The following is a 138636-nucleotide window of genomic DNA, read 5'->3' on the forward strand; positions in this document are numbered from 1 at the left end:
CCTGCTATATATATATTTTTAATTCCAAGTACTGATTATGGCTGTAAATTAAATTAATAATTAGCTTTTGTGATTTACGCAGCATTACTATTACTGTTAGGTGAAGCTTCGCACATGAATCCAGAAGGCATTTAGTGCGAGGATGCTTAAGATTATGTTAAGAAAACAATTTGGAATTGATTAATTAAGAAGGGTTAGACTATATAATAGATGTTTTTAGAGTTTTTATTAAAAGTTATTTAATGCTCCACTCAATCTCCACTTTTCTTTTCAGCTCAGATATTATCATATATAAAATGACACTTATTTATCTTCAATAATCAATATCTTTTATTTTCATTTAAATATTTGATTTTTATTTCTTTTTTATCACAATTTAACTATAAATTAATAAAGTGTAATAAATATATTTAGATAATGTTTAAAAGGTGTCTTTAGAGCATCAGTTAACTTTTAGCAACCACAAAATATATTAAAAATAGAAATGTTAAATACATGATCGTTAACTTTAGGGCCCGTGGAATTAGTCGAGGTGCGCGCAAGCTGGCCCGGACACCCACATTAAACTAAAAAAAAAAATAGAAATGTTAAATATCTGGATCAGTAACATGCGGGTAAACTTGTTGATGTATCAATTTATTAAAAAGTTCACATAAATTTCATTTGCATAAAAAGTTCACATAAAATTAAAAACTAAATAAAAAAAGGAAAATATACCAAACAGTTCCTGAGGACATGTAAGCTGTTGCATTGTAAAATTCTCATCCCAAAGGCAGTGGTCCAAATAAAGCAGTCAAAGAAGCCACTATTTCGCCCACCAAACAGGAGAAGTTCAATGCCATCCACACTTCCCTCCTCTTTCATTATCTCTTTTTAGAGTTTCAAAATCAGAAAAAGCTCATACTGCCACCGCACAACAAAACACAAATACATCAAAATAGAACTCGGAATTATCCCATTATTTTTCTCTAACACTCTAATTATTCATTGCCGCAGTATTTTCTCTAGCTGTACCTTGTTACGTAATCCAGCTAGTAATGAACAGACCTCTCCCTCTCCCTCGTATATATAAAGAACACCAATAATTTGGCACCAGAACCCTCACAGCCGGAGGCGTAACATTCCCATGTTTCTCTTTCTCTCCTTGCCTTCTAGCTAGCTAGCACTCCTGGTGGAAGAGTGTAAGAGAAATGGAAAATCACTTCCAGGCATCTAATTATGTTAATAATCAAATATATGGCAACGTTGGTGATTGGAAGTTAGAAAAAAAGAGGAGACACCGCATGCCTCAATCTCGCATGCTATCATCCCCGCCAACGCCACCAGGACTATCTTCATGGAGTGTTCATAGCAATCATAGCATATATAAATCAAATCGGAGTTTCACCGACTCGGCTGAAGGCAAGAGACAGAAGAGGGTTATGAAGTATAAGGCCTATGGTGTTGAAGGGAAAATGAAGACCTCTTTCAGGAATGGGATACGCTGGGTCAAGGACAAGTATTGTTCACTTGTGCATAGATATTGATTGACTATATATGTGAAAACATGAATTTATCTTTGTTTCTTGGATATATATAGAATTTTCTTAATTCCCTTATGAATAATATTTAAGGTTTTTGGTTGTTCTGATGATGATTTAAACATTGTGGTCACTCAATATGCATGCCTATACTTTTTCGATGCTTGGTCTGTCCATGTAAAAACCTTGGAGAGAATGATTAAAAGAGCTTCGTCAAGGAAATATATGGGAACTAATTCTCTATTCAAAAACGTTACCTGCTCGTGAAATCTCAGATCGACTAGAACATCAACCACTCCTCTAGTTCAAATATATAGCTTTGACCTATGATGATGTTGTTTATTTTTTTGGCAGGAGGTCATGGCTCAAAATTGCAAAACGCCGTACGCATACAAATATCCAATTATTAAATCTCCATTAATTGAGACACCTTTTCTTTTCTTTCCCTGGTAGTTTTTCGAGGGAGGAAATTCTTGAGCTTCGAGCTCCAAGAAGCGTGGCTTTTGCTAATTAAGCTACGTTTCAGTCACGAATTTGGGCAATTAATTACCTCGTATTAATAAAAAAAACAATAAACTTAACGTCAGCTCTATGGTAGTTCCAAACAAGTACAATACGGGCTAGGATGTGCAGACCATCCATACATCAAGGGCCCATCTTCACCGAATCAAGAGGTAGGAGTAACATAGCCAGCTGATAAAACCAGTTATCCAGGTGCTTCTTAGGTCGTCAAGTCCAAAAATGAGCCCTTCACTAGGTTCACGTTATAACCATTTCAACACTTTTAAGTTGAATACGTCGCGGTACGTAGGAGAGAAAAAAATAATTAAGCTTAAGAAAAATATTTAGGTTGAATACTTATTACTTCTTATATATGTTGTAATTGGTATCTTATTAGATCCAATTATTGTAATTATTCGGAATCCACAAATCATCCCCACTGACTATTAGAATCTCTTTGAATATATCCAAATTAGAGAGGAACATGGTCTATTAATTGGTTCCCTTTATTAGAACTATGTTTCTATTTAATTTAATAGAAAAACTAATACCTAGAAACAAATTCATTTATCATCTACTCCTCACTTTATTTTGGATTTCTCAGCAATAAACCCTCTAAGATGTTCGGGTGTCATTTTGAATGTTTTGCTGCAACAAAGAACTGTCAAACCTCGGTCACTAGCACGGCCGTATCGATGTCAATTTTCATATCAGGATTTTGCCATGGCGGAAGATGGCTCTAGCCTTAACACGTATATAGCCATGGCTGCAATAATTTTCTTCACTTTGCTTACTCCAAACAGTAATTACTAGGCAACCCCACCTAACTGCCCCAACATGGATCGATAAAATTATGCGACTGCTAGCCAGTGCTTTCGCAATAAATATCATGTTATAGCCATACAGGAGAACCGTAGCTTCTATTGGGCTCGTGGATGTGCGATAATAATTATTTTTTAAAGTTTTTTTAGTTTAAAATTTAATTAAAATAATATGTTTTTTATTTTTAAAAAATTATTTTAAATATTAGTATATCAAAATAATATAAAAATATTAATTTAAAATAAAAAAATTATTATTTTAAAAAATAGTTTTAAAATATAAAAGGAAGAGGCTGTATTTTACCTTTTCACGTCTACTGTTAAAGAAATTGTTGGCCCGCAAGGGCGCATTTGTCGCCGATTCTGAAAGAAAGTACTATAACAGAATGAGTTATTGGCTTGCATTAAAGATTTGAATTTTTGAGGGTTAATAGACACATAAAAAGAAAAGATTATTGTGAACATGTATCTGCGGGTCCATTGTTGCATATAGGAAGTACTTTTTCTCCGTCCTCTCCAACTAATATGTTTGTCTCCTTTTCACTTAACCTAAGAGTAAATTTATGATGTCCTGGCTATTGCAAATTAATAAAAAAAACAGGGTAAAAAAACACCCTTTTCCTTTTAATTTCTTTAATGTCTATATAATGACATTGGCCCACTGAATTATAGTAATTTCCCGTTACTTTTCGTCAAAGACCGATTTGTTAGATTGTGAGCTTACATGCTTGTCGAACGATTTGTTGAATAAAATAATAATAATAATAATAATCATACACATTCCTAAAATAGCAGTAATAATAATAATAATTGTTGTGACAAATCTAGTGTATACCTTTCTCTACACCAATATTCTCCAATTGCCACGTGTCGAAAAAGCCACGTTTCTATCCAGCAGTAAAATATCTCACTCTTTCTGTACACCTCAGTCTAGGTTTATCACAGCCTTCAAAAGATGAGTCACTCAAACTGAGTGGCCCGTTTAGAAATTTGAAATCACTCCCTCTAAAAAAAGAGACGTTATAACTTTCTTCTTCTTCTTCTTCTTCTTCTTCTTCTTTACCATAATAACTACAACTATCATTATTATTTTCTTATTTTTTTTTTAAAAGAAAGCTATGGAAGTTGCTTCTGTCTCCATTTATTGCATTTGAACTACACACCACTGAGGGGAAAGACACCGCCTTTCACTCTCTCATTAATCTCTGCAAAATATTTCCAAACTTTTCTCTCTCTCATTGAAACCTAGCCTCTCTGGAAATTTGCTTGCTTTTGAAGAAGGGAACGGAAGTGTCCAGGGAGTTTTAGCTCATTGAGGGGAAAGACACCGCCTTTCACTCTCTCATTAATCTCTGCAAAATATTTCCAAACTTTTCTCTCTCTCATTGAAACCTAGCCTCTCTGGAAATTTGCTTTCTTTTGAAGAAGGGAACGAAAGTGTCCAGGGAGTTTTAGCTCATTTATATCATCACTCACCCATTGGTTTCATGTAAGTTTTTTTTTTTCTTTTTTTGTTTCAATCTTTGGAGACACTTTTATGTATAATTGGATTGGATCAAGTGTTTATTTGAAGATAATAAGTGAAATGAATTTCTGGGTTTTGTTTGGTTATTCTAAATTTTTAATCTTTGTAGGTTCTCTTGGTATGATGAGATAGAATTAAGTGATTATAGACTATGTTTTGAACATAACCAGTGAAAAAAAATTTATGGGTTCTATTTGTTTAGCTGAAAGCTCTAATCTTTGATATGGTGAAAATTGCGGCTCATTGATGTTGAAAAACTCCCAAAGAAATTTGAATCTAAGCTAGTATAGTGTATCATTTGCTTGAAATACATGGCTCTTAATTCAGGATGATAGGTTTCTGAGAATGGACTGTTAGGGATAATTATCTTGTATAACGAGTTCTTACCTCTTCCATGATTTGAACTGTCTCTATGAATGTGTAAATTGTTCGTGGAATGGATAAAGGAATGCAATTTAGTTGGGGAATTAACCATGTTTCCATCTAATCAAACTGCAGATGGAGCCTTCTATTTTTCTCCACTTATAGATGCTGAAGAGGGATCGATCTTTTGGTATTGAGAAAATGGGAATCGAGAAAGAAGGTTCCAAAAGTGGAGGGGGATACGTAGGTGGTTTCTTTCAGCTGTTTGATTGGACTGCAAAATCTAGGAAAAAGTTGTTCTCAAGCAAGTCAGATTTACAAGGTATAAGTTTCTTTCTCTTTACATTCTATATCCTCATGTATATATTATTCTCTTCTATGGTTGGTTATGAATTTTTTATCTGACTCTTTGTAGAGCTTTCAAAACAAGGAAAGAGAAGTGGTGGGAGCATGCGAATGACTCGGCTTCGTCTGGTGGGTTATGGCCATTTGTTAATATTTTGTTTCGTTGTTTATCTTTTTATTCAATTTTTTGAGACAGTGATATATCTTACAGTTTTCATTACATTTGCAGATGGATGATGATGATAATGGAGCAGGATCGAGTATTAGAGGAGGCAGTGATTATAGTTGTGCTTCGTCAGTAACAGATGATGAAGGATATGGGGCCAGGGCCCCTGGGGTGGTAGCCAGGCTTATGGGATTAGACTCCATGCCAACATCTAATTTCTTGGAGCCCGATTCTACCCCTTTTTTTGACACCCGATCTCTTAGAGATGCCTCTCGTGGCAAGAGAAATTTCGATTACTATCATGACCATCAAATCACTTACTCGGGAAATCTGCTTAACAAGGAGGATGGCCCTCCTAGAAATTTGGTGAAGTCCAAGCCTCAGAAGGTCCTGAGCAGGCCTATTGAAAAGTTTCAAACGGAAATCTTGCCTCCTAAATCGGCTAAATCAATTCCAATCACACACCATAAACTTTTATCTCCAATCAAGAGTCCTGGCTTCATTCCGAGCAAAACTGCTGCTCACATAATGGAAGCAGCTGCAAAAATTATTGAACCTAGTCCCCTAGCAGTAGCCAAAGCCAAAATGCCTGCTCTTGGTTCCTCTTCATTACCACTGAAAGTTCGGGATCTTAAGGAAAAACTGGAGGTTGCTCAGAAAATGCCTCTGGCAGGGTCCTCTTCAGCAGCCATAAGAACTCGAGAAGCGAAAGAGAAAGTAGAAGCTTCTCATAAAACCTCGAGACTTGCAGAAACTTCTCGAAGACCAGTTGAGTCGAGTGCTGCCAAGCATCTAAAGGGGCAGTCTTTGAACAAAAGCTGGAATGGATCAGATGATACATCTTACAGGGCTTTTTCTGAGGCTGATGAAGACTCTTCTAGCGCAAAGACTAAGGTAAAGTCTATCTCACTTGCAATCCAAGCAAAGTTCAATGTTCAGAGAAGAGAAGGTTTGAATGCAAGTAGTAGTCAAGGCTTTGGAGACCAGAAAGAACAGGCCGAGGTTTCATCAAGTCAGCCCTTCAAGAGCCAACCAAATTTCCAAAAGAGTTCGCAAAAAAGATCTCCTATACTTAAAGCTTCTGGTGCTCTTAGGCAGAATAATCAGAAACAAAATTGTATGATGGATAAAGACAAATTGCCTTCAAAGCCCTTGGTTTCCAACTTGCAGAGTAAAATGGTACTGTCTGGGAATCCTCCAGCAAGGCACAAAACTTTTGGTAAGACTTTTGGTTCCAAAAATGGATCCAGGAAGTTGGCCTTAGATTCGAGAGAAGTTGAGAAGGGGACTTCTAACTATAGTACACGGAGTAATCCAAGGAAGAAGCGATCGATTGATGGGAATTTGCATCTTGAGAAAAACCAGGTTGCTGATAAATTGCTGATTGACAGAAATCGGAAGGCTGTTGAAACTAATCCAGTTATTGACAGGCACTTTAGTTGGGTAGAAGAAAGCAAAAGGAAAGGCATGGATGTTGTTTCATTCACATTCACAGCCCCCTTGACACGGTCAATGCCTGGTTCTGAAACACCTACTCGGGTTGTACAGGAAAAAAGTGGTTCTTGTACGGATAATCGCAGCAAGAGATTGTTGCTTGACACAGATAGTATGAATCTATCTTCAGGGGGATATAATGTGGTAGGGGGGGATGCTTTGAGTACTCTTTTGGAACAAAAAATGAGGGAATTGACCAAAACTGTCGAGTCTTCTAGTTCCCTATCCACGTTTAGTCCAGGCGGCACTGCACCAAGGTTACATGATAACAAGGATCAAAGTGTCTCATGCATAGATAGATCGGATAGCTGCTATGATTGTCACTTTCTCTCCACGGATCCTGCAGCTCTCAGATTGAAACGCATTCTTCAGGTGCATATTTCTGAATTTCCAACTGAAAGAAAACCCAACATTACTAATTCTCTCTTTCTCTATATATGTGTGTGTGTGTGGAATACCTTGCTAGACACAAGAAATCCTGTTTAGTTAGCAGTGTATGATACAAAATACCTCTGGGTGCATATTTTAAATGCCATTGCTATGAATCTCAAAATGAGAAAATTCCTTCAGATCAATCTTCTTGTAGTAATGTGTGCCAACTGCCAACTGGTTTACCCCAATCCTTCTTGTCTGGTATGTAACGTGTAAGGCCCCGATAAGGTGTCTGGTGTCTAGCTATCTTTATTAGGGCCAGCCTGGTTTTCATTTCCAGAGTACCGCTTAAGTGCTTTCAATCACACATGTTTTTGTTTTTTCTTTCTCATACGTTGTGTATTTCTCTTTTGCTGGCTGCTTCAGTTATGCTTTCTATTTTCAGTCTGGAGTGCAAGTCAGTTCCAAATTCATGTCTATTTCATCAATCTGCATTTATCGCATGTTTTTTTACTTATAAAATACTGAAGCTGTATTTCTGTTATCCATACTGTATTACTAGGTGATCAATGTAACCTTTCTATAAAATGTTATTTTAAAGACCCACTTATGTTGTGAAGTCAACACTTTAGATTTTGTGAAGCTCTGTCACTTGGAAAAATGCTATTCTCGATCTTCTAATGTTGTAGGCACACTACAATAGTAGGTGGTTACTTCTCTCTCTCTCTCTGTCTCATTAATAATCTGGGTCTTTAACGTAGTGTCAAGGTTAATGTTGCTTACTTCTGCACCATTTCATATGAGGGTAGTTGATGCATTTATTACATATCAGGGAGTTGATGAGATGGACTGTAGCAGCAAGTCAAATGATTCCAGAAAGCTCCTTGATTGTAGACGTCCTAGTCCAGTCTCTGTTCTTGAACATTCTTTTTCAACTGAAAGTAGCAGCTCTTTAGACAGCGCGGATAGTTGCATTACAGAAGGTAAGGGCAATGCATTTCTCATTCTTAAACTTCATGTAGTATTTAGTTTCGGTCTTTCAGAACTTCATAAGGGTAGTGCGCTTTACCAGTTGATGTCAAGAAAGTTAAAATGATTGCAATATAATTCAGGGAGCAGGCATTGTTCATCCATTCAAGTCCAGGAAGTCCATGGTTTGAGCTCTTCAAAGAAGTTCCATTTTGTGGATGCTGATACGGAGTTATCAGATTCTGCTTCTTCATCATCAACAGGAACTGTGGATAGAAAACATGCAAATATGTTAGCAGTGACAGATCTTGCGAGATCAACCAAATGGGAAATAGAATATGTGAAGAAGATTCTCTGTAATATTGAATTGATGTTTCAGGACTTCGCATTAGGTCGGGCTTCCGAGATCATAAACCCTCACCTCTTCCATCAGTTGGAAAGGAGAAAAGATATGTTTGAAAGTGATGGTGTTGATGCTAGGCTAGAGCGGAAAGTATTATTTGATTGTGCAAGTGAATGCTTGGACTTGAGATGCAGACGATATGCTGGTGGTGGATACAAGGCGTGGGTGAAAGGGACAACAATGGTGAGAAGAAAGGAATGGTTAGGGGAAGACGTGTGCAAGGAGATCTTGGAATGGAGCAACATGGGGGATTGCATGGTGGATGAGCTTGTAGACAAGGACATGAGCAGTCAGTATGGAAGATGGCTGGACTTTGAAATAGATGCATTTGCATTTGGAGTAGAGGTCGAAAGCCAGATATTTAATTCATTGGTTAATGAGGTTGTTGCTGATATCTTGCTGTTTTGATGCCTATAGCCCAAGAAGGAGATTCACGGTGGCGAGAGATTGAGGAGAACAAGGGTTGTGCTTTGTGTAGAACTGTTAGGTCTTGTAGGTTTTAACCAATGCCTCAGCATTATAACTTTCCATCTCTAGTGTTTGCCAATCCCAACGTATGTTTTCCTCGGGGTGTTTATAAGATTCTTTATTGCTCGCTTCATTTATTTGGCTAGAAAGTGTTCATAAGTTGTCATCATAACTCATAAGCAAAATCACTGTAATCGAGGTTGGAGAAGCCAGCTTCTGCATCCTCAGGCTATCATACGAACTCTGGTTCAATTGATTACAGCTCGGCTCTCTTCAGCTCACTAACAATTTTCTCATTCAACTGTTCAGTCTGCAATCCATGAAGTTTTTCTGGTAGCTATTTCCAGTCGTCTCAAGTATTTCATTGCTTGATATGATGTTCGGTACGAGGTTTCTCGGAGAATGGAATGCAGAGGGCTTTCAAAACAATACACGAGGATTTTCAAAACAATAGCAGGCATCGTTTTCGCAGCAGCAGCACAGCAGCATCACCAAAGTATAATTGGAATAAATATCCTGTTTTTTTTGTTCGCGTCCTATCTTTTTTCAGAACATGTCAATACAGTAGCTAGCATGATTCGTATCTGTTTGGTTCTTGAGTTTTTCCTTCTTGACAACCCGGATGGTAAAAAGGAGTTTAGTTAGGCTGAGTGGGCGTGCTGAAGGAGACGAATAGGTTAGGTGGCAAGCGGGGCCTGGTTAGGTGGTAAAAAGGAGTTTAGTCTCGGGCATTCATGTTTTTGGCCAAATGTGTGGTAGTAAAAGAATCTAGGCTTTTGGTGTCCCCTTTTCTCATTTTTGAGATTCAACCGTTTGCTTAATAAGATTTCACAATAAACTTTACTTAATTTAGCGTGTTAAAAAAACCACATCTTATTTTGCTAACTAGAGTTTTTAATCCTTTTATTTCCCGTGATGTATTTAGCTATTCTCACATTTATTATTATTATATGTATGATTAACCTAAATGTAACGAATCTAAAAAAACTTTAAAGATTTATTTTTTTAAGCTCGATCAAACTAATAATGTCATCTAAGGACTCTTAGGCATAGCCAAGAGAATGATCTTTCCCTCATGAACACAGCTAAAAAAATAATGTCATTTCTCTTGAGCATGGTCAAGGAAATGCCTCTTTTTTTTTTCCTTACTGGGCCAAGATGATGATCCATTTTTCTTAGACTTAACAAAGAAAACGACCCGGTTTTAGTAATATGCTGACCCAAAGCAACATGTACCTGACAAGAGACTCAATATAATTGAAATCAGAAAAGGATTTGCCAACTATTTACTGATGCGACATTTATAATTATTTTCTTAACAATGAGTTTTCTTTCTTGTTTGTTTGTTTGGGATTATCTGAACTTTTGTTCTTCATGCTCTTTTCAGCACGGTATTTTTCAAGAAAGTCTTACCTTAATCTCTTGGAATTGAATTTCAACAGCAAGCCGTATTCCTCCACTGCACGACTTTGAAGGTATTTCTTTAGGATTACTGCATGCGCATATCTTCGACTCTTGAACTCACTCGAGTCTTAGCTCGGGCACGGTTCTTTATCGATGCAATAACAAAAAACAATTTAATTTGAAGGAAACCAAGTACTTTTGATGTCATCCGTCACAAGAGCGCATTTCTCTGATATTAATTGGTCTTCAAGACGATGCCAAGATTCACCCAAATATAACTCACCAGGAGATCAAATCAGTCGAAGTGGATAAAAATGCGTCTCAATCATCTGCTCCCTCAAAATAACACTAGTAGTTGGCCAACATATATTTTCCAATATGCAAAATGCATAAAATATTAGCAGTTGTTGGAAAAACCACTTCATTGCATTCAGTAGTCAACTCTCTGTTAGTGACAATAACTCAAGGATAATTATCAACACCCAAGAATTTGCTGAGCATAGTCAACATCACTTTATAAATCTTGCAAAACTACTGTCTAATCATATGATTTGTCAAGTTAAGAAAGATGAGCACAGGAAAAGCCTAAAAGAAAAGCCATGGTGAGAGATATAAAAGATTAAAAAAAAGGTACATACCATCTATACAGTCAGATTCGGAGAACTCTGGCGACTCCAAATTAGAATAGAGATCTTTATACCGAGTCAACCCTTCTGTTTCTTCTTTGTCTCCTTGGTGGCCCATGATTCCCTTTTCTTTTATACATGATGCAAGAATCGACTGCAAGACTTTTTTTGTTTTGTGTTTCTATATTAGAAGACGAATTAGGAGATCAGTATCTAATGTAAATGGGTTTTTTGGTATTTGATATAAAGCATTTTAAGCTGTAACATTATAAACATTAACGAAGAGGGTGTGTTGGTAGTTTTATAAAAATCAAATAGTGGGAATAACAAATTTTACAGTGAATTTAGCAGCACTCTTGTTGGAATGTTAAATAGATTTATCTTCCTTGTCTCGAGTTCGAATTTGAGAAAAGATGATGAGAGATTACGTTCTTTTTTCTTAATTTTTAAAATGTTGAACATCAATCTAGATTTCTTTGTAGCACCTCGATGTTGTATTTTAGGCAATCTCTAGGTTCCTCTATAAATTATCTCTAAAAGGTCCAGGAGGCTTTTGTCTAGCTATAGCTAGGATTTTCTTCAGAAAAAAATCTAGCCATACTAGAAGACAAATCCTAGCACAACCGCCCTAGTAAGGAAGCATTTGTGTTAGGGTTAGCAGCCAGAGAGAAAAAGAAGAATAAGGGTAGAAAAGAGGGGTGTGCAAGAGAGAAGAGTCTAAGTGCAAGTGCGTGTGCTGCCGTGAATGAGAGGGTAAGAAAAGGAGAGTGTGTTTGTGCTACCACTAAACAATAAAATCATAGTGTTTTTTGTTTAGTGACAAATCCAAGCAACTGGTATCAGTTAGAGTCGTTCGCCCAGAATTTGTACTCAACATAAAAGCATATATATAATATATATCTAAAATACGTATATATAATCTATCTAAGATATAAGAATATATATATATATATATATATATATGAACATTATGGTGGAACCTTCACGTCCACGAAAACATTGAAACATAATTAGCTGGCCATAAAACCGATCTTAAATCTACTCATGCACCCATATATATATATATATATATATATATATTCTTCCTGGGTTAATCATCGATGACATCCTTGCTCTCCTTCTCGATTGTCATTACCAGAAACGCTAGTCAACAAGTTGTCCTCTTCATATTATAACAATCCCCACTCACCAAGATCCCCAGCTGCTGTCCAGTCCCAATCAAGCCATTCCTCATCAAACCTTGAATTCATAGGTGAAAAGCTACTGTACCATTCCCCGTTACTCTCTTCGTTTGAGCTACAACCATTGCTGCTGTTGCTTTGTTTTTTCAGGTAATGGACGGCCACCCTTTTTGGTCCCATTACCCCATTATAATTTTCTCTCTCCTTGCTCATACTCGATGCCTCATTGTCTGTCTCTAATGTCACAACTGTATTATTTCCAAAAGGATCTGCAACTTGATTTTGCAGTAGTGCATATTCAAGGCGCTTTATTTCACTGTCTAGCCATTCATATGGTCCTAAAGTTTCAGTCTCTTTCTCTTCATTAATAGGGCAATGAGATATTCCAGCTGCATTAATTCTTTTAGCAATGTCTATGCAAGATTCTTGGACTTGCACACCAAGATTCCTTCTATTTTCTGGTTCCTTCTGTGGACCTTCAGTGGCCGAACTCTTTAATGGGTTGTTTGTACCTTTGGGTGAGATCGCTGCTGTTTCTTTTGTCGTTGGTTCAGTTACCTCATGAGCTATGGCTTTAGGACTCTTAGGCTTACCTAATGACATTAATGTGGCCTTGTGCTTTTTCATGGATGACCGGCTTGTTCTACCTCCTCTACCCTTGTACGGCCAAGCTGCTACATCGGTGATATTCATGATGCTTGGTAGATCATCGTCATTTTTATACCGATTGAAGCTGTAAATTTTTCTGCTTAAATGAGAATTCCAGTAGTTCTTTATCTCATTGTCTGTGCGTCCTGGTAATTGAGCAGCAATCAAAGACCATCTGGAACGATCAAAATCAACCACTGTTATCTCATTTATGCGCAAAACGACTATTGAAGTCAAAATATAATGAATAGATGAACTCTTCAGTACAATAATATTTAGAGTAATTGTTTTATTAATTAAGCTCAACGTCTTGTCTTCAGTAATATTGGTTCTTAAACATTTGACTTTCAGATTGTTCGTTTCATGATCATAAAAATTGAACGGTGGATCGTTTGAACATTAGCTGCTCTCATTAAGTCGCCATCTCTGTTATCATCGCAATGATCTGGGAGCTAGGGGTCAAATACTCTCGGCCCGCTAGAAAACCACGAAACGTGATCAAAACTAAGATCATTGGTCCATTTGATGCTCAGACCAAACAGGGTCCATGCAAAAATTGCCCCGGGATGGCTATAAAGCAAGCAGCAGGTATAATTAATACGCTGCCCTGTACTGGTGGACAGTAAATTATTTTCCCTGTGAAATCTAGCTACTTGCTCTTGGTGTCGTTACCAAAAAGACAAGGTGCCTTAGTTATCAAATATAGCAACATCCAATCAATATTTCTGAAACGGGATTTCTGTACAACAGTGCGGTATAACCAACTCTCTCTGTTTTTTAGTTTCAAATTAATATATATATTTTTAATTCTTAAATTATTTGTTTTGATGCGGTGGAGTTCAAAAAATTAAATTAAAAAAAATATTATTTTAATATATTTTAAGATTAAAATAAAAAAAATATTTTAAAAAATAACATCCATAAACATTCTCGGTCCCAGTAACATTAACATGCCACTTGAAATCGAAGGAAAAAAGAAGTCTGAATGTTAAGAGTGTGTGTGTCTATATATATAATTGCTGTTGTGTGTCATTGTTTTAAATAAAGAAAAAAGTTATACATATAAAATGATATAATTAACCATTAATTTTTGCATTTGGTCATCTATTTGGATTTGTTTTTTGTCAAACACAAAGCTAAAGATGTTTTTATTTTCCAGAGATTATTATGAGTGCCGAAAAAAAGAATTCTACTATCAAATTGACGACAGAATGACTTTTCTGAAATGTATCAGAATACATCCTCAATTGGAAGAAGTAATGGAAAAAAGAGACCAGTAGATAGAGCCTAGTCTTCATGGAGTTCTTTCCCTAATTATAGTTGTTCCTAGCCTTACTCTTAAATTCTTGCACAAGAATTGCTCATTTCTTACATTCAAGACCACTTCTGATTTGTATAGGGACAACATCTGCTTGCTTTTAACAAGAACCTAACCATGCTAAATATTTCACTCGACCGTTTTGTCGCTTGAGCCAAAACCAAGTGCGTGGTAAAGGGGAAAAAAAGAGAGGGAAAAATAAGAACTGTCCAAGTCTTTTCTCGTAGAGAGAACAATCGTAACAATGAAGATAAAATTGTGAACGTTGATTTTTTTTTTAAAAAAAAGATGTCGAGCAATCGGCCATTGCTTTTCTTTGAAAAACAAGTTGAACGGTTGATAAAAAAATTTAAACTCGGCTAACCATGAATCGAGCTGATGAATTGAGAAAATAAAAATTATTGGTAACGTGGATATGCGCAGAAGCAAATATAATTAAAGGCAAGATTACCTATTACCCAAAGCAGCATGCAACTTAACAATGGTCTCTTCCTCGTCTTTGGTTATGTTCCCTCTCTTCAAGTCAGCTCTCAAGTAGTTAATCCATCTTAGTCTACAGCTCTTACCACACCTTAATAACCCTTCAAAAAACCAAACTCGTACCAATCATCAATACGGAACAAAGAAAGAGGGGCAAAGCCATTTGAGATACGTACGTGATTCATGTAGAAGACAACCATTTCTTACCTGCATTTTTAGGTAGTGATTTCCACGAGCCTTCACCGTTGGCTAGAATGTATTTGGTTAGGACTTCATCCTCTTCAGCTGTCCATCTCCCTTTCTTTAGCCCTACTTTCTCACAGCATGGTGCTCTTCCCATGTCTACTCACCCTTCAGGCTTTCCTGACGAACTACCGATCACTTTCTGCGTTAGTTCCTCCTGTTGAGAGTTGGAGAAGGAGACTTGTTTGATCGTTTCTTTTCGAGAAAAGGGAGAGAACTGATTTGTGTAGGCGCGTCTTTTTCCCAAAGCTTTTGTTGTAAATAGAAGCAAGTTTGGTGGAGGGAGAAATTAATGGTGATGTAGATACATGAACGGTGAAAGAACGTGCCACGTGCACCGATCAATGACTAATTTATAATCAAATCTTGATATACATAATTGTTTTAAGCATTAAGGATCAAACTAGGATTGAGAGAGCAAAACGAAAATAAAAATAAAAATAAACAGCGATGACGAAGGCAAATTTCTTAACTTAATACGTCATACAATTCACGCGTTGTATATTATTATTATTATTATTATTATTGTTGTTGTAAAAATTTTATTTAATAAATTAAATTGATTTTTTAATATGATATTGATAATTAATGATCATTTTAAATCTTATCATTTTTATTTATTAATAAAAAAAAATAAATAAAAAATATAAATTTATACAAATTTTAAGATTAAAAGAATGAGAAAATATATTAAAAAATAATATTAAATTATATTTTAAAACTTTATTTTACTACTATTTTTTTTTTTATTGAATTCATTCTCCAACATTAAAAAAATTAATAAAAGCGAGTACTCAGGCCTAACAAAGGAATGTCTATATTCTCAATAAATAAAAATAAAAATAAAAAAAGGAATATCTATAATCCAAGGAAGAATTAATTCAAGCCTGAAGGGTGGGCTGTTGGAAACAGATGAAGCTATCCGTTGCAAGAAGTGCCAAGTTTTGGTAGGACTGTGCCATTAGTCTATGGGACTGAGGTTGTCTTCAATCAAACCGGGTTTTTTTTCTGGTTTGTTTTCTGTTTCAAGTTTTACCCCTTATGAGTTATACAATTTACCTTGTTAGTTTGTTACAGTGACTTCGTTTCTTTTCTTCTTTTTTAAAGTGAAATAGTGATTTCGTTTTGCTAATAAATTCTTCATTTTTTCCATTTTAAACACAAATTTTCTTTCCTTCGATCTTCCTTATTCTCCTCTTTTCTATCTTTCAAAAAGAAATATTTTTACCCAAACATAAATAACATAGACTTTAATAAGTTGATCGGACAGATTTTAATAGGTTTATTGAGCACAAATAGCGTAAAATTTAATGATTGATATATTTTGTAGCATGTACTATGTTATTTAGTTATTTTATAGTATAATGATATAAAATATTCTATTCGAATTAATATTATAAATAGTTTTTTTAATAAAAAAAAGCTAGTTAGTGAATTAATAAATATTTATTTACAAATTTTCCTTGTTTTATTTTCTTCCTTTTAGAATTCTTAAATAATTTTCTTTTCTTTTCTTTTAAGTCTTTTTTTTTTCTTATCATTTACCAAGAAAACATTCAGTTTTTCTTGACAAATAGACATTCTATCTAGCATTGACTTTTTAGCATTGACCTTTTAGGATAACTTCTTAACTTTTTTTCCGTTAAAATTTAAAATATTTTTTTAATAAGAGTATTTAAATTCGACACACAAATTCGTGTTTCTATGGATTTAACAAATTTGAGAATGTCAACCAGCAACCCGATGTCTTGTTATTGAGTATATAATTAATTAAAATTCTGAAAACAGCTGGATTTCTTACATCTGATGGTTCGCATGTGGAGGTTCATTAAGGCTCAGCAACCCAAAAAGGTGTGGAAAGCTCTGTGACGGGTGCGAACGAGAAGGAGTCGGATCTCCCATGTTAATGCTCTCCTCCATTCCTTTTCCCCATCTTGGTCACATCGCGATTTGCTCCGTTGAGCCTCTCCTCGGAGTAAAGGCTTGTGCTAGGTTTAATACAGGTGTCGTCGCTGCCCTACCAGTTCTCCTGTTCAATTAAAAAAATTATAAAAAAAACGAAAAGAAAAGTATTCAATTGCCATTCATTCTTGTCACAACTGATATTTGCTGCGGTGCTCTACCTCCTGGGATGCATCGATCATGATTACTCGTTAGTATTTTCCCTTAGCACTAATCCTTTTAGAAATATTTTTTCATGGTTAACCATGAGTTAGTAAAAAGCCGGGGTCAAGAGAAATGCTTCTTCTTTGATTTTCACTTCGAATTTTTTTGCCTATAGTCACAGATTTTAGGGCATGCCCTGTTATTAAAAGCCTTGTTCGAGAATTGAGAATTTAGTATGATGAGCGCTAACTATATACTAGCCTATAACACTCTCTCTTTTTTATTTAAAAAAAAAAAAGGAAGGAGAAGAAAGAAGAAGAAGAAGAATTATTTTGGAGCATCCACACTTTTTCACTCACCCAACAAACAATAATGAAGAAAGGAAAAAATAATGAAGAATTTAACTTTAAAAGATATAATTTAACTGGTTAAGTTGTAATGTTTATTTTTTAAATATTATTAATTTAAGTTTTTTAAATTCTCAGAATTATTGAATATTTATATAATTGTTAATTTTAAAAATTGTAAAATTAGTTGAGATACATGCAAGTTAATGTGTATATTTAGGTTAATCAAAAAAATTAATGAAGAAAATAAAGAAAGGAAAACATATGCCCTTGCCCTCTTCTTGTCGGGTATTGACAAAAGAAATGCGTCAATTCATTAAAAAGGTATACAGAAATTGCAAGTTCCCAAACGGACGAAACTGGGACCCATTGTGTGCGAACATTGATGCAGGTCACATGCAAGGCTGGAGAAGCGAGGCCATAGATTGTCTTAAGATTTAACCGATGACTGTAACAGTTGTACTGCAAAACATTCGTGCCCACCAGCGCTTGCAAGAAGGCTCATTCAATTGAACACTCGTATCATGATTTATCACCAATCTTTTTCATTGCTCCAACCAGTCTCATCAGAGAGGTGGTCTCTAGTTTTTCTTCCTAGTTTTCTCCTATATTTTAATAGTATCCTCGAAAGTCTCAGCTTATTGATGTTCATCATAGCAACGGTAGAACGAAGAATACGAGGAATTATGCCAAACGTGAAACCAATGATTGAGGTTTCCGGTATAAAACTGCTCTTGCAGGCCATCTCTCCCCTTCCCTGACAACTTGCAGCACGGCCGATCATAAAAATTCCCCATATAAAATCTTCATGACACAGAGGCGGTCCAGATCCTCGCCATGACCGTGTTATCTGTAACCAGCGTTTTGTACCATGCAAACTCATAGATTATTGACCTACAGGCTATTCTCAAGCTCCCTCAAATCAAGCACAAGCAAAGATACAAGCTTTTCCTTCTCCAAACTATATACATAACAACACTCGTTTGTTTATAGATTGTGCACGATCATATTTCTAATCAAATACATTGAGAGAGAAGGTTACGAACCCTTGTAACGTTCAGTGTGTTGCTCCTTGAACCAGCGCCTTCCATTCTGGAATGCTTGTTGGAAAGTGAACACACTCAAATACAAGTCAACAACACAAAAGCTAGCATTCAGAAGCCAAACAATAAATAGCTTCGTCCAATTACTGACATATTTGATCAAAACCTTTCATCTAACTATTGTAATTATTTACGCAATGCCGGATTCCTCATGTTGACAATAATACAATCAATTGCAAAAAAAATTATCTTATACAGTGAGGTAATATCTGTGCATCTTGGAGATGGAGGCCAGAAACTCTATCCAGTGGTTAAGAAACAAATGTACACGCTCTATTTCAACAACATTCTATTCATTGAAACAGTTGAATTTACAACATGTTGACATACATACTTGTTCTGAAGAAAAAAAACTTCCATCAAGACTCTTCCTGCAAGAGATTTGCAAGCTTACCGAAGATCAACAACATCAAACTTCATAATGGAATTCATGTAAACATGAGAACAGTGCTCATAAATCGGGCTGCCATCCAAAGACTCCTCATGGGGATGAAACCCTCTCTGCTGGCAATTACGAATCACTGACACACCACTTGGATCAGATAGATGAAAAATTCCATGTGGACTGCACTAGCAGAATATATATTTGTTAGCGACCTGAGATAGATTTTTTTTTTTGGGGGGGGGGGAGGCGTTTCAGCAAGGGGTTGTCTGGGTCATTTGTCCAGAAAATCATGAGGCTTGAGCTCCCCTACATGAAAATACACCAACAGTTGCAGCCATTATGGCTCAAGCAGGTGGCCAAGATGGGCTTTTGTGGCTAGTGGGTGTCGAATCCTACAACTCTTATAAGAGTATCAGCATAAATTAACCACTTGAAGCAACCCCATGTTGATCCTAATAGGTATTTGAACTGCATACTTTCATAAGTCATCTTTAATCTCATACTATACCCTGCATTATCATATTTACTGACATCTTCTCATCACCGATTGGGCAGTTGTAACTATAGGATAAGATACGGACCATGGTCCAGCCCATGTGGTTCAAGCTGTGATTACAATTTCAAAACTTGACCGACACCTCACAAATAATAGGCAACCTCATGACAATACATCTACAAATTTAAGGTTCAAGTAGTGAATGCATTTATTCTTTATAGCTTTTAAACATACATTTTTTAATCAATTCAGAGAAGTGAAAAATTGGGGGGGAAAATACACCCACCTTGATTCATCTGTCGGGGCCATAACAATTGCAATTGCTTCAGGCAACATGATCTAAAAAACAGGAAGCAAAAAGGTCGATCAGCAATACACATTATATTTCAAAACAACTGGATAATAGATCAAACAAGATAACGAAAACTCAAAATGTTGATATTCTTTTCAATTTTTAGTATGTTCATAAATAATTGGAGAATTAGGTCATTGGTGAAATAAAAGGTGTGGTAGAAACCACTTCTTAAGTGATAATTGTTACATGTGATTAAGCAGTGATCTATAATAAGAAAAACCAGCGCACAAGAGCTTTAAAATTTTCAAAAACTTCACAAATAGTTAGCTGCATATATGCAAGCTCCAAGAGAACAACCCAATGAACTAGAAATAATGACATCCCCCAAAGAAGAGCCAGGGATGTATTAGTGCAAACTCCAAGGCAGCAAAAAAGATAGCTTACCTGATACGAGTAGTGAGTGTGCAGATCAACTGAAGACATGAAACAAGTCTGTGATGGATGTGTCTGAAAAGTCATGCAAGAAACTCGAATAAGGTAACACATAAAGCACCAAATCAAACACTACAGAAATTCATAACTCTTTTATATACCAATGGCTGATAGCAAGTTACTCAAAATGTGAAGGCAGCTATGGATGATTCCAACAAAAACAAGACCAACAATATGCAGAGTAAAAAAATTAACCAGAATGATGGTGACATTTAACATCTAGCCAAATACTTTCTAACAGGACAACAAATATGAAAACATAGTAACACAGCCAAAAAATTATGACACTAACTTGCCATTATTGAGATACTTACATGAATCCATCCAAGGGGAAAAAGTGATAGTTTGTCTTGAACTTCAAATATTTCTTCTTCGTTTAATGTCTGGCACTGCACATTAGCAATTGTTTAAGGTGATGTTACTAAACGCATGGACATGGAGAAAAAGGAGGCCTAAAAATAAGAAATTATGATAGATGATATTTCAAAGTCAGATGCACATAATTAAGGTGATAATGTTGAATTGCATTCCATCATATAGTATATTTGGAGTCCAAAAATGTGGGCAGGGATCTTCCAAAGAAACAAGAAACAAAGAACCTTAGACTGCGTTCTTAGTATATTGCAGTCTTGTTTGATTTGACAATAATGCTTACAGAAATTAAACTGAAGAATAGTTCCACTTTTCATTTGGAGGGATGATAAACACTCATGCATGTGCGCATATGTATTTATATGCACAAGTCAAAATATATTGAGACGTGGAAAAGAGGATGCTCTCAACGAGGGAATACAATGTGCTCTTGTGGATATAATCTTAATGTCAACTAATCTACTAATGTCTCTAGAGTTAACAGATTTCATAACTCGAAATCATCAACAATTGTCCTTCAATGATTTACTGGTTGAAAGTAGTAGAGCAGGAAGCATATAGAATTTTGGGCAACTTCATAATTTTGAACAAAACATTAGTTAAAAACAGTACATAAAATAAAAAGCTAAGTTGAGAAAAAAAATGTTCTCATACCGAATCTGAAGTTGACTCTTGCTTTGGGATTATAAGCGTAGTAATGTGAAAAACCCTGTTTTTCTACAACACATGAAGTGAATTAATTAACGAACTTTAAAGGCTTTGAGAAAAAAAAAAAAAAAATTGCTGCACAAAATTTGGCCCCCCTTACCAGTGAACCAGCAAGAACACCACATGTTTCTAAATTTTTCTCTGTATTTGCCCGAGCCAATCTCAAGAAGTCTTGCATCAAATTTACAGGCTGCAGTGACGGTCAAAAGGGGATAATAAGAGAGAATACTAATGATCAAGAATCTAGAATTAAAGTGAAAGATTAAAGGACCATGATAACTTTTTTTAAAAAAAAAAAAAGAAGAAAGATAGTGGATCTCCCCTAAATATGAATTTTCAAACATTAAAAAGATTTGGACACCTACAACATGTAAATGTTGATAGGAATTAGAGCTTGGCAATCCATCATCAGAAGGTTTTGCTGGTCCAGGTCTTGGATCAGCAACTTTAGATGAAGGAATCAGAGAAGATTCCTGCTGCACTTTAGCAAGAACAGGAGGAGGGGAGGGTTGCCTGATGCCAACAAACTGAAAAGGATCCTCCCTTGCTTCATTAATTAATGTTGGGCATGTGTCCTCAGCCAGACGTGGCCATCTACCATCATCTAAGGATAGAACTGACTCCATTGTAGATTCAACAGCCGCAGAATTGGCATCTTTTACTGCCATAGCATCATATTGTCCAGCCTGATTCAGGCTATCATAACCATAATAAAACACAATGTTATGAATAGTCCCAATTTTTTTAGGGAAAACCTTACTAAGTGTTATGAAACACATTCAATATTTTCAATTCATCACAACATATAACAAAAATAATCCAAAATTCAAGAAAAGAAAAACATGGTTGAAGGTTTAAACAGATTCGGTAAAGTCCTCACCTTGAATTTTCAGTAGAGGTTAAGTCAGCATTGCTAGGGTACTGAACCTGCATATAAAAATAAACCGATGAGTCCATGGAATTTGCATGTTTTATTGAAAGCACACACATGTGCAAAAAGCAAACAAAAGAAGCAGCCACCAATTTTACCTTTATCCCTGCACTCGGTCCTGACCATTGTCCCTGGAAACCATTTGGGCCTAAAAACGAGTGTCTTGATAAAGTCTCTTGCTTTGGTAAAGGTAAACTAACAGACCTGCAGGTTTTCAAAAATAATTAAGTGGTTCTTACTGAAAATTTGAGCTCAATACCCTTACACATCACATTTAAATTCACAGTTCGCAGGCAAAAAAAAAGGTAGAAATAGCAAGACATACAACCATCAAAATGAGAAATTCAATGAGTGTCAACCTTCTTAAACCAAAAGACAATCTTTCACAACAAAAAGCAATGCAATTTGAATACAATACAGCTACAGAAAATACAGGACTCGTGTCTCTAAATAATAAAACTATTCTTGAAATATTATACTCACAACTTCTGCAACTGCTTGTCAATTCGTGACACGTCTAAATACAACCCTTGAGTATGATTATTATCATACTTCCACGATGACTGTGGCGCGACAACAACAAGCTAAAACCAAAAACAATGTTAATAATTAACAAAAACAACATATGAAAAGCATAAATATAACACAAAATAAGCCACGTATCATTTATCCACAATGCACAGATCAAAAGAGAATTCCTTTATAATTACCTTGCTCGAGTAAGAATTTTTATTAGCAGGTGACCATTCCAAAGTAGATGTTCCTGACCCATTAAATTCGACTTGTTGTGTTCTTGAATAAGCTTTTTCTATCTCATCCACTCGCCTATGGAATTCAGGCTTAATTGATTCAAGCTCATTTAACACCGCAAATGATCTCTGTTAAATAACAAAATAATCACAACTTAATTGTGATAATAATTAACACAATTAACATAAAGCTAACTGCAAGAACAAATATAAATAAATTAAACTTACTTTCTTGTAGTTTGCTCTTTCTTTTTGATACAAAGCTTGGTAATCTCGATGATAAGGTATAGTTTCAGAAACCAAACTGAACAAAACACAAAAAAAAAAAAAATGAATTCCAAAAAAAATGAAATTAAGGTAAAAACGGTGTAGTTTGCCGATATTAACCTTAAGTATCTAAGTAGCATTATGTACAAATCTACTACATTCTTCTCTTCTCTGTGTATATTTGCCTATCAAATCCACACACGAAAAATAAAAAGTAAATAGGGCAAAAATTAAAAATTGTTGCATAGTTGAGATATTATAGCTAAATTGGAATTAAAATGCAATTTAGGAGACCTGACGGAGGAGATTATCAGCGATTCTGTAGTAATTACGGAGAGGAATCCGATTATCGACTTCGACTTTTCGAGTCATTTTATCGACGTTGATCTTCATCGCGTTGACGATCAATTATTCCGGGGATTATTTCACGTTTGCCTTGATGAGAACACGGGATTTTTCCGGAGATCAGTTTCTAGACTTCGCAGCGAAGAAAAGGACAGGAAAACGGAAAGCTCTGTCGTTTCGAGTAATAAGAGAGCTTCTTCGCCTCTTCCTGTTAGGCTCTCGCAAGTTTAATATGGTTTTTTTTTCACTTACAGTCGTGGTAATGACCATCCTTGCCGTGGCACGGAGTTATTGAAAAAATTAAGTGCTGCCTTGTGTAAAATTTTAAGGTGCCCAATAAATAAATATGAATAATAATATTATTATTATTATTATTTATTTTAAGAATAGATAGATAATAAAAGAAAAAAAATAAATTTAAGATCTAAGAAAAGTAATGAGAAATTTCTCTCTGGATATCCTTTTATTTTCTCCCTTATTTCTCTCAGTTTTTTTATGTCTATTTATCTATTGAGAATAAATATTAGTAGTTGATTATTGAACATCATAATTTTTTTATATGGTCTTTATAATATAGGTTTAATTACTACAACCCATATAAAACTTTTGATTATGAAAAAAAAATTTATATAATTTATAATTATTTCTTAATAATCGATAAATAAAAAAGACAGAACATAACCAAGTTAAAAACAAATTCACATATTTATGTTTGAGCATTTGATAATTTTATTTTATTTTATTTTTTACTAATTTTCAAATAAATTTTCTTATATGTGTGTGTCAATATTATATTTTTAGAAAAATACCTTTTAAGGATGTAATTATATTAAAAAGGTCAAAATAATATATAAAAATACATTGCTCAAAATAAACTATAAATTATTTTTTACAATTTAATAGAAATTGTTTTACGTGCTAAACAACAGCTCATTGACCTTCTTCACAGCTATTTTCTTAACTTCTTTTTACCTACAATTTTTCTTAGCTTGTACCTCATTTTTTATTTATTCTAGAGTTTAGATTTTTATTTTTTGTAGAGAGATTTGAATTATTCACATATAAATAATACAGATCATATGAAAATTGAAGGGAACTGAGTGAATTTGTCTCGAGACCATGGAATGTGGCATCCATGTGGGTCTCATTGATATCGAAGATAATCCAAGTCAGGCCCTCTGTTAATGAAACAGTTAAAGGCATCATTTGAGAAACGGTAAATAGGATCAGAACCATCTACAATCCAATTTCCATTAAAGATTGTTAGATCATACTGTAAATTAATGTTTAGTTTTACTAGATGTGATTTTCATAAACATAAAACTAAAATTCTTAGCTTGTTAAGCATATGTATAGCTTAAGCTTAGCGAGTTTATATTTAGAAACCGTGTGGGAATGTGGTTGAAATCGTGTTTTTAAAAAAATTTAATTTTTTTTATTAAAATTTAATACGGTTTGTATGTTTTGTATCGTTTTGATGTGTTGATGTCAAAAATAATTTTTAAAAAATAAAAAAATTATTGGCATGCATTTCAGCACAAAAAATTATTTGAAAAGCAACCGCTACCACACTGTCAAACATATTCTTAATGTGGTGTTTGCTTCTGATTTTGAACTTGTTTTTTAAATAATTTTTTGATAGTTTTGGTATATTGCTTTTAAAAATAAAATAAAAATTCAAAAAATAAAATATTATTAAAATTATAAAGAAATTTTAAGACCCCCCTAGTGTGTTATTGAAGTTTTTGAGTTTATAAAAACATGTCAGTAAAAGAAATTTTAAGATCCCATGAAGTCAATGAAAACCTCTAAGGTTTTCCTTGGATTTCCATTGTTCCGTGTCACAGATTCTGCAGGTTTGTTTTTGTATGCAGCCTGTGTGTGTAGCAAAATAAAGTCCCCTGTGAGTTCTAGGGAGTTTGTATGCTTCCCATTGTTCCTTCACAGAAAACTTCGTTATCCATATTGTTGGTCGTAGAGGGTTCTGTGTAGCTTGAACAAAATTTTGTTCCAGCAAATCAAGCTTTCAAAACTGCACATTTTGCTATTACATACAAGGACAACAAATACAACTTGTTATTTTCTTTCTGAGTGCCAAAATGTGTACATTAACTTCAAGCAAGCGAAAAATAACGCTTGTCTCCTCCCTCAGAACATCTCAACTGGGAGATATCCCTCTGAAAACAAGAAACCTCCAACCACAAATTGCAGACATCGTAATATAAAAGCAATAAAGCAGGCTCAGCAAACATGAAGCCAAGTCCTAGCAGAATCTGATTCGCGGTGTTGTATGCATTGTTTTGTTCAGCTTGAAGGTGTTCAGACACGTCAAAATTACCTGGGTGACACCAACACCAGAATTTGACTTTGTGGAAGAAACCAAAGCAAGATGACAACTTCATAAACTAGTAAAATACCTCTTTCGGGACCATAGCTACATCCTGCCTTGATTGTGTCTCGAACATCCTCTCTTTGGTGGCTTTATTATAGAAAACAAAGTTTTTCGTGATGTTTTCGATGCAGTTGAGCACCAAATGTGTCTCTGAAAGGCACGGTCCACTGCAGTAGGGATCAACATATTCAGGAAGCACATTAAGGTTACCAGTCTAGGTCAATCTATAGGCTTCTTGACAGCTGCTGTATATCCGGGACTTGGCAAAAATCAATGCCAAAGCAATTTGTAAGAAGCATGAAAGAATATTTTGACTACAGATTAAACGTTTCACATGATAACTCTTTTCGTGCTAAAGAGAAAATGAACAAAGTCCAAGGCCTAAGAACGGCCACACCAGAGACAGCTCCCAGAAACGCAAGTACTTAACCCAGCAGTGGAGGGAAGTGAAGGAAATTATAAACCTAATAGGCAACATTAATATGCAAGTCAGAAACAAGCACATGAAAGGATCACTGGGTGAAGCAGCGATGATTAATCGAACATATTTCAACGTACTCGACCGCATGTATCCTACCATGGGTGGATAAAATCAAGATCCCACTTACATATTTATTGTTGAAACATAGCAAAGCTTTTGCAACAACTTCAGCCGGATCACCATCTACAATGCCTGTGCCTGTTTGAGGCATACCGCCAGCAATTCCTGTGCCTGTTTGAGACCCATCTTCATCTGCCTTCCCTGTGAAGGATCAGAAAATTATCGTTAATGCTCCTAAATTAAAATCACTAATTTTTTAGGACCATCTGTTCGTTATCTGTCAAATACCTAGGTTGCAGCAGAATATAGACACCCCAACAAGAAATGCAGATAAAATATCAAGGCTTTTTCCATGTTTTTGCATGTCTAACAAGGGTTTCATTGATCTAGCAGCATCCCCTCTAACACACAGATAACGAATTAATAAATTGTGCGTGACAGCATTAAGAGAGATACCCCACTCCACCATTTCACTGAAACAGACTAAAGCATCATCAACCTGTTGTGCTTGACAAAGACCATCAATTATCAAACTAAAAGTGAGCTTCAATCCACGTTCTAAAAGCATCTGCAACAGTAACAAGGTTGGGAGAAATACCTCTGCATCACTTTGAAAGCCTTTCCTGCCTCGTTCATCACATTGGCTTTGCAGAAGCAATCAATTGGCATGTTATAAGAAAAGACATCTGACACGAGTCCATCTTGGACCATTTGATTCTATTACGGATCACCCTCCATACCTCTTCCTGCCTTGTACAAAATTTCAATCAATTCAAGGTAAATGCTAAACCCTTTTAATAAAACTTCGCACCCTGCTCAATAAAACTATCCAATATCCCACACGTCTCATTGACATCCAAACCCTTTAACAAACAAGTCACTAGGATGTTAAACGTCGAAATGTCAGGCAAGTAACCTCCCTCCCCAAGTTTCCTCGATAATGCACCTGCCTCTCTTGGCATACACTTCTCTTACAGGCAGCGGAATAATGTATCGCAAGCCAATCTCCACGAGGCAGGCTCCTTTCCTATGAAATAACCTTTTGGGACTGGAAACTGAATTGGATTTTTTTAAGCTGAGAGATTATTGAAGAAAGACTATTATTACATGTCAAAGAAGCATCAGTGTTGTTGGTTTGTCTTTGAAGTTGATCAGTTTTGGGCTTTGAGAGGTTTCTTTTGTGTCGGGGAACTTTGAACGATTGAATGATTTTTTAGATTTACGGAGGGTATTGAGTTCAGGCGATGATCTAGAAGCTAAAGAATGAAAGCCCTCTCATGTCCGCCCTTCCTGCAGAAACTGCAGCAAAGTGAAGCACAGGGGTTTTACCTAACAAAATTTCAAAGCCGGACTACAAATGACCTGTCGTTTTTACTTTCGTTTCTACATAACGACGACTTGACGGTTCTAATGAACTACTTGGTGTTTTCTATAACAACCGGTTGTTTTTGTATTTTAAACGAGCTTTTAAAAAAAAAAATATTTTATTTTATTTTAAATTATTTTTTATTTTATGTTTTCAAGTTGAATTGTTAACATTAAAAATAAATATATACACAGTTAAACCTATGTTTGTTTGGAATTCTTAAGCAACAAAAAAATTTTAAACCTATATTTGTTCGGAATTCTTAAGCAACAAACAAATTTTAGATGTCATGTTACGATGTAGTCGTTATCATATTTATGAAAAATAATTTACTTGAATTATGTAACATTTTTATTATTGATTTATAAATATATTTGAATTTATATAGATATTGTTTAAAGTAATTTTATTTGTAAATATATTAAAAAAATATATTTAAAAAAATTCTAATTCTAATATGAATATAAAAAATATAAAAAAAAAATTTAAAACCAATTTTTTTTAAAAAAAAATACTCACTCTTATTCTTTTTATAATTTTTACATTAATATATTAAAATAATCTAAAATCATAAAAAAAATCAAAATTTTAAAAAGTTTTAGTTCAACCAGAGCCAAATACTCTCTAAATTAATGAAATCCATCAATGTAATTAACTCATTCTCTTATAAACTAACTTAATTACAATGAATATGCAATAATACAAGAGCATTTTTATCTCATAAAAACAATATATGGAGCTCCTTAATAATAATAATAATAATAATAAACATAAGGAGATAGATAGCAAAAATATGTATATACGGAACTTTTTAACTTTTTAATAGTATAGCTTCCTGGGTAATTGTTTTATGCTATTGTCTGTGATTTTCACTATTGCTCGAGCCTTTATGCCTTAGATTAATAAATAAATATTCGGTTACCCCAAATTCTTTTTCCGAACAATTTTAAGAATATATATTTTATAAAAATATTATGTATTTAAAGAAAACAAGTCACTCTCAAGGATTTTTTTTTTATTTGATTAACATGGATGTTTAGATGAATTAACGTATATTTTAACTAATTTTACATATCTTGAAATTAATAATCATGTAAATCTAAAAGTAACCCTAATACTTGTAGGATTTAAAATAGTAATGTTCTAAAAAACAAAATTAAAACTTTACCAGTTTAAATATACTTTTTAAAATTTATTCGAACATAAGAGTGAAGAAAGAGAGCGAATATTGGATTTATCTCAAACGAAAGCTCCTTTATTAAGAATAGTTTAGATCAACATTCAAAGGGGCAATTGCAAGGAGCACAATTTGGACGAGTAGAGATGTCTGTAAAACGCATATAATCACTTCCTCTGAACATTATAATCAATCTAACCCTGCCTGCAACAGCAACAACAGAACCAAGAGTAAAAAAGCTAGTGTTGAAGCATCAAAGAGCAATCTGGTAAAACACGTTACGCGTCCACGTCAAGACTCACATTGCTACCAGATGTACAGGCCGGTCTCCTGGGAGGGAGTGGATGATGAGGTGTTCTCTGCAGTTTGTAAATCCAAGTTCAATCATGTAACGATAAATTCTCATTTTAAAGGATCCTGGTTAGGAAATTCTAGGAGTCGATATCAATGATGTGCCTTTATTTAGTTCTTTTATCTACAAAATGGTCATTTTTATTGGAAATCGCGTGACCGAACGGACTTTTTTAAAAACTCTATGGTAGAACCCAGGGCTGCAACTGGCCTCATTCTAAAAATGTCCAGCAGATATCAATCTCTATAATAGAGTTTGAAATTTGAACATGAAACTTATTAATAAAAATTTCAAATTTTAATCACGGGAGCATCCCGTGTAAACAACTTTCTCCTTGTTTTTTCCCCCCTTGCAGCTATGTTTTTTGCATGCTTTTTATTTTTTTTTCCTCTGAGGAAGGAGATGGGGGATACAATTCTCCCCGCCACACAAAAAAAAACCCGCAAGCAAGAAGAAGGGGGGTAAGATATTATTACCTGTAGTTTCGGGCGCAAAGTTTCTATTGCCACTGTTGACTTTTGATTCACTCCAGCTCCTTGCTGTTGGGGGAAAAAACCCAAAAATGAAGACAGAGAGGTCAAATAGAGTTTTAGGCGCAGAGGATTAGTAAATCAAGATGCGTTAATTTGTTCTATTTGCAATTAAAATCGTCGCCTCTACTCTGCATCAATTAGCAAATGAGATGACTATAGTTTACTAGGTTTTTTCACACTTAAAAATCCATAATAGAATATATTTACTGGAAAATACCTCTAATGTAATAACGGCTTAGATGAAAGTATTTTCGAAACAAATCCAGTTGATTGACTGTTTTTTTCTTTTAAAAAACATGAACTCAAATAGAAATTGTTGAATAGGAGACATATAATTCTGTTTTTTGCAGCAATTACATTCAACTTCAGAAACACTCCAATGCAAATCAACTAAGACTTTTAAGAATTAAGATAGTATTTAGTCATTATCTCGAGATAAAAAAACACAGAAACACAGTTGAAGCAACTTAAAAAAACATAAATAAAGCACAGGAACACAGTAGAAGCAACTTAAAAACACATAAATAAAATAGAATAAAGTAATTGAGTTTCATGGCCTTAAGTAAGCAAGCAACAAGGCATGCAGGCTGGTTGAAATTAGCAAAGAATAGCAGTTGCTGCTCAGTAACTGGCAGAGCATCTCATGTGGCGGTGGCTGAGCATGTGAATACATGGGACCATTTATTTTAATATAGCAACTAACCCAAACCCAAACCTGTACCGACGGGACAATACATGAAAAATTTGTGGGTTTTTCTCTAGTAATAGTGACAAGTACCTTGCATAATGCCCAGTCTGCTGAATCAAAGAAGGCGCGTTCATGGTCCTACATTCATTATTAAAGGCTCGTTTATCATATAATAGCACGGATTTTCTTTAATATCACTTGTTAAATCATGTTATTTAGCTTACCTTTGAAATCAAGGGCTTCTTTTTGGGTGCCAGCCCTCCATATTTCTTGGTCGTGGATGCTGCCTGTCAACAACAGAAAAAAAAAAAAAAAAATTCAAGTTTGACAAAAATCTTCAACAATTTTATTTCCGAGAGAATAATACTGATTAATTAAATAATGCTGGGCACAGCCGCCCCTGGTTAATTTGATTTTGCTAGGCTCCACGGAGCCGATGTGGGTAATATTTCTTTCGTCTCTCAGTTTATTTAATTTAAGATCGATTCGTTGATCAAAGATGGCGCTCCTAAAAAAACAAAACGTTCATCTCAAAATTAGGTTAGATTGAGCACTCAAAAGCTCAAGTTAGGTACAACGGACCAGCCTCAATTATCCTTTACTTTGACCCCGTCAACTGATAAGGCCTAAAATCAAGATTTATAATGGGTGAGTTGAATCTGACTCCCACCTTTAAAACCTTTTATTTCATCAATTACAATACCTTTGACCAATATTGGATATATTAGTATAAAGTCTTTTTCTAATTGAATTTTCAGCGAGCTCAGAAATAAATTAAAATATTACTTGTTTAGTTTCAAATTTTTATTTTTATCATGAATGTATCAAAACGATTAAAATAAAATAAAATTCACATGCCTATATTTGTACCGTAATCCGACGGCCAACCGGTGTGTGAAATCAATCGAGTGTATTGGGTAAAATCAGATGCGATACTGTATGGTAGTACTGTGGTATGTACAAATTACGACTGTACATTTGCCGACACCTCAAAGAATGTCAGCGTTTTGTGCCCAAGTGAATGTCATGTCATGCTAATAGCCGTTCGATGTAGGGACCGCCACAACATTACCATGATTGCGACGAGGATCCCATACTACTAATTATAAGCCAAGAAAAGGATAAATCTAGTGTGGAGAGATTTATTTTTGCCCCTTCCATTAAGGCCCCACTTGAAAAATATCACAGATACTCAGGCTCATTTTTGGGATAAGCTAAAAAAAATCGGTAATACAAAGCTTTTGCCGTTGAGATATTAAATATATTATTTTTAGTTATAATTTTTAAAAAACTATATATATTATATTAAATTTTTTATGAAATAAATCTTTACATACAAAATAAATAAAAAATAAATTTTAAAATATAAATTATATTGAAATGAATCAAAAATCATAAGCTATTTAACTAGCATAAACGATACAACAAATAAATATGATTGAGAAATGTCCACGTAGGTTTGAGAATTGTTATGCACATTAGCTTGATTGTATTTTTCAAAACAATTTTCACATGTTCGATTTCAATGTGTGTATATATAATGGCATCAAATTTAACAAATAAATAACGTTGATTTTTAATTGTAAAGTTAGGAATTGTGTTATGCGATGAACATATTAAAATAATTCAAAATATAAAAAAAATATTAATTTTAAAGTTTTTAAAAACAGACGATCTTTACGAAAGAAACAAATTAAAAAAAAGAGATTCAGACAACGGATTAGTGTTTGTTATGAAGATTGAGTATCAATTCGCAATTGTTATTTATATATAATTAAGGTGCATTTTAGACATGCAACAAGGAGCTTCAAATACGAGCCGGCCATTAATCATATTAGGGCCTCAACTGCATATAGTTAGTAGGAATGTTGAATTCATCATCAACGAGGTAGTTCTATCACATTAAACGAGCTGGATTGATGCGTTGGGTCCCATTTGCCCACCACCACAAATCTTATATGTGGTTACCTCACACGAGGCATGCTTCCAAATTTTTAGTTGCGTTCATGTAACAAGTAATATTTCTCATAAATAAAATATCTAGTTTTGATTTTCCTAAAGAAACACGGTAATAAACCCATCGGGTCTGTGCGTACCTCAATGTCTTGAGAGCCATAGAAGTTTTCGCTGCTGTTGCAGTCTGCCATCTCTCTTCTCCCCTGCTATTCATCAATCAAACAAAACGATCAGAACAAAAACTTCTGAAGGCAAAAACAACTCTTAGGATTGCGAGTGAGAGGAAAGATGAAGGAGAATGGATACCAAAACTCTCTATCGACCCAAGAAATTAACACTAACAGTAAAATGGTCAAGAAATGAACCCTTTATATACAAAAGGGCCACAGCACTCGCAACCCGTGGCAAAAAGAAGGTGTGTGTACGTGTCAGGCTAAGAGAGAAGGGGGTGGGAGACGGATCTTTCATCCCTGAATTACCTTGCAGCAGAGAAAAGGGAGAGATGCGAGAAAGAAAGCAGAGGAACGTTAAAGAAAGAAAAAAGGGCCGATAGAGAGAGAGAGAGAGAGAGAGAGAATCGGGTTGGCTTGGAGTGAGAAGGTGGGATAAGAATATACAACTACAACATGGGGAAGGGAAGATAGATATATGATGATAAGTAAGAGGAAAAATTAACCCCGGATTTGAAAAAGCAAACGAGAAAGGGGTGGATAATAGATACGCATGTAACGAGATATTGGAAGCAAACTAGGAAAAGAAAAGCTAACTAACAAGCCTCCAGTGCGAGGAGGAGAGGCGGTGGGTGGAAATAAGGTTTAAAACTGGTGGGCAACTGCTTGTATTTATGTATCTTATATGTAACCTATGTATATATTAAAAATTTCCTGGGTATATATATATAATATATTAACAAGCATATGTGTATCTTATAGTAGAAAAGGTTTTTTATTCTATGATCCTTTTCTGCCATCGATTAAATATCAAATAAATTAAGCTATGGTTTGCACAGTTAGGATATCAACATCAATACAGGTCGGTCCATGGCAAACCCAGCGCCATACGTTCTCAAGCAACAGCACATCCTCTCTGTTACCGACACTTCTACTCATTAGGCACGTTTTGTATTTGTTTATTTATTTCTATGTTTTTTTTTTAATTAAAATTTCATTATCTGGCCTTTTCTCTTTAGAGATTTGTAATAGGTGAAAATTCCTCTTGCCGTTTTCCTTTAAAAATTTAATGAAAAAAATGAAAGGTGCTCTCAGAGAGAAATCTACATAATCTGTGTCCCTTAATACCATTCTCATTAAATGCTAGCGGTTGTTTTTGTCTCGCATGAAAATCAAACAAATATCTCCGTTTGTCAGCATAACATGCACTTCGCGGCCAGGTTTCTCAATAAATGTAATGTTACTATGTAACTCTTAAAAATCTAGCAACCATATTGTATTATTCTTAGATTTTAGAGTTGAGTAAAAAAAATTTAAAAATTAATTTAATCAAGAAAATTAAAACAAAATAATGGAAAAAATTAAATCATGAAAAAAAAATCAATTAAAATTTTGAAAAAGGAAAATTTTATAAGACTGAAACCGAAAAAACCTGAACTGAACACAAAAAAAAAAAAAAAACCGAGCCAAACCGGGAAAAATTGAGCCAAAATTGAGTTTAACTAAAAAACCAAACCAAACCGATTTGAACCGGTTTTGTCCTAAAAAATTAAACCAAACCGAAACCAATCAGTTTTAAAAAAAATCCGGTTTGATTACTAATTTTAAATAAAAACCGAACCAAACTGAAAATAATCACCTATATTAAATTTAAAAAGTGAAAATATATATGTATTTAATCCTTCATTGAAAACATTTGCAACGTCTTTATTTTTCTCAACGTTTTTTTTTAAACAAAAAAACTTATCGTGATGTTAAATATTTGTAATCAATATCGTCAAGAACATTTACTACTTCTGAGAGTATGCAGCCCAGAATACATCATGGTAGGGTACCCAGCACCATGTGCACTGATTTTTGCTGCAATTTGTTACAGAATCGTGTTTGACCATGATACTTTTGTAGCTAGGTATAAGAGGTTGCAAAATCAGGATCACAATGAAGACATGAGGGGCGAGGTGATCTACAGAGTACAGAGTGTTTTTTATACAAAAAGTTCTTCGTAAAATAACAACGGTAGAAAAATATGAAACAATTTTTTCAGCTATTAACTCTTTGTTTAAAAAAACAGTAATTTGTATAATTTAAATAATCATTTTTTCCAGCATCAAAACACAATTCATATAAGCAACACACAATTCATATAAGCAATACGTAACATATTCAATCATAATTAACAAATTTAAACCGACGATTAACATAACATAATATTTTATTAAAATTAAACTATCAATACATCAATTAATAATTCTCATAACATATAATTAATAATATGCAATTATATTTAATAACTATCCTGGCTCATAGAAGGGCTTGAATCATCAATATCCCAGCTCGTCCAACTTGAGAACAAGTCTGTAATATTCATATAGGTGTGAGGAGGATCAGTATCATCTCAACTCGTGGACGGGCCTACATCTTCAACACCCTCATGATAAAAAAAATCTCATATTTTGTTAAAGTTACTTCAATAATATGTCTCATATTATCAAAACATTCACGAATAGTCGTTGTTGTTTTTTGAACTTCTCATACCTGGTAATTAATCTATATACATACATTAATAACTAATTAGTAGTCATTGTTCATATTAAAATTAATTTGGTATTTAATAAATGTTGTATGTAAAACAATATTGCATATATATTGATTCCGTCTCAGATATTAGAGGGCATAATGCATCAGATTACACTAATATCTCGAAAAACACGATCAAATAGATGTAATGAATCGCCACAAAATAGACAGATACAATCGCATGTATATATTCATATTAATCATCAGATATCGCTCATCAAAAACATGATATCTTTTAACATTCTAAGATCTACGTGAGATGAATGAATTAACAACAAATTCCTTCCACGTTTACCCTGACGAATAATATTGCACAACTTGTCTCCAGTAGTAACATAATCCAGTATATGCTAAGATAGTCCAAAATATAGCATTAATTACCTGATCTAGACAATGCATCTCAACATTATCAAAACAATTCAATAAGACTTGTACTAACTAAATGTTAGATCCCTTACATCATATAAATGAAGTTAAAAGTATCAAGTTTTATATACTTAACATCCATATAATCTATTAGAACATATAAAAAACTTATATTAGATAATATATAAAAAGTAGAAAAATTTACATTCAAATAATTATTTTTTTCCCATTACACCTGTGATTAAATACATACATTATCTCGAGCAACTTGCCAATCAATTAAGCTGGACATTTCTTGTGTGCAGTCTCTTTCATAATAGAACTGCAAATACTTGAGATTCCATGTGAAATTTTCAGTAGGGGTATAGACTATATTTTTCTTTCATAATACAGCTTCTTCAATGTTCTCCTTTTAATCCCGTGGTTCATAATTTTTCGATGTTATCTCTACGATTTTTTAAAAGTTCAGTTTTGTTCTTGATTATCAGATAACTAGCAAGGACTCTCTCTCCTTTTCTCTCTCAAATATCTAAAAAACAATTAAAAAAAAAAACTAAAACATGATTACGGACAACATTGAAACTTGTAAAAAACTACAGTTTGTAACAATGGAAAATTTCAAATGTATGGATAGAGATGGGATTTTGATGATGTAAGATTGAAGTGTACTCAGAAAGGAGATGTCTTCTCTCATCGTTTTTTTTTTTTCCAGCCAATTGTTGAAAGAGAAATCTCAAGTACTTGTCCAACTCCCCCGGCCTGATTTACGTCTCCATTAAACAAGTTGTCCAGATAGGTTTCAGAAAAAAGAAGCAGCATCTGCATATTCCAGTGATGTAGAAATTGGTGCAATTGGGGATAAAATCGATGCCAATTTGATTACGACACAAAACCACTGTAGAAACAAAAGTAATTTCATCCCGTTTTTCCAAGCTTTTTTTTTTTAATTTTTTTATTAAAAAAATAAATTAATATTTTTTTTAAATTTGTTCTTCTTATATAATTTTAATATATCCATAAATATCTAAAAAAGCAAAGCTTTCTCGACATTCATTGTTTAACAACATATTAATTAATTATATATTTTTTTAAAATTAATATTTTTAGATTTAATATTATTTTAATATAATTTTAAACAACAACCACGCAACACCACCACTCGTGCAATCTAATTCAAATCTGTCCGTTTCAAACAATCCAAGTAGTGCATAGTTATCAAATTTGCAGAAACTTATACCATTATTTGCAAATAAAGATTCCTAGACAATGGTAATAAATAGTAAATGTGTTATTTATTTTTTTTTTAAAAAAAATATTTTAATTTTATTTTTTATTTTAAATTAATTTATTTTTTATATTTTCAAATTATTTTAATATACTAATTAAACTATTTTAAAAAAATAAAAAATATTATTTTAATATATTTCTAAATAAATTACTATCTGCTAAAAATCCCACAAGAGCATGAATAAATCTTCCATGTTTATTTTCTTTAAGCTTGATTTTTGGTGGGGTTTGTGGCGGGTGGTTTTCAAGGTGGTAGCGTCTTGTGGTGATGATGGGGCATCAAAGTGGGGGAGAAGTTTTTGCTGGAGGGGACGGCGGTGGTGGATGAGAATTGAGAAGGAGTCAGCGGCGAAAGAGCTGAATAAATAAAGTAAAACGAAACGAGAGAGATTTTAGATGCACAAATAATCAACTTCAAGATGTTTTTCATTATCAACGGTGTTCTTCTTCTTTCGTTTTTTTCTTATAATTTTTAGGCAAACCTAATAAATGCAAAATTGAAATAAGTCTATTCAATGGATGGCATAGATTGTATTATGATATGCTAGCTTTAATGGGTAGGATTTGATTATATACAGAAATTGGGTGTCAATGTATTACATGTACAATGAATCACCAAATCATTCGTGGCAGTCGGATGTTGTGGATTTGCCACATCGATGTTCTTATATCCACAAATTTATGAACCCACAAAAGCTGTGTTTTTTACTCTCTTTTTTTTCTTGAAAAAAAACCCCACTCTTTCTCTGCTGTGTGCTGCCCCTCGCTTTCAAATTCAGAGCTACCTTCATTGCACCGCCGTCAGCCTCCATATTTTCCATCAAAAAACTATCCGCGTTGTCAACTACATCCTATTTTGTAATGTTCCCATTCATTAACAATCGCAATCACAACCCATATCATCAATCCTTTTTCAAAAAAATTTATCATCCACACTTCTAATTGAAATCGCCACACCACACGAAGAAACCCATCTGTTATTAAAACAAACCCCAGCCTGTCCTGGTTAAATTTAAGAGATTCCCGATTTATTTTTCTTGGTTGTTTGAATTTAAGAGATTCCCAGTAAAAATATTTGTTTATGTTCGGTTCTTCCTTACCGTGGTTAGCAAAGGTGAACAGCCATGGCTTTTGGAAAGGAGTTTTGGCGAAGAAAGCATGAGCAGAGGAGGAGGCCGAGAAAGGGAGAGATGGTTTCGTGAGTTCCTTTTTTTTTTTTTAAATAAAAGAAAGAAAGTAGAAATACGGGCCCGTATATTTTGCAAGTACGAATATTTACCTGGTAGAAAAAATAAAGCAAGGTCATTTCAGTTATTTCATATGTAAAAAATCGGTGAGGCTGCGCTAACAGTGACAAGAGCCATTCCCTTACTAAAAATAACTTTTAATTTCATAAATATATTACAATCATACATGGACATAGTTGTGGAAAAGAGAAAGACAGCAACGCAGCCTATTTTTTGGCTGGTTATGTTGATGGCTTACCTTGACCCATATATATATATATATATATATCCTTCGGCAAACTTATGGACTGAGAATCGACGCCTATTTTAGTATTTGCATCACAATAGCACTCTGTTGTGTGTTTGTATCTTACAGTTGCTGTTGGTTTTAGGACTTGATCTCCTCCAAACTTGCTTGGAGTGAAATCGAATGCTTGAGATCTCCAATGAAAAGATCATGTTCACCAATCGGAATTCTTCGAATTCCGAATCGGTCCACGACACTCAAGTGCTTACACACATGAACGTCAATCTTGACTCGTTGTTGAGACCCTGTTACTAAATGAACCTTCTCAAAGCCAATCAATTGCTTCTGTGTTGACCATTTTCCTCCCGGCGGACTAGAGAACACAAGAAGTGTGTGAGTTCCGTCCATATCTCCAGTGTTCTTCACATCAATGTGAACTCCTAACGCGAGTGCCTCGCAATTTGCGTGCGAGACCCTGATTGCGTTGCTTGCGCCTGTAGTGTTTCGCGAGACATGGAGACTTGCGAGTGGCACTGAAACTTCTCGTGGGGCTTGGACTAGAGAGTGAGCAAACGTGGTGAAGCTCATTCCATGGCCGAAGGGGAACACGACAGGCCCCTTGTAGAATCTGTAGGTTCTACCAGGATAACCCCTCGACGGGTCTGCTCTCATTCCCATGTTTGTCATCGGCACCTTTGCAAGGTAGTTGTGTGGATACCATGTCATTGGCAGCTTCCCTCCTGGAAAAACCAAATCACAAGCACATTAGCACTCATCTTGAATACTCTTACCAAATGGTCCTAGCTCAGCATTAATGTTCAATTAATTTGGAGATATATCTAACACACACACACACACACCTGGATTAGCTGTTCCAAACAAAACATCAGCAATGGCAGCACCACCAGCTTGACCAGGATAACCAACCCACAGTATAGCACCGATACGAGGATCATTCTTAGCGAACGAGACATCAATTGGACCGCCACTCATCAGCACCAATATAGTTGGACCTCTTGATGCCCTAGCCACTCTCGATACAAGCTCTTGCTGGTATCCAGGTAAGAGAAGCCCTTTCCTGTCCCTAAATTCTGCTTCTATAGATTGATCAAGTCCCATTACAAGAACAGTTGCATCAGCATGCCTGGCCGCAATCTCTGCTGCATTAAATTGCTGGTTCCCATTGCAGAACACGTCATTGCATCCAGGGTGATGAACGGTCTTAGCATATCTACGAATCCCTTGAAGAGGAGTGGTGTAACCACATGCAACACCTGCATTACGAGGCAAAGATTAGATTTTCCTCTTCTAAGATGAACTTAAGATTTGATAACCGTTAAAAAAAATGCTTTTTCTTGTGAACTGAACTTAAAAATTGATAGCCAATGAAATAAAATGCAACTCTTGGACATACCAGCATAATTTCCTATCATGGTAACAGTAACATCAGAATTGGGCCCAATTACTGCTACAGTTTGAAGGGTTCTTGACAAAGGCAAGGTCCGCCCGCGATTTTGAAGCAAAACAATGCCTTGTCGGGCCGCATGTAGGGCCAATTGTTGATGGGCTGGAGTGCAAACATCTCTCGGGCCCAAGTTTCCAAATGGCTGGGCCGATGGCTCTCCATCAAACATGCCGAGTCTCATTTGGACAGTTATTGTATTGGCCAAGGCCATGTTTACATCTTCTTCCTTTAGCAATCCTCCCCTTACAGCATTCTCAGTATGGATGGCCAAGAATGGGCCACAGTCCAGATCCAGGCCTGCTCTAATAGTGGCCGCAGCTGCTTCTTCTGGCGTGGCGGTGTAGTGTTGGGTATCAAATAGAACCCCAACAGAGTCACAGTCTGATACAATGTATCTGTTTAGGCCCATCAACATATTTAGATCAGAAGCCCATCAAAATCACAAAACCATTTACTACATAAGAATCCAGGACTCAAGGGAGGATGATGCAACTCACCCACTAAGGCCCCATTCACCACGTATGGTGTTCTTGAGGAGGTAAGGATCAGCACAGGTGGGCTTACCATTGACTTGATTGTAAGAGCACATTACGCTGGCCACTTTTCCTTCCACTACACAGGACTTGAATGGCACATTATACGTGTCTTCCAAATCTTGCTTGCTTACCTACACAGATCATCACAGAAAAATTAGGGCTCGTGAACGAACAAGAAAATTACTATTCTGATGCATGTACGACAAGACTGTTACGTTGCTTATAATGTTAGCAACGAAGATCTCAACGCAACAACAACGTCACATCCGTTTGATAATTCTAAGGATAGCACCTGTAGGTGAGCAAAAGCCTCATGTAAGAGTCATGACAACAATTTCAACTACAGATATCATTCAGTGCTGTCCTGGTCATGGAAGGAATACCGAATTCACGGCTAAGTTGTGCCCGTGATATTGGCTATGGTTGCTAAACAAAAGATTTAGCTCCACACTACTTTTACTCATGATCACATGAATAAACTGTTTTACCAATCGATCTCCCTGTTCCGTGCAAGCAATCTAGAAAACATTCTCACACCTTGCACATGGAAACTGTAAGTTCAATTAGCCGGATAACATGAACAACCCATTGAATCAAAGCTTGTCCTAATGAACATGAGGTGATTAGATGACAGATTCTGAGTAATTTTTGCGAATTATTAACAGCGAGGCACAGCTAAAAATGGCTTACTCTAGCATTGAAGTGGTACCGGTCCACTCCATTCCAATTATCAAGATCATAGGCAGTGTAGTGTTTGCAGCTGGCAGCAACTTTTAGTCTGATACCATTATTACCTTGAAGCCCTCTAACATAGCTGGCAGCATATTTTCCAGCTAAAACAGGGTCTTCACCGGGAGTTTCCTGCCCTCTACCCCACCTGGGATCGCGGAAGACATTAACATTTGGACTCCAATACGTCAAGCCAGCCATCCCTCCATTGTACATTGCCCTTGCTTCATCAGACACCACCTGAACGATAACATCTTATAATCATTAAATGATTTTCTGCAAAACCCTAAATGCTCAAATGATTGATATATATATTGTTTTTTTATTAGATAATTTTTCATTCTTAAAAGGATGATTAAATGTGGACCTTAAATATATAACCGTCTTTAATTGAGTCTCAACAAATCAATGCTCGGATTGAAATTTGCTTGCAATCTCGCTAACTATCAACGCTATATGATTAGCGCTAGCGACGGCATTTCTCAGCTCCACACGATTAGTGATAAAATTAATATGTACAATGTGACAGTCGAAGGGAGAGAAGGCCAAAGATTCCATATTTTAAAATTTCTAAGAAAAAAAAAGGTAAGGTGAAGTGTGCATATGAGATCAGATATTCCCTTCTAGACGCGTGGGACCCAAAGCTAGTCTCATTGAATTGTGCAAGCAAGATTTTCGAAGGTGGCCACGGATGAGCAACGAAAAAGCATCCATTCACGTGTGATGGACCAAACTCATGCTAGAAAATTTGATTTGGACGTTTTAATTTAAGGTGCATCATGCTTTAAATATTTTATAATCATGTTTTTTTCTTGTTGGTATTGTTTGCAGTGGTTGATTTGAAGGATTTTCTAAGTAGAAAGTACGTATAAGTTCACTGATGGGGGGGAAAAGGATAAGAAAGAAAGAAAGAAAACCTTGCCACAAGTGACACTTCACACCTCAATAACACGTTGATACTCTACAAAACGTGTAAAATTAAATGTTGTTATGAATTAAGACTAAGTTTAGCATCACGGTAGAGAGGGACAGGCTGAGGTTGGTGTCGTGGAGTTTTCTTGGACTAACTACAATGAATTGACTAGAGTGAGTAAATTGTTTTTTCTCCATCATTTTTAACCGAGGCCAAGTGAAGATTAGCTAGATCCTAGCGATTGGCTTCACTTTCTCCCCACTTACCTCTAGAACCACAGTGAATCAGAAGCAGCCTCTTAAACAATTTAACACCTTTTTTTTCTATGTAACTAGAAGCAAAAGCTGCGAAGAGACAGTAGTGCATTAATGGAGGGTCTCAAAACTTAAAAGTGGACCCAGGGGCTGTCGTGCGCACCAGGCATGGGGTGTGTAAGCTGCCCATGCTAGGTCACTCTCCCTTTACAACGGATGCGATAGTGGTAGCCAAAAATAGCTTTCGGTTTTTTTGTCTCGCCTCTTGTAATATCAATGCCATATTGGTGTGGCAGGCATCGAAACAAACTTTACTAGTAATTGTTAAAAAAGTAGCCGTAGAATATTGTTAAAGAAAAAGTAGGAGTTAAATTAATCAATGCTTGTGCTTTTCTAAGCTAGCAAGTTTAAGGATCGGATTCGAGTCAATATTTTTGTTTCGAAGGAAGAACATTTATTGGGGCCGAACACGCGTTGTTCTGGTGGTCATACACAAGAGATTAGGCTTTTGGATTGTGACCGAGGATGTGGATATGCTAATATTGGGGTCATGTTGTCAAGTAGTGTATCCCAAGTGGAAAGTAGAGTGAACGTCCTTATAAAAGAAATATAGACTTAATTTGGTTAAATTGTCAATCACTCTCTTGAATTTGAGTGAAAAATAAAACTAATACTGCCTTGAACTAAAATTTATCATTTTAAGCAATATGATTTCATTGAGAAATTAATGGAAAAACCCATATGATTAAATCCTTCTAATTTCTCTCATTTGGTTGTTAGCAAAGATTTTTCTAAGTTGATAGAGAAAAGGATGTAGAAATCGAGGAGGATTTTTATGGATATTTTCGTTAATTTTTCAACAAAATCCTAATGAAAATGACACATTCAAAAGACTCAAAATATAAAATCAGTTTTTTTTTTTTTTTAGTTCAAGGGATATTTGCTTTTTCACTAAAGTTCAGAGGGAGATTTTTTTAACAAAATGGCCATAAACTACTTACACCAAGAAGCAATATAATAGTATAAGACAGACATGTATAGTAAAAGAAGAAAAATTTCAAGGATTCTCACCCGTCCGATTTCCTCCCACAAAGACTCATTGAAGGAAGCAGCAGTGGTGATAACCTGAGGGAAGGCAGTTGCCCCAGGAAAGGCCCCACCAAACTTGGTCCCTGGCCCCACATTGGACACGCCATGAAGAGCCTCAGACCACCATTCGTACCCTTGAATGCCAAGCCTAGGCACGGCAGCAGCGTTGTTGACCAACAGCCTAATCTTCTCTTGCAATGTCAACCTCCCAATCAAATCCCTCACTCTCACATGTATTGGCAAATTAACCCTGCAGAACTTGAAGCTTCTTGTTAGCCCAAGTCTAGGGTCACAAGCGAAAGGCTCCCGGGATTCTACTATGTGATTGGATAAGCAAAGAAGAAACAAGAGAAATGGGAGGGTGTTGATTTTGTCAGCCATGTTTGGGAGAAATATGTGATGTTGTAGCTGTAGTATAGCTGGGTTAAGAGGAGGGGGGCTTATATAGAGGAAGGTTGCGTTTGAAAGTGAGAGACATTAATGGCTATACATTTCTTGATTAGGTTTCCACGTCAAGATGTTATAACAAATGAAGCTAAACTCAAACACAGTACTGCATGGAGAGGGACTGTATCTGTGAGTTGGTTAGTAGAGCACGCAGCTGGCACTTTGGTTGTCACTACTGCCTGAGCTCTCCTGGACGGCTACTGATCAGAAACACTACTTTTAACAATATTATTAGCCATAACCTAGCATGACCAATGGAAATGATAAAAAAAAAAACCTGTAATATTTGAAAGATGTGATCACGGATCAGAGAATCTCTTTCAGATGATAATATCTTCATATGTTATTGTCACGTTAGCCGCACTAAATGTAAGAATGTTGCTATCCCCAGTTGTTCTATTCTTATTTTTTTTATTATATATATATATTAAGAAAATAAAGAAATTAACAGAAAGGTTATATATATTTATTAAATAGACAGCAACCTGTAGCTTTTCATAACCTGTATATTGTTTTCAAACTCAGTTTTAACCAATAAAAACCGAAGGTGTTCAAATTCTGAGAGGGATAGATTTGTGGTTTAGTAGATAGAATTGCTTTTAACCAATAAAAATCCTCGACCTCTGTCCAAACAAATGAAAGGGCCAGCGTTAATTAGACATTGAAACCGAAAGCACTCTACAAATTGCAGCGTAATTTGGTCGCCGACTGGCAAATCTGAGTTTTCTTTTCGAGTAATATTAACTTTTCACGGAGAGGAGGACTGCACACGTATATTGTCTAAATTTTCAAACACATGCATGATATTTCTTTGGGTGCACTGACTAATTAAAACAAAGCAATCTCGTGACTTATAAATACTTTCCAATATCATAGATGAAACAGGAAACTTCATCCTGTCGCTGACAGTTTTTCATCTTGTGAACTGTTTTTGTACATATGGTATTTTACCCTGGAGTGTCTGTATTTTATTTTATTTATTTTTTATCATGAGGAATTCAGGTTTATGTTTTTCAGATATAAATCGAAAGAATTTGGATATATGAATAGCAATTTCATCTTGGCTGCCGTTTGAAACAGAACTCTTAAGTTTCTTTATTATTATTATTATTATTTTAATATTATGGGACTATTTATAAGCTTATTTTGTCTTCATGCATTGTTTATTGGATAACATAATATTATATGGATATGGAAGTTTATACGTGGATATACGGCGGATATGATATGATATGATATGATACAATAAGGATCCACATGGTAAAGGGAACATGTTGAAACTTTTGAAAAATATATCATTAGTATTGAAAATCTTAAAACTATAATGATCCAAATGAATATTGTTGATTCTATAGGGACTAAAATATACTGTTTTTATTATTTTTCCATGCATCTTATGATTCCCTGGACCAGAAGCATGTGCATAGAGAATAATGAGTTCGCTAATCATATCCCAATTGAATTAATTAAGCTCTATAATCCATTATTTAGTTAATTATTCCTTTAAATCTGGCATGGTTCAACCACCAGATTATAGGATAAGAGAGAAATAGAGCACCAAATAAAGGTCTCGATCCCTCCTAATAATTATGATGACGGCATCCTATAACTAACTGCAATTTCTGATGTTACACTACAACCATAGCTCGAATAATTGGTGGATTCATCAATATATTCAATAACTCATTATCAGCTACGTAAACACATAATTAATATATGGATTACTTTTTAAAAAAATAAAAAAAAAAAACTTTTATGGGGAGTAAGACATGCAGGAAGCTAAACAGTTCTGTCTTTGAATTGGAATTTTTATTTCGGGCATCAAGATTGGCTTCCGCACAAGACAATAACGGGTGGCGATTAGATTCCACGAGTTTCTTCGTGTCTATATACTGACGTTATGCTGTCCAAATAAAAATTGATTATGGAATCTATCCTCGTAAAATGACACTATATTTAGAGAGATCAATTAATTAATTAGATGCATTGTTAAGGTTTGCCTAGGTGTTCTTTGGACATTAAATATGCCACGCCTCTATGAAATGTTAAATTCACTTGACACTATGAGGATTAAAGGAAGAAATAAGCTTAATTTTTACATGGAGAAAACATGTCTCGACATGACTTTTTAAAAGGCAGAAACCGACGTGGATTTGGCCCGATTATATGAGAAAAAGAGAGTAGAGAGAGATCATACATCCGCTTGCTTCCAGCTAGCTTTTTAAAAATCTGGATTGCGCAATTATTAAACAAAAAAAGGAGTGCAGAAAGTCTGTGTATACATAGCAAAATGGAGGGGGCAATGTATCATGGATAGATAGTAGTTAAATCAGGAGGACTTTGAGCAAACCCAAATTCCAAAAGGTAAGAAATTATGTATTTTAATGGCCCCTCCTTTTCAACTACTTTAAGTATGAGCTTTGACACCCTATTTAGAGAAGGTCGTCCTTCGTCTTTGACACGAACAACACTAGGATTTGAACCGAGCTTATCTTTCTACTGAGCTTGTAGTTTGATCGGTAATTAATTCAAACATTCCCCTATGGCCTGCAACAAAAGAAAATAAAACATAAAAAAATTGAAGGAAAAAACAAAAAGAGAAAAAAATCTGGTATGTAGAATCAATGCCCGCCCATCATGTTACATCAATTATTATCCTCTACAAAAAACTAGGTTTTGGAGAGTTGAGCAACAAACTCTTATACAGACCTTGAGGGATTTGCCAAAGAAATGCACCCAGCTAGCTAGCTCTGCCACCATCACTTAATTTGTCTGTCTATATATTGAGTGCTAAACCCATCAACGCGTGATATTTATCACACTTTCGAGTGGGTTTCTGGGATTTCTATTTGAGAGCTTTTTTCTTCTTTCGTTTTATCTTGGTTTTCGTTTTTGTTGATCTTGATGTTTGAACTGAAACGATATTATGAAGTCGATGTCAGCATGCTTCCAAGGGTTCTCCACGGCCTTACCCTCTTTTATTCTTTTTTTTTGTATGATCTCCGTGTTCTTACTTGAATACCGCACTCCATTATTTGAAGTACGGCAAATTACCTGCCGACTCCTGATTTTCCACGCCAGTATATGTCTGTCATTTCTACGTTTCTTAGTTTTTCTTTATATATATATATATGCAAGTAATTATACTACTAATTTTTATTTATTTTACTATTAGGGGTGCCCTAGCCTCTTAGGCGATGCTCTTACACATTAACAATTAAATCCACTTCAATGAAAAACAGGACCTTATCATGTCATGAAATGAGAAGATTCATGATGTGATCTTTGAATTCAACCTATTAAATTAAATAATTAAATTTTAGCCAGTCAAGCTTAATTAGGTAAAGTTATAGTGATATTTAATTTTATATTATTTTCTAAATAGAATAGTGGGGGGTTTTTTCTACGAGACCTGATTATTTTGGAAGTGAACCTCTAGATAAAGATCTCGATTCGAAATTTACTAAATTTAAGTGGGTTGTAATATAGAGATTTGCCATCTCTTAAATTTTTACTTTAACTCGTTTAATTTTTGGAAAGGATGGATAATATTGGTGTCGGATTTTTCATAGTACTATGAATTATGGATATGGATACTAAACCAATGATAATTAAATGAGAGCTTAGGAAATTGTTTCTACGGCTAAAAGGGTGTGAATTTCCTTATGTATTGGGATATTTCAACCCCTGCCATCTCTAAGATAAGACTTTCACGGATTCTTAGCTTAACAGAGACTTCAATCAATATGCAAAAATAAGAAAAAGAGGAGGTGCTTGGCTGGAGATGGGGCCGGCGACGACCGGCCCGGATCGGCCTAACTGGATCATCCATAATGTGGACCCACGTCCACTTGCAACTTGGAGGGGATGAGAATGAACAAATGATCTATCTGGCAAACACAGAAAGAGAAAGAAAAAAGATTATAATAAAGGATATGAGACCAACATCTCTGGATGATAAGGCTGCTTTAGAGACTTGAAACAGTTCTGCATGGATGGAGATGTTGATTGGATATAACACTCTTATCCCTTGCCTGACGAATACCATCACTGACGTTGTTATACTTATTGCAACCTCTCCAGCCAACCAATTCGTAGCTCTCCTCACCTTATCTGTTCTGTTTTCTTGTCTTCACAAATTCATGTTCCTTAAACAAGTTTACACGTAAACTTCTTCTATCTATGCCCCCGTCTTCATCCAAACTATTTATGGCACTATCTGTGACTCGACTCACCTAGTGGACCTTCATGACCTGGAATATTGATCGATTGCCCGCCCCCCTGCGTAGATTGAAGAGCGTTAAGACCTCGAGAGCACTCGTCGCATTCTGGGCCTTAATCTATCCACGTCACATCGTCTTAGCCTTTATGGGCCTTCGACCTGCATCGCATTTTGGGCAGAGGAACACCAATCACTTCCCGAAGGAAAGGATTTCTCAATTAATATCGATTCTTCTATCAAATCAGATCAACTGTCAACTGTGGACTTCCATGGTTGTTAAGGGTTTTTGAATTGTTGTTATGGTTATTTGAATTGTCTTGAGTGCTCCACCTTCGTTATGCCGATGCTACTTGGAATGGATATTTCCCTTGACTTGAATAACATTACTCTTCTGGACCACGTATGGATTGAAAACATTTCATGTCGATTGGAACATGAAGGCTCCACATGGTCGATGACAGAAACCGAGTCCACAAGCAGAAATGTAATATTCTAAAAAATATAACATCACTTCTGCTTTGGAAAAACTCTTTGAAGTGGAAGCATTCCATCTGTTCTATATGCAAGTTTGCGGACTTGAATCCCCCACGCCCTAGGGATCCTCGATTTAAATCTTATATTGTAAAAATAGTCATAAATCATTAAAGGCTCAAGCCTCTCAAAGATGGGCGTGTCCATTTAACAAAGGGGAGAGACCATAGAAGAAGTTATTTCCAGTAGACTTTTCAAGTCCAAGCTTTAGTGCTATAGCACGATTTTTTCAACAGGCCAAAAAAGCCTTGTCATCAGCTATAACTTGCTCGCCTTGATGTGTCCCTTCTCTTTTGCCTTGGCCCGGAGGAGATGCTTCCGAATCTTCCCTGTCGCTGTTTTCGGCAGGGGTCCAAACACGAGATTTTGAAACCCAGTAAGCAGGCATCTGCCCAAGGTGACTCGCCCCTGCTCTCATCTGGCCGAGCCACCACCGATACAATTGATTTTTCACCTCCAAGCTACTTATGTTCTCACCTCCATAGATGATGATGTCCTTTGATCTGTCCTTAATTTCAACATATCCATCGGGGTTCTTTGCACCAAGATCCCCGGAATGAAACCATCCATCTGCAAAAGCTTCCTTGGTGGCTTTTGGGTTCTTTAAGTAGCCCTTCATCACTAAATTGCCTCTCATCACAATTTCTCCCATGGTTTTTCCATCTGCGGGGACGGGTTTCATGATCTTTTCCTGACATGGCAAAGTGTGCAGAAGGGGGAGGGGCAACGCCAGCTGTCATTACATGCACCAAACGGGGCAGAGGAAGGGTAGTCTCCTCCTTGGAAGCGTTGATTATGGTATAAGTATCACAGGTGCAGCACGGCAGTGACTGACACCAGCATTTGCTATGGCTGAAAAGACTGCCTTCGCTGTTACCTGTAGATTGTTCAGTGCAGGTTGCACAAGAATTCTGTAAATAAGTCAATTCTACAACGGCACAAATCAGTATAAAATACTGCACGAGGAATTCGTAAAATAAGTCTAATCTATGGAGGCGCTGTTCAAGGCAGAATACTGCAGGAGAATCCTGTAAACAACTCTAATTTACAAAGGTACACTGGCAAAATCAGGACCTCGTATCATCCGAGACCTGCAAGCTGACTTCTTTTCCAAATATAGCTCTCAACTCGCTGTTAACTTATTGCTGAATTTAACTAGAGAACCAGACCTTGTAAACAGAATCGACAAAACCAACACTCTGGATTTATCTATGTATAAACGCTTGACTACGCACAATTGGCCAGCCAAGTAAATGAAATTAGCTATTTTTAAGTCAAGATCAGCACGCATGTGCAGGTGGTTGTACAACAACCTCAGCAAATCTCCCTTCATGTACTCAAGCAAAGAAAAACAGGATTACTAAGTGCACAAAATTACCTGTCAAGGGCATATACTTGCCCCGCAAATGGCATCTAGTGTCCAAGTAAAACACCAACCATTGCAATGGAACATCGGTAGAGTCCACAGATATACAGCCCCTTCATTCGTCCTCCAAATAATAGGATTGCTCAAGGACATGAGATATGCTCCGCGGTGGTTCAGTAACACTCCTTTGGGGATGGCTGTTGTACCAGAAGTATAACCCAAAGCAATGCTCTGCCACTCGTCCTCTGGAGTCACCACTTTCAAGGAAATTCTTATATTCTATGGCTCCTCTGCCTAAAGCAAACGTTAGAGACTTTGGATCACAGCTTTTATCACCTATGACAGCCAATAGTGGAGGTTTAAAATTATTTTCATGTCCTGCCCAGATTTTTATGCTTCCTCGACCAGAACTAAATACTCTTGGTCCACCATTACAGCTTCAGATTTTGAATGACCTAGAAGAAAAACAACAGTTTCAGCATTTAAACGTATATTAACGCAGTTTACAACAGCTCCTGCCATTGGAACTCCAAAATATGTTTCGTATACAGCAGGGGCATTAGGTGCAATTACAGCCACCTGCCAGGTTAGAGCAGGAAGATACTATTCAGCTGCCAACAAGCTCGAAGACAACCTAAAATTAAATCCAGCACAAGATGAAAATTAAATAGTATCAGACACTCTCTGTTATTTACAGATCCAACGCTTACTATACAGAAACAAACACCATCAGCACGATCATGATTTTCAAATTTGAAGTATGCAAGACACATGAGGCACAGGCGCGACAGAAACAACGAGCTATAGAAGTACTCATTGTTGTAATACATTTCAGAGAAAATAAAAGAAAGTGTTTCTGTAAAAGGACTGTGATAATCAGAATTCAAAGTTCAATCCTTGTGCAGACACTGACTGCATTCACTTGGAAAATTGCTCCTACAGGAAAGTTCATTTAGAGAAAGCATGTGGCAATCTTCAAGGGATAAAAATTACAGAGTTGAAAGAGTTGAATGGTTTAGGTTGGTATGGTGTCCTCCACACGTTCCAAGGCATGGCTTTATTGCCTGGTGATCTATACTGAACAGGTTGTCCCGCGGTTCAGACAGGGGAAGGGCTTAAACAGGTTTTACTTTGAATTCTCAAGTGAAACGAAGAAAAATATAACCAAGCAGGGCAACAAAGGATGAGATTAGGTAATCTTAGCAGAAAACACAAGAGGACAACAGGGGCAAATGCAGGACTCACACAGTTGTGAAAAAATTAAGGCCTGTTAAAATTTAATAACTAAAAATCAACAAGTTGGGGTGCCCTGAAAACATGATTAAATGGAAAAGGCTCGACATTTGAGAACCAGCAACGTTTTCACATCAAATCTCCACCAACAACCTAACAAGGGACACTGTCTTCATGTAATTGGCAACTGCCAAAATGCAGTAACATAGAATCATGATATCCCATTATCCGCACTGAAGATTATCGAATGAACATTTCCAGCACCAAAAGGGCAAAACCAGAGAAAAATTGTTTCTTTTTTACTCTAAATAGCCCAGACTTGATTTGTTGACTTTCTTCTTGAGTGTAATTAAGCTGGTATTTCCTTAGCTTTGCTTTCTAGTGATACCTTAGGCAAGTCCATAGCATCTCTCCACATGTTTTGCCAACATGAAAAATAGCAAACTCATCAAACACCTTTTCAAGTTCAATTTACCACACAACCCTCATTTTCTAATCTTTATCAGCCACGACATCTGCCACTCAAATATCAAAAACTCTTGACAATTACTATATTACTGGTAGAGCTATGTTGCGGATGTAATTAAGAAAAAAATATTCTAAAAAAAAATATTTAGATTATAAGGAATTTTTTGGTATTCTTATAAAATTTAGCTCAATAAGTCAACCTAGAAATCTCTTAACCTGATTTTTTGTCGGGTTCATGTTTCAAATTAATTCATGTGAGAGTTACCTTGATGTAATTTGATTAATTTGAAAGAAAAAATCATAAAAAATAAGTAAAATTTATAAATTATCCCGAACAAAAAAAAATAATAAAAAAAATGATGACTGAATTTGAGAAATAAGAAATTTAAAAGGGGTACAATTTAAAGTTTTTTTCAATTTAAATTGATTTTTTCAAACAAAACGAATTACAATAAAGACTAAACAAGCAAGGAAAAAAAAAATTATAGGGTTGTGAAATTTTTTTTAATGGGTAGCATGCAAATTGAGTTAGAAGGGAGAGAAATAAAGGAAAAAAAATAAAATCAAACCAATACAAACTCGGAGAGAATCACCATAGAAGCATTGTCCAGGTAAGAAGAAAACACCAAGATGCATCAAATCACACTGTGAAACAAATCTTTTTATCACCTAGAGTCAATTGCACATGTTGTCCGAAGATGATGGATTGGCTATTGCTTACCATGCACGCGCCACCACCGTTTTGTTATATATTGAAATATAAATTACCCCATGACTAATTAATTATTGTGAAAAAACTATTATGAAATAACGAATCAACCCCTATAAACATGCTCTGGGAATTTTTTAATTTTAGGGTGATAGAGTCATTACATTGTATTTAAAAAAGTAAAAAAACAAGAATACCCCTAACAATAGTTAAGTGGTTTTTTTTTGTTTTTAAGGATATTAAAATAAATTCACTATACAAAAAAATTAGGAAAGGAAAAAACTACCCCTTAACAATTCTAGAATAATAAATGAACCATGAAAAAATATAAATATACTCTTAAATGTCAATTCAATTGTTCTTTTAAAGAGCAAAAATGTTAATCCACTGTTAAAATCCACAATTATTTACGCCTATTACATAGTACTTTGGCTACGAGGTTTAAGTTCTATTAATATTTTTCAAAATGTATTGACATAATTTTTTAGATATTTAATTTTTAATAATATTGATGGGTTGATATTAAAAACAGTTTAAAAAAAACTTTGTTTTTTCAGTCTAAAATCACCTGTATCCTATTACATGCTTAAAATCAATTTCCAACAATACTGCTCTACATCCTAAATGCCAGGCCAAGTCCAATTCTTTCTCGACGGCCCAAAGCTCTGCAGCAATGGCATCAGTCCACCCAACTCCAGTAGCGAATCCATGCGGGGACACACCCAACCACGACGAGTCCATTTATTTTTTGAAATTTTTTTATTTCAAATTAATTAATTTATTTTTTTTTTATATTTTTTTTAATATTCTGGTATTAAAAATTAATTTTTTAAAAAATAAAAATTATAATTAATTTAAAGAGTAGAATCGCTCTATATTCTATAGTGAAATTAACTGGTATTAATTAATTTAAAATAACAAAAAAAAAATTATGCTTATCAAATATAAAATTTACCGATAATCAAGCTGCGGTTCATTTGTGTACTTAAAAAACCTATAGAAATTCCAAATCAAGGACAGCGCTAAAACTCATCAAAATATTGAGAATATCAACCCAATTACCTACCATAAAAAAAAATAAAAAATAAAAAATCCAAGAGCCAAAGTCCATTGATAACCAAAACCACAGTTGATGAATGCAATTCAAAAACATAATATAGGTGATGAATCCAAAAAACATTACACAGAAGTGACCCAATATACACTCTCTACATAGTTGTCCATGGAATTATAGATTTTTCACATAAAAATCAGAAGTTGAATAAATTCTTTCTTTCTCTCAGTATTTGCTTACATCCTCGGAACCACGTCCGCTTGTTCCTTATTAAAAGTCTTCCCTTCATATGTAGAAGAACAGTTCAACAATGGACAGAATACTTCAACGAAGTTCAAGAAGATGATGCAGAGGCAGAGGCTTGGTTGAAAGGAAGCTGCTCGGCACAGCTAAGCACATCATGAGACCCGGCTTCCTCTCTGCCAACACCCATTAGGTCGAGATAATACAGGTAATGAGAGACAATGTTGTTCATTGACTCATCATCGCCTTTGCCGCAAACTTGATCCCCGTACAGAACATTCATGGTGGTGCCAAATCCAGGTACCCTCTTGGCCAAAGTGTCATTCTTGGTAGGTTTCCATTTGCCGACAAATACATCGTGTGCTGAAGGGAGATGCTTCTTTTCTGGTGTCATCCACTTCCATATAGCAGCCTGGAAAGCTAGTGTAGCATTGTTTTCGAGGTATTCTGGATGGTTCAGCAAATCAGTCTTCAGGGCTTCCCCAGTTTTTCCATAGTTGTAGTTCCTGTAAATGGAAGCACCAGATACAAAATTAATAAACGAATGCTTGAGATTGTGAGGAGACCAGGTTAATTAAACACTGTCATGGTAGACACACGCCATCCAAAATCTGAAGATTACCTTTTGTACACTCAAAGATTGATTGTACAAACTTTCTGCTTCAAGGAAGGTAGGTGGAACCTACTATTCTTAGGAAATACTACTTACCAGAGAATTCACTTTAAATATACTACAAGAAAATATAGTCTTTTAATGTCTTCATGGAAGTGATATTGCACGTGGAGGATGGTTAGTGGAGAATGAGTTTTGGAATTTCCGAATATTGCTTTGATGCCTTCTTACTGTTTGTATTTATCAATTAAGTGAATTCGAGGAGGGAAATATAGAAATTGGTGTGGCATGGGGGGTGGATAGATCATCAGAGATGAGAAGATGCATACCAGTAAAGAGGCAGGGCACCCCTGCCGTGATACGAAACTCCGGGAGTGCAAGGATAGGTGTACTTGTAGTAATCATCGCAGTATGTCTTGCTGGGACTCATTTCCTTGTTGTAGCACAAACCCCATGCCAATGGTCCTCCGGTGGCCACTCCATAACCACCTGAAATAATCATCACCGATAACAGCCTTGTTCATGTGTACTTGGATTTTATATATAATGAGAGAGCAAGCATCATCGATCAAAACTACACATATGAATATATATTATCATAATAGATCAACCCCAATTTCAAAGATGAACATATATAGTATTGATTTTTCTCCTACTCACATGAGGTTTTGCTTCCAACATGCCCAAGGAAAGCAGCAACTTCCTTCTGCCCCGTAAGTTTCCCTCCGGCGGTACCAAATCCATGAGGCTGGTATTCTGCAGCTGCAGTGATAAAAGAATGGTAATCCCAAAATCCCGAAGCATGAGCCACAGGAGTGTTACGTTTCGAAAACAAGTTTTCGAACTGGTAGGTCTGGAAAAAATCAGAAATGGTTTGGTTGCAGCAATAGGCAGACAAGCCTTTGCATTCCCACCCCTTGTCGCACACCTTCTTTCCCTTCACTATCTTCACCACTGTCTTTACTTGAGATGATTCATCTCCATTTACTACTACCACTAGCATTACTAGCAACGCCATTGTCACAAGAAAACACCATTTGGCCTCCATCTTGGCTATGCCTGCACGTACGTGTCGAAGATAGAGCTTGTGTGAGCTTTGTTGGAAGTGGAGTGTAAGGAATTTCCCGGTGGTTTCTGTAAAGAATTGGAGTGTGTATTTAAAGAGGAGGTAGGAGGAGATTGCTTTGTTGGGATGAAAGGAATGGAAAATGAGTGTCTAACTTATTAGGAGAGAGAGGTTTTTCAGAGTTTTGGTGAGTTTTGCTTGCATTCTATTCTTCTTCCATTGCAAGCAAAGATTTTCTTGATATGCTGGGACGTTGAACGTTGTGGGGCTGGGCTGATAATGGCAATCTAAGCTCATTTTTTGTTTTCGTTGAGGCTCGGATGGGTTTTCTTGCATCTGCAAATTTCACCCCCAGATCTGACTCGAGGCTGCAACAGAATACAGATTGTGGGCCTCCAAATTGAAATAAGTAGAAGGCCCATGATGCTCTATACTGCTCAGTGAAATAATTTTTCTCCGTTTCTATTACAGATATTTAACTAAAATAATGTCCCCAGATTTCTTGATTTTTCGTCCACCTGTTGCGCGATTTAATGAATTTTAACCGAATTATCCATGAGTGTGGCAAGATTGGCAGCCATGTGATTCTTAATAACAATGTGAAGCTCGTATATAAACTCTTCTCTATCTTTTTATAACTTCTATAAGTTCTTAGCCATTAAATTAATGTCTCGTAACGATTCGTAAGTTTCTTTCTTTCTTTTTGTGCGCGCGTTTTATTCCTCGTGCCAGGAATAAATAAATTAATTCTCATGGATTTTCTAATTTTGATGTGAATAGTCTATCAATTGACGGCACTAAAAAAAAATTAACTTAATAATTATGCAAGAATTAACCTGGGAGTATTATGAATCTAATAAAATCCTATTTGCACCTTCTATATCTCTAAAATATTAAATTTTTTTATTTTTTAAATATTTTGATGCATTAATCTCGAAAATAATTTTTAAAAAATTAAAAAAAAAATTATTTTAATTTATTTCAATATTAAAAATATTTTTAAAAAATAATCACAACTACAATTTCTAAACAAAGCTAACAAAATATAACAAGCAGCCAAGCACTTTGAATCGGGCATTAGAAAAGTAAAATAAAGTTTGGTATGTGAACGAGTAAATAATGATTAAAATTGCAAGTATTAAGACTAAATCACTTATAATTTACATTTTAATAATTCATGAACCTAAAAATCACCGAAATATAGATACGTGGACCTTGACTGCTGTTTTTAATCAGATAGTTAGGAAAAAAAACATCATGTGTTGATGAAAAAACATATTGACAGCATGTTCTTACTGATTGGGTGTTTGATCTTTGACGAATTAAATTCACGAGCTATCGATTAGCTAACAGCCCTTGTCGAACTCCATCAATCTTGCCTGCACAGTTGACAAGATCCTTGCCACTAAACATTTGCCTGCACAGTTGAATGAAATCTTAAAATGTTTTAAATAAATAAATGATCGACTTTTATTGATCGGTTACAAAACACTGTTTTTTATGTTAAGAAATTATACCACTAAACTAAATGCTCATTTGGTCATGTTAGTAGCTGTTCGGGACATGGCTGCGTTTTATAAAAATTAATTTTTTTTTTTATATATATGTTATGTAAAAAATAAATTTTTATTAAATATTTTTAAAATTAAAAATATTATTTTGATATATTTTTAAATAAAAAAAACTTTAAAAAATAATACTATTATAATACCAAATGCTACTTTCATCATCTAATGAATAGTGTAAAGAATATTAAAACTATTTTTTAATTTGTTGAGGGATGTTTGACCCCGTGTTTTAAAAAAAATTATTTTTTTAATTTTTAATTTTTTTAATTATTTTGATATTTTGATTTTAAAAATAAATAAAAAATATTTTTTTTTTAAAATACTATTTTAAACAACCCTTGTGTTAAAAAATAATAATAAAAAAAAAGCCTTGTCAGATATGTAGGGACCGGATCTCAAAGAAAAATGAAAAGGTAGCGACAGAAACATCACAGGACATTTTCCGGTGCTAATTGACCACCATACCATTGGATTTAGATTTAACAATTTTTTTTTTTTACTGTTTTATATAAACTCAATTATTAAATGGAGCATGACCGATAGCGGTATTTTAAACTTTATCTATGAGCGTGTTTGACAGTATGGTAGCAGTTATCTTTTTAAATAGCTTTCGTGTTATACATGTCAATGATGTTTTTTCATTTTTTAAAAATTATTTTTAACATCGGCACATCAAAACGATCCAAAAAATTAATTTAAATTTAAGCAAAACATCGTTTGGAACGCAATGCCAAAAGGTGTTATGGTGTCACTGTATGGTGCTCGGATCTTGAGCAACAGAACGAGGAGGAGGCGGCTCTTTGGATATCATTGTTTTCCCCGTGCGGACACCGAATCTCGACCAACCTGACCACGACGAAGTGCCAACCACCCTTGGAGCTATACATGTACGACAATTCATGGCCACCATATCATTTGATTTGTCTTGGATATAATCATCAGTTGAAGGACCCTTTTAGTTTACTTTTGCTAATGATGTTTTTTAAAATAATTTTTATAAAAATTATATTTTTACAAAGTTTATTATTATTTTATTTACGTGGGTGTCCGGGCCAGCTTGTGTGCACCACGACTAATCCCACAGCTCACTGAATATCCTGCAAACCCAATGAGCATGTAAGGCACCGCAGAAAAGTTTATTATTTTTTAATATTTCATGGTGTTATTAAAAATAATTAAAAAAAATAGTGCAAATGGTTGTGCTATAAAAAAATTAAAAAATAATTTATTAACATTTTATTTAGTCAAATTTATTAAAATAATGCAGACTATTTATGAAATATGAAAAAAGTTAAGGAGGGTGAAATTAAAAAATATACTTTTGTAAATTATTTTAAATAAAACAAATAGAAATAAAAAAATTAATCAAATATAATAAATGATAAAAATTAATTAAGAAAATATGAATAGAAAATAAATAACAATCAAGACAACGAGGATCAAAATTGATACAAAAATTCAAAATAAATCAAATTCTAAATGACAAAATAAAAAATAATAATTTAAAATAAAATGCATAGCAATTAAAACAATGAATATCAAATTTACTATAATCAGTAAATAATATGATATTTTTTAAAACTTTTTGCAGCTTCTAAAAAATACATTTCATCTAAAATAAAAAGAAAATATTTTTCTAAAAAACAAAAGTCAGGTTTTTTTTACTGAAATGTATTTTTCTTTTATAATTTTTTTTAATAGTAAACAAACATGAAAAGTTTGGAAAGCACTTTCCATTAAAATCATAATATTGGTTATTGTTGTTATGATCAATTCTTTACTTCTAATTTTGCTCTGTATTCTTTAAAATTATATTTTTAATGTAATCTATTTTTTTACATCTTATTTAAATTTCATTTTAACGATAGTAAATAAAAGAAAATAAAAAAAATAATTCATGAAGTGATTAACTAAGAAGAGAGATGGAGAGGGGACTAAGGTGATTAGCGACTAGAGACAATAACATGGATTATGCCGAAGAGGAAAGGGAAAATAAATAGGATCAAGCACACTTGAAAAAAAAAATTGAGAAGGGAAAGAAAGAAAGAGTTGATGAAGTGAAATAAGAAGAGAGACAGACAAGGGGCTAAAGACAATAACGAGGGATTATGTAAAAGAAAAAAAAAAACAGGATAAAACATGATTAAAAAAAATAATGAAATGAATTCTACACGTTGATAATTGAAAAATTAATTAATTATAGATCCAGAATGAATGAATGAATGTATTCATGGAGTGAGATCAAACTAATCGGTGAACATGAATTTAATCTTGTTAAACCATATTGATATTAGATCAATAATATTCTTATAGTTTCGCCATGTTTGGTTTGTAATTTAAGGCTGCCAAATCTCATATTTGATCGAAGCAAAAGTCTTTTGAAAACTTGCTATATTTTGTAATAAAATACAGTAGATAAATAAATACATACATGAATATAAATTGATCGTTTCACTTGTTAGCAAGGAGGAAGGGTTACGATTGTTCATGAAATTTAGCAGGTATCTAGAGACAGGGGCAATTAATTCTATGCCGTGGGCCCACCCAATTTTTTTCTAACAAGAAAAATCAAAGACGGTGCAAGCATTCATAGAAAAAATGGTCATTAACTCAATCATGTTTGGTATGCTCGCACATTTCAAAAAATACAAAAAAAAAATAAAAAAAGTAACAATATAAAAAGGTAAAAAAAATTTGAATGAAGCCCGTCCAAATTAACATGTCAAAGTATATGATCTAATTATAATACAAGAGTAATCACATTAAAAATAAAATAAATAAAACTATAAAATTTTATTATCAAACAATTTAGTGTAAAAGAGTAAAATTGAAAAAAACTATTTATAAAAAAAATAAAAATAAAAGGATCAAAATCAATTCAAGGTTAAACCATCAACCTAATAATCATTAAATATAACATTAGAATAACTTTACAGAAAGGAGACTGGAAAACAAAAGGTACAAAGATTAATTTATAATAAATATAATGTTAAATGATATTTAAAAAATTAAAAAATTTTTTAAAAAAAATTAGAGTCAACACGTGTTAATTTTTAAAATTTATGATTCATAAACTAATCCCATGAAAAATATATCCTAAAAAATAATGTTGCAATAATTCAGTTGATCAATATTTGATGAAATTAAAGAAAAATTAATTTGTATCCAGGTGAACATTAATTTTTTTTAAGAGGAAAGATATTAATTACATTGTTGCAGTGAATATTAATTTGTATCCAGGTGGACAGTGAATTCTCATGGGTTTTAAGTTTTTTTTTTTTTAATTAAAAACCCGGGGATGCATGGATCCATGTCACGACTAAATTGTATCCTTGTTTTCTTAACAAACACATTATTTAGTACTTTAGTTTTAAAAATTATTAATTAGTCCTTGTATTTTTATACTTCGTCAAATAACTTGGTCCCTTTGTTAGTTTTCTGTTAATTTGGTGTTGATATGTCACGAATTTATTTCTAAAACGACCTCTCGTCAAAGTTTTAAATATTACTTACTATAAATAAACCACAAACAAACACAAATTTGGAATCGTCTTTTATTTAAAATTGTCATTTGTTCATGTACCTGCGAGTTAGTAGAATTTTATGGGTGGCTGTGATTGTATATTTTAAAGAAGGAAAAAAAGGAAGGAAGAGGCCAATGAATGAAGGCAGTCTGGAGATGTAAAAAAAATAATATAATTGAAATTTGAGGGACAAACTAATAATTATTGTACCTGGAGGGCTTAGATTATATATTTATTAAAATTACAATGACTGGATGCATAGTTTAAACTTAAGAATTTCCATGAAAAAAGGACACATGCATAGAAATTTTCCAAGTTATAAATCATTTAATATAAATGAAATATATTTATTAAAATATTTTTAATATACTATAGTCTTTAATCATTTAATAGACACAAATTCATGAAAAACCAATAAAACAATTATAGAGCTACCTTCTGTGCCTCTCATAGAACTAATATTGAAAGTCGACATCTAAAAAAAAATATATTCATTAAACTAACATATAACCTAATTGAAAAAAAAATGAAGTGTAATTTTCATAAATTATTATTGAATGATAAAATAAAAAACTAAATAAATAAAATAAAAAAAATTAAGTTGTTGAAAGGTCAAATTTAAAAAAAAAATCCTTCAAAAACAGCAAAATATCATTTCAAAATTTTACTAATCATACTGTATGTATGTATAGATTTTAAGGCCATGTTTGTTTTCCAAAAAGTAATTTCTGGAAAAACATTTTCCAAACTTTTTTGTGTTTGTTTGTTATTAGGAAAAGTTGATCAACGAAAAAACACTTTCCGGTCAACGGAAAATACTTTTCAGTCAAAGAAAAATTTGGCTTAATTTTCAAATATTAATAAGTTATTTTTTCAGCTCATTTTTCATGGCATAACCAAACACTGGAAAATGTTTTCCAATTTATTTTTCATTACACTACCAAACATAAAAAAATACTTTATTGAAATTTATTTTTTAAAAAAAAAATTACTTTCCAAGCAAACAAATTGGGCTTAGGAAAAACACTTTTTTGAAAATCAAATCAAATTTTTTTTTTAACTGGAATATTTTCTGTTGACCGGAAAATGTTTTCCGATTAAATCAGAAAATATTTTTCATTGATCAACTTTTTTAATAATAAACAAATATAGAAAAATTTAAAAAATGTTTTTGAAAGACTACTATTTAGGAAAAAACATGGCCTAAAGTGTTTTTAAATTTTATAGGAGATATGACTGTTATCGCGACCACTGGTTATGCCACAGGAATGGTTACTACAGCCGTGATACGTGAAAACCATGGTCAAAACCGAGGGCCGACATGTATTGCGCTACTGCACTTTCATTTTTAAATCAATAAACTAGTGAGTGTCGAGTGTAAAGTTCCCGTCAACGACCACCGGTTGGTCAACAGACCATCTTCGCCCTTTGTTGATTTGAGCCAGTCGTGGGCCCTTGCCCCACACGTTGATTAACAGGATCGTTAGCTTTCCTAAGGTCTATTATATTTTTATGGCCGGGGCAAGTTCGGACATCTAAAATTTCCACATTTCCAATCCAAATTGCGAATTTAACATTCTTCGAACCCGGGAGAAAGGAATCTATAAAGTATTTTTTATTTAAAAATTTATTAAAATAATATATTATTTATTTATTTATTTATTAAAAATTATTTTTAATACATTTTTTATTTTTTTAAAATTATTTTTAATGCCATAATATAAAAAATATTAATTTTAAAAGATATATATATATAAATTTTTAAATTTTTTCAAAAATATTTTTTAAAATAAAAACAAACAGATGGTCAGTATAACAAAATCCTCACTCTTTTCACCTGAAATGACGCTGTCAGATATCAATTAATAGCAACGCAGTCTATCTTTTTCATCCCTGGTTGACTTGACATAACATCCAAAAATAAAAATATTATGAGCAGAAAAATATGGCACCTACAACTTTTTTTTTTTATTATTTTATTTTATTCAAGAAAATTTTATCCTTCAAAAATGTACTTTTCAAGTCTAGACGAGTTAGAAAAAAATTCTAACCATTCCAAGTTTTTATATGAGGTATATATTCTGATTCAAACTCAAAATCTATTATAAATCTTAAATTCTTTATTATTATTATGCCCCTTAAAACTTTTTTTAAATAAGGTCGAGGATAGATATATTGTAAGAGTTGTCTAGTTAGGATCGTTGTTGTTTTAGTTTTTAAATTTCGAAAACAACTTTTACAGTATAGAAAATAAATAATAATGGACGAAGAACTGGGTCATAAAGAAAACAATATATAGCAACCTTTACAGTATAGAAAAAAAGCAATCAGCACCAAGTTAAAAATACAGTAACGACTCTGTCGCATGTTTTAGATAAGGAAACCTCAAACTAACTGATGAGCAATATGTCTTAAACATTTACAAGTCGGTTGCTCTGGTACATTTTAATCTGTTTATATTTTCTGTCAAAACTTTATCATTTTGTTGTATAAAATATGTACCCTAAAGAAAAATGTAAGTAAACATGGAAAGATGGAGAAACAGTCAAGAAATGTTTGAGACCCTGTAGACATATATAGAAATTGCTTGATAATTTTTTCCAGAATTCCTGCTGTCTAGATTGGTTGTGGTTATTTTTTAAAATATTTTTTACTAAAAAATATATCAAAATCATATATTTTTTTATTTTAAAGAAAAATATTTTTAACATTAGCTCATCAAAATGATTTTAAAAATATCAAAAAAATATTATTTTTGAAGCAAAGAAAAAAATAAAAAAATTTTAATTTTTTTTAAAATACTTTTAAAACGCAAAAAACAAATAGAACTTCTCCAAGTTATATTATCACATATAGATATAATTAATTATTTAGCTAGCAAAAACGGTTACTATGATTAAAAAAATATTAGATTCCCAAGTGAAGAGGGAAAAAAAAAACTAAAGAAAGAAACATACATGATGTTCAATAACTTTAATTATTTGATCAAGAATTAATATTTCTTAACAGTTTTTTACACTGGGTCATAGGAACTCACGATTGTCTTGGACAACGTTATTTTTTAAGAAATAACTTCCCTTTATTTTAGTTTATTTTTTATAAATTTATCATATTTTAAAATAAATATATTTATACTTAATTCATGTTTGATATTATATAATTAAGTAAAAAAATAATTTTAAAAACAAAGTTTTTAAACCTATTTGGGCTCGTTGTTTTATTAAAAAAAACACAAAAAGGATGGCAGGGCCCCCAACAACTACGAGTCGCGGGACCAGCTCAATATCAAATTCTCGTACACATTTATTACGTGGCAGAAAAAACGACAGGAGATCCCTCTACTTCATACTTTATTTTATATTGAATAAGAACGTGTTTCGCAGTATAATAGTAATTATTTTTTAAATAATTTTTAATGCTAAAATATATATTAATGATATTTTTTTATATTTTAAAAATTATTTTTGATATCAGAACATTAAAACAATTCAAAAAATACAAACCGTATTAAATTTAAACAAATTTTTTTTTTTCAAATTTATTAGGAACACGATGCAAACGCATTCCCAAATACTTTCTAAAACCGCATTCTCAAACACTTTCTAAATCCAAGTCCTTTAAAGATGATTTCAGCCCCTTCATCCCATTTAATTAACACTTGATGGAGCCAGCTACCATTTATTTAAATCTAATTGAATATAAAATATCAACTTTGCTTTCAATTACTGTAGCCCTCTTTGTTTGTATGCTTTAAAATATTTTTAAATTTTTTTATTTTAAATTAATATTTTTTTAATATTTTTAAATCATTTTGATACAGTAATATCAAAAATAATTTTTAAAAAATAATAAAATATTATTTTAAATAAAAAATATTTTTAAAAATAATGACAGTTATTCTTAAAAAAATAAAAAAAACTCCCAGATTTTTTTTACCTCATCCACTATAAAGTACAGGATCAAAATCAATCAAATGTACAGTTAAGACACCATACCTGTAAATAATACAGTAATAGACAAACAGTAAAATAACTTTACCCAAATAGTAGACCTCTACCGTTTTCTCCAATGTGGTAGCTTCTGTTTTCAAAATTATTATTTTTTATTTTTTGTATAAAAAAAATTATTAAATTAATATTTTAAAATGTTTTTTTATGATTTTAATATACTAATATAAAAAATATAAAAAATTATAATATATTTTCAATTAAAAATAATTTTGAAAAACTTGTATTACCAAACACACATTTCCTACACTGAACACTAAAATTAAAATAATTTTAATCTCTTTGAAAAAAAAACACCCCTGTTTCTGTCTTACTTTACAGCTCATAATAATAAAATAAAAACTGACAAAACTAATCATTATCATTATAAAAAGAAAAAGATTAAAAAAAACCCTCCTGAAAAATTCTTTCCATTTTTTTATACCCTGTAAATATATATCTATTTACTAGCTTTATTAACCAGCTCAGCCTCAGCTCCTCTGTCAGGTTAAATTGACTGGTTGGCTAGAAAATCCGCAAGAAGCTTTTCTTCTGCTGTTCATTCCTCTCCCTGCGGGCGTCTAATCAGTTAATTATATGCATCTATTTTTTAAACTATGATATTTTTGTGTTGTTGATCATCGTTTGATTGTTAATTCAGTTGATGTTTTTTTTTTTTTTTATCAGGTTGATTTTATGCGTTTTCTGAAATGGAAAGTGGATTTCCTGATCGACTTATAGGGTCTGAGATTCATGGATTTCATTCTCTTCGAGGTACCAAATTTTTATTTAATTTTTTTTTTTTTTTTTTGTGTGTTTCTTTGCTTCTTCTTCTTTTTTTTTTTTTTTTTTTTTTTATCAAAATCAGGTATTAGCAGTTAGGCATGGTATAGTAGACATTGGAGAAAGGCTTTTCTTTTTTCCTTTTTTCCTTTGTTTTTTGTCTCGGAGGAGCCAAGACACGCTGTGATTTTTTTGTCCGGGAGTGCTATGGCTGGTAGAACAATGTGAATTGATTATTTGTTTGTAATTATTTATTTAGTTTTGCGTTTCTTGTTTGGTTTGGTTTCTGCTCTTTAGCTTGCTGGAGTTAGCTACTTGTTTCGGGGTTGATGGGAACCTTGTATGAGGGATTGGGAGAAAATATGGGAGTGGAAAAAAAGGGCGGATTTTGAAATGGATGCATTTCTCAGACATGTAGATTGTATGGAAAGATAGTGATTTGCTATGAAATTTCAATGGTTGAAAAGGTGAATGGGTAAACATAAGAGAGAAAAACCTTGATCATAGAGGTTGGAATAGCAAATATGAGGATTCACTCAGGAAGTAGTGTTGTTTGTTTTTGTTATGATTTTATTGCTTCTGAGAAAAATTAAGATGGACTATAATTTCTTGACAGTCTTTCATAAATATTCATCTGGTGCTGCTCATCTAATGTTGTTTTTATATGAATATTTATGCTTATTGTAGTAATTATTACCTTGTTATATGATAGATTTGGATGTTTCGAACATAATGGAGGAATCTCGAACAAGATGGCTCCGTCCAAATGAAATTCATGCAATGCTCTGTAATTACAAGTATTTCACCATTAATGTCAAGCCGGTAAACTTTCCCAAGAGTAAGTTTCTGTTATTTTTAGTTCTTGCATGAACATAGTTGAATGTTTACACTCCCAAATTAAAATTTTAATATAAATAACTTTTGTTATGATATAAGCAATATTCTAGCATGCTCACACAATTTGAGGTTCCCTGCTGGACATGAGAGTTATGGTACATGATGTTTCAATCATTTCATTCATTTTTTGCTACCATGTTTTTGCAAATGCTAATTACCATGTTCATTCATGCATGTCTAATCTCACTGTTCTTTTTCTGGTTTTATTTTTTTGTAATTATACTTTAACCTTGTTAAATTTTGTCCTCCCTGTAGTAGAGTTTATTTTCATGCAAGTGCGACTGATAATCTGAATGCTTGCTTGCTGGATGCTTTCATGAAGTAACATAGAAGGTCAAAAAACTCTTCATTTACTGATTTTTCTCCAGTTCTGATTTTCTGTAATGTAACAGGTGGCACAATTGTATTGTTTGATCGTAAGATGCTTAGGAACTTCCGAAAAGATGGTCATAACTGGAAGAAGAAAAAAGATGGGAAGACTGTTAAAGAAGCTCACGAACACTTAAAAGTAAGTTTTCTCATTTTCTAAGGTGTTATACGAGAACCAACTAGAGGCATTTTAGTTAACTGTCATTTTTCTTCAAGTGTACATGAGTTTAATGTTGAGTATTGTCATAAATGATAAGTAAGATTCTTCATTTCTAAGATTTTAGATATGGCTTCAAACTAAATGTATGCAGCTTAGTTGACTGACATTGTTCCTCCAATATGTACTTGAGTTTATTGTTGAAACTCAGATTGTCATATTATTGTTTAAGATGATCTAGGATTTAGTTCATTGGTGCAACATTATCTGTGCTGATGAAAAGTCTCTGATTGGATGAATTTTTCATTTTGTTTCCTGGTGCAGGTTGGTAATGAAGAGAGGATTCATGTATACTACGCACATGGCCAAGATAACCAGACCTTTGTTCGCAGGTGTTATTGGCTGCTAGATAAGTATGTAACAATTAAAAGCTCATGTGTATCCATGGCATCAAAAAAAAAAAGAAAAAGAAAGAAAGAAAGTTCATGTTATGATAGATCTAGAAATATGAATCTCTCTCTCTCATCATGTTGGCTAGGGTTTGATTGAGCATTCTGTTTTTATTTTTGTGCTTGTTTCAGGAGTTTGGAACACATAGTTCTTGTTCACTATCGAGAGACTCAGGAGGTTGGTTTATCATTACTTATTAGCTATTATTACAGTGCTTTGTTTCTGAAATTTGTTTTTGTCTGTAGAAATATGTTATTTTTGGTTTGGTATTTTCACCAATGAATCAAAGCATGCAGATGATGGTTGCATGTTGCATATGGTTTTTCCCTTGGTGAGGTTTGAGTGTAGTGCCATATTTGAACTGCATTTCTACATAATGAATATTTGGACATGGTGCTTTCCTCCTTTATTTGTTCAGTCGTCTGCAGAAATATATTATTATTAGGGAATTCAATCATCCTGTGATAATCATTCCAATAAGATCCTGCTTTTGTCTAGAAATATTTTGATGGAAAAGCTAGCAACTGTCAAGGGCTCTAAGCATATCACAGAGCCTCTTCTTCTTGTTTTTTTTTTTCCCCATGACAGAGGAGGGAACCTGGCCATACTTTCATTTTTAAATTAGTTGTCTCTGTCTCAGTGTGTGTATTTGTGTTCAAGTTTCTGTTGCTGTTGAATCCAGTAAACAGATGGTTGTTTAAACCTTATTTTTGGTTCTAGTTGACATATGATACAATTACAGGGTTCTCCAGCCACACCTGTGAATTCACATTCTAGTTCAGTGTCTGACCAGTCTGCACCTCGGCTTTTATCAGAAGAATTTGATTCTGGAGCTGCTTGTGCATATGATTCAAGTGAGAAAGATCTAGGTAACGTTACAGAACTTGCACATTCTACACATGTTATACCAAGGGGTTTTGGTTTGGAACTGTTATTGATCTTTATTTCTGATGGTTTTAAACATCTAATCCTCAATTTTTTATTTGGCAGTCAATAATCTTTACTGTTTCTACAAAATTGCATGTAATTCAATCTTTACCGTTTTCTTTGTGGAGAGTTAACAGGGTCCAGCGACAGCTTAACTGTCAGAAGTCATGCAATGAGGCTTCACGAGCTTAATACACTTGAATGGGATGAGCTGGTGACAAATGATCCTGGCAATTTAATCCCACCTGGAGGAGGTAACAGACTAGAGGCTTTATGTGGCAATCCTGCAGTTTCAATAGCTTGGAAATCCATTATAGCATCTTTATCTTTATCCTATATATATATTTTTTTTGCTTTGTTTTGCATGTTGACAGATAAAATTCCCTGCTTTGACCGACAGAATCGAATTGCAGTTAATGGGTCTGTAAATGATGTAAGCAGAATAATTTATGGTTCTAAATTATTTTCCTATATCCTTTTGCCTTTCATGTTAGCATTCAATTCTTATATTTTTATAGTTCCTAGTCATTCAAATTCACTTTTATTAATTTGATATTGCTTCGTGGTTCTTGCAGTTTACCAGTTACAATGTTTATAAAAATACAATTTATGTTAATTTACAATGTTTCCCTGTTACTATTAGTTAGGATGAAGAAGTTTATCAATTAATTTCCATGCATCTATTGTGATTATGATTATCCTCTTAATTTAATATTTTTAGACCAACTGACATCTTCTGTAATGTTGCATCCATTGATGTTTCAGAGATTTCTCAAATTACTTTATTTTGCTTGCTTGCATATAATTAGTGGTTAAATGTTGGTGTAAAGTAACTGATTAATGTTCTTTGCAGGGGGGCATTCTTTCAGGTTACCATTTATCAGCAGAAATGTCTGCATTGGGCAATTTAACCGAGTCTATTGTTAGGAGTGGTAATACTCAGTTAAGTAGTCCAGACAGTGTTTACAGCCAGTTAACAAGTGCTCAGGTGAATTCAGATGCTCAGAGAAAGGGTTCTATTGTCCCAGGAACTAGTGATTCATTGAACAATTTGTTTAATGATGGTTTGCAAAGTCAGGATAGTTTTGGAAGGTGGATGAGCTCCATCATAGATCACTCTCCCTGTTCAGTAGATGATGCTGTGCTTGAATCTTCAATTTCATCTGGGCATGATTCCTTTGCTTCTCCAGGAATCGATCAACATCAATCTTCTGTTCAAGAGCAAACATTTATCATAACTGATTTCTCACCTGCCTCGGCTTTTTCTAATGAAACAACCAAGGTTTATTTCCTTTTCATGCAATCCTCCGTTGCTATTCTTGTTGTGTCTATTATGGCTTTAATTGTTTGTTGATGGTTTGGATGTAAAGGAGCTGATTTGTTGGCTTTTACTTATTTCGTGGAGAAATTTTTTTTTTTACATGGGTTTTAAGTTATGAAAATTCTTGGTAAGCTGAACTTTATGGAAATGGGTTGGACTTTTCTTGGCATGATCAATCTGAAAATAGAATCACCATTAGAAATTTGTTTGAATAACTCAAAACATCTTGTTAATAAAAAAGGAACATGAACCTTTTTTTTCCTTTCTATTTTTAACCTCTATCTAATCTTGGTTACAGATTCTTGTCACTGGATATTTCCACGAGCAGTATCAGCATCTGGCAAAGTCCAATCTGTTTTGTATCTGTGGAGATGCATTTGTTCGTGCAGAAATTGTCCAGGTTGGGGTCTATAGCTGTATGTTGCCGTCACATTCCCCTGGACTAGTAAATCTATGTTTGAGCTTGGATGGCCTTGAACCCACCAGCCAAATTTTGAATTTTGAGTACCGTGCTCCTTCAGTACATGATCCTGTTGTTTCATCAGAAGACAAATCCAAGTGGGAAGAATTCCATCTTCAGATGAGACTTGCTTATTTACTGTTTTCTACGTCCAAGACCCTTGATGTTCTATCTAATAAACTGTCACCGACTAACCTGAAGGAGGCTAAGAAGTTCGCACTCAAAACTTCTAATATTTCTAATAGTTGGGCATACTTAATTAAGGCAATTGAGGATGGCGGGATTTCAGTTGCACAAGCAAAAGATGTTTTTTTTGAACTTTCTTTAAAGAACACAATAAAGGAATGGTTATTGGAAAGAGTACTTGAAGGCTGTAAAACCACTGGATATGATGCTCAAGGCCTTGGCGTAATCCACTTGTGTGCTATTATTGGATATACTTGGGCTGTTTATTTATTTTCGTGGTCAGGATTATCATTGGATTTTCGTGATAAACATGGATGGACAGCGCTTCACTGGGCAGCATATTATGGAAGGTATGGACATGCCTTTTGTTGTTTTAATTTGCAGTTCTTCTGTGTAGCCAGCTTCGGTTTCTTCAAGTTTTGAATAAAATGAACTAGGACCCTTTTGATCCTTTTCCATTTTCCCTTGCTTTTGACAGCTTCACTCTATTTCTCTGCAAATCATGTGCATCTCTCTGAAATAGAAAAACCTTGAGCTACACAAGTATGTGAGTTGGCATTATTAGAAGTCAAGAAATTCTAATGTGTGTATTCTAAAAGGACTAGGAGCATATTAGACTTCTTTACTAACTCAATGTATTTCAATCTAGAAGTAACTTGTCATTTTTTCTCCAATTTTGATAATCTCCATGTACAGGGAGAAAATGGTTGGAGCTCTCTTATCTGCAGGGGCAAAGCCAAACTTGGTTACAGATCCCACCAAAGAAAATCCTGGTGGGTGCACTGCTGCTGATCTTGCATCTGCGAAGGGTTATGATGGTTTAGCTGCTTATCTGTCTGAAAAGGCTTTAGTGGCACAATTTGAATCTATGATAATAGCTGGAAATGTCACTGGCTCACTGCCAACAACTGCAACAAACATTGTAAATTCAGAAAACCTAAACAAGGAGGAGTTGTACCTAAAGGATACCTTGGCAGCTTACCGCACAGTTGCTGATGCAGCAGCGCGTATACAGGTTGCTTTCAGAGAACACTCGCTAAAGGTACGCACTAAAGCAGTCCAGTCATCCATTCCAGAGGATGAAGCTCGGAATATTATCGCAGCAATGAAGATCCAACATGCCTTTCGCAACTATGACAGTAAGAAAAAGATGGCAGCTGCTGTCCGCATTCAACATAGGTTCCGTACTTGGAAAATACGGAGGGATTTTCTTAATATGCGTCATAAGACTATCAAAATTCAAGTAAATGCTCGCTACCCTTTCATGCTGGTTTGTTTTATGTGTACTGCCACAAAGGAAGAGAGAGAGAGAGGGAGAGGGAAACCTAGATTACCTCATCACATCTCATGATGGCGGTGGATAATATGAGGCCAGGTTGCATGTTTCATTAACTTTTATTTTCTGTTTTTTTCCTAGTCAAAAGCAGTTATTATAATTGATGTGGAGTCCAAGACATTCTGAATCTGCCCGAGTAACATGGTTTGGACTGGACCATTTTGGTTTCAAATATCCAAAAAAGTTGACTTGTTTGTCTTTTTCATCTCCACAGAATATAGGACCAGAAAAATAATGAATTAAATGCAATGAACGTTAAAACAGAACTGTTTTCCTCCATCCTTCTGATTGATGCATACCTAAGAAACTATTGTTAGCATAGGAAATTCAGGAAATTAATTAGCGATTTTCTTTTTGCTATAATGCAGGCTGCTTTCCGAGGCTTCCAGGTGAGGAGGCAGTATTGCAAGATCATCTGGTCTGTTGGAGTGGTTGAGAAAGCAATTTTGAGATGGCGTTTAAAGAGAAAGGGCTTTCGTGGACTTCGTATTGAACCTGTCGAAGCAGCTGTAGATCAGAGACATGACAGTGATACAGAGGAAGACTTTTACAAAATCAGCCAGAAACAGGCAGAAGAGCGGGTTGAGAGATCTGTAACACGGGTTCAAGCTATGTTCCGTTCAAAGAAAGCACAAGAGGAATACTGGAGGATGAAATTAACCCATAACCAGGCAAAGGTAGGTGATTTACCTGGAAGTTGCTAGTCTAACAATTCTGTCTTGTAGATTATTAATAAAGTCATGTGCTTCTTCAGGTGGAGTATGAAGGGCTTCTTGACCCGGACATGAATGTGGACAAATGAAAATGACTTAAAGATACAGGCATGGATACTCTGGCAAGTAAAATAGTATGTGCCTGCGTGTGAATGTACGAGAAGGAGGTTTGTGCCCTTTAGTAGTCTGTACATCTTGGTAAATTGCTAGATTAATTAGTTCTGCTCTTCTTACCCTTCCATGCTGTTTTTAAGCTTTTGAGAGGGTTATGATTCCGACGCTAGTATTAATCAATTTCTCTATAGTTTGACAGCTAGGGACTTCGATGATTTTTCTCTTTGAATTTAAAATGCAGCCAAAGAAACCATGATGAGTCTTTTGTTGTGGTTTAGACGGCGTTCTGAACCGGGAAATATTACGGTAGCGAAGACGTTCAATGAGAAGATTATATTTCCAATGTTACGCGCAGCTCGAAAATGCTATAAATTCGAGATTGAGCAACCAAATACCATAAATTTGGACTTTTTACATAGAATGAAGGCCAATATTGCTTCATTACATTACAGGCAATGCACTCCCAACACTATATGTACTGAGTGAGCCATTTAAAACCCAAGTCAATGTTGATTCCTAGAATGAGAAATGGTACGTCTTCAAGTTCCTCACCCGCCTCCATGTACCCTGAAACCTTTCCCTGTCGAAAGCATCAACCAAGCGGCCACCTACGCGATGAATATGTGACACATAGTAAAAGTTGCTATGCAAATTCGACAGGTACCAGGGACAATCTTTGTTGCTTTAACATGACAATTGTGTATGTGAAATCTAGTGAAAAAGATTCGAATTTAATTGAAAATTTAGAATTTGGTACCAAATTAAAAGAAGAAGCAGCATCCCGCTGGTGCATGAAAACCTGTTCAGTTGAGTTTAACAACATGATTATCAGTAAAATCTAATCACCATGGCTAGAGCTTTGCCTTGCACAAAACCTAACAAGAATGTCCAAAGAATTAATCACAGTGGAGAGATCGAACTTTTCCACCAGAGTCAGATGGTCACCTCCTCTAAAGGATGAGTATACTTGTGGTCTCAGATTCTGAATCTAACAATGGATCGTCTCTTTCAAATACTCCCTCTCCCCTTCAAAACTATACTAGCTATTAAAGCACCAAATCAGAATTCGCTTAGCTAAAAATATTATTAATCTAAACATACAAGGCTGGTGTTTTGCACATATATAACATGTACTCGCCATTAATAACACACTCGGCGTTATAATCTCTGCGGGCAATTCGATAAACACCTGAATCAAAAGCCTTAAACTTGATTTTTCCTTGTATATAATTCCTCAGATGTTGGCCGAAGCTGACCATATGTCAACAAACAAAACAATCATATAAAACATATAAATTTCATTTTTCTAGTTTTAATTTAACCATGAAAAAGAAAATAAAGTTAATCGAACATGCGAAGTCGTGCTGTGTTCTTTCCCTGAAATCACTACTTTTTCCACGGCCAAGTGTTGCTAAGACCCATTTATTAGAAACATGTTTGGACGGGTGAAAAAAAATGAAGGGAAACAAATATAATAAATTTTGTTTTACAGCTTTATTTATGTATGTGGAGATTGTTTGTTGTTACCGTAGTGATTGAATTTCAAATCATTTTTTATTTAAAAATACATTAAAATATTATTTTTTTATTTTTAAAATTGTATTTTTAATATTATCACATAAAAATATTTAAGAACACCAAAAAAACTAATTTAAAAAATATATATATATATATATATATATTTAAAACACAAAAACAAGCCGCTTATTAGTTATTAGACAACTATTTTATATAATACGTAACGTATGGAAACACAAGCCAACTCATGTTTCTAAAAGTTTCAATTTTTTTTATATATTTTTGATTATTTTAATGTGTTGATTATAAAATTGATTTTTTTAAAAAAAAAAAAATATTATTTTGATGTATTTCAGTATGAAAGGTACTTTGAAAAGCAATTACAACTACTCTTAAATATGAAAAAAAAAAAATAGTTGAGATTTTGAGTTATTAGACTTTATTTATAACTTCTTCTTTTTTTTTTTTGTAAATTATTGGATTTATTTTCTAACTCCTTTTGACCCAGCAGAGGGGATGACTGATTAGTTGGTTCAGTGGAATGGCACGTAATAACTTCACCATTGTGTACAGACAGTGAAAAAGAACTTCTATTTCTTAACCAAGTTACAAGGTCGTACGGGTGGCCTGAGTTGTAAATTAAAGAAAAACATAGCGAATTCTCTCCCAGTCATAAGTTTTTTTTTTTTTTAATAATAAATGGATTGTTTTTGTATTTTAAAAGTATTTTTAAAAATAATTAAAAAATTTTATTTTTATATTTTAAATTAATATTTTTAAATCATTTTGATAAATTATATAACAATAATTTTTAAAATTATGGTGACAAGTGCCAAATACGGGATCTCTCATTTTTGAATTTGTGTGCTCCTGGTGAGTTGAGCTCTCGAATGATTCACAATGCATTGAGTGAAGCACTACGAAACTCGGCTAGGAGAGCTCCACATTGAAAGTACAATGTGTCGAAATGGGGACCAAAGTTTCTGCACAAAGCAATCCATGTTTTTACGAGAGAATGTGAGGGAATGAAGCACTAGATGGAGCATGAAAAAACACTCCAAGACGGACAAAAAATGAGCCCAGACAGCATGTATCCTGAGACGGACAATAGTAAGAAACTAGTTTTTTTAGCGTGCATTACGTAGGGGGTAATTTTTTTTTTTTACCCTAAAACAAAATGTTAGTTGTTAGGGAGTTAGAAATTCGATCATGATAGACGAAATATTTATAAAATACTTAAATAATAATATTTTAAAAAATAATTTTTTAATTATTTTTTGAGATGGCAAGTTAATTATAATTAATATATGAAACTTGTGACATGAGATATGAGATCCTGATAAAACCATAAAATCCATATAAAAACAAGTTAAAATGACCAATAAAAAATGAATCAAATATCGAAGGGTAGAAGTGAGAAAAAATAAATTTTATAAAAAAAAAAAATCACTTAAATATATTGGTGGTCAGCACAACACTAAAGGCCACACCAAATTTTTTCAGACACGTAAAAAAAAGAGTTAATGCAACGCTAGGATTTCCAAATAAGTAAAAGAAATTTGAGACCTGAGTTATTAATTCAAGTTAAGTTGAATAAATTTGGTTAATTTAACAACAAAAAAAAGGCAACCCTAATTTAATAACATTAAAAACCAAGTAAACTTGGGTGAGTCTCTTAGATCCGGGTTAATTTTTCAAAGTTCATACCCCGTTGAAATTTTTTAACTCAATCTCAATCAAGAAGCCCAGTTTCTGACAAAAAAAAAAAACAAGCTATAAAAAATGATGTCAACATTTGTTAACATATTAAGCTTATTGTCCAAGTCATTTGACCAAAATCACCAAATTTGAAAAACCTCAAAGCTTAATTTTTAAATAATTAAATGTTGAAAGATAAAATTATATAAAAAAAAAATCATAAAAGGATCAAGCCTGACCGAGTCAACTTATAAAATCCTGATTTTTCATAAATTAAATATTGAAGGACAAAATAAAAAAACATCAACCGCACAAAATTATATATAAAAAAAAGTAATTAAAAGCAAAATAAAAAAGGTGCGAGCCTATATAGGTTAACTTGCCAAATTTATAGATCAGGTCCCAAGACTATGATAACTTGTTATGAAGAAAAACGACAAAAACCATGAAGTATATTTTGTTAAAAAATCAATGTTGAGTAATGAGATAAAAAAAATAAATCTAAAAAAAACAATGTCATCGTGTGTTAACTTATAAAACTCATAATATGAACCATTTAATCAGAACACCAAATTTAGAAAAAACATGAATTTCATTTTTGAATAAATCAAATATCAAATAATGAAATTGAAAATAAAAAATTAGTTATGCAAAAGGATTTAGAAGAAAAAATAGTAATTAAAAAAATAAAGATCAAATTTGAAAAAAAAAAAGAAAAAGAGAAAGGATAATTTTTTATTGAAAGGATAAATTTAAAAGAAAAATTAATTTAATAAAATAATTAAAAAAATAAATTACCAAAAAATAAAAATTATAAAACAAAAAAAATATAAAGATCAACACTCAAAATAAGCTCAATTAAAAAAACTACCTTGAAATTTTAAATGATTAGCACGAATGAGAGAGAGAGAAAAAGAAAAAACAATGTTGCTGGTGACTACCACTGAGAAACAACTAACACGTGCCACGTGAAATCCAATAACATAGCAGAAAGAAGTTTTTTACAATTGATGTTAGTCATACGTGTCAACAGCTTCTTTTTTTATATTTATCTAGAACCAAATAATTACTACAAAAAAATCCTTTAGAAAATTACACAAAACCCCCCGAAACGATGCCTAAGTGGATCATTACACAATGCTTAAGAAAAGTAAGAAGGCAAAAACATACCCTTGACTATAGAAAAGTGTTTTTTTTTTGCTTGAAAAGGTGTATTCAAGTAATTGTGGGGAAAAAAGGAGAAAAAACCGACCGGCCCTTAATAAATATGAAATGATAAATGAACCCCAATTTTATCTCCAACGTCGGACAAAACCATAATTTTATTGTTCTAATCCTAGGGACCTCATTGATCCACAAAAAAATGATAATCTGTCACAAAGATACTGCACGCACTGTAGTTCGATAAACTCCAATTTCACAAAGGCTGAGTTATCAATCATATGTTACTACAGTTGTTAATCCTTCGGAAACAAAATCATCAAAGACAAACAAAAATTCCATATTCAACGTAACTGTAGTAAGACAGTGCAAAAAATGAGGGAAAAACTCCAAAAGAGTAACAAGGCCAGGTGTTACTCCAGATTCTACTTGATATATTGAGACATCCACTTGAAGCCATCACCGTATCCCATCTTGCGGACAATACTGCACATGAAAACCTCAAGAGGACGGACATTGGAGTCTACCAGATTCACCTTCCCCTTGCCAGTAGTGAAATTGTTGAGCCCAAGACTATAACGGAGCTCATCTTCTGAAGCAGCATAGGGAATGTCAATCTTGTTGCCTAGAATCAGAAATGGAACATTAGCCAAGGATTCATCTGATAGGAGGGCATCCAGTTCCTTCTTTGACTCGGCAAACCTCTCCTTGTCAAATGCATCCACTAGGTAAACCACCGCGTCCACCTGTTCATTGAGAAAAAAACTGTTTGGTTTATACTCCTAGCAATTCCAAAATTAGTCTGTGAAAGAAGAACAGATTCTTCACAAGAACTGAGGGAGTTTACAGAATATCTGCTTGTATTAGAAATCTAGCCACAGGGAAAAACAAGCTAGTCATACCAGATGAACAATGAACACCGCATAACAGCTGGATCGGTACCAACCGGCACCTTACATGAGAACTACAGAATCATTGGGTGCAGCAAATATTTTGGGACTTGAATTCAATTAAGACATAGTTAATTCATTCTACCTCCAACCAATGAACTCAGCACAATTTTCATTATTCAGTTTTAACTTCTAAGTGAAAGACTCCTAGGTCAACTTCATAAAGCACTTGCATAAAGACCCAAGATGCGTTATTTGGAAAGCTACTATTGGAACACCTCTGAAAAACAAAAGGGTGCTATCAGCGAAACTTCCAATATCGTTGTTGGCCTCCCATGAATCAAATAAAAACAGGCAAAGTTTAGCTGGGATTATGAAGGCACGACGACATGAGTGAAGAAGGAAATCAGGTTATCTTTTCACATAAAGAAGTCAACCAGCTGAAAACAAAGCTGCAAAAACCAGTTTGCAAAGATAGAAAGATGGTTTTGATCTGTAATTCTGCAAGGCAAAGCGCACACATGTGATCTCAGCAAGCAAGAAAATGAAGAGACAATTTAGCATTTCCAATGATTCAGCCACAACCAGATCTATAATACATCAGTGACGAGCAAGAAAGGAAAAGAAGGCAGCTACATAATACAATTGCCTTTGCTCCAAATCGAGATTCAAATAACATAACAACACACGGCATAATTAGAAGCAGCAAAAAAGCAACTCTAATCACGCCATTCTGGCAAGACTGATCTTGAAATTACAGTCAAAGAACCACAAATCACACCCTTTTAAAACCGAAGTCGTTTTATGATGCCACAGTTACAAGTCATCAATTAGCATGGAAAGGAAAAAATAAGTTGCAAAGATAACATATTAAAAGTACCCTCCAATCAACAGGGACAGATTTTTTTTCCATCTATTTGACCAACATAAAACTTATTATTACGTACTAGAAATAAAACTTGCGAAAATCAAAGCCCAAAAATTCGATTCAACAAGAGAGTTGAAGAAAACATACAATCACAAAGAAATCAAGACAAAAACAATCGCATCGAATTATGAAAAACAAAAAGCAACCTTAGCATAGTAATCTTTCCAAACACGACGAGCGATCTGGTGGCCGCCCAAATCAAAAGCCTTGAACTTGATTTTTCCAATGCTCAATTCCTCTGATGTTGGATGCTGGGTTGGCTGATGTTGTACTAACCTCTACAGAAAAACAGATCCCAGATTCAATAAACCAAAACAAACATGTAATAATTAATAAAGACGCGAACTTTATATCAAGAATGAGGAAAGAAAGAAACCAAGACCTCGTCTTTCAACATGTGAAGAAGGGTTGTCTTGCCAGCATTATCAAGACCCAAGAAAAGAATCTTGGCTTCTTTTTGCCATAAACCAAGAGATGCAAGAACCCCGTAGAACCAATCTAAAAGAAACATGTTTCTTTCTCGTTTGTTGATTCTTGATGGGTTCTTTAGTTTGTGAACCAAAGAGAGTAATAATAATAAAATCAAGTATTGGGGAGAGAGATCTAATCTAATAATACTAGCAATAAAAAAAGGGGGCTGGCTATGTATGGCTAGCCAGCTAGGGACCAGAAAGAATGGGGGTTAAAAACCTTAATAACTGGGCGGAGCAGTAATGACAAGGACAATGAAAAGTTTGTGTGATTAGCACTGGAAAAAATAAAATAAAATGCAATAACATAGGATTTTTTTTTCCCATGAAATAACACAGTTTAATGATACTGTGGTTCATAAATGTGATATTTTAATAATATTCTGCTTTAGAATCATAATATTTGCTTAAATATAGCTGTTATGAAACTGTAAAATTAATTATAATTTTATGTTTTTCAATCTAGATTTAAATTTTATTTGATGTTACATGTCTGAAATACAACATTTTAAATTATCATGATTCACTTAAATATCGTACTTCAAAAGTATAAAAATATTAAAATATATTATTTTACTAAAGAGAATTTAAACAATGCTATTCGGTCAAAATTTTATATTTATCATGTTAATTTATTTTTTTAAAAAAACCTAAAGTTAAATATGTATTCAAGGGCCTGTCTCCGCTATATTTTATTGCCGTCAATTTCTTTTTCTTTCTTTGGCGTTCTCGATTAGCTTGCTCACTCAGTGTTCCAACTCACCGTGGCTGGTTTCCACTGGCTTGGCTCAAACCAGGGGTTAGGTGAGGTCAACAAATGATGAGTTGTGACCGTGTCGGTCAGTATTTATTCGCATTCATTTGTTGGAAAATACGGACCATCCCTCTAAAACTTTATCGTAATCGTTAATTAAAAAAACATCTCATTGTTCCATTTTTTTTTTTCATTTTCCCTGGTAATTTTGTTCCTATGCTAACAGGGGTATGGTTGAGAGTCTAGATCCCATTACTCGTTTGATAATTTTGTCCCTATGCTAACAAAGCAGGAGAGGGAAAGGGACAGGACAAGAAAAAAAGTAGCTCTGGTGATAATATTTTTAGTACTATAAAAAATTTGGTGAGATAAATCATGGATATTTTAAGCCATATACCTTCTTTCTTTACTATATTTATTTCAACTCGTTTTTTATCAATCATATTTTTATGTGTAAATTATTCTATTTATGAGAAATAATTTTAAATCATAACTCGATGTCAAATATTACTTCTTTTATAATTCATGTCAAGTGTATTTTTAATATAATTATAAATAAAAAAAACAACATAAATTAATGAATTTGTAAAAGCTGCAAGGAAGGACATTGATAATAATAAGGAAGAATACTATCATCAAACATCAAATTAGATGTTACCTTCTATACTAATGGATTTTATCTTGTTATTTCTTTTTGAATTGGCACTTTTTTCCCCTTTTAATTCTGATTATTTTTCTTATTTCATGGTTAAACTATTTTAATATCCAATCAAGTTATGTTTAAATTAATTAAATTAGCTCAACACAATTCTCTTACATAATTTAGTTTTAAATACAGACTAGACAATGGATCAAATGTTTTTTTTTATTGATTTTAATTTTTTTTTAATTTTATTTTTTTTTTTACCAACTTGTCAATTATCCTTAAAATAGTCAAGTCAACTACGTTGCCTATAGTTTAATTTTTAAATAAAAATAAAGAATAGAATTATAAATTTTTTTTAATAACACTGTTTGTTAAACAATTCCTGATTTGTTTTTTTAAATTTCAAAAAAGTTTTGGATTTTTTTAGCGCGAGCTGATGAACTATTTTACATGGAAGAGAGAAAGAAGCTGCATGGGCCAAATGTTCAAAGCCCACCAAAGAAGCCCTGTATTTAAATGTTTCTCAACCACAAAGGCGTACAAGCAGGGCCGTCTCGGGACAATTATTTTTTCGTGACACTCCAATTTCTATAAAGGCAGCAGCGAATTAGGGTTTGGCCTGATCGCCTCTCTTTCTGCCCCAGAGCCGCACCAACTCTTCGTCTCAGGTCTGCACATCCATTTCACCATCAACACCCCCTTTTTTCCTTACATAAACAGATCATGTTGTTTTTGTGAGACTGATTATCAACTGTTTCTTTTTTGAGTTGCAGAGATGGCCAAGTCAAAGAATCACACAGCACACAACCAGTCACACAAAGCTCACCAAAATGGCATCAAGAAACCCAAGAGGCATCGCCACACCTCCACCAAAGGGGTACTTTTCCTTTCTTTCTTGTGAATCTGTTACGTTTGTTTTTAGCTCCGCAGTAATGTTTTGTTAATGTGTCTTTTGTGTGTAGATGGACCCCAAGTTTTTGAGGAACCAGAGGTACGCAAGGAAGCATAACAAGAAGTGCGGTGAGACAGCCTCCGAGGAAGAGTAGAATCCTTGCCTTCTAAACGAGCACTATCTTGCCATTATAGTGTAGTGTCTCAATGTTACTTATTTTGGATTTTGTTTTCCGGTAGTTGGCTGTACGGTCAAACTAGAAATTTCGATTTTGGATTATTGCTACTGATGTTTGTTTAAGATTTTTAAAGCTTTGGATTATTATAATTATTCCATGATTGTGTTCTTGTTTCTGTATCTTATTTATTTTTCTTATTGCTTATTTGTTGTGTTATCCTAGGATTTCCAAAGTTTATTGAAGTTTAGGTGATAAATCATTAGTTTTACATTGCTATACTAGTTGTGTTAAATTTACTTTTGTTATAATTCTCGTAAATCAGTCCCTATTGATATCACCCGATGCTGGTAGATTGGGTTTCCCTTTTGGTAGTCAATGCGTTTTCCTATTTAGTGGCAATGCAGTTCTGGTTTTAGAAGTCAGCTTATTTAGCTTGGAAATTCCTTTTGAGTTCAGGATTGTTCTTTATTTATATAACAAGCTATAAAAAGTTTAATGATGCGTTTTAGTTTGATCGTAGCTTTTGAATGTGGTGTCTCAGTGATCTTCAATGTCTTTTAGCTCCAACTTAGGCGGTGCTGGTGTCTGTCATGATGGTGGCCAATTAGCCAATCACATATAAGCCCTATGGCTGTTTTTTATGTGAATGGTCAGTAAGCTCACCGAAAGTAGCTCTGTTGGTGGCATTTGATAGTGAACTGGAATTGTGGTTTCACTTTAATGTCAGTGACTACATACCATTAATGATATGATGTTACTTAAGTTTTGTCCTTAATTGTGTAATTTTGTGAGAAACTACATTTTTACATGGTGTGCTCAGCATTAGACATTTATTTTTCTGTGTTTCAAGCTTGTTCGAGATTGTTGTTCTGAATTCCAGTTCTTTCATTCTTTTCTTATAAATGATGAGATGTTTTTTCATCCTTTTGTTCTTCACGTGTCGAAGAGGCAGAGAGATGGAAAGGAGCTGTGAATTAAGTTTCGTTTGGATTTTCTGTCTGTAGTTACTTGGTTATAATGCTGAAGATTATTAGATGAATATAAACTTGAAAACAAGCACATGGGGCTTAGTTTCTTCTGCTGTTTTTAATTTTATCCTTCCATGTTCATCGGAGTACTTGTGAAGCGATTGCCTTTAGCTTGTTGCCTTCAGCTTGCGACCTTGATGATTTCTTGAAGGATCAATTTAAAATTGCTGTCTTGTGGGGTTCAGCCAATGCGTAGACTCGGATTTATGTAGAGGAATTGTGTTATACCAGCTCAGATCATCAACACCCAACAGATTATATTATATTATATACATTTATTAATGATGATAAATGCTTTTGATTTTAACCCAGAAAAAAAAAATCGTCCTCCGTATTTAAAGGTCATCGAAATATTAGCTTCTTCATTCTTTTGGCGAATTGGTAGGGAGGTTGGAGATGCGGACGCCTGTGGCATCCGATGTTGGATCCACTCATGAATGGAAATGATCAGCTGATTCTCGCATCAAATCAATGAGGAATTGGTGGGCAAAATCAGGGTCGTGCTCTCCTCTCCCTTTAGGATGGGTTCAAGGATAATTTTATTAGGTTAATGCTTTCTTACAGTCCTTTAGTTTTTGTTTTGTTTAAGAGATTTTTCTATCGTGTTTGTATATTCTGTTTTTGTTATTATCACTTCTTTTAATGTTATAATTTTTTTTTGTTAATATACATTTTGGTCTTTAAATTATTTTAAAAAGTTTGCATTAGCCCCTATGTTTTTTACAAAAAACTCTTTGTTTGAAAGCTTTTTGTTCAAGGTATCTTACATTAAATATAATAGTTAAACGAGTTAAAGTAGGTATATTCATGTAAAAAAATAAAACTATTATTTCATATAATACCAATATTTATTATGAGAATTTTCTTTTATTTTTTTCTTTTTATTTATATTTTCCCCCAAGTTTAACCTAAAAAATCTAGTAAAAAATTAAATAAAAATAACAAAAATCATTATGATATTATAAGAACGAATTCTCTTTTAATTCAATAACCTAGCCCTCGAATTTCTTTACAATTGTTGTTTAATACGTACTTTTAACAAGAATTTTAACAAGAAAACAAAAGTTATAATATTATATTTATAAAAATGTTTAATTAATTTGTTCAAATATAAATTTAAATCGTAATTTTAAATAAAATAAAATAAAATAAATTATTTTTTATTAATTAAATATTATATTTATTAATCAAATATTTGATAAATATTGAAGATAAATATTTTTTTATTAAAATTAAATATATTTACATGAATAAAAATCACATATATCAAACATAAAACACTAAATATATATATATATATATATATTTATTTTTTAGGAGAGGATTTGTTTTATCAAAAGAAGGAATTTTGTAAGCAAAATAGGTTATACATGGGCAAATTATCGAACATGTAACGGGCAATCCAGCAGCTTTGGAGAAGAAAACGGTACCTTACCAAGGCATCCCAATCAGCCCAGGGAGCGAATTGAGATCTTTATCACGTAGACCCTGTTTCGAAAAGCATAAGTTTTGAAGGAGGTGAGAAGTGAGCGCAGCGCTGCAGCAACAACACAGACCTAGCGCCGATAATGAACGAGGCCAAGTCATTGAGAAACAGGCGCGTTTAGATGGGTTTGCCGGAGGAGAGTCAAGCACCACCATCTAAATCTTTGTAATTGTTATAATTTCAGGGATAGTTCAGTCATCATAAGAGAAGCCTGTGGTAACAGGCACAAAGGAGTGCCAGTGGCCCTACTCATGATGGAAATGTATCTTACGGGTCTGACGGTCTGTCATCTTAATACCTGATAACAAGCATCAACAACCACAGGAGGATCTTTGTGAGGTATTTTAATCTGGCTACCATGGGCAAGTAAAAAACAAAGATACCACAGGGACTCTCGCAGGCACACAAGAGTTTTAAAATGGTGATAATTAAGAACATTTTTTAATGGAGTAGATTATGAACTGTCCAATATATCATAAACAAAACAAGTTTCAAAATGGAAGTAATATATGAACTTGAGTATCTTTCAAGGCAATGGTGGATACAATAAAACAATAGAGCAACTTATAAATGATTTCAGGCTGCAACAGTCGATCTCTTGATGATGTTTCTTCTGGCAGTGTAATAAATTCATGGATTTTTCTCTAGCATGTGCACTCCTTTATAGTTCCTAATGCAAGCAAATTTCTTCAAAATTTTGTCTACCTCCACAGTTGAGATGCTTAGACAGCAACTGGTTCACTTACTGGGCCTGAAGCATGAGCTTTAACCTGCCCCATAAAATAAGAACTGTCAATAGGTTGAAGTTGGAAGATGCTCTCTTCGGCTTAGTAAATACATGCAACCACCAATTGTGGGTGAACATGTATCAGGATGGGGTTATTGGACAGCAGTTTGCTGAAAAAAGTTCATATACTAACAGCAAGCAGTTTATTGCAAACAAATTGAGGTGGAAACTATTCCCAAGGGAGGTTTATCCATCACCTATTTGTGTCAGTACACACACGTCTTCAATACATTTTAAGTTCAAAGATAAGCTTGTATGAAATATGAGCATAAACCCAGGTATTATCTCAATTTTGAAATCATGAAGGTGCATGTGATTTGTTCTTCTAAATTCGCTTAACCGTATAGCATGGAAACTCAAACAAATGGGATGATCATGGCCATGCTCAGTGTATGCGTGCATGGAGGTGTGTGCCATTACTTTCATGGCGTGATAAGATGATAGGAGTATGTGTTCATTCAGAAGCTCACCTTTGCTGATTTGAAAAGTTCGTCAATAACTTCTGATAGTGTTGGGTGTGCATGAACTGCAAATTTTATGTCCTGCATTGTGCCAAATATAATTAGTAAAGAAGAGGGGTTAGAATCGATGCGTGTACATAAATGAGCTCTGAAGAAGCATTTTCAAGACACAAAGTTGATGGACAAAATAGAGTTGCGAGTTAATTAAGGAATAGAAGTTGCACCCTGATAATAATCATCCAGACTTAATGAATCAGTTCATTCTAAAGGGCATTGTACACCATAAATAGAGATGCACAAGCATACCTGAATACGAGTGCCCAAAGCTATAGCATTGGATGCTTCATGGATGAGATCTGCGGCATGCAACCCAAAAATATGCACGCCAAGTATCTCTCCATTGTCGGGTCTGTATATCAACTGCAAGAAAGTAAAAGAGTACCAGTCATGGAAGTTAGTGAGAATAGATTGATCAACAGGGTCGTATAAAAGCTGAAAGACCTCACATGTAAGCATATGAAAATATAGCAATAACATTTCAATACAAATTTATTGGATTCAGAACAGCAGTTGCAGGCTCCGAACTCATGTTATAGCATCCAATCCAAAAATTAAGCTGTTGGTGGGGCAGCCGACACAATAATTGAGTACACATGAAAATTCATAATTCTGAGTGTGATCAATATCAGTTACTCAATAGGGGACTACTAGAAGCATATGTTTGTGCTTCAACTGATCGCAAGCATCATATTGCCAAGTAGATGCAACAACAAAACAACCAAAAGGCCAGAAAAGATTCTTGAGCAGTTCCTAAAATAAATTTTTCTTCATGGTGATACATAATAACAGCTAGAGAAGAAGAAGATCAAGCAACCGATTAGAGGAAATAAACAACCATGGTCCACAGAAATTGCAGTTGTTTGTGAGTTATATTATTTAATGTTGCCACATTACAATGAGACACTACAGATGATCTTAACTATTTTGTACATCTGATAATAGATCTATGATTAATTAATCTCGGGTAGGCCAAATTTTATTGCAAAATCTGCATTTTGTCTCCATCCACATGGCGCAACTCTTGTTTTAGACCACTATTGATAAGAGTGAATTTAGCAGTCCTTAAACAACAGCCAAATATGTTAACAGCAGCAAAGAATTACTACAATTACTGTTCCAGCAACAGCTAAGAAACTTAATGATGCTCATAACCTATGGAAGAGATCATATTAGATCCAACATGCAAAACAAACTAGTCAATAGTTCAGGTCTCTTAAGAGTAGTTTTGGAATGAATCCAAAGCTATCCAATGAGAAAGGATAACATCAGGTAGTGAATCTTTTTTATAATTCAAATTATGTTTGCAAAGGAAAATTGAGGGGGAAGAAGAGTTAGGGAATCTAACCTTAGCTAGCCCCTCTCCTTCATTTTCTGCCAAGGCCTTTGTGTTGGCCTTGAAACTTGTCTTGGAAACACTTACTTCAAAACCCTCCTTTTCAGCTTTCTCCCTTGCTTGAGGCTGTGAATTTAAGTGTTCAGTCAAAATCTCATGTGTAAAGCAAAATATGAATCTTGTTTGAGAGTCAGAAAGGATGTAAAGAATGCAAATTGTTCATATAGAAGTTGTTTTCAGCTAACTTGATCATAAATCCTGGAGTGAATAAAGCATGATATTACATTCATAGAACGCAATGCAATTGCAAGATTTTAGCATTTACCTCTGTCAATCCAACCATACTGATTTCAGGGTGAGTGAAACAAGCTGCCGGAATGCTCAAATGATTCAGCACGTGATCCCTTCCAGTGATTTGTTCAATCACTGTGTCAAGAATTAATGCAAAAGATGAAACAACTGTAGAAGTAAGCATCGGATTTGAGGTCACCAAAAATGATCCACTTGCAACTAACCTGAAATTCCTTGTGCACTGGCCGCATGAGCAAGCATCATTTTACCATTAGCATCACCAATGCAATACAAGTGAGGAACCTAAGCATTGATATTATCAAATCAGATATTAATAATTATTTGCAACAGCCATATATTAAAATGTGTTTATGAACAAATAATTGAACGAACCGGATCCCCCTTAAAATCAAGGACACGCATCCGCTCATCAACAGGAACAAAACCACGTTTCCTTTCTACATGGACCTGTGGGGGAGAGAGAGAGACAATCAAAACCAATTCCTTCTTCCTGGAGACGAATCTATTTAATTAAAGCAGCACTATCATCAAAGGATGCGTACACTGTCCAAGCCAAGACCATCTGTGAAAGGAGCCCTTCCAGTTGCAATTAATGCTGCATCTACCTATAGCAAAAGCAAAATCAGAGTTACCATGGATGCCATGAGATGAGATTTTAGATCATAAGACAAACAAAGACATCCTTCGAAAACTGGAAATTCACATGCAGTGAAATGATACTGAATACTAATGTTTGAATTAGGCGAGTGTATGCAAATGATCATGCTGGAATTGCAAATTTTACAACTTGTAATTGTTTGGGCTTAAACATAACAGAGGTCCATCTGTAAATTAGCCACCTTATGTTCTGTGAATGGGACAGGGATGCTCATCGACTGCATCTCATTCAATAAGTTCATGATTTAGTTGGTTGTTTCGTGGAGGTACATGACCGGAGATTTAAAAAAAATGCTCAAAGAGATTTACAGGCAGGCGTTTTCTCCTTGAACAACATATAGAAATGAAGTTTTTTAGCAATCTACTTTGCTTGGCTAGGCACTTATAGTGATGGATACAAGCATCCAACATCCAGACTTAATTTAATTGAAACAATTTGCATACCTCTAGAGTATCTTTGGGTTCCTTGGTCTTGGCGTCAATGAGCTCAATGGTAACTGGTTTCCCATTCTTAGCTGGAGTGATCTGTGAATAACAAAAAATAAGATAACAGCAATTCATGGAAGGAAAGAAGAAAGGTAGTTGAGATCATCACCGAAAGGAACAAACAGCTACATGAATATGAAATTCTGATTACCTTGGTTGCAAATACTCCAGTATGATAGTCGATTTTGCGTGGATTAATTAGGACCCTTTGAGCCAACTTTCCAATCTCAGGATCAAATCCAGGCATGAGCTGATCAAGGGCTTCAATAAAGGTGACCTGCAAATAAACCCAATCAAAGACATCAATTATCTGCAAAGAGAAGTTTAGACCATCTAAATTTCTATGTCAAGTAATCTTAGCAATGATGATGCCAAATAAAAAAATTGATCAATGAATACAAGCTACAACGTGACACTGCTCACTTCTTAAAAAAAAAATAAAAAATAAAAAGAAGGAAAAGAATCTAAGGCAGAGCCTTAATGGATATTCATGTCTTAATGAAAAAGGGAATTCCTGAATTCAAGTTCCATGCACTGAAGTGTTAGGCATGAAACTGATGCATCCAGCTACTGAATCCCATATATGTATTGTTTAACAAAATTTAAATGCGTGAGAATATAAACCGCAAACTAATAAAATGCCAGGAATCTGCGAAGGTGGAAACTGAGATAGCTTATCGCCTAGAAATATATACAATTAATTCCATTGGAAAGCTCAAATCATGTTGAGCTTTTTAGATAGATGCACATAAGCACTGCAAAAGTTGGGAAGGATCTTCCCATGGAAGGCTGGGTTCCAACGGGTAGCAAAGTCATGTATAAAGAAACTTGAAGTGAGAAAGGGAAGAGGTAAGAAGAAATCATTAAACAGCATGAAAGGGAGAAAAAAGGAGTTGTTAGTTTATCAAGTTGATCTTTCCCAGCAGAATGTTTGGCAACAGTATTTTCTAAATGGACCTCAGGAAGGGAAAAAAACATAGAAGATAAATAACATAGAAGAAAAAAAGGCAATACCTCACTTCCAAGGGCAGTATACACATCACTGAATTCTAGACCAATATAACCACTTCCTACAATTGCTATCCAATCAGGAACAGACTCCAGTTTGAGTGCATGGTCACTTGTGATTACAGTCTTCCCTGCAGTACGTTACACAGAAATTAGAAGATTCCATATTATAGTATTGCCACAGATGCCCCTTTATTCACAAAAGGCATGCTAGGCTCCTGCAATGCTGTATGCTTTCCACAAGTTGCAGCATAAATGTGAAAAAAAAAAGGGATTGAACAAGAGCAGCATGCATCTTTCAAAGGGTTTTGCATCTTATTATGTGAACTGCTTTGGATCAAACTTTTAATGAAAATGGTTGATCATTGTGTAATAATGAAAAAGGACAGAATATTTACCATCAACTTCAATGCCCTTGGGTACAAAAGGGACAGAACCAGTAGCAATGATTATATCTTTAGCAGTCACTATGTTGCCTGGAGAATCAAGTTTCCCATATCGCACCTTGTGTGGGCCCTGGATGAATCAATAATAAAAAGCATTGGGACGCATCAAAATCCCAAATCACATCACCATAGCACATCTCTAAAAAAAATCTATTTTGTAGACCAAGTAAGAGGATTTTGTTTATGGTTCTGGCGCTCCCGATTGACAGAAAGTTAACTCACCATAATTGAGCCAACACCAGTCAATATATCCACACCCAAGGCCTTCATCGAGTTCGTTAAATTATTACGAATTTTTGTAGCAAGATTATTGGCATGATCTGCCACTCCTTGTCTATCATATCCAGCAGCTGCAACCTATTCACAAATTCCAGGAACGAAATAAAATAACATTATTTGCCCGCATTGAACCAAATAGGAAAAAAAAAAAGAACAAGAAAAACAAAACAGAACAATGAAAATCCTCTATTACCTGCAAACCCAAAGCTTTCATGTGATGCTCGTTCTGTAGTTCACGCATCCGGCCACTTACAGCTAAAAGCGCCTTTGAAGGAACACAACCTCTGTTTACACATGTCCCCCCTATCACATCTCCTTCAATAATAGCAGTTTTCAAACCCTGTAATTATAAATTTGTCAAGATTCACACCCATTCTACTCAGTTCAAATAGCAAAAAATAGCATATTAGTAACACTAAAGCTCAGCTATAAAGAATAAATAAAATTAAAAGAAAAACAATTATGTTATTGTATAAAGCACAGTTAATCTACGCTTGTACAGTTATCGTAGGCACAAGTAATCTAAGATTGTAAACTTAATCAACAAAAATTAAAGCTCAAAATCACTATGATTCAAATAAAAAGGTGAGGATCACAAACATTCAAACAAAATAAGTAAAAAAAAAAAGTCACACTAAAGCACAGATGGTCTGAGCTTCACTACATAATGAGACAGAAAAAATAAATCAACAGATGAAGATCAATGTGATTTAAATAGTAAAAAAAAGAGTTAAAAAGTAGAAATCAATTAAATACTTAATCTAAGCTTCTACTATTAACAATTACAAAGCGAGAAGAAAACAGTTAAGAAGTTAACTACCTTCTCAACAGCGTGAAGAGCGGCACCATGGCCGCCAACACCAGCACCGATAATGACCAAATCATAATCAAATGACTTTGGCGCGCTTCCATTATTGGATAAAGAAGCTGAGATTGCACTGTTAATTTTATTAGAGTGGATTTTACTTTGGGGGGGTTGAGAGCGAGAGAGAGAAGAGAAGCCTGAAAAAGCTTCTCTTCTAAGACCGCAGAAACGGAGATTTATGGGCTTAGAAGGGGAGAAAGGGAGGGAATGATTAACCGTGTAGTTTGATTTGGGAATGGTTGAGGCTGCTGCGGGCTGATAGAGCGAGAGAGTTACCGAGGATTGCATCTTGCAAGAAAGAAGTAGAGCAAATGCGAGAGAGTTGTGGAAGAGAGATATTATACAAAGGGAAGGTCTTTTTAAAAAAGTTCAGAGGCTTTCAGAGAGGTAGAGGGCTTTGTGAAGTCCGTTGAAAGGGGCGGAGATATCAAAGTGCGGCTGATGAGCTACTTTTGCCATCTTCCTTTATTTTTTCTTCTTTGTTGCTGCACGCATGTAGCATGGCGCGTACCGTTTTGCTTGTTGAAAAATGATTCCCCTCCCCCCTTTCTTCACAAACTACATATTGGTCCTTGATCTATTGTTTTATTTAGATCCTTATTCTTTTGATTTTTGATTTTCGGAGAGCTTTACATTTTCTCGGTGATAAAAGAAAAGAGGGACACATACAAATTGCCTAATAATATTCATTATAATTCCACTTCCAGCATCAGATATCATAGATAAGGGTTTTTCTTCTTCCAAGCTCTAAGATTGAAATATAGACTAAGGTATAGTAAAAACACGCCATAGACCAGATTCTCAGATATTAGAATCATGCCCTCTGCATCAACATACAATTTGCTGGTGGTGGTTTCAATGATAATGTGGAAAGCGTCCCTCCTTGATTTGTGCACACATTGGCACCCATTGCAACAAAAATAAATAAAATTAGCTATTTTTTCAATATTTGCTTGAGAAAAAGCCTGGTGTGTTGAATGTTTGTGCTCGCAAAAAGCTGTGCTACACACTGTCGTCACTTCGTCTTCTTTCCTGCAATTAACAGCTTCCATGAAATCTGAACTGTGTGTGCAATATTTGCCGAAGTGCTAGGTGTCTTCGCTATTTTTTTTAAAACGAAGACACTGTCAAACACCAAAAAAAAATAAAATTACAGTGTCAGAAGACAAGCCAGGAATTATAAAGGCCAAATATCAGAACGCATAAGTACTGGTGGAAACTTGAGACACTCAAACTCGGACATCTTGCAAGGAAAAAGGGAGATTTCATGTAACATTCCTGATCAACCTGAATCCAGGAAGTGTAAGACACACAACTGATCAAAACTCTAATAAAATAATTCTCATGATCAGATCAGATCAGGATAACTAAGTTGTCCAATAATATACGAGGTGAGCTCGGACAGTGAATCTTACCAGTATGAGTTTAGGACAGATCTCACATGAGAAGAAAGATTGAACACGAAGACAAACTTCTGCAGAATCATGCACTCGTTTATCAGCAAACAGTGACACTATCGATATCTAATTGCACATATGGCAGTAGCAGCAATATCTAATTGATGGGAATAAGTCCTTAACCGAGGTTAGAGGTGAGTATTGCTGCTTTGGAATTCCCTGAATCAGAACAGGGTGAGAGAGGAGACTTGAATCACATACAGCCCATGATCTGTAGTATGACTTTGCAAACCTAGGAAATATTCCTAGATGATCATCTCTAAAATATCAAAGTTAAAGGGTTTAAAATATGTGGTGATTATTTTTCAAGTTTTTTTTTTATATATTTTAAATAATTTTTTTATTTAAAAAAATATTTTTGATATTAGAATATTAAAACGATATAAAAATTATATATAAAATATTATTTTTAAAAATAAAAAAATCAAAATTTATCTAACAACTTTTAGGGTGTGTTTGTTTTGCACCTGTTTTTGTATTTATGGTGCAAAAAACATAGCAAGTTGTTTTATAACGGTAAAAACTGCATTTTTTTTTTATTATGAGATCAACTAAAAAATTAAGTTTGAAACTTATTTTTCATGAAGCAGTTTTTACATGTTTCTTTAACTGCGTTTTCGTAAAATACTGTTTGTTTTTGCGTTTCAAAAGCGCTTTTAAAAAATTTAATAATTTTTATTTTTTTTTTGGTTCAATTTTTTTTTGTGTTTTTAGATTAATTCGATGCACTGATATCAAAAATAATTTTAAAAAAATAAAAACACATTATTTTAATGCATTTTCAAGTAAAAAATATTTTAAAAAATAACCACAACTACATAACTATCAAATATTTTATATGTATTTTTTTGCTGCATATAAATTTTAACCATAATTTTTTCCAAGTATATATGTAAATCCAACTAAGTATGGAAATTTATTTTAATTTTTTTTTTTTAAATCTTAATTTTATACCTCAAGAACGCAATGTAAAGCAGTAGCTTAATGGCCCACTAGTTGCTGCAAAATCTACGACGTCAGCACTCAGAGTACTTATAATCAGATTTATTTTGGCCGTGCAAATGTATCTTTGGAAAAATGTTGCGAGTATACTCCACTCATCTCATTTACACTCCCATGCAGTGCTGGTACAAGGAATCTGTCGTCCTCAGACCTGAAGTTCATCTCTTCTGTGAATGCTAGCTGGCTATCAAGTGATGGACTATCAAAGCTACTAGTATAGTTTCACGATGAAAATCTGAATTTTGTTGGAAGGACAGAAGAGAGGCCCTCTGTCGGCACATATTCTCTGTATGATTGACGTTGACAGAGGGACTGGCAGAAAAGTAACCAAAAAATGAGATGGGAATAAAATTCAACAATAAGAAGCTACAGTTGTAAAACTAGATTCTTGTGATACGCCTGTGTTCGATTTTTTTCTTCAAACCTTGAAAAAAATGATGTTAGAAAATAAAAAATTTAATTTAAAATATTAAAATGATAATATATTAACAAATATTTATTTAAAAAAAACATTGTGAAAGTGATATAGAAAATCAACTCATAAAACATTGTATAATCTAAAAAATAAAACCATGATAGACCCGTGAAACCTGTATCGAAACAAAATAAAGAGTTCAGTTGTAATCAACTAGATATTAAAGACTAGAACTGAAAAATAAATAATTCAAAAACAATAAATTAAGTGAACTTAGATTAGTAGCCCTTGCTACATGGCAGAGCATGCCAAATTGTTTCCAACATAAAAATTGATGCTTAGGTTATGATATTATTTTTAAATAAAAAATTCAAGAATTGAGTTATTAGCTTGATTGAATCCAATAAGCACAATTAATTTAATAATATGATAAAAAAAAATAACGATAATAGATAAATCAAATAAAAAAAATTATCAATCATCAACTATAAAAAATAAATCACAAATATAATACTTCAAAATAAAGAAAACAAAACCCATCATTAATTGTTGTTGCATCATGGAAATCAATCCACTACTAAAAAGAGTTCATTGAAATGATCGTAATACCATTGCAAAAAACTACATGACCACAATAAAAAAGTTCGCATGCACCACTTGAGCAATAACCCCCAGAGCAAACCAAGCAAAAGGCTACATGACCACTTTTTTTATTGTGAAAATATTTTCAAACTAGTTTTTTTATACTACATTTTGACTTCTCTTTTCCTAGCCTTTACATGCTTTTTTTCTTCTCAGAAACAAATACAAGAGTTTGTTGTAAATTATGATTTTTTAAAAAAGAAAAGAATTTGTTTCTGTAATTAAAATCTATTTGATTGTTACAGAGCAATGATATTTTTTTCAGTGCAAGCCAATATAATGTAAATTGGAGAGCAAAAAGTTTTCATGAGATTTATTTGGTATTGCCAAATTGATAAGAAATAAATTTGTTTCCTATTTAGTCATTTAGCTTTCAATTCACACCTCTTTTTTAAAAAAGCATGCAATTAGATACTAATTTAGACTTAAAATATCTTGATTGTGACAATAAAAAAAATTGATAATTAAATTGAATTTTTTAAAAAAAAATCATTGCTCCAATCCTCAGTGTTTTTTCTCATAGGGCTTAGTTTCATTTAACTATGTATTTTTTAAAAAAATTATAAATCTAAATTTTTTTTACCTAATAATATAAACTCTAGATTTTTATTCGAATGGAATAAAAATAATATTATATAATTAGATTATCATTTATGTAAGATATTGAGATAACTATTATAAATTATAGTTTTATTTTTTTATATGAAAAATAGTTGTAATCTTGATATATTTTTTATTTTCTATAGAAAAAAATATTTGTTTTTCAACAATTAAACATATTTTTTAATTGAAAAAATTGAGAAAAGAAAAGGAAACTAAAAATAAAAAGAAATTGTTTTTTCTATACTTTAACACGCTTATTATTCCAAAACAGGAGAGATTAAAATAGTAGAGACAGAGGAGACAAAACATAAATAGAATTGTGATTGGCAGTGGAGTACAAGATAAAGTGATTGTCTCTGCATTTTGTTTAATTACGGTGGACAATAGAGGATAAAACAAGATATAAAAATATATATTATACTCTTAACATGTATTGTTGTCAAACTTACATATTGAAAAAATAATTAGATAATTTTTACTCTTTTTTAGTTTATATTGAGTGTTACGATTGATAATATTATAATAATCTTAATTATAAAATCATGATTAACTTGATGGGCTAACTTAAGACTTGAATTGGTACGAGCTTAGAAAAAAATAGAGGAATGATTGACCTGACTTGATAAAGTGAAAAACCTATGTCAGCTCGGGACAAAATATGGGTAAAAAACTTGATCAAACCAATATTGTTTTGATTATTATTTTTTAAATAATTCGGGTTAGTTGGGTTGACTCTCTTAGTAGTGACTTGAACCTTACATTGTGTTGACCTTGGGTCAACTTGTATTTATCATTTTGACACGTGACTCATGTCTTACCCCGTGTCGACTATTGAGCTAGGTTTAAATGATAATAATTATTTTTATTTTTATTCTAAATTCGGTAAACCTTACCTGTTGCTAGAGACTCAGAGTGTGTTTGACAGTGTGGTAGCGGTTACTTTTCAAATAGCTTTTCGTGCTGAAATACATGCCAATGATTTTTTTTATTTTTTAAAAATTATTTTTAATATCAGCACATCAAAACGATCCAAAAGATACAAATCGCACTCAATTTTAGCAAAAAAAAAATTCAAAATTTGATGAAACGCAGGTTGAAACGCACAGCTAAACACTCTCTCAACCAGTGACCTGAGTTTTGTCTTATATCGATCATCAAGTTGAGTTTTAAAATTATGATAATAATTATTTTTATATTTACTTGTTTTAATTGGATTATTCTAAGATTAAAAGTTTTTTTACAATGATATTTTGTAATAAAAAATAACAAGTATTGCTTTTAATAAATTTTCTTTTTGTACCTCTAGTTTTTGAAATAAAAAGATTAAATTTAAAATATATTTATTTTTATTTTTATATCTTTGTCTTTTAAAACAAACATATTTTTCTCACCGTCTTCTTTTTTTTTCCTCAGGAAGCAAACCATTATTTCTTGAACCGCCACCGTCCAACACAAGCCAATCATTTCATCCAACGTGGCACTTCTCCAACGCTTGATCACCTCCAAGCTAATATTACAGGTCCCAATAAGTACTTGTTTCCTGCGACCTAAATTCAATTGTTTACCTGTTCTCCAATTATTGGACCAAACTCTAACCGCCATGTCATCTTAAAACTCTGAGCAAAGACCAGACATTCACCTAAGCAGTAAATTACACGTGCTGCAATTTGCCAATGTGAGGAATCCTGTGCGTGCCTATTCATCACAGCGAGACATGGGACCCACTCGTCAAACGTGGATCGCGAGAGAAAAAAATGAAAGAAAGGGATTGAACGTGAATTCCGTCCTTGTACTTACTATCATCTCAATGTCAGTCTTATACTAATTGCTTTCCTAATGTTATCCCTATGTTCATGATCTGCAGGTGAAATTATCATCTGTGGGATGTCCATCAGCAGTAATAGCGCCGACGAGTCTGTTTTATCCGGAACAGAGGGATAGAGGGTAAAAAACTTGAGCTGCCTGAACTGCTCAGGTGAAGCAAGCCGGGGTAAAAAGAAAAAAAAAAACAGCTTTTAATCATTTTCAAATAATAAAATTTTACTCAATTATCCAGACTCTGAACCCTATTTACAACCATAACTATTACAAATCAATCATTCATAATTCAAACATAATATTAGTCTCGACTATCAAAAAATCATAACAACATCTTGTACGTAATGGACATGAAGTTTACAACATAGTTTTTAGCATGACATGCATTGTAAATTTAAGCGGGCCGATGATTAAACTCTATAGTTGTGATTACACATGAAGAAAAATATTTGAATATTTATTTATAGTCGTGAGCAATCTTTATGTAAACCATTACATTTTATAATGTCTATCTATTTAACCTCACAAACAATTAATACCTGTTTTTTATATAATAATATTTTTAAATAACCTTATATTATTTACAAGGAAATTAAAATAGCAAGAATCAAGATAGCTAAGCAAATCTTTTAGCTAGAAATTATCTGAATTAAAAAAAAGAAGTAGAATCTTGTATAAATTTACTAGAATCAATAAAATAGTTAGAGAGACCTAGAAAATTCGATAAAAGCTAAAAATTAAAAAATCATGGATAGGAAAAACAACTTTACTTTTTACTTTTTATTTCTTTATATACATATCAAGACATATACATATACTAGCAACAAAATCAATTCGATAAAAATATCAGTAATCAAATTGATTCGACCGAATGCTGAAACCCGAGGGATCACTTAATGATTTCTATCAGAAAACAATGCGCGCAGACAAATAAAAGGCCTGTGGCTTTTCCGTAAAATTCAACAAAAACAAGGGCAGTAATAACCCTGCAAAAATTTCAATGTATGTAAACGCTTGCACAGAAACGAATAAAGAGAGAGAGAGAGAGAGAGAGAGAGAGAAATCGAGAGGTTCAATTTTGCCTTTTCATGGCAGTTAGGGTTTGCTATTGATCCCTGGAGCTCTTAACTTTTTCGATACTGCATACTATTTCTCCCTACAATAAACCCTAATTTAACGTGTTTATAGTTAACTGCGACTAGTCTGATTGAATTTATCGGGAAATCTTTGAATTTGAATCGTAAAGTAAGGAGTTTGCTGCCGCAGCTATGGGCGCGCAAGAGAAATCGCAAGCGAACTCCAATTCGTTGCAGGTCAGTCCGTTTTCGTGCAACTCCAGTAGGGCTTCGCAATTAGTTTTTTTTGACCAAAAATTGGAGATTGTGCAAACCATTACTAATTCTTGAAAAGCCTGATTCTGCTCCTCGGTTGTGGTTTTTATAATTTGATTTGGTAGCGTTAATTGAATCTACTGTTTAATTTTGGTAGTGTAAGCGTGACCGTTGTAATTGAATTGGATAGGTTTTCTTGTCTTGTTAGTTAGCTGGTATTGGTATTCGTGGTTGGCTGGCTTTATCATTAATTGCTCGGTGAAGTCAGTATTGGATTGGGGTTTTAGCAGGTATTGACTTGTTTTGTTGAGATGAGTATGTTTAACCGAAGGGGCTAACAATTTCATGGTCTAAGTGCAGAGAGTTTTTGAAGTTGGTTTTGCAAATTTATGCCGTTGAAGTGTTTGATACTACTGGTAGAGGATGTAGGCTAGATATCCTCTTGTTTGCATAGAAAGATGCTTAAATGACTGAAGTCCAGTGTAGATTTTGTGCTACAGTGTTATCTGATTAAAGAGTAACATTGAATTAGAAAGAAATTGCTGCTTTAAATTTTTTGAAGCTTTTCAGAGTTTGAAATCAGGGAGTCACTTCTATTCATAGGCTTGCTGGAGTTCAACCTGAACTCATTTTGAATTTTGATTCAGTCAAGACATGGGCCAGAGGGAGCTCCTTTGGTTTTTCTTTAGCTAGACGTGTATGGGTCTATGTTATTATTATGGAGTTCAGCTGTGACTTTTTCAGTGACCAAGTCGAGGATTCTTTTTAAACAAGTTCCTCTGATAAATCCTAAATTTCAATCAGTGAAGCAGGAGTGGCTATGCACCATTATCACTTCCTTTAGTTGTTCACTATTCCACTATTCACCATTCACCATTCACCTTTTTTTCTTTTTTTGACTGGCACTTCCTTTCCTCTCGCATTTGTTGGTTTCTGCAATCAAAGAAATTACCTATTGTTGTATGAGACTGCATCTAGGCTAAATATGCATGCTACAAAGCAGCATAATCACGGACTTTGGACTTTGGGATGGCTTGATTATTGATTTAAAATTCCTCACTGGACTGGTGACCTATGTAGTTAACATGGGAAGCTATTTCTCCTAATTCTTCAGGCTTACAGTTTTGGATTTACCAGTGGTATAACATGTAAAAATGACCTGTTACGCCTTCCCTGTGCCTCATTCCTTGATCAAGTGGAGATTTATTAACAACAAACCAATTTTTTTTGCTAATTAACTTTGAGTTAAGGTGCTGTATACTGTAATTTTTTGGTTTTTGCAGTAGTTTTAGTGATAATGGCATGCCCTTTATAGATGACCCATTAAGCTATCATTTTGGAATTGCAGCGGGTGAAGGTCTACCGTCTGAATGATGATGGGAAATGGGATGACCAAGGGACCGGGCATGTTACCGTTGACTACTTGGAGGTCTGTTCAAGTCTTTGACTTGAATGTTAATTTGCATAAATGAAAATTGATTTTGTTATAAAAATCATTAATTAACCATATCACGGGCTTTGCCAAATGCAATTGCTATGATGCAGAGATCAGAAGAGCTAGGCTTGTATGTTATTGATGAAGAGGACAATGAGACGTTGCTTTTGCACCGTATAACCCCGGATGACATTTACAGAAAACAAGAAGGTATTTGAGTGTTCCCAGAAATTACAACTATTGTGTTTCTGCTGATTATTCACTAATACTAGAACTGCATTGTCTGGTATGTGAACCTTCATTGAATTGTTCTGTTTTGATCAAATGATTTCTGCACATATTCTTTCAGATACAATAATTTCATGGAGAGATCCAGAGTTTTCTACAGAATTAGCACTAAGCTTCCAAGAGACTGCAGGGTGCTCTTACATATGGTAACAACTTATGTTTGTATCTGATTTTGTTTTACTTATTTTTCTCTTTGCTCTTCAGTAATGTGATTCCATTGAAACATGTTTACTTCATTTAGGGATCAAATCTGTAATGTGCAAAGAAGTCTACACTTTAGTACTCTAAACAGTAAGTATTCTGTTCAATTTAAATAATGTATCTCCTATGGAAAAAGACAGCTGTCTTGTAATTGTGTCTTTAGTAATTGAATCTCTAACAAGCAGCATATATGGTTCAAGTTTTCATAATCAGTTCTAAAAAGCCCCTCCCCTCCCCTAAAGGACCAAATTCTGGATTTTCCCTAACTATGAAAGGACATATTGGATTATCTGGTGCAACCCAATTCATTGACTGTTTTGTGCTTTTCTAAGTGTCTGGATATGATTTTTTGCTTTTATGTGTTTGCCTGTGAACCTTGTGTTTAGACCAGCAACCCAAGCTGTTTGCTATTTTATACTTCTCTAAATGGTCCAGATTTGCAGTTCTTACTTGCTCGAGTTGACTGTGTGCCTTTTGTTTAATATAATAAATTTTAGTCATGGTTCGTCTATCTGTATGCCTTAGTGTAACCAGCAGAAGTGGACCAGCTACAAGGTGATTTTTTATTCCGGGGATGAAAATCATGTTTCCTTGATACTTAGGAATGAGAAACTTCAATGTTGTTGTTTGTCATATAACAAAGCAATAACGTATAACTTGACATCGTGGCGCCACTATATGTTTGATGTATTCTTGTATCACAGCAATATTTTTGCCCACAATTGTTGTCTAAATGAAGGAGATTTTTGAATGAGCTTGAGAACATACAGCAAAAATTTCAATTGGTATTGAAGGATGTCAACCATATTGTTTAAGTATACCAATTGTTGAGGAGCACCACCTCCAGTCTTCCCACAAACAGAGACTTCTGACTACTTGTAGATACTCTCTTGATTTTCCCTGGTTTAGCATTATGTTATCTTTATTTTTTTGCTTGGAGCATTTGTGGTCTTATCTCTTTTCTAAAATTTTCAGGTGAGGCATTTCACAGCATGAACAGTGAGTTGAGAGAGTTGCCTGCTGTTGAACATTCTACACTTCCTCTAATACTTAAGGTTCTACTTCTTTTTTATTCTTATTTCGTTTGATTAATTTTTATGTTATAGTTACTTCTCAAAAGGAAAAGTAATTACAGCCTCCTAGTTTTTTCTGGTTATTCCATTGAACTGTATCAACAAGAGTCCCTTTTGTCTCATTCTATATTGTAGTTAAACTGGTTTGCAATATACATCCGGTGTTTATGCTATTCTTTAGATTTTTGTATTTTAGTTCCTTGCTCCCAAATACAGGATTTGGGTAGATTCTAGGTTGGTATGTTACTGATGTGGAAATAAAAAAGATTAACATGTTGACCAGGATCACTTTGAGCTCTTTATTTCCTACATAGTCTTGGGTGATCTTGTAATTAAGCTGAATGGATTTGCTTTGCAGACCATGTCTGAGAGTGGTATCGCAGATCAGATGAGACTGACAGAGCTAATATTGAACGATGTAAGCCTTGCATATTTTTTTTTTTGTCATGTTGACTTGGTTACTGTGTGCCTTGACAATAAACTGTTGATGAAATTTAAATTTGGTTCAACGCTCCTGGCCATTAATTACATATATTTTCTCAGCTCCTATTTCCTGCATACCAAAGTACTTCCACATATCTTATAGTATCCTTTCTATGAATTTTTTTTACTAGCTGATGTGATCAATATTCATTCACAAGATCTTCAAACCTCAGCACCAAAGCCTAAACGAAATAGAAATGGGCCATCTACAACTTTCAAGTAATCGCTGAAAGTTAGGCTTATGACTCTATATAATCCATGCCATATTAATTTTTGCTGGGATTTGTTTCCTTCTCAAGTCTAAAGGCAATTTGTGTATCGAATCAGAACAGAAGAAAACTGTGGTTTAATGTTGTTGTAGGTAGTTTCTGAAGCTGCTTTGTGTATATTTTGGACATATGACTTGAAACATGCTTGCCGAGAGTGGTTGCATTTGCATCTTGTTTACAATAATACAACAAATCATTTTGCTGTCAAACTCTGTCTAGCTGTATGCTGATAGGGAGTAAAAATTACTGATTTTGGATCTTTGTAAAGGACGGTGCATCTGAATGTTTATTGGAGAAGTTAACATGATTAATTGTTCATTCTCTGTTAATTTTGTTTTCCTCACAGCAAGATTTTTTCCGGAAGCTGATGGATGTTTTCAGAATCTGTGAAGACCTAGAAAACATTGATGGTCTTCACATGATATTCAAAATAGTCAGAGGGATCAGTGAGTAATCCTTCCTGGTGTTGTATTTATTTGTTTGTTGTTTGTTTGCTTGCCCCTTGTTGACTGACATTGAATGGTGTGTTGTAACCCGTAGTTATGCTCAACAGTCCTCAAATCTTTGAGAAGATATTTGGGGATGAATTGATCATGGATGTTATCGGCTCACTCGAGTGTAAGTTCAGTTTCTTTGTTGGTTCATAACATTCTGCTCTAATCCTTTGCACATGAATCTAATTTTGAAAAATTGAATTATTATCTTCATATTATAGAATACACTCTGCATACTTTTGCTTGTATGGTTGGTTACAGGATAGTGGTGAGCGCTTTTGGTCATTGCTACAACAACTGTCTGACAGATTTTGGGTCCTGTTTCATTATTTTTAGCTTTATTTCATTTGGCATTCAAGCATTATTGTTTCATCTCTTTCTTTTTTTTATGTTAGGATTTTTATGGTTGTGTTTTTTCCATTTCTTAATATAGACAGAACTTCCATTTTTCCTTCTAACATTAGGGGTGAGCATTTCCGGTTCGGTCCGGTTTTCACCTAAAAAACTAACCAAACCGATTTATTTATTCATTTTTAAATCAAAACCGAAACCGAACCGAAACCGGTTCAAACCGACCAGTTTCGGTTCGGTTCGGTTAATTGAAAGGAAAAACCGGAATAAACCGATTGCATCTTGGCCATGCATATCAAGCAAGTTTTCTGAATCAGGAAGCCAAAAAGAACAAGATTCAAACGAAAATTTGAAAAAAATAATTATCACAACATCCATTACAGTAATCGCAACATGAATGGAAAATCAACATTCTTGTAAATAAATATAGAAAATGAATACATAATAGATCTACAAAAATCAGAAAAAAAACTAAATAAGAACAAAAATTAAGAGATAAAGATTGAAGAGAGGGGGCTCCAGAGCTGCTGTTTGGTTGTTAATCCATGAGCTTAGTCGACTATGCTTAAAGAAAAGAACAAAAAGATTGAGAGATGAGACATAATGATGGTTCGTTCACCGGATCTACTTTGGGGGAGGAGGGGAGTTGTGCTTAAAGCCTTAAAGAAAGTTTGAGAGAGATGAGAGATGAAGATGTTGAGGGAGGATTGTGAGAAAGGTTGAGAGATAAGAGATGAAGATGGGGGCTGTGATGGGGGGTTGTGAGAAAGGTTGAGGGTTGAGAGATGAAGATGGGAGGGGGGCGGTGCTGAGAGATGAAGATTGAGAAACATGGACGATAAATGTTGAGAGTGAAGATGGGTTGGGGGCTGAGTTGAGAGGTAAAGATTGTGAAAGATGGGTGGCGGCTAGGGTTTAGAAAAGAGAAGGGGAAAGCTGAAAAGTTGGTATTTATAGTACTATTAATTTTTTTACTTGAACCGGTTCGGTTCGGTTCGGTTTATTCGGTTTCAGCTTTTTAAAACCGAAACCGAACCGAACCGGCTTGTTTTTTAATTTTTCTAATCGGTTTGATCGGTTTTTTTTTACTATTCGGTTTTTTCGGTTATTTTTTTTCCGGTTTTCTCGGTTTAATCGGTTTTTTGGTTTTTTTGCTCACCCCTATCTAACATCAACAACCATAGGATCTGCCAAGCAAAGTTTTGCACAAGTTGCATAATTTTAATGTTGCTAGCAGTTTGAACTATGTTTTGGTTGATGTTTAAGCTAGACCTATAGGCAGATAATACAAGTTTTAATTACTTTCTTGGTCAAAGTAAAACATACCAATTGTTTGCATTTGTGATTGGTTTTGTTTCTAAGCTGCCTGGTCAGTTTAAAATCATTATTGTTTTTTAGCATATAGTCAAGGGTCAATAATTTTTTAATATTTCCATTTATGTTTCTTTCTTTTTCCCTACAAAAAATGCACTTTGTGTGTAACCACACTCACATTGGACATAGCAAGCCTCGGGATATAAATTTTCATTTTAGAGATTTCTGGTAATGTACTACTCTAAGATACGTGCACAAGAAGAGTTATAATTGGTTGATACTTTGCAAAATATTCTTCATCGTTAACTTATCTTGAATTTTGTTTTTAGATGATCCTGAGATTTCTCATATCCAACATCATCGAAATTTTTTGAAAGAGCATGTCGTTTTCAAGGAGGTAACATATTACTGATATCGTAGGGGATTTGGGGGGTGGGGTGGGGGGTGAAGATGTCTAGTGAAAAAGTCATTGTGCATTGCTGACACTTACTCTATTGTTTAAGGCCATACCAATCAGAGATCCTCATGTCCTGTCAAAGATACATCAGACGTACAGAGTTGGTTATCTGAAGGTTTGTTTCTTAAATGTTGAAGTTTGGGACGAGTCAGTTTGCTGTTTGGCATAGGAGTTCTTACATCCTATCATCTCTTTTAGGATGTTGTTCTGGCCAGAGTATTGGATGAGGGCACAGTTGCTAATCTGAATTCCATAATTCATGGAAATAATGCTGTCGTAAGATTAAAAAACTCATTTTTCTATACATGATAAGTTCCATACAAGTTCAACTCTAACTGTGGTGTTCTCTTATAGGTTGTTTCTTTGTTAAAGGATGACAGTACCTTTATTCAGGAATTGTTTGCAAGGTTGAGATCGCCTGCCACGTCTGCAGAATCAAAGAAAAATCTGGTAATCGTCAACATCTAAATACTTTCCATGTTTGATCTGTCAGTTGATAGATAAAGTGCAACCTTGAAGATGGTATAAACATTGATAAGTAATTATTTATTTAATCTTGTGTAATTTTTCTTCTGTGCTGTGTACAGAAGAAAATGACTTAAAATTTGCTGAAGATCGCTTATTTTTGAGACTTTTTTCAAATGACTTAAAATTTGCTGAAGATTGCTTATTTTTGAGTGGGTTAGATGGTGCTCTAGGTATATAGACAGTGACTTCCCTGTTTTACCAAAGTGTGTATGAACTATTCAAGCATATTGAATTTAATTCTAAGATGAGCTCAAAAATCCTTGTTGATATTATTATTTCAGATGTTCTTGTGCATTATGGCTTTTGGTATTGGAGACTTTCCTAATAATATGGTTTAGTGTGTAAGGGCTGGGTTTTAGATGCTATCTCCTTCTCTTGATGAAAAATATCTGTGTGAGAAGATGACACTTTGTCTCTTTGTTGGGATTCTGTTTCTTATGAAATAATTGTCTTGGATTAGAGTCATAGATTTGTTTTTGTGGAACATTCCAAGTTCTTTTATATCTTTTATGGTTCGGCATCTGTGTTCATTTCCATGGTAATTAGTTTAAGGGCAACACCACATTAATATATCAGCATAGAAAAAGAGTTCTTACTTTGAAATACTTGGCTAAATCATCCTTTAATGCCAGTTATTGTCATAACTGAACAGCAATGCTGATGTCCACTTTGTTAAACTTTTGGAATGTCTGGGTAGGTTAGTGTGTTGCTGTTTTCTGTTACCTGTTATGTATGAATACAATTTTGTGTGATCTCATGATATCCTAAAGATTGATATGTTTCCTCATTCCATGCATATAGGTATATTTCTTGCACGAGTTTTGTAGTTTAAGCAAGAGCCTGCAGATGGTCCAGCAGCTCCGGCTATTTAGGTATGAGATGACTGAAGCTGTATGCATCAAGAGTAGGATTTTGTCTTTTGTGGCTATATCAGTGCCAAGTAATTTCTTGTTTGTTTTGCTTTCCTTTATATTTATATGTTAAAACAATCAAATCCTTATTTCTTATAGGGATCTCATGAATGAAGGTATCTTTGACATCATTGCTGATACTTTACAGAATCAAGATAAGAAAATTGTCTTAACTGGGTAATGGTTGCTGTTCATTTTTGTTTTTAAATTTTTTTGGCTGTTTTTTTTGTTTTATGAATTTTAACAGTGTCCTAGCTACCCCTAACAGCAAATCATTCTTATGGATGCAGGACAGATATCCTCATTCTTTTCTTGAATCAGGATCCAAACCTTCTGCGTTCTTATGTTGTTCGGCAGGAAGGAATTCAGCTACTAGGGTTGTTGGTATGTATTCTATGATCTGTTTACAATTCCTCAATCCTATGATATTCTTGGACATGCAAACTAATACATAAAATAATGTCTTGCACAAACCATTAGATAAGATGTACCACTGTCCCGAGAAGTGACAAAACTCTTATTTGTATGGCCTTTGTGAACAAAAATCAGTTATCTTTTAATTGCATTGCTTAAAGAACCAAATTCAAAAAACATTTTTTTACATTTTTTATAACTTTGGAATGCGTTCTTATAATGTGATGTTAAAAACTAAATTTACAAAGCTGATTTGCAGCATGAAAGAAAATCAACACAAACCTTGTTTTCATGCCTTTTAAGTTAAGAGAATCTATTATCCTCTCGACCTCCAAAATTGTTGATTTCATATTCAGGTGATATTGTTCAGCAATTTATGGACACTTGAATGGCCAACCAGTTGTATACCATGCCTCAATAATCTATATATGTAATAATTTTTGTCAAGGTCAATTCCATTGTTATGGTTTTTGAAGAGTTCACATCAACTCCAACTAGGAAATGCTCTACCGCACCCTTGGAATCAATTTTTCCTAGCGTCTCTATGAATCTATGAACTACAAATGTAGTGATTTGGTGATGTTATGCTTTGAGATTTGTTTGTTCTCTATAACTCTGTCTTTGCCACTTGTGCTGGCATCTGATTTTATTTATAGTATATTGCATTTTCCCATGACTGTTAGCTCTTTAGTTCCATGTTGTATTGCATCATGTGATTTGAATTTTCTTATACCTTTTCATGTGTAAGTGCACGTGTTCTATATGTTAAAGGAACTAAATTTATTTTACTTACAGGTTAAAGGAATGATAACAGACTTTGGAGACGACATGCATTGCCAGTTTCTTGAAATTCTTCGCAGTTTATTGGATTCCTATTCACTGTCAGGAGCACAGGTACTACTAGTCTTGATAATTCATTCTCTCATGCAGCTATTATGTTCGGTCATTAAGTTTGCTGAGTGGTAAATGGAGTTCATATACCATTAGTGAAAATTTGTTTGGTTGCTATTCTGCTTGTTTTCTTCTTTTAGCCTGCAACTGTTTTCTGTTTTTAGCCTGCAACTCAACTGTAAATTTACACACTGAAAGATGGCTTGGCTTTCTCTCCCCCCTGCCTTGCTATGAGCCTGAGTTTTATTTGTAAGCTTGCAGTCAGCCTATCCCGAATCTTAATATCGTTAAAGTAAATAGCCTGTTTGATTTCTCTAGTCCATTTTTTACTTATATTCCTTTTTTCATTCAAAAGGAAAGCTTTAATAAGTTAACGGATCAAAGTGATTTTAGTAAAACTTGTGGAAGGGGTGGAATTTTTTTGAAGACCTCCATCCAAACAGATGTTGGGGGATAGATCGGTCTTCTTGGCAGTGATATGATGTTTTTCTCTGGGTCCTTTCCAGGGTTTCTTTTTCCAATGTCAAAATGGCTGGAGGGCTCTTTAATTATATTATTTTTTGTTTCATTTCTGTATTTACTCCAATGTTTGGTATCATTGTTGAGAATGATTCATTTTTATCATGAAAAAAAATCCTTGGCTCCTATGCATTGAATATTTATTACCTAATTCAATATTTGGTTATGTCATCTCCTGGGTATATTTATTATTGGTTCTAGATTGCACATTGTTTGCTGGTGCTTGTGCAATTATTTTGCTATTTTATAACATGCAGTTGGGGTGTGTGCATTGTGTCTATGTTTATACATGCAGGTGCAATGTTTTGAAATATAATTAGTTACAAAAAAATTGGTGACTCGTTGGATAACGTTGTAGTAACTTGGATGCATACTGAATATCTTCCTTAAATGCACACTTTGAATATTGTTTTAATGTGAATTTATGTTGATAATGACTGAATTAAAATGATTTTGTATCTCTTTGCTGCAGAGAGATAATATAATTGAAATCTTCTATGAGAAGCACTTGGGCCAATTAATTGATGTTATAACAGCATCTTGTCCTAATGAAGTTGTTCCTCCATCGAGTGGTAAATCTTCAGGGTCTGGTGAGAGAGTTGACACTCGGAATGGAATGAAGCCAGAAATACTCTCAAACATATGTGAATTGCTATGCTTCTGCGTACTGCACCATCCATATAGAATAAAGTAAATTTTTATACAAACTTTCAAGTAAAAGGGCTCAATTTCTTACTCTCAATTTTGTAATAAATGACTGTTTTTCTTCTGTTTTCAGGTGCAACTTTCTCCTTGATAATGTAATTGAAAAGGTCTTGACACTGACACGAAGGAAGGAAAAATACCTTGTAGTTGCCGCTGTTCGTTTTGTTCGCACTATCCTTTCCCGCCATGTAAGTCACCTTGATGAAATTAACTCTCTAACAGATCTATCAGGCAACTGACTGTTCTTCTATGGCCATAATGCCTCCAAATACTGTAAAATATTTCTCCATGCATTACTCCATTTACAAAATTTGTTTCTTTTATTCCCTGGATTGTAGATTGTGCTTTTCTTGGTGATTTAATCTTGTGAAGATGAGGGATAGGCAGTATCATGATTACAGAAAACATCTCTGTGGTGCAAAATATGTACGATTAACTGTTATTTTATCTGAGGATACGTATATTGTACAGTACTTTCCATTTTCCATGGATGAATGTGATAGATTAAATATTTTTGTAATTATTGAGTATAGAATAAATATAGAAGAAACTAGTACTTTTTTTTTTATGAAATCATGCATGGTTGGATATAAAAGAAAATGACCGGTATGTGTGGCATATTAATCCACTAAAATATTTGAATAATGAATATAGCAGCTGATATAGTGGATGCTGGTATTATCTCCCTTTTGTAGCATTCTTATTGACAACTATGTTTGTATAGGTGTCTTGATATTCCTAATTTATATTTCACTTACAGGATGAGCATTTGATAAATCATTTTGTCAAGAACAACCTCCTTAAACCAATTGTAGATGCCTTTGTAAGCAATGGAGATCGTTATAATCTGCTGAACTCTGCCATTTTAGAGCTTTTTGAGTATATCCGCAAGGTGCCTACTCTATTATCACCTCTTTTTTCATTCCATCTTTAGATGTGTTCAGAAGTATGCATTGCAGTATAATATGTTCCATGCAGGAAAACCTGAAGTCGTTGCTCAAGTATATAGTTGATTCATTCTGGAATGAGTTGGTCAAATTCGAGCATTTGACCTCCATTCAGTCTCTAAAAGTTAAATATGAGCAGGTATTTTCACTTTTGCCCATTTTTCTCTTGTTTATTAGTCATTGTGGTTTCTTGTTTCTAACAAGTATAATTGCAGTGTCTAGAGCAGTGTGGAGCAAAAAGTACCGGTAACATATTAGACCCGAGAAAACGAAATGATGAACGTGCTCTAGAAAAAGAAGAGGAAGACTATTTCAACGAGGACAGGTATGTTTTGCTATTTGTGAACCTGTATGCCCAGACTTTTTGATGAGAACTTCCCTCCCATAACTACTGAATTTGAATATCTAAGCAGCGATGAAGAAGACACAGCTTCTGCATCCCATACCCAAAAACCACAAGCTCAACCAGTTTCATCCAATGGAGTTGCTGCAGGGTACCCATCATCACGGTACTGTAATCACCTCATGCTAAAACATCTGGGAAACCATTTATAAATATTTGATATGTTCCTCATGTCTTCCTTGTGATTTTGCAGTCCACGTTCCAGTGGGCTTGTTGATTATGATGATGATGAGGATGATGAAGACTATAGACCGCCTCCTAAGAAACAGCTAGAAACGCCAGAGGAAGATGAAGGAACTATTGAATCCCTTGGGATGAAGCGGAAATTGCCTTCCAAGGATAAGGAACCTGAACTAGTAAAGAAACAGCAATTAGGTAAACACTCGAAGTCAAGAGAGAGTGTATTTGCTGCTTTATGTTCTACACTTAGCCATGCTGTCTTGCCCAGCACAAAAACTGCAACTGCCGTGCATGCAACTCCTGTGGATGGAAACAAAGGCTCAACTGAAGAAAGTCACCAAGAGAATGATCCTGTCATTTTGAGAACCTGTTCTGATGACAAAAGTACTTCAGGTGAGGAAAATCACAAAGAGAAGGATCCTGCTGGTCCTAAAAGCTGTTCTGATTGCTTACACAGCACATCAGAAAATGGACAGATGATTGGAGATGATGGTCCATTAATACCACCACCTAAATCCTCACCAGAAATGATCGTAAACGGGTCCTAAGTTATCAACCAGGATTGTGGTTAGCAGGTTGACATGTCTGGTTCCCTGTTTTATTGAACTCATGGATGTCGCAAATCAGGCTAGGATTGCTGAAGGAATGGCATTCTTTGGAGGAGCTGAGCCGAAAGGTGGGTGATTGACGTTCATGGCTTTCAGTTATGGTAGGAGAGGATACTGTATAGTGCCACCCAAGGTCATGAGGAAATACTCATGGGAGAGGGGCCCAAATGCCCCTTACCAGCCTCTCTGATTTTGAACGGAGAAATCATGGCTTTTGTAAAACCGAACAACCATCCAATGGACTATTTCCCCCCCTTTCAGTTATCTGTGTTTTAATTTTATTTTTCCTTTCTCAACTTAAAAAATCTTTTTTTTTTTTCTAACTGCTCTTATTTAGCCAGTGTAAACAATATGATAGAAAGGGCATCAATACTTGCCCTGCATAATAGGTCCCCTTGTTACAGTTTTGTGGTAGTGGATGTGGTTGTAATAGAGGAAGCTTTTAGCGAGCTGGTGAATGGCCAGATTTTCTCAGTTGTAGCTGAAATATATTTTATTGACCGTCGGGAACCAAAATGTTCTCCCATCTTTGTTTATGCATTAATCAAAATGGGCCAATTTGCCTGTATATCAAATGGTTACAGTAAGTGTTTTGACTTCATGTTTCTACAATCCTCGTGACAAGTTGATGCAGCAAGATGCGGATACAATGATGTTCGCAAGTGTCTGGTGTTGATAGAAAATTCCTAAACGCCAAAAGTCCGGGTGTTCAGATGAGGATGGTGAAAATTGGAAGGCCTGTCATGGTTACACAATTTAACCTCTTTCTATTTGTGGCCAGGCTGCATTTTTTTCAAAAAATATTTTTCAAAATTAATATTTTTGTGTTATTTTTATTGTTTTTTTAAAAACAGTATACTATAGTAATTGGAAAGCCCTCACTGCTAGATAAGCCCCACCAGAACACTCCCTTCCCTCACCCCATCAACCGACTGGTGGAGCAACAAATGCAACGCTATCAATTGCCCATTACTTTCGGGATAAACTATTTGGTGAACTCTAAAAGAGAACCCCTAAACCAGATCGACGTGGTGTACTTGCTAGTCACTAGAGTTGTTATATTTAAGTTTTTATTGGTTAATGCGTTTCATGATTTTTTACTTAAAAATAAATTAAACTAATACTTTTTAAAAACATTTTATTATTTTTAATATCAATTCATTAAAATAATTAAAAACATATAAAAAATATCAATTTAATATTTTTTCAAGAAAAAAAAAATTTAAAAACATATTAAACCACAAAATAATATCAACTATGCAATAAGAACCTCATAAAGTTGAAGGCATATCTCCATGTGTTTGTGACTTGTATATCATAAACTAATGGTTTACATAAAATAGGTTTCAAACCCTAAAAAATAAAAAAATAAAAATTGTTGTTGTTTTGGCCCCATGACTCAAACAGCAACACCCACATCACTTGAGGTCACTTATACGACCATATTAGTAAATGAAAAATTCTCGACCTACCCCAAATGCATCCTTTTTTTTTTTTCTCTCCTTTTTCTTCAGCTTGTCTCAGTTAACTTTTTCAAGTTTTGAAAAGTGAAAATACGATGCTACTCATGCACATAAAACTTTTTATGATTAATTGACACATTCTTCTAAGTACAAACTTTTATGCAAGTGAAATGCCATATGTTTTTGCTAATGAACACATGCAACCACTTTTTATGTAACTACGACACCTCTTTCTCGACCAATTACAATTTCTTACCATCACATCACTAACATTCACCAATTTCTTATGATGCAAGACACTATAATCATACTCTTACAAGACATAATATATGTAATGATTCTAGCTCCTTGGAGATACAAGACATAATAATATGTAAATCATTAACGATCATGCTCTTACACTTAGAATGAGCTACATATATTATTCTCATAGGTGATGCTCCAAACGATCCAATCACCATTGATCCCCATATAAGTCTCACTCACACACAATAAAGAGACCTAAGAGTGAGATAAGTCTCATGGCCCTACGAGTTTTCAAGTAAAAACATAACCCCTGCCAAATAAGAAAATCCTCTCTCTATCATAGAATATTGCACACTCGACTCTTCAAAAACTGTCACTTTAAAGGCAATTTTTGATAACTACAAAGGACTCACAAAACCCCGAGAGCATATATAAAATGTGAGAAACATTCTAAAGCTTGTCATACAAGGAAGTGATGTTATGTGCAAAGTTCTTCTAATAATGCTCCGTGGATTTACATGCCTTACTCTATTCCCCAATATCGAGATCTCAGCTCCAAACTCATATCTCGCTTCAACATAGCATTCCAACAACAAAAAACACCTTAAATATCTTTGTCATCATACAAAAAGAAGATAAGAGCATCAGAGCCTATTTTCAACGGTTCAACAAGGAAATTCTCAATATGGAATAACTTTTTGAGCTTGTTGTCATGGAAGCATTGATCAATGGAGTTTACAACTATTCTTTATGAAAAATGTTGTATTCCTTACCAGACCAAAATCTTCTCATCATCAAACACATAATGGAAAATCACATCAGGATAAAAGAAGTTAGAGTGACTAGATAAGGCCACTCTCGTTTCCATTTATGAGAAGAATCCTCATAACACCATCAGTCTTCCATAAGAGCATCCAAAAGTAGCACGAAATAGTACATCCATGATCAATTGATATTCCTAAAGCTAATGATTGCACCACTGACCACTATATGGAGTTATGGACCGAGGTGCTAACCATTATCAAAGAAAAATAATATGTACAATTCCCACCTCTTATGAAAAGTGTTATGAACATGGGGAACTCTAATATATCTTGCATCATCTTTTGATTTTCAATAAAAAAAACAATAATTTTTCTTTATATTTTCATGTTTTTAAACTTATCTCCATAAAAAATTTTCATGTCTCTATCAAATCTCCACAAGTATCTCCAACATCTCTAAAAGGATAAGGGATTATTCTTTAAGTCCTAGTGATTGTTTGTCTTCTAATCCTATTGACCAATTGTTTCAAAAGAATCAAAGATCCTTCTCCAAATTTATATGAACACGTAACTGTAAAACGATAAATATTTATACCATAAGTATTTTTCTCCCTCACTTTTATTGTTTAAAGTCTTCCAAACATGTCCATGTAAAAGACTGGAGGGGCAAATGATGGTGCACAAAAAATAGGTTTTAAGCCCATAAAAAAATTAAATTAATTTGTTACCATTTTGGCCATAAAGCCCAAATGACAACAACTGTTTATCTTTCTTTGGGCCGTGTCCTAATGACAATACCTGCATCGCTTGGGTCTTGACCTAAATGACTACAATAGCACATGAAAAATCTGACCTACCTAAAAGCACCCTAGATTTTTCTTCTCCTTTTTCTTTAGTACATCTTAGTGTACTTTTTCAAATTAGAATATGGTGTCGCTCAACACAAAATATTTTTCATGATTAGCTGATATATTCTTTGCAAGTACAAACTTTTATGCAAGTGGAGTGCGACATTGTATCACGAATGACCAAAGAAAAACCACTTTCTATGCAACTCCTATTTACTAATTTAAGTATTAGAAGATCCCTCATTAACGAGAAGCTTATTTTTCAGGCGAACCTCCACCCTAATTCGTGAAATCTGATGGCAAAAAGCAAGCTCAGACGAGGTATCCGTGTGGCTATGTAGCTGCAATATGCCAGCAACACATGGAAGGTTTCTGCGTGTGCTCATCAAAACATTTTATAATGTTATTCGTTCACTAAAAGCAACAGCCAAGAGAAGAATAACATTAATTGGCCAAGGGTGCAAAAATTAAGGCCGGGAAAATAAAATAGACAGGAGGCAAAATACTTAGCTAGGTATTGTAAAGATTTAGTCCAGCTTTTAATAAGTTACCGTTAAAACCTCATGAACTGAACCTCTGAGTTATTGAAGATTTATTCAATTATTAACTTTAAAGTTAATATAATTAATCAAAATACAAATAAACTGACGAAACCTATGTTAACAAAAAAAATAAAAAAGTGCACATCAGATTACACTACAATCACGAATAAACATGAACACCTTCTTTTTTCCTAGGTCTGTCAATGGCAATCCTGGAAATAACAATGCCCGTCACTCTTTGTTTTACTGCATTGATTAATCTTGTAGACAATATGCAATCAAGATTAGGGAGAAAGAACCCCAAATCCAAAAGAAGTTGCCATCCATAGTTCCTAGACATAAACAATCAGCTGTCATAAAGGCTTGCTTCGCGATATTTGCAGGCCTCGAAACACGTTGCCTGTGAATTGTTCTGGACGATGAAAAGTTGCAAATTGGCAGCTAAATCGCTGTGGGGGAAAGGGTGTCAAGCAAAGGCACAACGCAAATAGAATTGATTTTAAATTTGAGCACAAAGGAGTCGATCGAAGACTTACCTGGGCTTTCCCTTGTCTTTGAATCCGAGTGGCTCTTTTTCGGATACCAAATAGAGCACAGATCAAGGCACTAACTAAACCTTCATTTTTATCCCTTTTTTGCACTTCTGATCAGAAGTGCTTTGGAAATTGAAAAATCTTCCATTACAGATTTCATCACAATAAATAAAAACAATGAGAGTTTGCCAGTTTAGAGACCCAAGAAACAATGGCTGGTAGAGGAAAGACCCGAGACAACAACACCGGCACTGCACAATCACAACAGGAAAGCAAAAGGGAGGAGATATGTAACTAGAAAGAAAATGACCTTTTCCATCTTTTGTCACCAAAAAAAAAAAAGAAAAAAAATGCAGCAACAAATAACCGAGGCAGTATTGAGGGGAATCCTAAAATCAAGAGATCTGAATGAAGAGACATGGATCCCAAGACCCAACATCTTATTGATAATTCTCTATCACTTCTTCATTTTGAGTTTGAGACACTTCTTTCCTTTCACCCCCCGCCTCTGTTTTTCTTCTGTGGTTTCACCCGCCATGACTTCTAAATTCACGTATGATGCTTTACTTTTTAGCTACTTCCTTTTCAATTAATGTTTGGTTGATACATTTATGGAACTTGAACATTTATTTGGCTATTCTAAAAATAAATACAAATCATGACCTTAAACTGAAGTATGAACTGATTACATGATGCTCATTTCTATTTAAAAATATAGAACTTATTGAGAAAACACTTGACATACCAAAACACTGATTACACTTGACATCCATATACCATCAATCGCTTCCAGCAAACGGCATCGCAGACACCTAGTTTTCTTTGTTAATTGTTAATAATCAATCATCTGAGTTCTGATAACAATAGATACAAAACTGAAAACTCAAGGACGCGGTGGCGATCGCCCCGGGAACAAGGCTTTGATCAAGGGAAGAACAGGGGCTAGATGGTGCTAGCTAGCTAGCTGTATGGCGTGGAAACCAAAATGTGAGCTTGAGAAGCACCCTTGGAACGATAATTAATTCAAGTCTTTCTCATGACCGCGTTTTTTCTTCTGATTAATCTTATAATTATAATTTTTACATTTTAAATAATCAATCGTAACGTAAGGCAAACGGCTCAATATTATTTATTAGTGGATGTGTGTTCATATGATTTTAACATCACAAATAATTAATTAATGCTTAGCTTTGTACTAGGTATACTGGTATGTTTGCTTTCATCATTGTTAGTTAAAACCAGTAAAATAACATGGGATGTTTGAGTGAGTTGTTTTTTTAAAATATATTTTTTTATTTTTTTAAAATTATTTTTTATATTAATATATTAAAATATCTAAAAATATTGAAAAAAAAAATAATTTAAAAATATATATTTTTAAAAATACTAATAAAAAAACAAAAATAAAAGGTGCTTAATGGAATTACCGAGTCTACCGACACATGGAGCGCAAAATAATATTAATATCCCAGGAATCGCCGCCAGGTAAGGATTCTCGTCACTAGAAGCAGACACGTAAACCTGCTCTCAAAACACGTGTCCTCTTTAGTCCATACTTGCAGTCGGTAGCTTGCTTGCACCTCTTCAGTATTTGTGTGTTTGTTTTTGTTTTCCTTATCATCATCGCTTACTGTGGAATCTTGGTGCCTGCGTAGACAAGTGAAAGGAAAGATGAGCCACAACTTGGAAACGAGGTCATTTGTTGATGAAATCCGTCACTTTGATAAAAGTAGCTTCTTCGACTTTGGTCACCCTCTCCTTAACCGTATTGCCGAGAGTTTTGTCAAGGCCGCTGGGGTAAACTTAATTACATTTCTTGATTAATTTTTAGTTTCTCTTCTTCTTCTTGTTTTTTTCAAGAATGAGGGTGCGGAACACGAGTGCTATCTAATGAAATCATGTTCGTGGTGATGAATTGGTAGTAGTTAGTGTTTGTAGATGCATGTAGTGGTGTTCGTGTTGCATGCCAAACTTTAGCTAAAATTGACGATACCATGTTGGTCATTCAGATTGGAGCAATTCAAGCGGTGTCTCGGGAGGCTTATTTCACAGCCATTGAAGGTGGCGATGAGAACATTTAATTTTGATTATAGCTTTATTTATTTATTTTTCTGTTGGAATAACGTCCTGTTTTTTTATTCATGCCATGTATGTGTATGCGGGTGTTATTTATGATTAGGTGCTGGATTGGAGTCAAGTGGTGGTTTGCCAGCGGAGATTTCTGTTGATGGCAAGAAGCGCCATCATTTGCCTGACCTCAGAGGTAGACGTCCAGTTCTCTCAGATCTTGAAGTGTTGAATGTAGCCACTAAGTTTACTTTGCTAGATACTGGCATTGGTAGTTATGATTTTGATGCAGGAACAAATTATGACATGTTTTGAACAAATTATGGCTGGCACTGCCTTACGGTGTTAATTTAGTTTTCTTTGTGTTTCACAGGTGAAACCAACAGAAAATCCCTTGAAGCCTTGGTGAGTTTCAAATCCTACTTGTCGTACTTGTATTGCAGACCTTGTTTCAGATTAGGGACACGCTCCTGTGGTAGTGGCACCCAAATGTTTGCCTTGAATAATAGATATGCTTTAGACAAACTCTTTTCTTTCTGTTGTATCTACAGCTTTTCCATGCTATGTTTTTCGAGTACTGCTATGTCTCTGAGTAACATTGCCTTGTTATTTTTGTTTCATAGGTGAGGAACACTGGAAAGGAATCCTTACAATGGGGTGAGAATACATTGAATAAATGAATCATTTCGTTTAGTTTTGTTCATACAATGGGGTGGATAATATCTTTAGTATAATCATATATATCTTGCAATGTGGTTCATGGGGGCATTTGCGCATTGTAGCGAGTGAGGATTTCTACTACACGCGGGTGTTAAGAGGAAAAATTGTACATCAAAATGCCTTAACAAGATCCGTTTTCTTAATGCTGCAGGCCTCGCAGCAGGAGTGTATTCCGGCCTCACTTATGGACTCAGGGAGTCTCGTGGAGTTCATGATTGGGTAAGGTCATTAGGGGGCACAAGTAAATTTATCTACTGTCTTTTGACGTATGACAAACAATTTTCTGGGCACATGCTGCTGCACCAACTATTTAGTATTTACACCAAAGATTGTAAAGCATCATGGGCAGTGTGTTCTGTCTTCGTTGCTTCATTTTTTTTCTGTTCCCTTTTCTGATGGGAAATAGCATCATGGTTCTCGATTAGAAGTGCTTGTGCAAGGCTAATTTTAATTTGGCCCCCGATACTGATCGAGATAAGTATCAGTACCGTGGTGGCCCGGCTTCACCACCGAGGCTTTTCTCTTGAGCAATATAATGAAAAGCTGCTGTTTTAGCTGCCGGTGCTTGCCACCCCACATGCTATCTTGTCAGGTCTTTTCCCTGAGGCAGGTTTCTGCCCTTTTCAATTATTAATCAATACTAAGCACTTCCCTTGAAATTGGGTGCAGAAAAACAGTGCAGTGGCTGGAGCAATAACAGGTGTGGCACTGGCACTGACAGCAGACGACAAGTCCCATGAGCAGATTGTGCAATGTGCTATCACTGGAGCTGCGATCTCCACTGCTGCAAATCTTCTTACAGGGATATTCTAAGAAGGAAATTGTGAGAGACTGGTGGCGTCTCATATCAAACCCTGGCTGCCATTTTCCAATTTAGCACACTACTTTACTTGTTGCTGGTGTCTTAAGAATGTTCTTATTAGGATTTCTTTTTGAACTGGATGTTTTATCATAATCTGTGATCCTTTAATGAACTGATGTTTTTTCTTTTTTCCCCTTTTTTTAGATTTTCGAATTTAGTAACAGTGTTTAGTGTCCGAGTAAAAATAAATTTAAGATAAGATATCGCTGGTAAAAATAATTTAAAACATCCTTTTCGATATAGCCAGTTTAAAAAACTTTTGACTCAATTGTAAATTTGAAGTTATTTTTTAATTAATTTGTTTAAAATCTATTTTAGCCAGAATTTTTTTTTAAAAAAAAAAATCCATGCATGTAACCTTATTTATCGCGTTCATCCCGTGTTTTAATCGGGGTCAAATTCCTGACACTGAAATAGGCGAGGAGTATATGCTTTAACATTGAAAAAAAAAAAAAAAAAAAAAAAAAAAAAAAAAACTAAATGAGTTGGGCATTTTACTTTGGTTCTAAACAGAAAAAACAAATTAATTTTATTTGAAAAAAAATGTAAATATTAAAGTTTGGTTTAATTATTGTTTATTTGGTTTTTGAAGTTTAATTTTTTTTTTAATTTTATTCATAAATAATTTATTTAATTTGTTTTTTATTTGATGATCTTCTTATTTTTAATTACTTTATTTATTGTATTTTTTTTTATTCTCGTCCTTTTGATTTTTATATTTTTATCATTTTCTTGATTTATTTTTTTAAAATTTTGTGTTTTTTGACAATTAATTTCATTTGGTTTTTATCTAATTTGATCATCATTCTTTCATATAATTTTTTTTATCATTTTCTTAGTTTTTTTGTTTTTCAATTTAGTCCTTAATTATTTTCTTTTATTTTTTTTACCATGTTTGGTCTTGGATTTTAAATTATTTTACAATTATACATTTTACTTTGTTATTTTTTCATGGTTACCTTTCAACAAGGAATCCTTTATTGAAAATTGATTTTCTTTTTCAAATTATCATTTGACATTTGGTTACTGAGCCCTTAGCCTTATTGTTTTTTAGTGTTTTTTTTTTTTTGTTGAGTTATCACGATCTCATATCTTGGATAATAATAATTAGTCGAGTTAACTGTGGTTGTCTTAGATTTTTTTTTCCTTGTTTTTTTTTTTTATAAATTGATTTTTTTGTAACAATTTCATTTTACGTTAAATTATTGGCCTTGAGTTATATGTTTTTTCACTCTTTTTTTGGTTAGATTATCCTGACTACAGGCTAATCAAATTAACTTAGGTTAGCTTGCATTTTCTTATTTAATGCTTTTTTATTTAACTTTGATCTTTTTAGCTAGGTTTTTTTTTCTAGAAGTTCTATTTTTTTTTTATCATGATCTTATATCATGAGTGGTGGGGCAATCAAGTTAACTCAGGTTGACTCGGTTTTTTATCCTCAATTTTTTATGACTTTAATTTTTTTTAATTTTATTATTTTTCATTAAATTTGCTCTTGAGCTGTCATTTTATCGTTTTTATTTATGTTTTGTTATTTTGAGAGTGGGTTAGTCAAGCTAACCCATGTCATCTTGCATTTTCGCTCACAATGTTTTTTTTTTTATTTAAATTGAGCCTTTTTTGTTAGGTTTTTATTTTGGAGATCTATTTTTTATCTCAATCTCATGTCGTGTGTGGCGGGTTAATCGAGTTAACTCGGAGTTGACTTAATTTTTTTTTCCTTTATTTTTTTTATGAGTATTTTTTTAATTTCATCATTTTACATTTAATTATTTACATTTGAGCTTTGTCATTTTTTCACTTTTCTTATTGTTTGATTATTCCAAAAGCGAGTCGGTAAAATTAACTCGGACTGACTCAAGGTTTTATTTGATGTTTTTTTATTGAACTTTGGTTTTTTTTGCTAGGTCATCCTTTTGAAATTTTTTATTTCTTATCCGATTTTATATTAAGAATTATTGGTTCGTCAAATTACTCCAAGCTAACTCGGGTTTTTTCCTTTGAAGTTGTATTTTTTGAAGTTTTTTTTTTGTTTTCATTTGATATTAAATTACCATGCCTTAAACTTTATAATTTTCTTTTTGTTTTCTTAAGAGTTCTTTTAATCTCATATCTTTGGCTACTTTTTAGTTAATTTAATTTGAATTATTACTATTTGAATACTTTTTTTAATTTAATTTTAATAGATATGTTCTTATACCTGTTTCCCCAAAATCAAATCTAGCTCTAAAAACCCTCTTTGTGTGATTTTATATAATAACCTTGCGCACAATAAAGTTTTGTTCAAAATCATTTCACACAATTTTTTCTTCAATAAAACATAAAAATGGATGGATTTGTGCCAACAATTTGGATCTGTTTGTCGTGCCTGTGTGCTAACAAGGGACGAAGAAGGGAATGATAGAAACAAAAGGAGGGAAGATCGAGAAAGAAACAAAAACATTTAAAGTATGTTGTCGGGTATGCTACTGTCGAAGCCTTTACCCGCCATCTCCTTTCATCACCCGCTACTTCTAACCTATGCAAAGAAAAAAAAAAAAAATATATATATATATATATATATATATTAATCAAATTTTAAATTTATTTTTTAAAAAAATTATTAGTTTTCAGTTTTATAAATTTCAAAAACACTAAAAATTTATATAATTATCAATTTTAAAACTTATAAAATTAATCAAGATATATATAAAATATTAAAACATCTGTATTGATTAAAAAAATAATAATAAATCAATATAGTTGCTACCTGAAATCATTGTCGCGTCAAGTTCAAAAAGAATAATAGCATCCACAAGGAAAAAGTAACATTTGAAATAAGAAAATAAATTGTCCACGTGTCCCGCATCAGAATACAGCACATGAGAGAGAGGTTGAAAGATTTATAAATAGGCTTTCACGATTCAAGTGGGGTCTGTATTATAGTTTTCCATTAGACTTCTACAGTAAATGCCATGAAGTTTGACAAGATGTTTAAATTGGGCCTTAAACTTAAATTTTTCTAAAACTGAAATAAAAAAGTGAGATATGGTGACCAAAGCTAGTTTTGTTGTTCGTTCTTACTAGAAAAAAAAAATTGTAAGACAATGTTATCTAATTTTTTTTTTAATTTTTATGCAAACTTTTTTGTAATGAAAAAAATGAGCAAGTTTGTCATTAAGCCTGGTCTAATAAGCAACCTTGAAACCTTTCAAATTCAATCCCTACCAAGCTCGAGTCTTCAAATTAACCGCGTGGAGGTTGTCACGAATCAACGCTATTACATTGATAGGTTAAAAAAACAACTCAAATGAATGGTAAAAACATAATTTGTTTTTCAAAAACAATATAACATTTTTTTTAAGACGTTAGCATATTGAATTGATCCTTGACTAACCCATCAAATTCACGATCTAAATTATAGATATAACCACAATGAACTAGATAGTTGTCTGTTCTTTTCATTTCCCCTCTCTTCTTTTCTCCCTATACGAGGCTTCATTGGGTTTGGAAGGAATGAAATTCAAGACTAAATTCAAGAGTTATTAAAGAATTATTGACTATATTGGAAAAAGAAGAAGAAGAGGGTTTTGGCCTCAGTTGGAATGAAACTTAGGATTAAATTGAATAGTTATAAGAGAATAAAGGACTAAATTAAACACAAAGAGCAAAAAAATGCCTAGCACATGCAAGAGGAGCCGCAAGCATGGGAAGGTGTGTGCAACTTCTTCCGACCTTCAATGGCAACCTTTTGTGGTGTCATTGAAATTATCACAACGAGGCCTTCCTTCTAAGGTGGCATGGCTTTAGCAACCATTTCTTCTTCTATTCCATGTTTTTTTCTTTTCTTTCATCCCCTTAGTTTAGACACTTGATTTTTTCTTTGTCAAATAATAGGGCTATATTTTTTTTTCTCAATTTCAATTCTAGTTAGTGGCGGGGCCAAAATATTTTAAATAAGAGGGACAAATATATTATATCGATATGTATTAAAAATTAATTCGAAATAAATATACCAACTCATATAAAGCAAAATTAATTTAAAAATACTTTTAATATAAAAAAACTTACATTATAATCATTCTTTTTAAATTTTCATAATAACAAAATTAAGTTCAGTTACAGAATAAATATAAATTTTTCATATGAAATTTACGATAAATACACATTAATTCATCAAAACTCATTTCACACACCCATTACAATATAACATGCTGTATATAATGCATGGATATGGATTCAACATTGATAGTTTAAATTTATCATGATAAATCATTTTTAAAAACAAAAAAAAGTTTTTTTTTTTTTTTAAAAACCAACCTTTAATTTTGCAAATATCAATCTTTATTCACTAACAATTAAAATGTTTACTTATTCATCTCATGAAAAAAATTAATTCCATACCTTTATCAATTCAATTAAAAATAATATAACTTTTAATTAATTTAAAAATAATTAAATTAATACCTATTATTCAAAAACAATTAAGGGGCAATTGCCCCCTTAATATACTATGTGGCTCCGCCACTTATTCTAGTCCTTTGTAAAACAAGAAATTTCAATTATTTTTTATAAAATTAAGCATCAACACAATATTAAAATATTTTTTCAACACCATGAGAGTCTCATACCAAGTTAATCAAATCAAATTATAAAACCTAATCTCATTTTAATGCACAGTGTAAGAATTGAATCAAATAGCTAAAATAAAAATAAAAATCAAAGAACTGAAAAAGAAAAGGACAAACAGTAAATGAACTAGAAAAAACAGTAAATTACATCTCTTCGAACCCGGATGACTGAATATTGATTCCTACTATCGAAGTATCTTAATTCTTACATCGGCAGGCTCTTTTCATGACTACAACTTTTACATAACTGCGGTTAGAAATTTGTTGGATATCAAAAATTTTATGGATCGTGCTGGAAGGTGTTTTTAACATGACAAAGTGTTTTTTTTTTTTTTTTTTCCATCGAAAATGTTTCTTGGATAGAGGGCAACATAATAAAGATAAACCCTCCCTATTATATGATAAATGAATTGATTAAAATCATTAAAAAATAAATCACCGTACTTATTTTATAATAAATAAATTAATTAAAATCACAACAACTTGAATCTATATTAAAAGAAACTACCACGCATATCATCATGTATTAGGCATTATTTAAACTATAAAGCGTAGTTAAGGTATGAGTTTGTGTGAGGTGTAGAAATGATGCCTTTTCTTATGCGAGGAGAGAATAACATGAATTTTGCAACCATATACAATTTTATAATAACCTTTTATTGTGCAGCCCGAGTGGACTGACCGAACAGTTTTTCGAATTTTTTCCATTCCCCAACCACGTAGGTGTCCCTTGTCTCAAAATACAAAAGGTAGCCCAAGAATAGGATGGGCTAACTGCCGATATCAGGCCTGTTACTTGGGCTGATGATGGGCCCGTTCAAATCTTGACCGCCGTAGATTTCTCTCTCTATATTCATATCATCGACGCTCATTCTCGCTCGGTTAAATCTCAACCAGGCTCCGACAAATAATAACGCGATCTTCATGGTATGCAACTCTCTCTCTCTCTCTCTCTCTCTCTCAAAATTAGGGTTTTTGGCATTAAATTCACTCGAGATTAGGGTTTGGTTGTGATCTCTCAATCTCGTTTTTCTGTCATCAATTGCAGGGTAATTAACGCATAAATTAGGGTTTTCGAGATTAGTTTCACAGAAAAAAAATTATCCTAGTTTTGTTATATTTATCATCGCAGGTGCTTTAAGGATTCGGTATTACTGTAGTAGGGATCTATAAGTCATGTCGAGTAAGAAAGAAGAGAAATCTCAAGTTGCGGCGGAGAGGATCAAGGCCGCAGCCTTGAGTGCGGCAAAAGGGTTAAGTAGAGCCCAAGCTGAACGGGCGGCAACTGCTGCTGCTCGTAATGTAAATGCTTATGGGCAAAAAGAAGAAGGGCCGAGCCGATGGCAAGAGAAACGAGAAGCGAAAAGGCAAATGTATTTAATGAGTACGGAAAAGGCAGTGAGATTGGGTGAGCGAAAAGATCTTAATTCTATGTCAAAAGGTTTTGGTGGCAATGCGCAGTGTCAGAAGTGTTTTCAAACTGGACATTGGACTTACGAGTGTAAGAATGAGAGGGTTTATATGTCTAGACCATCAAGGACTCAACAGCTTAAGAATCCTAAGTTGAGGATGAAGGTTTCTATTTCGTACGATTTGGAGAATCCGGAGGGGGAGGATAACCAGGGGCAAAAGAGGGAGAAGAAGAGTAAGAGGAAGCACAGGTCAGATTCGGATTCTGCGACTAACAGTGAGGCTTCAGTTTTTGAGACAGATAGTGGGTCGTCGTCCGTGACAGGGTCCGAGTCTTCCGAGGAGGAAAGTAGTTCGGGGTACAGTTCATCTTCTTCGGAGGAGGAGAGGAGGAGGAGAAGGAAGAAGAGGAAGCAGAAGAAGGAGAGGCGTAGGAGGTATAGCTCGTCCTCTGACGAGTCTTCTGATTCCGACTCAGGTTCGGAATCTGATTCTGATGACAAGAGCAGCAGGAGGAAGAGGAGGCATAGCAGGAGGAGATGAAGCGACTCAATCAAGCAGAAAGGAGCAGCGTGTTTTGTCTGGTGTGTTTGGCTCGAGGAACATGAGGTTCACTCAGATTGTACTCAGCGGTAGCTTTGGAGCTCACATTATGACCCGGAGCCAATGTGACAGATTAAGTGAAATAAGTTAGTAGGTGTGTTTTCTTTCATGTCCTTGTTTTCTTTTCTTTTTCTTTGTGATGTAATAATTCTAAGTTGTTGTTGCTTAAATATTTTAAACTTGTAACAGTTTCGGTTGTTCTTAGACTTGGTTTTGTAAGGTAGTCAGGAATATGATCTGTGAATTATGGCATGCCATCCGCTCTCCTTTCAAATGGCTGTTTGTGGAATGCACTGTTGCTGGTTGTTTTTGCTTACTAGTGGTTTTTGTTGCTAAACTATTGTCAGTGGTGAACTAAATTGTGTATGCTCTTACTCCCCTTTTCAAATTATCTCAACTGGTTGTCCATTCTTGTGGTTTAGCAGTACTCAAATTTTGACCTGCTACTCAGACCTGAAGCCATCTATAAGTTCTTGCCATAACTACTCGGTGGTTCTACCATTTCTATTGTGTGGAAAGTTTTTTTTATTTTTTTTGCATGAATCTGTTGTGCTGCTAGGTTTTAAACAGTCTATTTTATTGCACTGCTGAACCATGTTTATGTTCATTTAACTGCATAGCTTACATTGCCTTTCTCAAGTAGTGGTGCGCCATGTCTGTGTCCTGCAAAACTTTTGCAGGGAATAGGCCGGCAATTCTGCCGAGAGTTTTAAGAACAAAATGGAATAGCCATTCAAGGCTCTTATGCTTGATTGTTTCTTGTAATTGAAGATGTAGTTCTCTCAAAGAAACGGATTAAACTCGGTCGACATCCAATTAAATCATACGCGTTCAGGAAATGTTGTTGGAACAGTTTTGAGTTAATCTAGAGAACAAGCAGGCATTTTGCTTTGCTAGTAAAGAGACGAGCATCCAAGTTCTAGCCTAGCTGGGCTGAAGTGCTGAACATATGTAGGACCCAATTTGGTTCAAGGATTGAAAGCCCTTGTAAATACCCCGCATCCTTGTATCCGCACAGTTCCTAAAGCAGCACTTGCATGTCCTATATATGTTCAGCACGGTTCCTAAAGCAGCACTAGTAGAAATAAGGTCAGTTGACTCAGTTGTATGGTGTTGTGAAACAGCTTTTAAGTTTGCAGGAAGATGTTGCAAAAGAAGCATCTTTTAGAATGGATGTATACAAGTTCTGCCCTCAATGGTTAGCCTCTCCTTTCTTGCTATTCATTCAGAGCAAACCTAGTCCTAACCTATCCAGGAGTAGATAAATTGTGATTAACAACGAATATCAGGACTTTATTTAACTTCGGTTTTTCCACTTCTTCACCATGTTTGCTATTCAATAGCGCGCAACTTTCCAAACTTTCCATTAGGTCTGTCAGCATTTACTCATGCTGGTTGCAAGTAGAGGAGCCCTCATTCTTAAAAGTCGATTCAGCGTAAATTTCTCAATTCGAAGGGATCTATTATGATTCTGGTATATCTCATCTAGGATTAAATATCTGCCAGCGCCTGATTTTAAATCTTAATTAAGTTTACTGCAAAAGACCCCCAAAGAGAGTATCTCTCTGAAAGCTTCCACAAGGGTAAATATTGCAACTTTGCTGTTGATGGCCAGTATTGATCACCATCGTATCTGTGCATATGCATGGTCTCGTTCAGGACTCTGTTTTTGTTAAATAAGGTTGTTTATGGATTTTGTAAATTTCAGCAACGACGTTCTCTATCCCAAAGAAGATAAGAAGCAGAAGATTCTCCTCTATGCATGCCGCAGCTGTGATCACCAGGTCCCTCCCCCTCTTCTTCGCTGATACAAGTAACTTCGATAGAAATGATTACTACTCGTAAGAAAACCAGCCACGTTACTTTTTTTTTTCTTGAAAGCATCAAATTAATTCCTTGTTCAATCATTTTTGTAAGGATGAAGATGTGTTGATGGGATGAATCAAACAAACATTTTAGCAGGGAGATATTAGGAACTCTGGAGGAATGAAACATACATGAAAAACATGGGAAGACAAAATTGTAAGCTTAGGAAAGTAGCATCCAAATCTAGATAAGTGAGACTTGATCTCCATCTAGATTCCCCGATGGATATGCGGAGAAGACAGTACAATTTAGAGAAGGCGCCATCAATACTGCTCATCGAATGGGTGATGGAACAAGCTGGGAGATTTTCCTAACCTTTATTTGAGTGCGTTATTTGAAACTCGTTATCTTTCTTGTCTCGTGTGACCATGTTCTCTGATCATCTAGCTGGGTGGCATCTGATGATTGATCCACTTTGCCAGTGTTAAGTGATATAGCAATGATAGATGGGGAATATGGTAATATATTGATTTTCCTCCAACTTCTAAGAAATATTTCTAAATATGAATGATTGTTGCGGCGTGAATTAAAAGTTGAAAATTTTAAGACAGTTTCAATCCTTGAGTCACAGGTTAATGGTTATAATACGTGTTTGACTGACTCCGGCATGCTTCTAGCTTTTAACCAAACCAAAATTAAGTTGTAGGGTATGCCTATCTAATAACTTTTCTAAAACGTTGCAGGAGGTTGCTGGTAACAATCGTGTCTACAGAAATGAGATATATCACTATGCAGAATACACACAAGCGTTGCAGGTGTGGCTTCAGACCACGCTCTGCCTCGGACTAAATCTGTTTGTTGTGCTGTATGCGGCTATGGGGAAGCTGTATTCTTACAGGTCAGCTCCCTATCTTAATTATTGTTCTTTGGTATAGGAGTACTCTAAGTGACACCAAGACTTTGCCTTTAGTTTTCAGAAACGCCAAGGGTTCTTGCAATAGTTGATTAGGGTATTCCACATAGTTTATATTAGTCCAGATTTTCTCTTCCCTTGACCTGTTGGCACGGCAATGCAGGAGGGTGAGGAATAGGGATTGTAAGACAGTGAGGAAATCTATTTCAAGGACTGTAGAGAAAAGTGGTAGAATATCAATTCCTTTGGAGTGTTATTTTTTTAATTTTAATGAATTTTTTTGACTAAGACAACGCAGTGTTTCTTGTAATATTGTGTTAATGTACAGGCAACCTCGGGAGATGAGGGCATGGCAATGTTTTATGTCTGCTGCAACCCAAACTGCGGGCATCGGTGGAGAGATTGAAACTTGTCTACCCAGAATTTAAAGCCCTCAATGCTGATGCATATGGACTTTTGTTATTTCACCCCTGAATCCAAATATGACTGATGCAAATACAGACTTGTGTTGTTTTAGCTTCAGAATCCCATTATGACATTAGTTCAGAATCCTGCCATAGGCGCTGTAGGCTATCAGAATTGCTGATGGTACTCGGAAGCCAGCTACGAGAAGTTTTTGGAGTTTTTTTTTTTTTTAAAAAAAATTAGCATGTTTTTTTAGAAAACAAATATTGACGAAAAAAATTAGTGAAATAATATAGTTTTTATATGTCATATTGGAAAACACGATATTCATAGCTTCTAAATATTCAAAATAACATTTAAAAAAATTATGAAATGAACTGTATATTAAAAGAGAGAAGAGGAGAGAGGGGTGAGCAACAATTTGCAAGTGGTTTGCAACGTTTTATAATGCCTACTTGAAATAAATGATGGGTTTTTATATAAAAAAATAACACAATAAGTTTAAAGTTTTAGTAAAATAATATTTTTTTTTATTTTTTTTTGTAAAATAATACACTTTTATCTTATCGCACTCCTGAAATGCGATATTTATTAAATATCGTTATTTTTAAGCATGACAAGATACTTGTCGCATTCTATAAAAACAATATTTAAACATATTGCATTTCTAAAACGCGACTTATCATGAAATTTAAATGCCTCCTCATATCAAAAAAACACATAACCCCCCCCTCTCTCTCTCCAAACTAACACCCTCAATCCTTATCTCTCTAAAAAAATTCACTAAACACTTGGTTTTTTGGGCATTAAAACACTTAAAAATCAAACTCATTCTAGTATTTAAGTATCCTTTGATGTTTTTCTATTCGAAATCCACCGGTGGCATGTTGTCGTTACCGCCCCAGCCTTTTTTCTAGTCTTAAAAGCAAGGTAAACATAATGTATTGTCATGAATTTGTATTTGGTTTAATTGGAATAAAATAAATGTTTAGGTTGAATTTAGGGTTTAAGATGAATTTAGAATTTATGAAATTAATGATAAATTAGTTATGAATATCATCAATTAGAGTTGATTTAATATAGTTGAACATGAAAATAAGTTAGATTAATTATATGTTGCATTTGATTTTGGACAAGTTGTCGAATTAAGGATTTTATATGGATTGTTAGAATTAACTAATAATATAAGTAACTATACTTGATAATATCTGTAATAGAGGATGAATGTGGTAGAATTATGACAAATTACGCATTGCATTGAATTGTTGATAAGTTGATGAATTTTATATTTTCTTTGAATTATTTTAATTTGCTATGAATTTGAATTTTATTTAATGCGATTGAATATGATAATATCAATTAGATTTGGTATCATGAATTATATTTAATTTGGGTCAAGTTTTCTTTTACATTAAATTTTAAGAATTTGATATGAATTTTGACAATTAGAGCTGGGTAATGCAATTTAGTAAAAATTACCTCTAATTTACCAAGATTCATTTTTTTTTACAGTGTCTTATAACATATTTATGTTATGTAATTACGGTGACACTATTATTCTTGATGTGAACAATAGTATCATATACAATGGTGGGAATATCTTGTTGTTAAATGATAATTTAGACATGTCATACACATAAATAAAAGAAAATATTTATTATTAACTTAAGTGAAATTATAATGATATTGTTGTTGAAATAACCTAGAAGTGTTGAATTAACGAAGATCAATATTATCATGTATCGATTGTGTGTAATTGCAATTTTAAGACAATGATTGATTCTTTCATCTAAAACAGTTTAAATATGATAATATTGTATATAAGCAATCAACCGGAATTTATGCTTGTCCCAACTTCTATCAATCCTTCAAAGCTATTAAAAAAGATTTGTGGTATGAAAAAAATATGTAAATTGGATCCAACATATCAAGAATAGCCTAAACAAGAATCAAATAAAAATTGATTTTTATATTATGAAAGTGATCATTGATATGGTAATATAAAAACTATTTTTTCTGAATTATTTAATCATGTTTTGAAATGCGCTCGTGCAATACTTATTTCGACTTTAGTACAATTTTTATTTTACAAGTATAATAATTATCGGGTCAAGCGAAGATATGGAGCTAGTGATTTTATTCAACATGGAATAATTTGTCCCCTATCTATTCAAATTAAATTGATGATAAACAGTAATATATCAAGAGATCATATTACAATTGAATGTTGTTTAATTCTGAGTGACAAGTGTTACTGCTCAACACCCGATAGCATTTCCAATCTTATCTCAATAGCATCGTGAATGAAAACAAGTACCTTCGGAGTTTGCCGACATGCTGATGACATGTGCGCTGCGGAGGCAATGACCCGAGCATTAGCCCATCATAAGGGTACATATGAAATAATAAGGGAGCTTTTGCTGTATGTAAATAAATAATGAAGTGTTATATTAAAACTTGGAGAGTGAAACTATATATATATAAAAAAATTAGTCAAATTTTCTTGCAATGTTTTTGTTATTTATTTTTCTTATTTAAATCAAATAACATATCGTATTATAAGTTTAATTTAAAATAATATAAGATTTACATTAAAAAAAAATCCTTAATACGAGATTAATCCTTATAAATTTCTTGAAACTATTTAAGAATCTATAATGGTATATTTTTATATTTATGTATCATTTATATATTTATTATTTTTAAATTATATCATTTTTATATAAAATTATTAAATTATATTACAAAATTTAATATTCAAAATCTGAGACTAATAAATCATCTGAATCAAATATGTACTGAAAATGTAAGATATATTAATACATGATTATTATTATTTTTATTTTATTCATTTTTAAAGATATATTTTTTAAAGAAAAAACTTATCCTAATTGACTGATTTAATATGTTTGATTTAGATAGATGTAAAACAAAACAAAACTTAATTTAATAAAAAAATATTACTATAGATATATAGAATTTATATCTTGAATGTAAGAAGATTTATTATTATTATTATTAAGAGGTAAAACTGGAATAATCAAATTTATTATTATTATTATTAATTCGATGATATTAATATTTAGACCATCCGGCAATGCAAGGCGTTTGAGCGGTGCCCTTCAACTCCTTATCCAAAATACCGGGCCCCACATGTGTCTGCCACTTCCAAAAAAAAAAAAACAAAAATAGTACGCAAGGAAAACGTGGAAACTTCAACGACGACAAATGTTTTTCTCGATATTTCTGGCAACTTGAGAGGGTTCACCTTTACCAGCACAGTACTAGGTGGCTAGACTAAATACACCTCGTTTGGTTCAGCTCTTCCATCTCCTTCCTAAGCAAAGCAAAGCAAAGAATTACTGTATCTCCCAAGTAGGCGGTGAAGATGTCTCATCCAGAAATCACTAACAGATGGTCTCTCCAGGGAACCACTGCTCTTGTCACTGGTGGAACCAAAGGGATCGGGTAATTCCCTGTCCCATTGCTTCATTTTTACTTTCCTTTTTGTTTGTTTTGATCAGATTAACAAATTTTATTTTAATTTATTTTCTTGCTTGGTTTTTGTTCCTGTTCTTATTAATTACTAGATCACACCAGAAACAACAGTAATTGAATGTGTATTTTCATCATCAAAGCAATGTATAGAGAGAGATAATTTAGAAAAAGTTTAATGGATTAGGCACGCCAAAACGGTATCTATCCTTGAGAAGAAGAAAACATCCCTCCAGCGCGGGAAGACTTTTTTTTTTAATCATGCATTATGTATTACACATTTGAATGCTCTCATGTGTTCTTGTTATTCTTTACACGTTCGTGCTCAAAATTCAGAAAAATCAATCAATCCCTCGCTCTCATGTCCATGGACACCTGGGTTGCCAATTAATGTATTAATACATGCTGGTTGCTTTCAATTAATCAGCAGTCCAGGCATAACGAACCCCTTTCTTTTTTCTGTTTATTATTTATTAAAATTTAACCAGATATGCTGTTGTGGAAGAATTGGCAGCCCTAGGAGCATGTGTTCATACATGTGCGAGGAGCCAAGGCCAGGTTGATGCATGCTTACGTCAATGGAAGGAGAGGGGTCTTAAAGTTAGCGGATCAGTCTGTGATGTATCCTCTCAAGCTGACCGAGAGAAGCTGATAAAGGAGGTTTCCTCCCTGTTTGGTGGGAAACTCAACATTCTTGTAAGCATATATTTCAAGAACTTGTCTTCAACATCAGTGTGGGCTACTATGACCAATTTTGTATTGATGAATTTATAGATCAACAATGCTGGAACCAATGTATACAAACCAACACTAGAATACACGGCTGAGGATTTCTCATTTATGATGAATACAAATCTCCAATCTGCTTTCCATTTGTCCCAACTTGCACATCCACTTTTGAAAGCTTCAGGAGCTGGAAAGATTGTCTTTGTGTCCTCTATTTGCAGCGTGACATCTGTCAACATTGGATATCCTATATACTCAGCCTCTAAAGGTACTTAATTCTCTTGCAAGACTCTGTGCATGTAGTTAAAGAGTTGTTCTAAATGTTGTGACTTGTCATGATCGCAAAAATATTGCAGGAGCAATTAACCAACTCACAAGGAACCTGGCATGCGAATGGGCCAAAGACAATATTAGGGTTAATTCCGTCGCGCCTTGGTTCGTCAACACCCCAATGAATGAAGATGTAATATTCTCTACCCTGTCATATGTGTGCTTTAATTTGATTAACCTAAAACATTGTCTGATGGAAGCATAATTTGCCATTTTGGAATTGTTTTCCCATTCAATGCTTATTCACCTGAAACTATAAATACAGGTACATCTGTGTGATTGTCAGGAAGTGAATTATACTATATCTAGCATTCTTGCTGTCCATGTAATTAAAATTTCGTAAGAACATGGATGCTATTAGGATAGCAGATGTTTTTCTTTCTTTCGAAGCCAAAAACCATCAAGGAATTATATATTCCATATATGTGCAAGCAAGTAGTTGCTGCTAACAAAAAAATTATCATTCCTCTATTTTCAACATTACATGCGATGAAAGTCCATTTCCTTGATTAAAATTTGCGTCTTGTATTGTTTACATTTCAATGAAATATAGTAAATTAAGCATTGTATGTTGACATTTTAATGAAATGATAATGCATGGTTCTTATCCAATAAATAATTGGAGCAAGGTATGAAACTTAGCTTTTCTAGGTGTGGTTGCTTCTTTTAGGAGCATGCCTTCTCTGGGGTTTCTTTCAGGTTAAATGACCATGTATCACTTCATATAATTAATCAGTAGGTGACTTTGCCTGGCTCTTCATGATCATCTGAAATTACCTAATCAATGGCTCGTCACCTCTATTTCATTTTCCCTGCAGAGTCTTAAAAATGAAAGTGTTGTGAAGGAGCTTGCTATTCGGACCCCCATGGGACGTGCTGGAGAACCAGGAGAAGTCTCTTCTGTTGTCGCATTTCTTTGCCTGCCCGGGCCATCGTTCACAACTGGACAGGTCATTTGTATTGATGGAGGGATGTCAGTGAACGGCTTTTCCATGGGTTGAAAACACAATACTCTGCTACTAGGAGAGCGGAATAAGAGGATATCCCTACTCAGTAGTGGATAATCGATCTGTGTGCCTGTGTGTGTGAGAGAGAGAGAGAGATAGCACGAAGCAAATGTTTGTTCTTTTGAGTTGTTGGGCTAAAAAATAAGCGACATATGCATTTGTATCCAAGTCCTAGTATTGACTTGTATGTCTGGATTTTGAGAGCTCAAGTGTGATATATAGACAAAAATGTGTGCTCTATTATATTGTCTAAGTCTTTGAAAGTTTTAAGTGATGTGTCGTTAATGCAGAGGATCCATATCACATCCTATAAAAATTCATTCATGGGTTATGACCAAATAAATGAAGAGTCCCGTGGCAGAAAATGCAAAATATTATCTGTAAATAACAAAACTCAGAATGTGTTTTATGCCGTTTGTTTTGTGTAAAATAATTTATAAATGGTAAATATTTTGTATGTAAAATATTTTTCCATAAATTGTTTTCTCGGTAAAAAATTTTACATGTAAAATATATTTTTTTGACTTGAGAAATATTTTCTTGTAAATTATTTTTAAGTGAAATATGTTTTTTTTATATAGTTGTGGTAGGAGAAAGTGATAACGATGATAATATAAATGTGATAATTAAAATAATTAAATGCTATTATAAATAGATAATTATTGGTAAAATATTTTATGTAAATTTACGAGTTAGAAAATATTATTTTTTTTTGCAAATAAAATAAATTTAAAAAGTAATTATAAAATAATTTTTATTCATCAATTTATTTATAAAATATTTTCTAAAAATAAACAAAACAATCTAGGGGATTAATTTTCGGGTACTATAATCATCATCGCCTAGAAGGTAGGAAAAAATGCATCGACTTGCAGGAATTTAATGTGGAAAAAATGCATCCACCATCCACCGTCCATTTGACTAATTCTTCTTGCCATCCTTTACATATCAAGTTAAGACTTAAGATTACCTTACAAGTCTTGGAAAAAATGCAGCAAAAGTGCAAACAGAATCACTTTTTTGTCTTCACATCAAGAAACGTTTTGTTTCAGACTCTCTGCTAAGAAAGAACAATAGAGAGGATGGCACACAATCAAAACTGCAACATGGCTGTGCCAGTGTTCTGTCTCATCTTTCTTCTCATGCCAGGAGCATCGGCATTTGTTTGCAATTTTACTGATTGTGAAGCTCTTCTCAAATTCAAGGGAGGCATAACAAGTGATCCGAAAGGATACGTCCAGGATTGGAATGAAGCCAATCCTTTCTGTAACTGGACCGGAGTTACATGCCACCAATCTCTCCAAAACCGGGTTATAGATCTTGAGATCATAGACATGCGCTTAGAAGGAAGTATATCGCCATTTCTATCCAATCTTTCTCTTCTCACCAAGCTTTCCTTGCAGGGTAATAATTTCCGTGAAGAAATCCCAACTACCTTGGGAGCTCTCTCACAGTTAGAATATCTGAATATAACCGAAAATCAGCTCTCTGGTGCCTTTCCAGCTTCACTACATGGCTGTCAAAGCTTGAAATTTCTAGACTTGTCTGTTAACAACCTATCTGGGGTCATTCCTGAAGAACTAGGATGGATGAAGAAGCTGAGTTTTTTATCTCTCTCTGTAAACAACCTCACCGGGGTCATTCCGGCCTTTTTGTCAAACCTGACAGAATTGACACAGCTACAACTGGCTGTGAACTACTTTACTGGGCAAATCCCTGTGGAGCTTGGAGTTTTGAGCAGGCTTGAGATTTTGTATTTGCACACGAACTTTCTTGAGGGAACAATACCTGAATCACTAAGTAATTGCACTGCTTTGCGAGCAATTTCATTGATTGGGAATCTTTTATCCGGGGAAATCCCTTCAGAAATGGGGAACAAGCTCCAAAACTTGCGGTTGTTGAATTTTTATGGCAACCATATTTCTGGTAGGATTCCAGTGACATTCTCAAATCTTTCACAGATAACACTGCTTGATTTGAGTATCAATTACTTGGAGGGTGAAGTTCCCGAGGAACTGGGGAAGTTGAAGAACCTTAAGATTCTTTACCTCCATACCAACAACCTGGTTAGCAATTCTTCTCTCAGTTTTCTTACTGCTCTCACAAACTGTTCATTTATGAAGAAACTGCACTTGGGCTCCTGTTTATTTTCTGGGAGTTTACCTGCTTCCATCGGAAATCTTTCGAAAGACCTCTACTATTTCAATCTTTTGAATAACCGTATAAGAGGAGAGATTCCAGGTAGTATTGGAAACTTGAGTGGCCTCGTGACCCTACAACTGGGGTACAATCACTTGGACGGGACAATTCCAGCAACTTTTGGAAAGCTGAAGCTGTTGCAAAGACTATATTTGGGGAGAAACAAGCTACAAGGTTCCATTCCAGATGAAATGGGGCAGATGGAAAACCTTGGCTTACTTGATCTTGCCAATAATTCCATAACCGGGTCAATCCCTTGTTCACTTGGTAACCTCTCACAGTTGAGATACCTTTACCTATCTCAGAACAGCTTATCAGGAAATATTCCCATCAAACTCAGCCAGTGCTCTCTCATGATGCAGCTGGATTTATCTTTTAACAGCTTGCAGGGGCCTCTTCCACCAGAAATTGGAGCTTTTGCTAACTTGGGGCTCTCCCTCAACCTTTCAAATAACAATCTAGACGGGGAAATACCTGCAACTATTGCAAAACTGGTATCTGTACAAGCTATTGACTTATCGGTGAACAGATTTTCTGGCATTATACCAAGTTCAGTTGGAAGTTGTACGGCTTTGGAGTACTTGAACCTATCCAAGAACATGATTCAAGGTACAATTCCAGAGTCATTGAAACAAATTACATATTTAAAAGCACTGGATCTGGCTTTTAATCAATTAACAGGCAGCGTTCCAATCTGGCTTGCCAATGACTCAGTGATGAAGAATTTCAACCTGTCGTATAATAGATTAACTGGAGAAGTTTCAAGTATGGGAAGGTTTAAAAATCTTAGTGGAAGCGCATTGATAGGAAATGCAGGCCTGTGCGGTGGTTCTGCGTTAATGAGACTCCAGCCATGTGCAGTTGAAAAGAAAAGGAGGAAGTTATGGAAATGGACCTATTACTTGTCGGCAATTGCAATTAGCTGCTTTTTACTGCTCTTGGTATATGTCGGGGTCCGTGTTAGACGATTCTTTAAAAAGAAAACTGATGCAGAATCTGAAGAGGCAATTCTGATGGCTTTCAGAGGACGAAATTTCACTCAAAGAGAGCTCGAAATTGCAACGGACGGGTTCAGTGATGCCAATCTCTTGGGGAGAGGAAGCTTTGGATCTGTTTATAAAGCTTGGATTGATGATAGAGTATCTTTTGTCGCGGTTAAGGTTCTAAATGAAGAGAGCAGGCGGTGTTACAAAAGCCTAAAAAGGGAGTGCCAAATACTGTCAGGAATTAAGCATCGGAATCTGGTTCAAATGATGGGAGCAATCTGGAATTCACAGTTCAAGGCTCTCATCCTTGAGTTTGTAGGTAATGGAAACTTGGAACAGCATCTTTATCCTGAGTCCGAGGGAGGAAACTGTCGATTGACGTTGAGTGAGAGATTAGGAATAGCAATAGATATTGCAAATGCCTTGGAGTATCTTCAATTGGGTTGCTCAACTCAAGTTGTGCACTGTGATCTGAAACCACAAAATGTTCTTCTTGATGATGATATGGTGGCCCGTGTTGCGGACTTTGGAATTGGAAAGGTCTTTTTTGCTGATAAACCAACTGGATATTCTTCTACAGCAAGTGGCCTACGAGGATCTGTTGGCTATATTCCTCCAGGTATGCATCTGGCTGGTTTGTGTTAGTGTTTCGCTGCCCTCCTCTAAATTCTTGGGCATGAAAGATCGCATGTTTCATTCACCTTGCAGTGCATTAAGATCATTTGACCAAAAAGATTATTTTCTTTTTTCATTTTGCTAACAGTGCTTTGTTGCTTGTAAACAGAATATGGACAGAGTAATGAAGTATCAATTAGAGGAGACGTATACAGCTTCGGTATCATGCTGCTGGAATTGATAACAAGGCAAAGACCAACAGGAGAGATGTTCACAGACGGGCTTGATCTAAGGAAGTGGGTGGGTGCCGCAACCCCTCATCATATTTTGGATGTGGTAGACATGTCCTTGAAGCGAGAGGCACATTCAAGTGGTGCTTTAGAGAAGCTAAAGCAATGCTGTGTTCATGTGGTCGATGCAGGAATGATGTGCACAGAAGAGAATCCACAAAGCCGTCCTTCCATATCTTTGATCTCCAGAGAGCTCCAAAACCTTTGGAAACAGATGGAATTTGGGAAATGAAGCTAAATAAATAACGGTGATGATTATGTCAGTGAAAAATTAGATGTTGAATGAGTTTGGTGAGATGTTATTAGATAATCATCAAGGTTTACATCGTTTATTTCTCTCCCTTGCTTGCTTTAACAAAAATAATATCTATGTTATGCTTTTGCGGCTTCATCGTCTAGAAACTGAAGTTGAGGAATTTAGAGCTCCACCTGGAAATATTTATGGGGTTAAAAAAAAATTGATATTTCTCTATAATCAGCACAAGGCGAGTTGAGAAGTAAATTGATTTACACAATTAACCGAATTGACTCTCAAACTTTTATTTTACTCTAATTAAGTCCCTCATTGTATTAATTAAACTAATCCAATGTTCAAACAAGTCCCTAATACTTATTAATTCTTCCACTTTTAGCCAAATTAACTTCCAACCTTATTACTCTTTCATTTTAGCACCTGATTAAGCCCATCCAAAGTACAATTAGGTCCTTGGATTCTTTGATTTTTTTCATTTTACACCCATCTTCAGCTTTCTTCTTAATGAATCCTTCATCTATCAAAACTGGACCGCTAAACTTTACAACCTTGTCCATGTTGGTCCTCAAATATTTAATTTATTCAGGCTTGATCACATTTTCAATCTGTTTTCTAAATTTCTTCAACAAGACCTCAAATTAACCATCCACCTATCAACTATAAATTAAATATTTGTCCAATCATGATTCAAATTTTTATTTTTTATTATTGTTACTTTTTTTAATTTAAAATTGGGTGAAGACACAGATAGTTGCATGCAAACTGTAATCCTTCCGTCCTCTATGGAATGTGATCTAGCAATAGTATGATC

General features: G+C 34.1%; 16 protein-coding genes, 2 long non-coding RNA genes, 1 other non-coding gene and 1 pseudogene across 37 annotated transcripts; 8 read left to right on the top strand and 12 right to left on the bottom strand.

Moving 5' to 3' along the window:
• Nucleotides 1–3830: 3830 nt before the first annotated feature.
• LOC118046611 (uncharacterized) lies at nucleotides 3831–9819 on the top strand. The gene is made up of 6 exons (XM_035055603.2): nucleotides 3831–4331; nucleotides 4866–5052; nucleotides 5146–5204; nucleotides 5305–7107; nucleotides 7940–8090; nucleotides 8220–9819. The coding sequence occupies exons 2-6, from the start codon at nucleotides 4896–4898 to the stop codon at nucleotides 8885–8887; spliced, it is 2838 nt and encodes a 945-aa protein (XP_034911494.1). The 5' UTR covers nucleotides 3831–4331; nucleotides 4866–4895; the 3' UTR covers nucleotides 8888–9819.
• A 2166-nt stretch (nucleotides 9820–11985) lies between these two features.
• On the bottom strand, nucleotides 11986–15086 carry LOC118046602 (transcription factor MYB111). The gene is made up of 3 exons (XM_035055592.2): nucleotides 14812–15086; nucleotides 14576–14705; nucleotides 11986–12981 (listed from the first exon to the last, which is right to left on the bottom strand). The coding sequence occupies exons 1-3, from the start codon at nucleotides 14942–14944 to the stop codon at nucleotides 12147–12149; spliced, it is 1098 nt and encodes a 365-aa protein (XP_034911483.1). The 5' UTR covers nucleotides 14945–15086; the 3' UTR covers nucleotides 11986–12146.
• A 3462-nt stretch (nucleotides 15087–18548) lies between these two features.
• LOC118046596 (AMSH-like ubiquitin thioesterase 3) lies at nucleotides 18549–23718 on the bottom strand. The gene is made up of 14 exons (XM_035055578.2): nucleotides 23393–23718; nucleotides 23219–23283; nucleotides 23060–23135; nucleotides 22793–22960; nucleotides 22566–22666; nucleotides 22181–22286; nucleotides 22032–22078; nucleotides 21517–21847; nucleotides 21252–21341; nucleotides 21098–21160; nucleotides 20386–20460; nucleotides 20024–20086; nucleotides 19571–19623; nucleotides 18549–18968 (listed from the first exon to the last, which is right to left on the bottom strand). The coding sequence occupies exons 1-14, from the start codon at nucleotides 23489–23491 to the stop codon at nucleotides 18794–18796; spliced, it is 1512 nt and encodes a 503-aa protein (XP_034911469.1). The 5' UTR covers nucleotides 23492–23718; the 3' UTR covers nucleotides 18549–18793.
• A 1728-nt stretch (nucleotides 23719–25446) lies between these two features.
• LOC118046567 (uncharacterized) lies at nucleotides 25447–27962 on the bottom strand. Of its 8 annotated transcripts, none has more exons than XR_012170902.1 (5): nucleotides 26975–27962; nucleotides 26665–26849; nucleotides 26444–26577; nucleotides 25861–26299; nucleotides 25447–25781 (listed from the first exon to the last, which is right to left on the bottom strand). XR_012170902.1 is itself a non-coding variant. In XM_073411742.1 (4 exons), the coding sequence occupies exons 1-4, from the start codon at nucleotides 27085–27087 to the stop codon at nucleotides 26261–26263; spliced, it is 471 nt and encodes a 156-aa protein (XP_073267843.1). In that variant the 5' UTR covers nucleotides 27088–27962; the 3' UTR covers nucleotides 25447–26260. The 8 variants fall into 8 exon arrangements, 2 of the variants coding, with proteins under 2 accessions (XP_073267843.1, XP_034911431.1); XR_012170900.1 differs by having other exon boundaries at nucleotides 25861–26002; nucleotides 26975–27939; XR_004687198.2 differs by having other exon boundaries at nucleotides 25861–26002; nucleotides 26665–26883; nucleotides 26975–27935.
• A 1013-nt stretch (nucleotides 27963–28975) lies between these two features.
• On the bottom strand, nucleotides 28976–33298 carry LOC118046535 (uncharacterized). Of its 6 annotated transcripts, XM_035055512.2 has the most exons (7): nucleotides 32928–33293; nucleotides 32589–32651; nucleotides 30717–30779; nucleotides 30583–30630; nucleotides 29748–29810; nucleotides 29222–29278; nucleotides 28976–29123 (listed from the first exon to the last, which is right to left on the bottom strand). In XM_035055512.2, exons 2-7 carry the CDS (start codon nucleotides 32637–32639, stop codon nucleotides 29109–29111), a joined length of 297 nt encoding a protein of 98 aa, XP_034911403.1. In that variant the 5' UTR covers nucleotides 32640–32651; nucleotides 32928–33293; the 3' UTR covers nucleotides 28976–29108. The 6 variants fall into 6 exon arrangements, with proteins under 6 accessions (XP_034911403.1, XP_034911411.1, XP_034911380.1 ...); XM_035055520.2 differs by lacking the exon at nucleotides 29222–29278 and having other exon boundaries at nucleotides 32928–33295; XM_035055489.2 differs by lacking the exon at nucleotides 28976–29123 and having other exon boundaries at nucleotides 29130–29278; nucleotides 32589–32654; nucleotides 32928–33298.
• Nucleotides 33299–38216: 4918 nt separating this feature from the next.
• On the bottom strand, nucleotides 38217–43730 carry LOC118046527 (putative beta-D-xylosidase). Its single transcript, XM_035055468.2, has 6 exons — nucleotides 43290–43730; nucleotides 41013–41291; nucleotides 40284–40453; nucleotides 39736–40181; nucleotides 39182–39595; nucleotides 38217–39061 (listed from the first exon to the last, which is right to left on the bottom strand). The coding sequence occupies exons 1-6, from the start codon at nucleotides 43686–43688 to the stop codon at nucleotides 38463–38465; spliced, it is 2307 nt and encodes a 768-aa protein (XP_034911359.1). The 5' UTR covers nucleotides 43689–43730; the 3' UTR covers nucleotides 38217–38462.
• Nucleotides 43731–45935: 2205 nt separating this feature from the next.
• Nucleotides 45936–46971, bottom strand: LOC140955978 (uncharacterized). Its single transcript, XR_012170814.1, has 2 exons — nucleotides 46464–46971; nucleotides 45936–46301 (listed from the first exon to the last, which is right to left on the bottom strand). It is a non-coding gene; the product is annotated as an uncharacterized lncRNA (long non-coding RNA).
• Nucleotides 46972–48765: 1794 nt separating this feature from the next.
• LOC118045741 (acetate--CoA ligase CCL3-like) lies at nucleotides 48766–53024 on the bottom strand (annotated as a pseudogene).
• Nucleotides 53025–53393: 369 nt separating this feature from the next.
• On the bottom strand, nucleotides 53394–55336 carry LOC118046518 (chitinase-like protein 2). The gene is made up of 3 exons (XM_035055461.2): nucleotides 54854–55336; nucleotides 54523–54682; nucleotides 53394–54086 (listed from the first exon to the last, which is right to left on the bottom strand). The coding sequence occupies exons 1-3, from the start codon at nucleotides 55239–55241 to the stop codon at nucleotides 53672–53674; spliced, it is 963 nt and encodes a 320-aa protein (XP_034911352.1). The 5' UTR covers nucleotides 55242–55336; the 3' UTR covers nucleotides 53394–53671.
• A 9435-nt stretch (nucleotides 55337–64771) lies between these two features.
• On the top strand, nucleotides 64772–72393 carry LOC118046507 (calmodulin-binding transcription activator 5). Of its 2 annotated transcripts, XM_035055443.2 has the most exons (14): nucleotides 64773–64925; nucleotides 65025–65111; nucleotides 65833–65958; nucleotides 66410–66525; nucleotides 66868–66956; nucleotides 67125–67170; nucleotides 67736–67862; nucleotides 68058–68174; nucleotides 68295–68353; nucleotides 68774–69202; nucleotides 69540–70237; nucleotides 70584–71130; nucleotides 71592–71900; nucleotides 71978–72393. In XM_035055443.2, exons 2-14 carry the CDS (start codon nucleotides 65048–65050, stop codon nucleotides 72023–72025), a joined length of 2775 nt encoding a protein of 924 aa, XP_034911334.1. In that variant the 5' UTR covers nucleotides 64773–64925; nucleotides 65025–65047; the 3' UTR covers nucleotides 72026–72393. The 2 variants fall into 2 exon arrangements, with proteins under 2 accessions (XP_073268133.1, XP_034911334.1); XM_073412032.1 differs by lacking the exon at nucleotides 71978–72393 and having other exon boundaries at nucleotides 64772–64925; nucleotides 70584–71262; nucleotides 71592–71731.
• Nucleotides 72394–76666: 4273 nt separating this feature from the next.
• On the bottom strand, nucleotides 76667–78907 carry LOC118046498 (small COPII coat GTPase SAR1A). Its single transcript, XM_035055432.2, has 3 exons — nucleotides 78628–78907; nucleotides 78392–78523; nucleotides 76667–77173 (listed from the first exon to the last, which is right to left on the bottom strand). The coding sequence occupies exons 1-3, from the start codon at nucleotides 78754–78756 to the stop codon at nucleotides 76853–76855; spliced, it is 582 nt and encodes a 193-aa protein (XP_034911323.1). The 5' UTR covers nucleotides 78757–78907; the 3' UTR covers nucleotides 76667–76852.
• On the bottom strand, nucleotides 77567–77689 carry LOC118048136 (small nucleolar RNA snoR83). Its single transcript, XR_004687434.1, has one exon. It is a non-coding gene; the product is annotated as a small nucleolar RNA snoR83 (small nucleolar RNA).
• Nucleotides 78908–80632: 1725 nt separating the features above from the next.
• On the top strand, nucleotides 80633–81358 carry LOC118046488 (large ribosomal subunit protein eL29z). Of its 2 annotated transcripts, none has more exons than XM_035055422.2 (3): nucleotides 80633–80783; nucleotides 80889–80992; nucleotides 81078–81358. In XM_035055422.2, the coding sequence occupies exons 2-3, from the start codon at nucleotides 80891–80893 to the stop codon at nucleotides 81159–81161; spliced, it is 186 nt and encodes a 61-aa protein (XP_034911313.1). In that variant the 5' UTR covers nucleotides 80633–80783; nucleotides 80889–80890; the 3' UTR covers nucleotides 81162–81358. The 2 variants fall into 2 exon arrangements, with proteins under 2 accessions (XP_034911313.1, XP_073267866.1); XM_073411765.1 differs by having other exon boundaries at nucleotides 80639–80783; nucleotides 80883–80992.
• A 2760-nt stretch (nucleotides 81359–84118) lies between these two features.
• Nucleotides 84119–90864, bottom strand: LOC118046482 (dihydrolipoyl dehydrogenase 2, chloroplastic). Its single transcript, XM_035055409.2, has 15 exons — nucleotides 90349–90864; nucleotides 89722–89868; nucleotides 89472–89606; nucleotides 89202–89319; nucleotides 88810–88934; nucleotides 87947–88072; nucleotides 87754–87834; nucleotides 87195–87257; nucleotides 87025–87099; nucleotides 86856–86934; nucleotides 86666–86766; nucleotides 86353–86466; nucleotides 85254–85367; nucleotides 84957–85028; nucleotides 84119–84469 (listed from the first exon to the last, which is right to left on the bottom strand). Exons 1-15 carry the CDS (start codon nucleotides 90679–90681, stop codon nucleotides 84422–84424), a joined length of 1731 nt encoding a protein of 576 aa, XP_034911300.1. The 5' UTR covers nucleotides 90682–90864; the 3' UTR covers nucleotides 84119–84421.
• Nucleotides 90865–97348: 6484 nt separating this feature from the next.
• LOC118046461 (uncharacterized) lies at nucleotides 97349–110606 on the top strand. 4 transcript variants are annotated; one of them, XM_035055393.2, is made up of 25 exons: nucleotides 97356–97643; nucleotides 99010–99090; nucleotides 99207–99306; nucleotides 99446–99530; nucleotides 99626–99675; nucleotides 100561–100640; nucleotides 101017–101076; nucleotides 101757–101856; nucleotides 101951–102028; nucleotides 103899–103966; nucleotides 104073–104141; nucleotides 104225–104302; nucleotides 104381–104476; nucleotides 105356–105426; nucleotides 105565–105642; nucleotides 105756–105849; nucleotides 106675–106773; nucleotides 107762–107979; nucleotides 108068–108182; nucleotides 108755–108886; nucleotides 108973–109080; nucleotides 109157–109266; nucleotides 109355–109450; nucleotides 109538–109719; nucleotides 109793–110027. In XM_035055393.2, exons 1-25 carry the CDS (start codon nucleotides 97599–97601, stop codon nucleotides 109885–109887), a joined length of 2388 nt encoding a protein of 795 aa, XP_034911284.1. In that variant the 5' UTR covers nucleotides 97356–97598; the 3' UTR covers nucleotides 109888–110027. The 4 variants fall into 4 exon arrangements, 3 of the variants coding, with proteins under 3 accessions (XP_034911284.1, XP_034911265.1, XP_073267908.1); XM_035055374.2 differs by having other exon boundaries at nucleotides 97357–97643; nucleotides 109538–110606; XM_073411807.1 differs by lacking the exons at nucleotides 97356–97643; nucleotides 99010–99090; nucleotides 99207–99306 and adding an exon at nucleotides 100290–100463 and having other exon boundaries at nucleotides 99444–99530; nucleotides 109538–110606.
• A 3909-nt stretch (nucleotides 110607–114515) lies between these two features.
• On the bottom strand, nucleotides 114516–115717 carry LOC118046455 (uncharacterized). The gene is made up of 2 exons (XR_004687175.2): nucleotides 115274–115717; nucleotides 114516–114779 (listed from the first exon to the last, which is right to left on the bottom strand). It is a non-coding gene; the product is annotated as an uncharacterized lncRNA (long non-coding RNA).
• Nucleotides 115718–116036: 319 nt separating this feature from the next.
• LOC118046443 (outer envelope pore protein 16-2, chloroplastic) lies at nucleotides 116037–118307 on the top strand. The gene is made up of 7 exons (XM_035055350.2): nucleotides 116037–116325; nucleotides 116538–116589; nucleotides 116708–116791; nucleotides 116969–117000; nucleotides 117219–117252; nucleotides 117467–117534; nucleotides 117985–118307. Exons 1-7 carry the CDS (start codon nucleotides 116200–116202, stop codon nucleotides 118126–118128), a joined length of 540 nt encoding a protein of 179 aa, XP_034911241.1. The 5' UTR covers nucleotides 116037–116199; the 3' UTR covers nucleotides 118129–118307.
• A 5296-nt stretch (nucleotides 118308–123603) lies between these two features.
• LOC118046421 (uncharacterized) lies at nucleotides 123604–125116 on the top strand. 2 transcript variants are annotated; one of them, XM_035055319.2, is made up of 2 exons: nucleotides 123604–123714; nucleotides 123920–125116. In XM_035055319.2, the coding sequence occupies exon 2, from the start codon at nucleotides 123964–123966 to the stop codon at nucleotides 124738–124740; it is 777 nt and encodes a 258-aa protein (XP_034911210.1). In that variant the 5' UTR covers nucleotides 123604–123714; nucleotides 123920–123963; the 3' UTR covers nucleotides 124741–125116. The 2 variants fall into 2 exon arrangements, with proteins under 2 accessions (XP_034911210.1, XP_034911219.1); XM_035055328.2 differs by having other exon boundaries at nucleotides 123649–123714; nucleotides 123836–125116.
• A 6092-nt stretch (nucleotides 125117–131208) lies between these two features.
• LOC118046411 (tropinone reductase homolog At2g29290) lies at nucleotides 131209–133752 on the top strand. Its single transcript, XM_035055308.2, has 5 exons — nucleotides 131209–131392; nucleotides 131908–132115; nucleotides 132194–132413; nucleotides 132502–132608; nucleotides 133294–133752. Exons 1-5 carry the CDS (start codon nucleotides 131313–131315, stop codon nucleotides 133474–133476), a joined length of 798 nt encoding a protein of 265 aa, XP_034911199.1. The 5' UTR covers nucleotides 131209–131312; the 3' UTR covers nucleotides 133477–133752.
• Nucleotides 133753–133888: 136 nt separating this feature from the next.
• Nucleotides 133889–138239, top strand: LOC118046402 (uncharacterized). Its single transcript, XM_035055296.2, has 2 exons — nucleotides 133889–137286; nucleotides 137452–138239. Exons 1-2 carry the CDS (start codon nucleotides 134565–134567, stop codon nucleotides 137802–137804), a joined length of 3075 nt encoding a protein of 1024 aa, XP_034911187.1. The 5' UTR covers nucleotides 133889–134564; the 3' UTR covers nucleotides 137805–138239.
• Nucleotides 138240–138636: the final 397 nt, after the last annotated feature.

Source organism: Populus alba, chromosome 10 (genome assembly GCF_005239225.2).
Source record: "Populus alba chromosome 10, ASM523922v2, whole genome shotgun sequence".
Classification (NCBI taxonomy): domain Eukaryota; kingdom Viridiplantae; phylum Streptophyta; class Magnoliopsida; order Malpighiales; family Salicaceae; genus Populus; species Populus alba.

Excerpts from the sequence above, each read along its gene's own strand:
- LOC118046482 (XM_035055409.2), bottom strand. The coding sequence starts at position 90,681 with ATGCAATCCTCGGTAACTCTCTCGCTCTATCAGCCCGCAGCAGCCTCA. Across the intron at positions 88,935-89,201 it reads CAAGGGCATTGAAGTTGATG|GGAAGACTGTAATCACAAGT; the intron begins GTAAATATTCTG and ends AACGTACTGCAG. Across the intron at positions 86,935-87,024 it reads TTGATTTTAAGGGGGATCCG|GTTCCTCACTTGTATTGCAT; the intron begins GTTCGTTCAATT and ends ATCAATGCTTAG.
- LOC118046421 (XM_035055319.2), top strand. The coding sequence starts at position 123,964 with ATGTCGAGTAAGAAAGAAGAGAAATCTCAAGTTGCGGCGGAGAGGATC.
- LOC118046602 (XM_035055592.2), bottom strand. The coding sequence starts at position 14,944 with ATGGGAAGAGCACCATGCTGTGAGAAAGTAGGGCTAAAGAAAGGGAGA. Across the intron at positions 14,706-14,811 it reads ATCACTACCTAAAAATGCAG|GGTTATTAAGGTGTGGTAAG; the intron begins GTAAGAAATGGT and ends GGTTTTTTGAAG. Across the intron at positions 12,982-14,575 it reads CATGCTGCTTTGGGTAATAG|ATGGTCTTTGATTGCTGCTC; the intron begins GTAATCTTGCCT and ends TGATCGTTCCAG.
- LOC118046527 (XM_035055468.2), bottom strand. The coding sequence starts at position 43,688 with ATGGCTGACAAAATCAACACCCTCCCATTTCTCTTGTTTCTTCTTTGC. Across the intron at positions 40,454-41,012 it reads GGTACCACTTCAATGCTAGA|GTAAGCAAGCAAGATTTGGA; the intron begins GTAAGCCATTTT and ends TGATCTGTGTAG. Across the intron at positions 40,182-40,283 it reads GGTGAATGGGGCCTTAGTGG|ATACATTGTATCAGACTGTG; the intron begins GTGAGTTGCATC and ends GGGCCTAAACAG.
- LOC118046596 (XM_035055578.2), bottom strand. The coding sequence starts at position 23,491 with ATGAAGATCAACGTCGATAAAATGACTCGAAAAGTCGAAGTCGATAAT. Across the intron at positions 22,667-22,792 it reads AAAATTCTTACTCGAGCAAG|CTTGTTGTTGTCGCGCCACA; the intron begins GTAATTATAAAG and ends TTTTGGTTTTAG. Across the intron at positions 22,287-22,565 it reads GACAAGCAGTTGCAGAAGTT|GTCTGTTAGTTTACCTTTAC; the intron begins GTGAGTATAATA and ends GAAAACCTGCAG.
- LOC118046461 (XM_035055374.2), top strand. The coding sequence starts at position 97,599 with ATGGGCGCGCAAGAGAAATCGCAAGCGAACTCCAATTCGTTGCAG. Across the intron at positions 100,641-101,016 it reads CACTTCCTCTAATACTTAAG|ACCATGTCTGAGAGTGGTAT; the intron begins GTTCTACTTCTT and ends TTTGCTTTGCAG. Across the intron at positions 104,477-105,355 it reads CAGAATCAAAGAAAAATCTG|GTATATTTCTTGCACGAGTT; the intron begins GTAATCGTCAAC and ends CCATGCATATAG.
- LOC118046535 (XM_035055489.2), bottom strand. The coding sequence starts at position 32,639 with ATGGCAGACTGCAACAGCAGCGAAAACTTCTATGGCTCTCAAGACATT. Across the intron at positions 30,780-32,588 it reads ATGGCTCTCAAGACATTGAG|GCAGCATCCACGACCAAGAA; the intron begins GTACGCACAGAC and ends TGTTGTTGACAG. Across the intron at positions 29,279-29,747 it reads CTTTGCGCCCGAAACTACAG|AGAACACCTCATCATCCACT; the intron begins GTAATAATATCT and ends TACAAACTGCAG.
- LOC118046443 (XM_035055350.2), top strand. The coding sequence starts at position 116,200 with ATGAGCCACAACTTGGAAACGAGGTCATTTGTTGATGAAATCCGTCAC. Across the intron at positions 116,590-116,707 it reads TTATTTCACAGCCATTGAAG|GTGCTGGATTGGAGTCAAGT; the intron begins GTGGCGATGAGA and ends ATTTATGATTAG. Across the intron at positions 117,535-117,984 it reads CTCGTGGAGTTCATGATTGG|AAAAACAGTGCAGTGGCTGG; the intron begins GTAAGGTCATTA and ends AATTGGGTGCAG.
- LOC118046611 (XM_035055603.2), top strand. The coding sequence starts at position 4,896 with ATGCTGAAGAGGGATCGATCTTTTGGTATTGAGAAAATGGGAATCGAG. Across the intron at positions 5,205-5,304 it reads GAATGACTCGGCTTCGTCTG|ATGGATGATGATGATAATGG; the intron begins GTGGGTTATGGC and ends TTACATTTGCAG. Across the intron at positions 7,108-7,939 it reads GATTGAAACGCATTCTTCAG|GGAGTTGATGAGATGGACTG; the intron begins GTGCATATTTCT and ends ATTACATATCAG.
- LOC118046567 (XM_035055540.2), bottom strand. The coding sequence starts at position 27,087 with ATGGTCCAAGATGGACTCGTGTCAGATGTCTTTTCTTATAACATGCCA. Across the intron at positions 26,850-26,974 it reads GCTTTCAAAGTGATGCAGAG|TGAAATGGTGGAGTGGGGTA; the intron begins GTATTTCTCCCA and ends AGTCTGTTTCAG. Across the intron at positions 26,578-26,664 it reads TATATTCTGCTGCAACCTAG|GGAAGGCAGATGAAGATGGG; the intron begins GTATTTGACAGA and ends GATCCTTCACAG.
- LOC118046518 (XM_035055461.2), bottom strand. The coding sequence starts at position 55,241 with ATGGAGGCCAAATGGTGTTTTCTTGTGACAATGGCGTTGCTAGTAATG. Across the intron at positions 54,683-54,853 it reads TGTTGGAAGCAAAACCTCAT|GTGGTTATGGAGTGGCCACC; the intron begins GTGAGTAGGAGA and ends TGATTATTTCAG. Across the intron at positions 54,087-54,522 it reads GGTGCCCTGCCTCTTTACTG|GAACTACAACTATGGAAAAA; the intron begins GTATGCATCTTC and ends TTCCATTTACAG.
- LOC118046411 (XM_035055308.2), top strand. The coding sequence starts at position 131,313 with ATGTCTCATCCAGAAATCACTAACAGATGGTCTCTCCAGGGAACCACT. Across the intron at positions 132,414-132,501 it reads TATATACTCAGCCTCTAAAG|GAGCAATTAACCAACTCACA; the intron begins GTACTTAATTCT and ends AAAATATTGCAG. Across the intron at positions 132,609-133,293 it reads ACACCCCAATGAATGAAGAT|AGTCTTAAAAATGAAAGTGT; the intron begins GTAATATTCTCT and ends TTTTCCCTGCAG.
- LOC118046402 (XM_035055296.2), top strand. The coding sequence starts at position 134,565 with ATGGCACACAATCAAAACTGCAACATGGCTGTGCCAGTGTTCTGTCTC. Across the intron at positions 137,287-137,451 it reads TGTTGGCTATATTCCTCCAG|AATATGGACAGAGTAATGAA; the intron begins GTATGCATCTGG and ends GCTTGTAAACAG.
- LOC118046498 (XM_035055432.2), bottom strand. The coding sequence starts at position 78,756 with ATGTTTCTTTTAGATTGGTTCTACGGGGTTCTTGCATCTCTTGGTTTA. Across the intron at positions 78,524-78,627 it reads TTCACATGTTGAAAGACGAG|AGGTTAGTACAACATCAGCC; the intron begins GTCTTGGTTTCT and ends GTTTTTCTGTAG. Across the intron at positions 77,174-78,391 it reads GGAAAGATTACTATGCTAAG|GTGGACGCGGTGGTTTACCT; the intron begins GTTGCTTTTTGT and ends CTCAATGAACAG.
- LOC118046488 (XM_035055422.2), top strand. The coding sequence starts at position 80,891 with ATGGCCAAGTCAAAGAATCACACAGCACACAACCAGTCACACAAAGCT. Across the intron at positions 80,993-81,077 it reads GCCACACCTCCACCAAAGGG|ATGGACCCCAAGTTTTTGAG; the intron begins GTACTTTTCCTT and ends TTTTGTGTGTAG.
- LOC118046507 (XM_035055443.2), top strand. The coding sequence starts at position 65,048 with ATGGAAAGTGGATTTCCTGATCGACTTATAGGGTCTGAGATTCATGGA. Across the intron at positions 66,957-67,124 it reads TGTTATTGGCTGCTAGATAA|GAGTTTGGAACACATAGTTC; the intron begins GTATGTAACAAT and ends TGCTTGTTTCAG. Across the intron at positions 67,171-67,735 it reads ACTATCGAGAGACTCAGGAG|GGTTCTCCAGCCACACCTGT; the intron begins GTTGGTTTATCA and ends ATACAATTACAG.